We start from the raw sequence: 144,179 nt of genomic DNA on the forward strand, positions 1-144,179 counted from the left end.
TTAGGGGGTTCATCATCGCTCATTCTTATGATATGGCGTAGCCAACGCAATCGTTGCATCTCGATACAGCTAGTGGTTCATACGACGTCGATATTCACCGCCAACGCAGATTGGCCCGTAAATCTTTCGAAGAATTTTTCTCTCAAACACACCATGCACTGCCTTATCTGCTTGCACACGTACTCAGGATTCGGAACCACACATTAGCATAGGTAGTATCAGTGTTTTGTAAAGCGTTGTATTTGTTTGACGAGATGTGGCCTTGTTTTTAAACTGCTTACTTAAGCAAAGTAGCATCTGTTGGCCAACACAATTATTCTCTTTATTTCACAACTGATGTTGTTTGTTGTGTTTATGGCGGTGCACACTGCGAAATATGAGCACTTTAGCGGAACTTTACTAATAACTTTTAAAAGAAAAGGTGCAGATTCCTAAAATTTTGCACAAATGTTTATTATATTAGTGGACAGTGAGGGGCTCAAATTGGGCCACATAGACCGCCCGGTTTCCTGTAGCGCTCATGTAACGGTGGCTGCCGTTTTTACGTTTTACATTCATTTTTCAATCGATTTTGATGCAAATTGGTATATTGAGTTTTCTGCGGATAGAAAACTTATGTACAAAATATTTTCAATATAGGTTCGCGTTTTGGAATAGCCCCCACATGCCGTGTTCCCTCATATTGGGTATTTTAAAGGTTAAAGACAAAAATTGCAGCCAATTTTGACGCAAATGTAAATTTTAAGATGTTAGCGAATAAAAAAACCTCCTCACACAAAAGCTGTCAACATAGGTCCACTTCTGGGTGAAGCCCACAACCCTACACATCTATTAAGGAGTAAAATGTCAATATTTTTTGTTTTCATTTGTATCTATAATGTTTATTGGTCCATTCAGCAGGTCTGTACCATTAATTTTGGTAATAATGCCTTTCAGATCAAGTTCAGGTCTGCACTGCATTACAATTTTTAACGTATTTTGGTATTTGCACCGCAGCATCTAAAAATGTTGCACTATATGTAAATCACCAACATTTAGAGGTCAAAACTATGAAAAATTGCGAGAGGTTTCTTAATTTTACAGAATTTATCATTGTTAGAATTAGTGAGTCCATTTCTTCAAAACACAGTCACCAAGGCGTTCATTGTCACATTTACCTTCCACTTTTGGAAAATGCAACTGAATGAAATTTCCGAAGTCTTTTTAGAAAATCTTGAATATCTCCAAAGACCGCGCGATACCGCAGCAGTTTTATAGCTTTGCGAACAGAGGAGAATCCAATCTTTCAGATTATATATATCTAAACACGTGAATGTACGTAATTCACTTTTGAAATGTCCACGGAAAATAAAAAATTATAATTTTGAAAACTTCAAAAAATCACTTCTTTCCGACTAAAATTGCACGAAAACAATAAGGGTTTTTTGCATTTTTTAAAGTGTAAAATATCATAATTGTTTTGTAAAATATGAAGAAAAATAAATCATGGCATACTGACTTACCATTTGTCCGCGCCACTCCCTGTATTTAATGAATCAAAATACATTTCTTACAAAAAAAAAAAAATATTAAACAAAAGTGCAACTTTAAGTGCATTTTTAAGTCGTGTCGTGGAATAAATCGGTAAACTGAGTATGGACCATTTGCAGTGGAGTACTTAGCTAACGATTTCAATAAAAGTTTAATTAATTTCATGTACTTTGAAAATCCCTTAAAGTTCCACTAAACTTCCCAAATTTCGCACTGTGCGGTGCCCAGGTAGACGAAGTCTTTTAGTAGCTCAAAATTATAGGGGCCAACTTCCACGTTTGGAATTGCGCGTCGGCACCATCAATTTTGTTTTTTCGCCTTTTACTGGCAGACCTACTTTTGCTGATTCTCCTTCGACCTTCTTAAAGGTATCAGTTACTTCCTTTACTGATCGTTTCATGATGTCAATGTCCTCAGCATAAGCATGTAACATGTGCCTGTTGCTGTATATTGGGCATTTGCATCTCGTATAACCTTTTCCAGCAGAATGTTTAACAGGTCACACGAAAGGCTGTCTCATTGTCCTTTACCTCTTTTTGGTACTGAAGTGTTCGGAGAGGTTCTTTCCTATTTTAACTGAGGTCCTAGTATCAGTTAAAGTCATCTTACAAAGCCGAATGAGCTTTGCGTGGACACCCAAATTCAGACATGGCTTGGAATACTTTGGGCGTAGGGGGTTGTCGAAAGCTACCTTATAATCGACAAAAAGGTAGTAGGTGTCGATCTGCATCTCTTGGGTCTTCTCCAGAAGTTGCCGCAGGGTAAATATTTGGTCTATGGTGGACTTGCCAGGTCTGAAGCTGCATTGGTATGGTCTAATTATTTTATTGACTATAGGCTTTAGTCGTTCGCTTAATATCCCTGACACTATCTTGTAGGCAAAAGGGAGAAGACTTATGTCTCTATAGTTAGAGCATACAGTCTTGTCTCCTTTCTTGTGGGCGGGACACAGGATACTCAGGTTCCAATCGGTACCAACGCGTACCCGACGCGTTCTTCCTGCCAGATTGAGCTAACTAGCTGATGCACACACCTTATCAGAGTGTCGCCTCCGGTTTTGAAAAGATCGGCTGGTAAGCCATCGGCTTTTGCTGCCTTATTATTCATTAGTCGGTTTATTGCTGGCTTTACCTGATCTTGACGGTATACAGTCAATACCATCTTCTGGGATTGGATCTGTGGTATCTTCGTTGTCTTCGTTAGAATTGGATACCAGCAATTTGGGAAAATGTTCTTTCCATATCCCGATCACACATGGTATAATAAGAAAGGTATGGCAGAGATCTCAGCTGATTACAATTCAATTTCATCAACATACATACAGAATTTTTGTCGTAATAAAAATGAAATCAATACAAAAGTCGTTATAATTAAAAAAGAGAAGTTGTCGCGGCATTGAGGCTGTAATATCGGGTCCTATCGTCGATGACATATGTGATAGGTTAAATGTCTACATAGATGACCTAGTGCAGTACTTTCATAAGAAAATCTTTGTCCCTAAATCCACTCTGTTCAGCACATAGACGGCTGAAATGGGTCTCCCCGCAACATATTGGTCAATGATTCCTGCCACTAACTCCTCCAATATATTGGATTTAAATTTCCAGAGCATGTTTAAGACGTCCGTGCATGCCACAGATCAGAAGCAGGAACAAGGTCCTCAGATCGCTGGCCGACAGAACAAAGAAAGCTTGTAACCTCTTACAAAGCAATAGGCCGATCTGTGGTAAGCTATGCGGTGGCAGCGTGGTATGCAAATGTTATCGCTACGCAGAAGAATAATATCCAAACGTGCCAGAGTGCCGTCTTAAGAACTGCAAATGGGTGACTCCTCATGACACCATTGGATCGTATTCGTGAGGAGACGAAGATTTTACTCTTGCATCAGTACAACAAAATGTTGTCGATGCAGTACCTGATTGGGTGTTATCGCCTTGAGCATCATTGCCACGATATAGTGGACAGACTTCCCTCGTACGTCAGAAGAGATGTTCATGATCTGGGGATAGATGTATAAACGATGACCTCTTTATCGACGAGACTATCAGGCAGACATGAATAGCATTCCATTCATTGCAGCAGTAGAACGCCTACTGCCAAGATAAAACGAGTGGGTTTAACGGAAGATGTAGCTGCTCAATTTGTTTGGGCCCGAATTGATGACACGACACACAACATTGTGTCGTGGACCAAGAATCTACCTTCCTTATTCTAACATGCGAGCACACTATCTGTATTAGTTACCAAGTTAGCTTTGCTGGTCTCTACAGGAGGATGTGCCTGTACCAAATCATCTGTTTGACGCTTCACTCTTTGGTAGAATTTTCGGACTTCATTCTGACTTCTGTACATCTCGATTTTTTTCACACTCCCGCTTTTCCTTTTCTCTTTTTTTCCTGCGGAAAAGACGTTTATCCTCTCTCCTTTTCTCCCTATACATGTGTCTACTGATTGTAGAGTAGCTCTATATGCTGCATTTTTCTCTTCGGTAGCAGCACGACACTCCTGGTCATACCATGAATTCCTTTGTGGAGGTCTCTGGAATCCAAGTATGGATTTTGCGGCTGTTTGCATGGAGTGGACAATATTTTGCCATTTTGTTGTTATGTTATCGGGACAAGGAGTGCTCGCGTTAAGCAATTGGGCTACTTGAGTGGAATATGCTGTGGCTATCTGTTGTGTTTGCAGCCTATCGATGTCCAACTTCCGCGTTGTGTCTGTTCGTGCTTTATTTGCAACGTTTAGACGGGTACGTACCTTTGCTGCAACAAGGTAGTGGTCCGAATCAATGTTTGCACCTCGGAACGATCATACATCCAACACGCTTGATAAATGTCTTCCATCTATCACAACATCATCAATTTGATTACTTGTTCTTTGATCCGGAGACAGCCAGGTGCCCTTATGAATGTCGAGATGCTTAAATCTGGTGCTGCTAACTACCATGTTTTTTGCCGCAGCAAAGTCTATCAGCCTGATTCCTTTGTCAGATGTTTCACTGTGGGGACTGTATTTTCAAACTGTTGGGCAAAAGATATTCTTCTTTCCAATTTTAGCATTAAAATCGTCTAGAATAATTTTAATGTCATGGGCAGGACAACAGTCGTATGTTTCTTCTAAGCGCTCACAGAATATATCTTTGGCTAAGCTAATGTTGAAGAATTTTGCTTTTATCCAAGTCTTTAGCAAGTCTTTCATTCACTGGAGTGAAGCTGGAAGCCAGATGTTTTAACTTCCGACTAACTACAAATCCGCAGCCAAACTCATGCTTTGTGTTATGGCAGCTGAAATACAATGCGTTATCTTCAGGTGTTGTTGTGACGCTTTTCCCAATTCATCGTATTTCCTGTATGACAGTAATGTTGGCCTTGTACTTTCTATAAAGAGTGCGAACATTCCAGGTGCAGATTCGCAGATCATGGTCCTTAAAACGTTTGCGTGGGGTCGTCAACTTTAGAAGAGTTTGTTTTTCTTTCCTTCGTTTTTTCATAGTAGGCTGTTTTTTTCTAGGGGAGGGTTACTAACCCGACACCCAAACCCAAGGTTTTTACGTTCTTATGGGTGAACGCGCGGCACATGTTAGCTCACTACCCTTAACGGGTGTTAAAGGTAGCTCCCCAGGTGACACCACGGGGAGGTCAGTGTCCACTTGAGATGAAAGAGGGACCATGTTAAAGCCGGTCAGGTCCGTTCCTTGGTATTATGACATGCAAATTTTAGACTTAATCGAGAGTTATCGTGCACCATTTTAAGGAACATTTTGTTGGGACTGTACCCGAGCTAGTGGATCGATATTGTCCATCTTCGAACTTAATCAAATTTTGAACAAAATATTAACAGAACCAAATGTTGGACATGTTGGGTGCCACCGTGGTGCAATAGTATGCACGCCCGCCTTGCACGCAGAAGGTCGGTGGTTCGATTTCCCGGCCAGGCAAACAAACATTTTTAAACGGTGGCTAAATACACCTCAGTAATGTTGGCGACATTTCCTGAGTATTTCGGCCTTGAAAAACTTCTGCACAAGTGGTATCTTAAGACACTCCGTTCGGACTCGGCGATAAACAGTAGGTCTCATATCATTGAGCTAAATATGAATAGGGGTGCACTCATTGATATGAGAGAAGTCTCCCTTGTCCCGTATGGGATGTTGTGGAACAATGTTTTTTCGTCCAAACATACTTGGGTTATAAAACCATTATTTCGGTGAGGCACATTTTCATCGTATCAAAGTGTAAATACCGTCTTTAGTGTTGTCTTTCACTCCAAATTGTCTTCCCCTATTACATAACATATTTATATGTGCAAATGTATACAAATCTACAAATTTATTTAGCAACTTTATGGCAGCGTAGCATTACACTTTAACAAAAGCCTTGCAATTTTTTTTGCATCTTTTTTCCAACAGACCAAAAGTAAGCTTGAAACAACTGCGGAGGGGAAAACCGAATTGCACTTTTTTTCATTTGTATTTTAAATCAGCATGAAAATTTCACAGTAATAAAGTTATCGTTTGCTTGGTTTTCTTTTGAATTTGTTGGCCAAAAAGCGAGAAAAAACAAAAAATCCGAATGGTATTCTTGGGAGGTGGAAGAAAAAAAAAAAAAAACAAAAAATAAGAAAACAAAAGGCCGTTCGTATTTGGAGATTGTGATAAAGTTAGAATTTCTTAGTTTATGGTTTGTTTGGTTCGTTGTCGGGATGGTTGGTTGTTTCGTATGTTGCTGTGAATAAAGCTTGGATCTGTTTCTGTTATTTTTGTGAATATTTCTTAGGAATAACTCCTTGTGAGAAAACAATTCTTAGACAGTTTAAAGCTCAGGAAAAAAAGAAGCAGATTCCGGTGATTTGGATCGTTATCGAAATAGTTATCCACACTTCTTGGCTGGCTGTTGTGGTGATGCAGACGATGATTTGTGAATGCCTGGCTTTGTTTGCGGTTTGAAGATGAAATTTGTTTTGTGTGTAAAGAAAAAAAAACACAATTTTGAAAATTTTGAGGGAATTTGTCAAAATGAACAATTTATTGCAAGCATTTGGTATGTTTGGTGGAATATTAAGGGAGAATTTTGTTAAAGTTGGCAAATTTCAAGAATTATACTTCTTTTAAATAAGTCAAAGTGCTAGACAGTGTGGTATGGTCTTTTCCCTCTCTTAATAGTTTATTCATTGTAGCCTTAATCCATTCCAAAAATGGCTTGATACGCGTAAACACATAAATTCGATTAGGCTTACAAATTGATCTACTATATGACAGAATTCCCAATTGTAGGTTCATTTCAGAGATGACCAAAGGACTTCCAGAATCGCCCTGAAATGGAAAACATATTAAATCGTAGTTTTTTTCAGGAGTACCTTTTCACAGTTCTATCTAATATTTATACATATTTTAAAACTTACTTCACATGGTCCAGCAGATCCATAAGCCACGGCACATACCTCACTTTCTGTAAGAACTGGAAATTTCCTTTGGCTGCATTTTTCATTGTCTATGATACGATGAGGAATAAATTTCAGGGACATATTACAACTCTTATTGCAGGCGCTGTTAGAAGCTATAACATATGCCGTAATGTTGGGATCCAAGTTCTTGTTGCTTCTATAATCGATTTTGTGAAGATTATTCTTTCCCAATTTTAGTGGTTCCGCTAACTTTGCCAAGGCAATATCATGACCTTTTAATGGATAATATTTAAAATGTTTCACAATTTGAGATATTCGAAGACTTTTATTGCAGGACTCTTCATTACACAATAACGCTTTATAATCGCTGGGATTTTGACTTCGTTGAAAGCAATGGGCAGCTGTCAAAATAATTTCTTCGTGGATAATTGTGCCAAAACATTGATGTCTGCTGAGATTTCCATTTGTCTGAAGTTGTATTGAAACGAGAAATGGAATTGATGTTGCAACGACTTCCACGTGCTTATCGGTACTTAAGCCGACTTCTGGCGATGCAAAGCCACTTTCGAGGAATACCATGAAAGTTAGAAGAAGCATTTTTTATTTTTAGGAAATTATTTTGAAAATAAAAATATCAATGTGTGACAGCGACACAAAAATGGTCTGTTCCGGAACAGCAAGAATCTACTAATTCTTACTATTGTTTTCGATAACATAAAGGAAAAAAGATTCTTGCAGGTTCTGGAACAGAGCAAAAGTATTTTAAAGCACCCAAGAAGGCGTGGATATTTTAAAGAATTTTTTGTTGAGGCTCCCAAAAAGGCGTAGATATTTTAAAGAATATTTTGTTGAGGCTGCCAAGAAGGCGTGGATATTTTAAAGAATATTTTGTTAAAGCTCCCAAGAAGGCGTGGATATTTTAAAAATATTTTATTGAGGCTCCCAAGAAGGCGTGGATATTTTAAAGAATATTTTGTTAAAGCTCCCAAGAAGGCGTGGATATTTTAAAAATATTTTATTAAGGCTCCCAAGAATGCGTGGATATTTTAAAGAATATTTTGTTAGAGCTTCCAAGAAGGCGTGGATATTTTAAAGAATATTTTGTTAGAGCTTCCAAGAAGGCGTGGATATTTTAAAGAATATTTTGTTAGAGCTTCCAAGAAGGCGTGGATATTTTAAAGAATATTTTGTTAGAGCTTCCAAGAAGGCGTGGATATTTTAAAGAATATTTTGTTAGAGCTTCCAAGAAGGCGTGGATATTTTAAAGAATATTTTGTTAGAGCTTCCAAGAAGGCGTGGATATTTTAAAGAATATTTTGTTAGAGCTTCCAAGAAGGCGTGGATATTTTAAAGAATATTTTGTTAGAGCTTCCAAGAAGGCGTGGATATTTTAAAGAATATTTTGTTAGAGCTTCCAAGAAGGCGTGGATATTTTAAAGAATATTTTGTTAGAGCTTCCAAGAAGGCGTGGATATTTTAAAGAATATTTTGTTAGAGCTTCCAAGAAGGCGTGGATATTTTAAAGAATATTTTGTTAGAGCTTCCAAGAAGGCGTGGATATTTTAAAGAATATTTTGTTAGAGCTTCCAAGAAGGCGTGGATATTTTAAAGAATATTTTGTTAGAGCTTCCAAGAAGGCGTGGATATTTTAAAGAATATTTTGTTAGAGCTTCCAAGAAGGCGTGGATATTTTAAAGAATATTTTGTTAGAGCTTCCAAGAAGGCGTGGATATTTTAAAGAATATTTTGTTAGAGCTTCCAAGAAGGCGTGGATATTTTAAAGAATATTTTGTTAGAGCTTCCAAGAAGGCGTGGATATTTTAAAGAATATTTTGTTAGAGCTTCCAAGAAGGCGTGGATATTTTAAAGAATATTTTGTTAGAGCTTCCAAGAAGGCGTGGATATTTTAAAGAATATTTTGTTAGAGCTTCCAAGAAGGCGTGGATATTTTAAAGAATATTTTGTTAGAGCTTCCAAGAAGGCGTGGATATTTTAAAGAATATTTTGTTAGAGCTTCCAAGAAGGCGTGGATATTTTAAAGAATATTTTGTTAGAGCTTCCAAGAAGGCGTGGATATTTTAAAGAATATTTTGTTAGAGCTTCCAAGAAGGCGTGGATATTTTAAAGAATATTTTGTTAGAGCTTCCAAGAAGGCGTGGATATTTTAAAGAATATTTTGTTAGAGCTTCCAAGAAGGCGTGGATATTTTAAAGAATATTTTGTTAGAGCTTCCAAGAAGGCGTGGATATTTTAAAGAATATTTTGTTAGAGCTTCCAAGAAGGCGTGGATATTTTAAAGAATATTTTGTTAGAGCTTCCAAGAAGGCGTGGATATTTTAAAGAATATTTTGTTAGAGCTTCCAAGAAGGCGTGGATATTTTAAAGAATATTTTGTTAGAGCTTCCAAGAAGGCGTGGATATTTTAAAGAATATTTTGTTAGAGCTTCCAAGAAGGCGTGGATATTTTAAAGAATATTTTGTTAGAGCTTCCAAGAAGGCGTGGATATTTTAAAGAATATTTTGTTAGAGCTCCCAAGAAGGCGTGCATATTTTAAAGAATATTTTGTTAGAGCTCCCAAGAAGGCGTGCATATTTTAAAGAATATTTTGTTAGAGCTCCCAAGAAGGCGTGCATATTTTAAAGAATATTTTGTTAGAGCTCCCAAGAAGGCGTGCATATTTTAAAGAATATTTTGTTAGAGCTCCCAAGAAGGCGTGCATATTTTAAAGAATATTTTGTTAGAGCTCCCAAGAAGGCGTGGATATTTTAAAGAATATTTTGTTAGAGCTCCCAAGAAGGCGTGGATATTTTAAAGAATATTTTGTTAGAGCTCCCAAGAAGGCGTGGATATTTTAAAGATTATTTTGTTAAGGCTCCCAAGAAGGCGTGGATATTTTAAAGATTATTTTGTTAAGGCTCCCAAGAAGGCGTGCATATTTTATAGAATATTTTTTTGAGGCTCCCAAGAAGGCGTGCATATTTTATAGAAAATTTATTGAGGCTCCCATGAAGGCATGGATATTTTTAATAATATTTTGTTAAGGCTCCCAAGAAGGCGTGGATATTTTAAAGAATATTTTTTTAGAGCTCCTAAGAAGGTGTGGATATTTTAAAGAATATTTTGTTAAGGCTCCCAAGAAGGCGTGCATATTTTATAGAATATTTTATTGAGGCTCCCAAGAAGGCGTGCATATTTTATAGAAAATTTATTGAGGCTCCCATGAAGGCATGGATATTTTTAATAATATTTTGTTAAGGCTCCCAAGAAGGCGTGGATATTTTATAGAATATTTTATTGAGGCTCCCAAGAAGGCGTGCATATTTTATAGAATATTTTATTGAGGCTCCCAAGAAGGCGTGCATATTTTATAGAAAATTTATTGAGGCTCCCACGAAGGCATGGATATTTTTAATAATATTTTGTTAAGGCTCCCAAGAAGGCGTGGATATTTTAAAGAATATTTAAGAATACCATGAAAGTTAGAAGAAGCATTTTTTATTTTTAGGAAATTATTTTGAAAATAAAAATATCAATGTGTGACAGCGACACAAAAATGGTCTGTTCCGGAACAGCAAGAATCTACTAATTCTTACTATTGTTTTCGATAACATAAAGGAAAAAAGATTCTTGCAGGTTCTGGAACAGAGCAAAAGTATTTTAAAGCACCCAAGAAGGCGTGGATATTTTAAAGAATTTTTTGTTGAGGCTCCCAAAAAGGCGTAGATATTTTAAAGAATATTTTGTTGAGGCTGCCAAGAAGGCGTGGATATTTTAAATAATTTTTTGTTAAGGCTTCCAAGAAGGCGTGGATATTTTAAAGAATATTTTGTTAAAGCTCCCAAGAAGGCGTGGATATTTTAAAAATATTTTATTGAGGCTCCCAAGAAGGCGTGGATATTTTAAAAATATTTTATTAAGGCTCCCAAGAATGCGTGGATATTTTAAAGAATATTTTGTTAGAGCTTCCAAGAAGGCGTGGATATTTTAAAGAATATTTTGTTAGAGCTTCCAAGAAGGCGTGGATATTTTAAAGAATATTTTGTTAGAGCTTCCAAGAAGGCGTGGATATTTTAAAGAATATTTTGTTAGAGCTTCCAAGAAGGCGTGGATATTTTAAAGAATATTTTGTTAGAGCTTCCAAGAAGGCGTGGATATTTTAAAGAATATTTTGTTAGAGCTTCCAAGAAGGCGTGGATATTTTAAAGAATATTTTGTTAGAGCTTCCAAGAAGGCGTGGATATTTTAAAGAATATTTTGTTAGAGCTTCCAAGAAGGCGTGGATATTTTAAAGAATATTTTGTTAGAGCTTCCAAGAAGGCGTGGATATTTTAAAGAATATTTTGTTAGAGCTTCCAAGAAGGCGTGGATATTTTAAAGAATATTTTGTTAGAGCTTCCAAGAAGGCGTGGATATTTTAAAGAATATTTTGTTAGAGCTTCCAAGAAGGCGTGGATATTTTAAAGAATATTTTGTTAGAGCTTCCAAGAAGGCGTGGATATTTTAAAGAATATTTTGTTAGAGCTTCCAAGAAGGCGTGGATATTTTAAAGAATATTTTGTTAGAGCTTCCAAGAAGGCGTGGATATTTTAAAGAATATTTTGTTAGAGCTTCCAAGAAGGCGTGGATATTTTAAAGAATATTTTGTTAGAGCTTCCAAGAAGGCGTGGATATTTTAAAGAATATTTTGTTAGAGCTTCCAAGAAGGCGTGGATATTTTAAAGAATATTTTGTTAGAGCTTCCAAGAAGGCGTGGATATTTTAAAGAATATTTTGTTAGAGCTTCCAAGAAGGCGTGGATATTTTAAAGAATATTTTGTTAGAGCTTCCAAGAAGGCGTGGATATTTTAAAGAATATTTTGTTAGAGCTTCCAAGAAGGCGTGGATATTTTAAAGAATATTTTGTTAGAGCTTCCAAGAAGGCGTGGATATTTTAAAGAATATTTTGTTAGAGCTTCCAAGAAGGCGTGGATATTTTAAAGAATATTTTGTTAGAGCTTCCAAGAAGGCGTGGATATTTTAAAGAATATTTTGTTAGAGCTTCCAAGAAGGCGTGGATATTTTAAAGAATATTTTGTTAGAGCTTCCAAGAAGGCGTGGATATTTTAAAGAATATTTTGTTAGAGCTTCCAAGAAGGCGTGGATATTTTAAAGAATATTTTGTTAGAGCTTCCAAGAAGGCGTGGATATTTTAAAGAATATTTTGTTAGAGCTTCCAAGAAGGCGTGGATATTTTAAAGAATATTTTGTTAGAGCTTCCAAGAAGGCGTGGATATTTTAAAGAATATTTTGTTAGAGCTCCCAAGAAGGCGTGCATATTTTAAAGAATATTTTGTTAGAGCTCCCAAGAAGGCGTGCATATTTTAAAGAATATTTTGTTAGAGCTCCCAAGAAGGCGTGCATATTTTAAAGAATATTTTGTTAGAGCTCCCAAGAAGGCGTGCATATTTTAAAGAATATTTTGTTAGAGCTCCCAAGAAGGCGTGCATATTTTAAAGAATATTTTGTTAGAGCTCCCAAGAAGGCGTGGATATTTTAAAGAATATTTTGTTAGAGCTCCCAAGAAGGCGTGGATATTTTAAAGAATATTTTGTTAGAGCTCCCAAGAAGGCGTGGATATTTTAAAGATTATTTTGTTAAGGCTCCCAAGAAGGCGTGGATATTTTAAAGATTATTTTGTTAAGGCTCCCAAGAAGGCGTGCATATTTTATAGAATATTTTTTTGAGGCTCCCAAGAAGGCGTGCATATTTTATAGAAAATTTATTGAGGCTCCCATGAAGGCATGGATATTTTTAATAATATTTTGTTAAGGCTCCCAAGAAGGCGTGGATATTTTAAAGAATATTTTTTTAGAGCTCCTAAGAAGGTGTGGATATTTTAAAGAATATTTTGTTAAGGCTCCCAAGAAGGCGTGCATATTTTATAGAATATTTTATTGAGGCTCCCAAGAAGGCGTGCATATTTTATAGAAAATTTATTGAGGCTCCCATGAAGGCATGGATATTTTTAATAATATTTTGTTAAGGCTCCCAAGAAGGCGTGGATATTTTATAGAATATTTTATTGAGGCTCCCAAGAAGGCGTGCATATTTTATAGAATATTTTATTGAGGCTCCCAAGAAGGCGTGCATATTTTATAGAAAATTTATTGAGGCTCCCACGAAGGCATGGATATTTTTAATAATATTTTGTTAAGGCTCCCAAGAAGGCGTGGATATTTTAAAGAATATTTTTTAGAGCTCCTAAGAAGGCGTGGATATTTTAAAGAATATTTTTTAGAGCTCCTAAGAAGGCGTGGATATGTTAAAGCTAAGCTCTCAAGAAGGCGTGGATATGTTAAAGCTAAGCTCTCAAGAAGGCGTGGATATGTTAAAGCTAGATTCACAAGAAGGCGTGGATATGTTAAAGCTAAGCTCTCAAGAAGGCGTGGATATGTTAAAGCTAAGCTCTCAAGAAGGCGTGGATATGTTAAAGCTAAGTTCACAAGAAGGCGTGGATATGTTAAAGCTAAGCTCTCAAGAAGGCGTGGATATGTTAAAGCTAAGTTCACAAGAAGGCGTGGATATGTTAAAGCTAAGCTCTCAAGAAGGCGTGGATATGTTAAAGCTAAGTTCACAAGAAGGCGTGGATATGTTAAAGCTAAGCTCTCAAGAAGGCGTGGATATGTTAAAGCTAAGTTCACAAGAAGGCGTGGATATGTTAAAGCTAAGCTCTCAAGAAGGCGTGGATATGTTAAAGCTAAGCTCTCAAGAAGGCGTGGATATGTTAAAGCTAAGTTCACAAGAAGGCGTGGATATTTTAAATAATATTTTGTTGAGGCTCCTACGAAGGCATGGATTTTTTTTTAGAATATTTTGTTAAAGCTCCCTAGAAGGCGTGGATATTTTAAAGAACATTTTGTTAAAGCTCCCAAGAAAGCGTGGATATTTTAAATAATATTTTGTTAAGGCTCCCTTGAAGGCGTGAATAATTTAAAGAATAGTTTGTTGAGGCTCGTAAGAAGGCATGGATATTTTAAGGAATATTTTGTTAAGACTCCCAAGAAGGGAGCCATCTTAAATACCTTTAAGGAAAGAAATTCGTACTCTACAATCCGTGTGTCACATCTGTCTCCTCTCCAACCCTTTCAATTTTTAATTACATGCCATTACATTAGCGTCTCATTATTTCCATACGCTGCTGTTGTTTTTTTATTATTCTTATTATTTTTTAGAACATAAACAGAACGTGACATCCTTTCGAAGACACCACGTTTACATACATTGTCTTATTAGCTCTGAGCAAATATCCTTTGTGGCTTTGACTTGACGTCACAAAGCGTTATGAACTAATCTCCACGGCAAACATATTAAAGGGCGCTTTTTTCCGGGCATGACTATTTTTCTGTTGCTGTAATCTGCAAGCATGAAACATACATACACATGTATGTGTGAGTGTTTACTTGGCTTATATCCTTTGATATATTAAGCCTTTTTTTCCACTACACACAGATTGATAAAACAAAGATATGCGGGCTTTTGTTAATAAGCTTTAGTTCATACAACAAGACACACACATGGATAGGATTGAAGGGACTTAATAACTTTTGACACACATCAACACATGGGTTAGACAAGACAGGTTAAAGGCATACATATTAAATTTTTGGGTTAAATATGAGGAAAATATTAATATTACATTTCATCCATGTCTTCTTGGGAGCCTTAACAAAATTTTGTTTAAAATATCCACGCCTTCTTGGGAGCCTCAACAAAATATTGTTTAAAATATCCACGCCTTCTTGGGAGCCTCAACAAAATATTGTTTAAAATATCCACGCATTCTTGGGAGCCTCAACAAAATATTGTTTAAAATATCCACGCCTTCTTGGGAGCCTCAACAAAATATTGTTTAAAATATCCACGCATTCTTGGGAGCCTCAACAAAATATTGTTTAAAATATCCACGCCTTCTTGGGAGCCTCAACAAAATATTGTTTAAAATATCCATGCCTTCTTGGGAGCCTCAACAAAATATTGTTTAAAATATCCACGCGTTCTTGGGAGCCTTAACAAAATTTTGTTTAAAATATCCACGCGTTCTTGGGAGCCTTAACAAAATTTTGTTTAAAATATACACGCGTTCTTAGGAGCCTTAACAAAATTTTGTTTAAAATATCCACGCCTTCTTCTCAACAAAATATTCTTAAAAATATCCACGCCTTCTTGGCATTCTCAACATAATATTCTTTAAAATATCCACGCCTTCTTGGCATTCTCAACAAAATATTCTTTAAATAATCCACGCCTTCTTGGCATTCTCAACAAAATATTCTTTAAAATATCCACGCCTTCTTGAGAGCCTCAACAAAATACTGTTTAAAATATCCACCCTTTCTTGGCAGCCGCCAGAAAATATTCTTTAAAATATCCACGCCTTCTTGGGAGCCTCAACAAAATACTGTTTAAAATATCCACGCCTTCTTGAGTGCCTCAACAAAATACTGTTTAAAATATCCACCCTTTCTTGGCAGCCGCAAGAAAATATTCTTTAAAATATCCACGCCTTCTTGAGAGCCTCAACAAAATACTGTTTAAAATATCCACCCTTTCTTGGCAGCCGCCAGAAAATATTCTTTAAAATATCCACGCCTTCTTGGGAGCCTCAACAAAATATTGTTTAAAATATCCACGCCTTCTTGAGAGCCTCAACAAAATATTCTTTAAAATATCCACGCCTCCTTGAGAGCCTCAACAAAATATTGTTTAAAATATCCACGCCTTCTTGGGAGCCTTAGCAAAATTTTGTTTAAAATATCCACGCCTTCTTGGGAGCCTTAACAAAATTTTGTTTAAAATATCCACGCCATCTTGGGAGCCTTAACAAAATTTTGTTTAAAATATCCACGCCTTCTTGGGAGCCTTAACAAAATATTCTTTAAAATATCCACGCCTTCTTGGGAGCCTTAACAAAATTTTGTTTAAAATATCCACGCCTTCTTGGGAGCCTTAACAAAATTTTGTTTAAACAAAATATTCTTTAGAATATCCACGCCTTCTTGGGAGCCTTAACAAAATTTTGTTTAAACAAAATATTCTTTAGAATATCCACGCCTTCTTGGGAGCCTTAACAAAATTTTGTTTAAAATATCCACGCCTTCTTGAGAGCCTTAACAAAATTTTGTTTAAAATATCCACGCCTTCTTGGGAGCCTTAACAAAATTTTGTTTAAAATATCCACGCCTTCTTGGGAGCCTTAACAAAATATTCTTTAAAATATCCACGCCTTCTTGGGAGCCTTAACAAAATTTTGTTTAAAATATCCACGCCTTCTTGAGAGCCTTAGCAAAATTTTGTTTAAAATATCCACGCCTTCTTGGGAGCCTTAACAAAATTTTGTTTAAAATATCCACGCCTTCTTGGGAGCCTTAACAAAATTTTGTTTAAAATATCCACGCCTTCTTGAGAGCCTTAGCAAAATTTTGTTTAAAATATCCACGCCTTCTTGAGAGCCTTAGCAAAATTTTGTTTAAAATATCCACGCCTTCTTGGGAGCCTTAACAAAATTTTGTTTAAAATATCCACGCCTTCTTGGGAGCCTTAACAAAATATTCTTTAAAATATCCACGCCTTCTTGGGAGCTCTAACAAAATATTCTTTAAAATATCCACGCCTTCTTAGGAGCCTTAACAAAATATCCACGTCTTCTTAGGAGCCTTAACAAAATATTCTTTAAAATATCCACGCCTTCTTAGGAGCCTTAACAAAATTTTTTTTAAAATATCCACGCCTTCTTGGGAGCCTTAACAAAATTTTGTTTAAACAAAATATTCTTTAGAATATCCACGCCTTCTTGGGAGCCTTAACAAAATTTTGTTTAAACAAAATATTCTTTAGAATATCCACGCCTTCTTGGGAGCCTTAACAAAATTTTGTTTAAAATATCCACGCCTTCTTGAGAGCCTTAGCAAAATTTTGTTTAAAATATCCACGCCTTCTTAGGAGCCTTAACAAGATATTCTTTAAAATATCCACGCCTTCTTAGGAGCCTTAACAAAATATTCTTTAAAATATCCACACCTTCTTGGGAGCTCTAACAAAATATTCTTTAAAATATCCACGCCTTCTTAGGAGCCTTAACAAAATATTCTTTAAAATATCCACGCCTTCTTAGGAGCCTTAACAAAATATTCTTTAAAATATCCACGCCTTCTTAGGAGCCTTAACAAAATATTCTTTAAAATATCCACGCCTTCTTAGGAGCCTTAACAAAATATTCTTTAAAATATCCACGCCTTCTTAGGAGCCTTAACAAAATATTCTTTAAAATATCCACGCCTTCTTAGGAGCCTTAACAAAATATTCTTTAAAATATCCACGCCTTCTTAGGAGCCTTAACAAGATATTCTTTAAAATATCCACGCCTTCTTAGGAGCCTTAACAAGATATTCTTTAAAATATCCACGCCTTCTTAGGAGCCTTAACAAAATATTCTTTAAAATATCCACGCCTTCTTAGGAGCCTTAACAAAATATTCTTTAAAATATCCACGCCTTCTTAGGAGCCTTAACAAAATATTCTTTAAAATATCCACGCCTTCTTAGGAGCCTTAACAAAATATTCTTTAAAATATCCACGCCTTCTTAGGAGCCTTAACAAAATATTCTTTAAAATATCCACGCCTTCTTGGGAGCCTTAACAAAATATTCTTTAAAATATCCACGCCTTCTTAGGAGCCTTAACAAAATATTCTTTAAAATATCCACGCCTTCTTAGGAGCCTTAACAAAATATTCTTTAAAATATCCACGCCTTCTTAGGAGCCTTAACAAAATATTCTTTAAAATATCCACGCCTTCTTAGGAGCCTTAACAAAATATTCTTTAAAATATCCACGCCTTCTTAGGAGCCTTAACAAAATATTCTTTAAAATATCCACGCGTTCTTAGGAGCCTTAACAAAATATTCTTTAAAATATCCACGCCTTCTTAGGAGCCTTAACAAAATATTCTTTAAAATATCCACGCCTTCTTAGGAGCCTTAACAAAATATTCTTTAAAATATCCACGCCTTCTTAGGAGCCTTAACAAAATATTCTTTAAAATATCCACGCCTTCTTAGGAGCCTTAACGAAATATTCTTTAAAATATCCACGCCTTGTTAGGAGCCTTAACAAAATATTCTTTAAAATATCCACACCTTCTTGGGAGCCTTAACAAAATTTTGTTTAAAATATCCACGCCTTCTTGGGAGCCTTAACAAAATGTTGTTTAAAATATTCACGCCTTCTTGGGAGCCTTAACAAAATTTTGTTTAAAATATCCACGCCTTCTTGGGAGCCTTACCAAAATTTTGTTTAAAATATCCACGCCTTTTTGGGAGCCTTAACAAAATATCCTTTAAAATATCCACGCCTTCTTAGGAGCCTTAACAAAATATTCTGCAAAATATCCACGCCTTCTTAGGAGCCTTAACAAAATATTCTTTAAAATATCCACGCCTTCTTAGGAGCCTTAACAAAATATTCTTTAAAATATCCACGCCTTCTTAGGAGCCTTAACAAAATATTCTTTAAAATATCCTCGCCTTCTTAGGAGCCTTAACAAAATATTCTTTAAAATATCCACGCCTTCTTAGGAGCCTTAACAAAATATTCTTTAAAATATCCACGCCTTCTTAGGAGCCTTAACAAAATATTCTTTAAAATATCCACGCCTTCTTAGGAGCCTTAACAAAATATTCTTTAAAATATCCACTCCTTCTTGGGAGCCTCAACAAAATATTGTTTAAAATATCCACGCCTTCTAGGGAGCCTCCACAAAATATTGTTTAAAATATCCACGCCTTCTTAGGAGCCTTAACAAAATATTCTTTAAAATATCCACGCCTTCTTAGGAGCCTTAACAAAATATTCTTTAAAATATCCACGCCTTCTTAGGAGCCTTAACAAAATATTATTTAAAATATCCACGCCTTCTTAGGAGCCTCAACAAAATATTCTATTATATTAACCACATTTGCATTGGTTACAAATTTTTACTTCGTTCCACTACAATTTCAATTTAATGGATATCTAAGTATGTCGAAAACGTATTAGACGATTGCTTTTAACTTTTATTATTTGTGACTCATTTGCTGAATGACTAGCTTCAAAGAATTTCTGGTTTTGGTTTATGTTGGAGAAAAATGTGTGTTTCTATTTATTGTTTTCTTCTTCTTCGGGTTATGCTTAGGTTAAAGTTATGTTCAGTTTCCTTATGTGGATCACTTGTCCGTTTTTTAATGACGTCATGGTATTTCGTTGGCGACGACTCTATTAATGAATGGCAAGAAACTGGAAACTCTGCTGTAGACATCAGGTATACCTTGGGCACATGGCACAGTGCCATATGAAACAATACCAACAAGTTGTGGGGGTTTGTGCATTGTAACCAATGGACCACCGGAGTCACCCTGCATGAACAAAAAGAGATGAAGGAAAATTTAAATTATTTTAAGACTTTGGGAATAATAGAATACATGACTCTTCAGTTTAGTTTGATGGGTAAACAATTGTGAAGTTAATGAAAAATGAAGCGGAAGGCAACTTCTTGATCGCAGACAACCTCTTGATCAGTTTTTATCGGAGCATACATATATTCTGAAGAGCATTTTATTTTTAGAAAAAATTGTTACATTTACAGGATAGCTATTTAAAAACTTCTCATGTATAAAAGACTCCTTGACGGGTGTTCTATAGATAATATATAAATACAGTGATAACCTATAAATACCTGCTAAAGGCTACGCTACCATTCAACATTTTCCATTCCTTCCACCTCGAACTTACCATACACGACCCTTTTCCCTTAACATCCAAGGCACATATCTCATTCTGCGTGACCTTAAAGCCCCTTCGGGCACATTCCGCATTCGATATGGTTTGATAACGTAACTCCTGTAACTTCTCCGGCAAACCACTGCTAGGACTTGGCGTCGTTGAACCCCAGCCAGTTATACGAACATTTACCCTTTCGCCAATACGATTTGTTGTACCCAAGTGTATGGTACTAATGGTCGGCTTGTGTAAATTAAATGCCGGTGAAACCTTTACGATGGCAATGTCATTGATTATCTTTGGACTCATGGAGAATTGTGGATGTTTACGCAGGGCCAGAGCACGATGACGATCACCACTTTTATTCCAATTTAAAGTACCCGCCACAATATGGATCTCCTGCGGCTGCATGTTATTCACACAATGGGCTGCTGTAAGGACATGGTGGGGTGTAATTATGGAACCACCACAAAAGTGATACCAACGATTACGACGATATACCTGCAGGGATACTTGATAGGGGACAATTTGTGCCACAGTCACTCCGCCATTTATACGAGATTCGTTGTATATGGAACTGTAATATATAGTTGGCGATCGCTTTAATTCAAATTCGTCATCGATTATATTTGGTGTTTTTTTCAATCCATTGTCTTCATCAAATGTAGGAGGAATATCAGTAAGAACATTCCTCTCATTTCCCAGGGCCACAATTACAAACGCGAATAGAACACTTAGCACCAGAAGGTTACACATGTTGACGATGTCTTTAAGTGTCTTTATCTGAAACACTACTGTATTCAAATTAGGAAATTTATTTTACTTTTATACCCATCAACATTATTGCTGGGATGTTGTTGTAGTTTTTGGATTTTTGTTGTTTAATAAATTAAACGAAAGTAACATTTTATGGGATTAATTTTGTTTAAAGAATTGTTTTCGCTCCAAAGTGGGCCACCAAAACGTGATGCCAATTTATGTGTATTAACACTGAACTGCATCCATCGTTGGAACTAAAAATAGAATTGTGTTTACAAAGTCACACTGAACACTGTGACACGTGTGGGCTACATTTAATTTAGTGATATAGCAATGTACATACATACATATATTAAAAAGTGTAAGCAATATTAATATCCAAGATGTGAATTTTACAAAGTGGATAAATATGGAATATACAGTGGTCAGCTAATTAGGTAAGTGATAAGTCGGAGAAAGTGAATAACATTTGGGTACTGTAAAAAGGAAGCAAGTTAAAAGGAATCAGTCGGTTTTGCAGAGAAATGTATATCCTCAACAACTATACGAAAAACAAGTAAAAAAGTTTCAGTCGGCTTTGCCGACAGAGATATACCCTCAGCCTATGTGAATTGAAATTTTCCTCTACGGACAGATTGAATGTATTTAGGGTCTTTTCAGAATTTTTGGGCCTTTTTGGACATTTGAAATTGGACCGGTATGCCAGGATCTTCGAACAGACCCAAAACTGCACTTTGACACTAATGTTCAACTTTTGTGCGGAGGTACCCTAAGGAGAGGACCATTATGGGCGATTTTCAACTTTCGGGCTGTTTTCTCAAGAAGTATGGACTGGCTCTTGAAGAAACTGTTACCGTCGTAATTTAGGCAGCAAATGCAAGTTCAACAAAGATCAAAGTGGTTCGAGAACAGGACTTAAAGTGAACTTATCGAAAACGTTGTGTGGGAGGTACGAGATAGAGTGGACAAGTATAGTCCATATTCAAACCTGATCCATATCTGCTAAATATATTAGGGTGTTTAAAGTATGGACAAAATCATTCACTCCCTTTAAGAGTGATCGTTCGCACAAATTTTCCGAACATTTTTGAACTTTTGTGCCGGAGGTACCGAAAGGAGTGGACCGATATGGCTTATCTTCGAACTTAAACTAAGTTTTGACAAAATATTACGAAGACCAAATTTTGGACCGAATCGGCAGATCGTTGCGCTCCGACCAGTATACGGATTGAGTCCATTTTGGAACCTCATCTGCTAGAAATTTTACGATGTGCAAAGTATGGGCAAAATCATTCACTCCCTTTAAGAGTCATTGTGCGCACAAATTTTCCGAACGTTTTTGAACTTTTGTGGCGGAGGTACCGGAAGGAGTGGACCGATATAACATATCTTCGAACTTAAACTAAGTTTGGACAAAATATTACGAAAGCCAAAATTTGGACCGAATCGGTTAGTCCGTTCGTGAGTTATCGTGCGCTCCAGCCAACCAGCCATACAGACAGACGGACGGACATGACTAAATCAACTCCAAATTTTCTGAAACGGATTTCGTCCAAACATACTTGGGGTCTAAGACCATTATTTCGATGAGGCACATTTTGCCCGTATGAACGTGCATATACCCTCGTTAGCATAAATGCTGAGCGTATAAAAAATATGGAATATGCAGAATATACAATATAAGCAGGTGAAAGTGGATAATACAATGCAGATAAGCATTTGAAGTGCACACCAAGAAGTAGGTACTGTAAAATGAAAGCAACTAAAACAAGTATGAACGGCGTTAAGTTCGGTCGGGCCAAACTTGTTATACCCTCCACCACGAGTTGTATTGAAGTAAAATGGTATAATTAGTTTCCTTTTTTTGTATGAAGGGGACTTAATAGACAATTTCAGTAATTTCGATAAAGCAATGTGAGGCACGTCAATCTATACCGACAAATTTCTGGCGAAAATTTTTAGACTCAAAGAAGACTAACTACCAAATTTCCTATATTTCGGTAAGCTAATTTGGCTAAAACTAATAAAAAAACGAAAATCAAGAAGTACGCTTCTATGGGGATATGGGAAGACGTTGACCTCTACTGATAATACTCTTCTGGAATATTTTATAACCTGTTGGAAGACTAAATAACGAATTTCAGTCATTTCGGTGGGATATTGACGTCACAACCTTCAAACTTCTAAGGGGGCTATATCGAAACGTGGACCTATACCGACAAATTTTAGTCGGAAATGGGGCGCAATGTGAAGGCGTGGACCTGTACAAGAAAATTTCTGGACCTGTACAAGAAAATTTCATCCTTCAAAATACCGAAAATCGGGAGGTAACGTTCTATGGGGACTATATGAAGGCGTGGACCTATACCGACAAATTTATACGGGGATGTTTTATACCCCAAATAAAGGTTATATACCAAATTTCAGCCATTTCGGTGGAATATTGAAGCCGCAACGTTCAAAATACCGAAAATAGGGAGGTACCGTTCTATGGGGGCTATATGAAGGAGTGGACCTATACCGACAAATTTATACGGGGATGTTTTATACCCCCCACAAAGGTTATATACCAAATTTCAGCCATTTCGGTGGAATATTGAAGCCGCAACGTTCAAAATACCGAAAAAAGGGAGGTACCGTTCTATGGGGGCTATATGAAGGAGTGGACCGATACCGACAAAATTCTGGGTGAAAGTTGTATACCCTTAAAGAAGACAACGTACCAAATTTCAGCCATTTTGGTAGGATAATGAAGCTAAAACCTTCAAAATACCGTAAATCGGGAGGTACCGTTCTATGGGGGCTATATGAAGGCGCAGACCGATACCAATAAAATTCTGGTGGAAAGTTTTATACCTCTAACGAAGACTAAGTACCAAATTTCAGCCATTTCGGTGTGATAATGAAGCTAAAACCTTCAAAATACCGAAAATCGGGTGGTACCGTTCTATGGGGGCTATATGAAGGCGCAGACCGATACCAATAAAATTCTGGTGGAAAGTTTTATACCTCTAACGAAGACTAAGTACCAAATTTCAGCCATTTCGGTGTGATAATGAAGCTAAAACCTTCAAAATACCGAAAATCGGGTGGTACCGTTCTATGGGGGCTATATAAAAACGTGGACCGATATAGCCCATTTGCAATACCAAACATCCTAGGAGTAATAGAAACTTCTATACCAAATTACAAAGCTCTATCTTAAAAATTGTGAGCTGTATCTTAATTTCAACAGACGGACGGACGGACAGACGGACATGGTTAGATCGACTTAGAATCTTACCCTGATCAAGAATATATACTTTATAGGGTCTTCGATGAATATTTCGATGTGTTACAAACGGAATGACAAATTTAATTATACCATCCATAATATGGTGGAGGGTATAAAAAACTGTACAAACAAGTAAAAATGTATCAGTCGGCTTTGCCGACAGAGATATACCCTCAGCCTATGTACTATATTGAAACAATTGTTTCCCAAAAAACGCATGTAAAATTTTTGGGAGGTTGAACCGAAGAATGTTTATTAGGAGTAAAAATTAAAAGTTTTGCGGAGGAGATACTAACAATAATGGATCTCCAGCCACTACATATGGTACTCGTACCATAGGGGGTTTTTACACCCTTCGGGCTGTTTGCTCAATAAGTATGGACTTGCCCCTGAAAAAACTTTTACCATCGCATTTGAGGCAGCGAATGCAAGTAGCTTCAACAAAAATCAAAGTGATTCCATATCAAGTGTTAAAGTGAACTTATCCAAAATGTTGTGTGGGAGGTACCGGAAGGGGTGGACAAATATAGTCCATATTCGAACCTGATCTATATCTGGTAGATATATTAGGATGTGTAAAGTATGGACCAATTCGGCCACTCTCTACAAGAGTTATCGTACGCACAATTTTTCCGAACATTTTTGGAATTTTGTGGGTGAGGTACCGGAAGGAGTGGACCGATATAACCCATCTTCGAACTTAAACTAAGTTTGCACAAAATATTACGTAGGTCACATTTTGGACCGAATCGGCAGATCCGTTCGAGAGTTATCTTGCGCTTTAACCACTACACTCGGTGTCATAGGTTTTTTTTGTACCTTTCAGGCTATTTTCTCAGAAAGTATGGACTTGCCCCAGATGAAGCTTATACCGTCGTATAGGTCGCAGTGAATACAAGTTGCTACAACAATAATCAAAGTGATTCGAGAGCAGGGCCTAAACTGAACTTTTCCGAAATTTTGTGTGGGAGGTACCCGAAGGCGTGGATCGACTGAGTCAATATTGGAACCTCATCTAAGTCTGGTAGAAATTTCACTATGTGCAAAGTATGGACCAAGTCGGTTACTCCCTTCAAGAGTTATCGTGCGCACAAATTTTCCGAACATTTTCGAACTTTTGTTGGGGAGGTACCGAACTTAAACTAAGTTTGGACAAAATATTGCGATAGCCAACTTTTAGAGCAAATCGGTACATCCGTTCGAGAGTTATCGTGCGCACCGCCAGCCAGACAGACAGACGGATGGGCATTGCTAAATCAACTCCAAATTATCTGAAACACATTTCGTCCAAACATACTTAGGGTCTAAAACCATTATTGCGATGAGACACAGTTTGCATAAATGTTAGCATAAATGCTGAGGGTATAAAAAAACCTTAAACTTTACATTTTCCAAATTTTGTGTGGGAGATACCCTAAGGAGTGGTGCGATGTACGTTCCATATTTGGACGTAATCCAAGTATGTACGCGAGTGTTATGTTAGGCACAACCAAGTTAAGTTAGTGCCGGCAGATTTTTTGGAGCTCCAGGGCCATTATCTCAAAAAGTATGGACTTGTCCCCGAAAAAGAATACACCGTCAAGGAAAAGAATACAAAGTCAAAATTTCGATTTTTTACAAAAAATGTGCCGTTTATTGACCAATAATCGGTCAAAAAAATTTTAAGGAAAATTCTCTTATTTGAAGAGAAAAATTTTGATGTATTCAATAAACTTACAAAAATATATGAAGACTGAAAACCAAATTTCTGTAATTTTGGGTGGATAATGTGGCTAAAACCTTAAAAACCAATACCAATACCAACTGGTGACGTAGGGGATGGAAGATACCAAGGAACGGTCCTGACCGGTTTTAACATGGCAAAGCCCAGGATTTATCTTGGTCCCTCATTCATCTCAAGTGGACACTGATCTCCCCGTGGTCACCTGTGGAACTGCCTTTAACACCCTTTAAAGGCAGTGAGCTAACATGTGCCGCGCGTTCACCCATAAGAATGTTAAAAACTTGGGTTTGGGCGTCGGGTTAGTAACCCTCCCCTAGAAAAAACAGCCTACTATGAAAAAACGAAAGAAAAGAAAAACAAACCCCTCTAAAGTTGACGAACCCCGCAAACGTTTTAAGGACCATGATCTGCGAATCTGCACCTGGAATGTTCGCATTCTTTATAGAGAAGTTGCAGTCTTCGCATTGGCAGACGTACTTGAAAAGTACAAGACCGATATTACTGCCATACAGGAAATACGATGGATTGGGAAAGGCGTCACAACAACACCTAAAGGTGACGCACTGTATTATAGCTGCCATGACGTAAAGCATGAGTTTGGTTGCGGATTCGTAGTTAGTCGGAGACTAAAACATATGTTATCCAGCTTCACACCAGTGAATGAAAGACTTGCTGCAATTCGAATAAAAGCAAAATTCTTCAACATCAGCTTTATTTGCGCTCATGCTCACACTGAAGATAAGGACGAACAGACCAAAGATATATTTTACGAGCGCTTAGAAGAAACATATTACCGTTGCCCTGCCCATGACATTAAAATCATTCTAGGCGATTTTAATGCCAAAATTGGAAAGGAGAATATCTTTGGCCCAACAGTCGGGAAATTCAGTCTCCACAGTGAAATATCTGACAATGGTATGAGGCTGATAGACTTTGCAGCCGCAAAAAACATGGTAGTTAGCAGTACCAGATTTAATCATCTCGATATTCATAAGGGCACCTGGCTGTCTCCAGATCAAAGAACAAGTAATCAAATTGATCATGTTGTGATATTCATCGAGCGTGTTGGATGTACGATCGTTCCGAGGCGCAAACATTGATTTGGACCACTACCTTGTTGCAGCAAAGGTACGTACTCGTCTAAACGTTGCAAATAAAGCACGAACAGACACGAACTTAATGCGAGCACTCCTTGTCCCGATAACATAACAACACAATGGCAAAATATTGCCCACTTCATGCAAACAGCCGCAAAATCCATACTTGGATTCCAGAGACTTCCACAAAGGAATTCATGGTATGACCAGGAGTGTCATGCTGCTACCGAAGAGAAAAAAGCGGCATATAGAGCTACTTTACAATCAGTAGCAACGCGTAGCGCACGAGAGATATCGGGAGAAAAGGGGAGAAGAGAAACGTCTTTTCCGCAAGAAAAAGAGAGAAATGGAAAAGCGGGAGTGTGAAAAATTCGAGATGTACAGGAGCCAGAATGAAGTCCGAAAATTCTACCAAAGAGTGAAACATCAAACAGATGGCTTTGGTACAGGCACATCCTCCTGTAGAGACCAGCAAGGTAATCTGGTAACAGATACAGATAGCGTGCACAGGATATGGAAGGAACATTTCCCCAATCTGCTGGTATCCAATAGTAGCGAAGACGATTATACCACAGATCCAATCCCAGAAGATGGTATAGAATGTATACCGCCCGGCCAAGATGAGGTAAAAACACCAATCAACCGGCTGAAGAATAATAAAGCAGCAGGAGCCGATGGCTTACCAGCCGAGCTGTTTAAAACCGGAGGCGACGCGCTGATAAGGTGCATGCATCAGCCAGTTAGCACCATCTGGCAGGAAGAACGCGTACCCGACGATTGGAACCTGAGCATCCTGTGGCCCGTCCACAAGAAAGGAGATAAGACTGTATGCTCCAACTATAGGGGCATAAGTCTTCTCCCTATTGCGTATAAGATATTGTCAGGGATATTGTGCGAACGACTTAAGCCAATGGTCAACGAAATAATTGAACCATACCAATGTGGCTTTAGACCTGGCAAGTCCACCACTGACTTGATATTTACCCTGCGGCAAATTCTGGAGAAGACCCAAGAGATGCAGATCGACACATATCACCTTTTTGTCGATTATAAATCAGCATTCGACAGTCCCCTCCGATCAAAGGTATTCCATGCAATGTCTGAATTTGGTATCCCCACAAAGCTCATCTGGCTTTGTAAGATGACTTTAACTGATACTAGGTCCTCAGTTAAAATTGGAAAGAACCTCTCCGAACAATTCAGTAGCAAAAGAGGTTTCAGACAAGGAGACAGCCTTTCGTGTGATCTATTCAACATTTTGCTGGAAAAGGTAATACGAGACGCGAAGGTTAAAAGAAATGGCTCAATTTACACCAATAGCCACATGTTACTTGCTTATGCTGATGACATAGACATCATGGGACGATTAGTAAAGGAAGTAACTGATACCTTTAGGAAGGTCGAAGCAGAATCTGCGAATGTGGGTCTGGCGGTAAACGGCGAAAAGACCAAATTGATGGTGTCGACGCACAAAGCGTCCACAGAGCTCGGTCCAACTGTGGTAGTTGGTACCTATAATTTTGAGGTAGGTAAAGACTTCGTTTACCTCGACACTGCCATAAACACAACAAACAACATCAGTTGTGAAATAAGAAGAAGAATTGTATTGGAGCTATACATAGACATGAATATAGTTAAACGTATCGAGATGCAACGATTGCGTTGGCTAGGCCATATCATAAGAATGAGCGATGATGAACCCGCTAAAAAGGCGTATGAATACATGCCACATGGCGGTGCACTCAGAATCGGCAGGCCTAAGCTTCGATGGAGCATACAAGTGGATGAAGAAATGAAAAGGCGCGGTATTCCAAAAAGCGAAGCGAAAAACAGAGAGGATTGGAGATCTTTTCTTAGTTCTGTCTATGGAACAAATGTTCTGTAATGGGCCAGCTAAGTAAGTAAGTAAGAACCAATACCAACAATTCTCTGTAAACATATTTCGTAAGACCTGGCGAAGACTAAATACCAAATATCAGCTACATTGGTTGTTTAATGTGGCTAAAACCTTGAAAATACCGAAAATCGGGCGATACCGTTCTATTGGAGCTATATCAAAACGTGGACCTATGTACATAATTTTTATCAGAAAAGTTTTTTGGTCCATTGGGAACTATCGGCATATTTGGGCGTGTAAAGATATGTAAAATCTTCAAAATTCCGAAAATCGGGAGGTACCGTTATGTGGGGTCTATATCAAAACGTGGACCTATGTCCATAATTTTTATCGAAAAAGTTTTTTGTAAAGTGAAAATCCCGCATCTCAAAATTCAACCAATTTGGTTGATAAGTTTAGCTAAAATATTCAAAATACCGAAACATTAAAAAGTACCCTTGCGTGGGGACTATCCCAAAACGTGGACAGATCTTCCCAATTTTTTGCTCTCGTCATTGTGAGTGAACTATAAGTATTTATACCAAAATTCATCTGCCAACGCCAACTCCGTTTATATTTGGCCACCGTTTATTTGAACTCGCGACATAGTGCAGCGTTTTTTTGAGGTTATGCGCCATTATCTCGGGAACTATGGACTTGCCCTCGAAAAAAATTACAACGGGGGCCGCACGAACATCCTGCTACAAAAAATTTCATAACGATTCGTGAGGTGTCACTAAACTGCACTTATTTCAAATTTTGTGTGGGAGGTACCTGAAGGAGTGGACCGATATAATCCATATTCGATCCTGATGTATGCCTAGAGGTAGTATTACCATATGCAAAGTTTGGTTCAATTCCGTTACTCCCTTCGAGAGTTATCGTGCGCGCAAGTTTTGCGACAATTTTTGAACATTTGTGGGGGTGGTACCTGAAGGAGTGGACCTATATGGGCCATCTTCGAACCTAAATCAAATCTGGACAAAATATTTCGATACCCAAAATTTGAAACGAATCGATTGATCCGTTCGAGAGTTATCGTGCGCACCAGCCAGCCAGACAGACAGACGGACATTGCTAGATCTACTAAAAATTGTCTGAAACGGATATCGTACAAACATACTTGGGGTCTAAAACCATTATTTCGATGAGGCACATTTTTGGTCGTATCAAAGTGTATAAATACCCTTTAGCCTAAAGGCTGAAGGTATAAAAATTGTATTTCTTTTTGGAGTAGTTTAACATCCCTTCCTGAAGTGCCAAAATTCAATTAATCAAAATTTTTTATTATACCCTCCACCATAGTATGGAGGGTATATTAAGTTTGTCATTCCGTTTGTAACACATCGAACTAATCATTTGCGACCCTATAAAGTATATATATTCTTGATCAGGATAAAATTCTAAGACGATCTAGCCATGTCCGTCTGTCCGTCTGTTGTAATCACTCTAGCGTCCGCAATAATTGAGATAGAGTGCTGAAATTTTGCACCCGAGGGTCTTTTTCCCATAGGTCAGGTCAAGTTCGAAGATGGTATAGCCCCCATATAACGGTACCTCCGGATTTGAGGTATTTTGACGTTCTTCGTCACATTTGCATACCGAATTAGCTATAATTTGGCACTTAGAGTTCCTAGTGATCGGTATAGTCCCCATATAACGGTACCTCCCGATTTTCGGTATTTTGAGAATTTTAGCCACAATTTTTAACCGAACTATCTGCAATTTGACATTTGGGGTTCTCAGTGGTCATGAAACATCTCCACGATACATTGTCAACATAGGTCCATGTTTTGGTATAGCCCCCATATATCGGTACCTCCAGATTTTCGGTATTTTGAGAATTTTAGCTACAATTTTTAACCGAAATAGCTGTAATTTGCCATTAGAGGTTCTCAGTGGTCATGAAATATCTCCACCAAGCATCGTCAACACAGGTAGATGTTTTGGTATAGCCCCCATATAACGGTACCCCCCGATTTTCGGTATTTTGAGAATTTTAGCCACAATTTGTAACCGAACTATCTGCAATTTGACATTTGAGGTTCTCAATGATCATGAAACATCTCCACCAAACATCGTCAACATAGGTCCATGTTTTGGTATGGCCCCTCTATAACCGTACCTCCCGATTTTCGGTATTTTGAGCATTTTAGTTACAATTTTTAACCGAACTAGCTGTAATGTGACATTTGAGGTTCTCAGTGGTTATAAAACATCTCCACGAAATATCGTCAACATAGGTCCATGTTTTAGTATAGCCCCCATATTTCGGTACCTCCCGATTTTCGGTATTTTGAGCATTTTAGTTACAATTTTTAACCGAACTAGCTGTAATGTGACATTTGAGGATCTCAGTGGTTATAAAACATCTCCACGAAACATCGTCAACATATGTCCATGTTTTGGTATAGCCCCCATATATCGGTACCTCCCGATTTTCGGTATTTTGAGAATTTTAGCTACAATTTTTAACCGAACTACCTGTAATTTGCCGTTTGAGCTTCTCAGTGGTCATAAAACATCTCCAACGAAACATCGTCAACATAGGTCCATGTTTTGGTATAACCCCCATATAACGGCATCTCCCGATTTTCGGTATTTTGAGAATTTTAGCTGCAATTTTTAACCGAACTAGCTGTAATGATCGGTATTTTGAGAATTTTAGCTACAATTTTGTCTATTCAAAAATAATCGTCAATATAGGTCCATGTTTTGGTATACCCCCCATATAACTGTACCTCCCGATTTTCGGGAATTTTCAGTGGTCACGAAATTTCTTCACTAAAATTCGTCAACATGGGTCCATTTTTGAGGGTCTACATTGTTTTGATGGAACTACCCTCAATTTGACTCTTGAAGTTCCCTGCAGCTATAAAACTTTTCCGCCAAAAAATATAAAGATAGGTTGACTCTTTGATATAGCCCCGTAGGTGGAACCTTTCACCTAGCTGAACACATTTTTTTTTAGATTAGACTAGCTGACCCGGTCCACGTTGCTGGCCCGTTGTTTGGGTTCTCTGTGTAAACTTTAGTTATCTGTCCAGTATTGATGTCAATGTTTTGACATAAATTCCATGTAATGGTATCTCCCAAATTTAAGATATAAAATCTCTTTTATTATACCCTTCACATAAATGGACAGTTTAAAGCGCTTTGTGACCCACATATAATGGTCGGTGCAGGTCAATTAACATTGCTATATATTGGTTTGTTGGTCTCGGTTGGGGTCATAAATATTACTGCAGAGAATTGTCAGTATAGGTCCACGTTTTGATATACATAGCTCCCATAGAACGGTACCGGCTGATTTTCACTATTTTTTTAGGATTTAACATCATTATCACACCAAAATGGCTGTAATCTGGTTTTAATATAATTTAAAGATGCGAGCATAAATATTCGGATCGACCGAAAGACACGCCTTTTTCTTTGCGCTCGGTATGCAACAGCTATAGGTTCACGTTTTGATATATCTCCCAAAAAACAGTACCTCCCGATTTTCGATAGTTCGGAGATATAGCCACTGTTGGGGGTCGTAAACAGTCTTGCAGAAAATTTTCAGTATACGTCCTCGTTTTGATATACATAGGTCCCATAGAACGGTGGCGACTAATTTTCGCTATTTTTGGTGGATTTAACCTCATTCAGCCCGATCGAACGTAACGCCTTTTTTCTTCGCGCTCTATTTTACCACTATTGCATGGTAAAATACCCCTCAGCGAAATGTATGTTCCTTCGGTATATGTATGGCACCATTTATATAATTCATAAAAAATTACTTCTATAAACTATAAACTGAAATCAATGCTCATGAAGTTTCACTTCCCACATTTTGAGATTTTATCCGTAATTGTAATATTTTCAAAAATCGGACACTATCGCGGTATTCTGTTTCTAATGATGATATTGTTTTGTATATCAATAACTTTGTCTGATGTCCCATCATTTTTCTGGAATTTCGGTCTAGTGACATCTCAAGTTATCGGGATTTCACTGTATTCCAAAATGTGGAGTTGATCGAGCTATCCCACTTATTGTTAAGTGTTCAGGGTTTGTAGCGTTTTTTATGCACACTTACAAAATTATGTATATTATCTGAAATAATAAATGTTTGAACATTTTGTGATGACCATGATATTTCACTTCCGCGAAGACCATTCAGGGTCAAGACAGTATTACAATAGTATTGCAAACAATCTGTAAACAATACGTTCAAAAATATCATGGACTTCAGATTTTTTTTTTTTAAATTTTGAAGGAGAACCTCCGGTCACTACCTCCGGCCACTACCACTTGTTCAAGCTAGTGTTTATATCATTTTTGTGTCACGCTTACTAAAATTATGTATATATATTGAAATAATACATTTTTGAAAACTTTGTGATGACCGCGATTTCAGATTTTATTAAAATCATTGTAGGGGAGGACCACCGGTCACTACTCTTAGTCGTATAAAAACAGCTTACGAACGTTCTAATTAATTGAAATAATACATTTTTGAAAATTTTGGGATGACCGCGATATTTCACTTCCGCGACGACCATTCAGGGTCAAGACAGTAATTACCATAGCAATGCAAACAATTTGTAAACAATATATTAAAAAGGATCTTGAATTTCGCGGTTTTCTTAAAAAATTGTTGGGAGGACCACCGGTCACTACACTTAGCGGGTTAAATAAATAGATTACGACCTATTCTCAGACCTAAAAACTTCACATACAAAATTTTATAAGATTTCCCAATCGATTTTTCGGAATTGCTTTATCGTGACATCTCAAGTTATCGGGATTTTACTGTATTCCAAAATATGGCGTTGACCGCGTTATCCCACACATAGAAGCCAGTGTTATAGCGGTTTTATAGTCACGCTTACTAAAATTTGCTATACTATCTGAAATAGTACATTTTTGAATAATTTAGGATGACCGCGATATTTCACTTCCGCGACAACCATTTAAGAAAATATATAGCCTATTTTCACCACCGGTGTTCCCAGTACATTATCGGAAATTTTCCAAAAAATCTATTCAGCCGTTTTTGAGTCTTTTCGTTTTTGAATAATTTGGAATGACCGCGATATTTCACTTCCGCGACGACCATTCAAGAAAATATATAGCCTATTTTCACCACCGGTGTTCCCTGTACATTATCTGAAATTTTCAAGAAAATCTGTTCAGCCGTTTTTGAGTCTATTCGGAACATACAAACATAGTAACATACACACATTGTCTTTTATATATTAGAAGATTAGATAACACTGTGTAACAAAATGAAGGTGAAAGTCTGGGGCACGGAAAATTCCTCTAGGGGAAGAAAGGCATTGGTGAGTATATTATGAACCCCGAAGGACAGATCCGCCGTGAGTCGAACTTTCGCGTTATGGCGTGATGAAATTTTTGTTAGCGACCCTGTGGGCCATTAGGAATTAGCGTTATAGTGGGAGGCAGTAGGTGTCTATCCATAGTCGAAAAGTTGTTCCACCTAAAATTGTGAAAGGACCCTGATTATTCCATTTTAATTAAGACTATTTTATGGTGGAGGGTATAAAAAGAGCGGCCCGGCCGAACTTATCGACTTTTTACTTGTTTATATTATATCCCCTTTTTATACATAGTAATTGTTGTTTGAAGAAGTTTAAACATTCCTCCCTTATTATATTTAGAATACTTTCTTATTATAATTTTAGATTTGTTATTTTAATATTGCACTATAGTATACAGCCTTAAGGTCGAAATACTAGGCATATGAGTAATGAAATAAATAAATAAAAATGTAAACACAACATTGTGTAAATAAAGAAAAGGTTGCACATTAATGGAGCAAAACAAAAATACATTTTAATCAGCAGTTATGCCATTATTACGACAAGGTCAGCGCCAGCAATAGCTGGAAGATGATTATCACCATTTTCATCATCATCGCAGTAGCAATTGCTGCTTAGGCGGCCATCAGACCATCTGCTTTTTCACATGTATGCTGTCACTTTGGGTATACTAATATACAGAACAGCTGATGTCATACATGTGAAAAAGCAGATGGTCTGATGGCAGCCTTAGACTGGCAAAACATTATGAAGATATTGGAATTTCCACGAATTGCCTTAAGCTATTACCGGCAAGCTAAGCAGAGCACCAGTACCAGCACAACATCACTCAGAAAGAAGAAAAGGTATAAAAGCTTAGAACGTTTTTCGTTTAAACAACAATAATTGACAGAAACCGGTCAAGTGTAATTGGAAGGGATTTTTGTTCTTTTTTTGGACCATTTTATTCCTTGGTTGCGTAGCGAGCTGTATTGCCAACATGAATAAGATTTTGGTGAGTCTCTGTTTGTAACACTGATTTCCTGGGAGCGATGTTTGCTCTTTTGCAGGATTCAGGAATATGGATTGACAGACAGAAGAAGAAAAAGGAAGTAAAGGAAAATGTTAACATTTTTTGCCTTTTCATTTTAGGCGACATTTATTGCCGTGGCAGTCATCAATTGTGCTGTCAATGGTTTGCCATATGGCGGTGGAAGCAATAAATATGGTGGTGATCTCGGAGGATTTGGTGTTTCTGGTTCAGGTGGTGATCTTGGCGGCGGCAAAGGTAGTGGTGGCGGATTTGGTTCCGGATCTGGTTCTGGCTTAGGTGGTGGTTTCAGTCTTGGTGGAAGTGTTGGAGGAACAGGTAGTGGTGGTCATGGAGCAGGTCTTGGTAGTGGTCAAGGTAGCGGTGGCGGCCTGAATTCCGGCGTAGGTCGTGGCAGTGGTGCCTTTGGATCAGGTTCCGGATCAGGATCCGGATCAGGTTCCGGATCTGGTTCTGGCTTAGGAGGTGGTTTCAGTCTTGGTGGAAGTATTGGTGGACCAGGTAGTGGTGGTCATGGAGGAGGTCTGGGTGGTGGTCAAGGTAGCGGTGGCGGCCTGGGTTCCGGCAAAGGTGGTGGCAGTGGTGCCTTTGGATCAAGTTCCGGATCAGGTTCCAGATCAGGTTCCGGATCAGGTTCCGGATCGGGTTCCGGATCGGGTTCCGGATCAGGTTCCGGATCAGGTTCCGGATCGGGTTCCGGATCAGGTTCCGGATCAGGTTCCGGATCAGGTTCCGGATCTGGTTCCGGATCAGGTTCCGGATCTGGTTCCGGATCTGGTTCTGGCTTAGGTGGTGGTTTCAGTCTTGGTGGACCAGGTAGTGGTGGTCATGGAGGAGGTCTGGGTGGTGGTCAAGGTAGCGGTGGCGGCCTGGGTTCCGGAAAAGGTGGTGGCAGTGGTGCCTTTGTATCAAGTTCCGGATCAGGTTCCGGATCTGGTTCTGGCTTAGGTGGTGGTTTCAGTCTTGGTGGAAGTATTGGTGGACCAGGTAGTGGTGGTCATGGCGGTGGTCATGGCGGCGGTCTAGGTGGTGGTCACGGTGGTGGTGGCTACAAAAAGCATGGCTACTAATTTTTTTCACTCGTTCAATGACAACTGCATTAAATACTGTGATTACTTAATATGAAATAAAAACCGGTTACTTATTTTTTTTACAAAACACATACTCAATTTTCTTATCGGATTTTTGCATGTTTTTTATTTCTTATCCGATTGGACTCAAATTTTGGATCTAGGCAAAATATGTGCAAAAAATATGCCAAAAAATGTGCAATATACACAAAAAATATGCAAAATATGCAAATTTTTTGAGTAAAAGTACATGGTGTAATAATCAACAACATACGCTATGCAGATGACACTGCAATAATAGCTGACAGCATACCTGGTCTACAAATATCTGGTGGACAATCCCACGGTAGCGGGTTCTTTCGTACCGGATTGACCCGGAACAACACAAAACCAATGGTCCGGCCAGCGGCTGCCACCTCAGTGTGTACATGTTCGTATTTGTTTCGTTTTTCTGTGTTGGGAGCAGCATATCCCGGAATGCCTGCTCCGAATTCTATTGGTCCGAGCCGGGACGGAGGAAAACCCAGGACCAATATATCTGTGCTCAGTTTGTCACATTCGCATCTTCACCCACATCCAACCTTCGGTGAGATGCAATAGATGTCAGGAGTTGGTGCATCTAAGGGGTTGCTCTGGACTCGTCCACGTGAGGGACTACGAAAAACAAAAAAAAAACGCTGAAGGCGAAAATAATTTTTAAAAAGCCGATCGATTTTCTTAGAAATATATATTCACAATTTAAAAATAGGCCGACTAAAAAAACGATTTTCTTTACTACTACTTAAGAATTACATTTACATGTCTTTATACAAATTTATTTTTAGACCCGGTTACCCCGGTTATTTTAACCATTTCACCTGCGTTGGTGCGTATTTCCCTTATAAGTGCATTTAAATGATGTATTTGTTAGAACCGCTATATCTCAATAATGGTTCCCTCTAGGAAAAAATTATAAAGGCCAAATCTGTAGAAAATATTTCTGTCTACAATATTTGCTCTAGTCACTTTTTGCTTAGATCCACCGTTTTCAAGAAAAAAAAATACGGAAACAAAAAATTCTAAATTTTGAACTTTGACCCCGAATAACTGTTTTTGCACACATGCTTTCTAATGCAAACCCAAGCTCTCCACCAAAATTCAGCTTTGTGGGAATTTTTGCTATTTCAATGTCTATTTTGACTGGACTATAACGACCAAAATAATTTTGGGAATTAAATCCGTGGGAGTTATTTCCGGGCACCGCTTCCAAGTGCTTCTTCCATTAACAACTTTCGTTGGATTTGGGTCATCTTCGTCGTCGTTAAAGCACCGTGATCGTATTTATTCACAATTTCTTGGCACCAATCAACAAGAGACTTTTTTGAGCGATTGTCAAATTGTGCTGGATCTAACGGAAAACCCCATTTTTGCGGCCAGATGTTCCTGCAATATCGAACGTATGCTGTGGATGAAATGCCCAAAATGCCTTTATTATCTTTATTATTTACGGAAATACAACGATTTAATTTGATCGATGTGCTCTTGTCGTGATTATCCACGTCGAAAGTTGTGAAAAATGAACGGACAAAAATGTTCATAAGTCCCAATTTACATTGGGCGAGTTTACTTGCGGCAATTGTCATTTTGTAGGAGAGAGAGGTGAGGCATATGGTAACCCTTTGCCTCTCAGCACCCTCTCCCACCTAGAAACTGACAATTGCCGCAAGTAAACTCGCCCAATGTAAATTGGGACTAAGTAAATTCCATTTTGTAGCATTAATTTTTTTTTAAGTCACTGTAAACAACACAACAAGTGGTCGTATGTCAAACTGTCCTGAGTTCCATAGCAAGGTGAACCTGTAAGCCCAGCCCTACACCACACTGTGGTAAGGGGTATTATGTCTTTGTGCATTTGTATGTAACATACAAAAGGAAACGAAATAGACCCATAGTTCCTTTTGGAGATATACCTATAATCACGTTCAGAGTCGATTTATGCATGTCCGTCCGTCCGTCTGTCCATGTATTTTTGTTCGCAACGAACAGGTCGCATTTTTTGTCCGATTCAGCTGAAAATTGGGAATATAGGAAGAACGCTATTGCTTTTGGTGACAATCGGTTCAGATTTGGATATAGCTCCCATATATATTTTCGGCCGATTTGACATATTTGCTGCACCAAACATGCTTTATACGTCCGATTTTAATGAAATTTGGAGTGTGTGACTGAATTCGGTCTAAAAATGAGTGTGCCAGATTACATCGAAATCGGTTCAGATTTGGGCATAGCTCCCGTATATATTTTCGGCCGATTTGACGTATTTACTGCAACAAGCACGCCATATACGTCCGATTTTGATGAAATATGGAATATGTGACTGAATTCAGTCTAAAAATAAATGTGCCAAACTACATCGAAATCGGTTCAGATTTGGATATAGCTCCCATATATTTGTTCGTCCGATTTGACGTATTTGATTCACCAAACACGCTATATAGGTCCAATTTTGATGAAATTTAGGATGTGTGACTGAATTCGATCTAGAAATAAGAACGCCAAATTATATCGAAATCGGTTTAGATTTGGATATAGCTCCCATTTTTTTTCGGCCGATTTGACGTATTTTCCGCACCAAACACGGTATATACGTCCGATTTTGATGAAATTTGGAATGTGTGACTGAATTCAGTATAGTAATAAATGTACCAAATTACATTGAAATTGGTTCAGATTTGGATATAGCTCCCATATATTTTTTTCGGCCGATTTGACGTGTTTTCTGCACCAAACACGCACTATACGTCCGATTTTGATGAAATTTAAAATGTCTTACTGAATTCAGTCTAGAAATAAATGTGCCAAACTACATCGAAATCGGTTCAGATTTGGATATAGCTCCCATATATATATTCGTCGGATTTGAGGTATTTGCTGCACCAAACACGCTATATAGGTCCGATATTGATGAAATTTGGGATGTGTGATTGAATTCGATCTAGAAATAAGTATGCCAAATTATATCGAAATCGGTTCAGATTTGGGTATAGCTCCCGTATATATTTTCGGCCAATTTGACGTATTTACTGCACCAAGCACGCCATATACGTCCGACTTTGATGAAATTTGGAATGTGTCACTGAATTCGGTCTAGAAATAAGTGTGCCAAATTATATCGAAATCGGTTCAGATTTGGATATAGCTCCCATATATATTTTCGCCCAATCTGTGCAATTTTGATGAAATGTGTGACGGAATTTTGTAAGCCCGAACTTATTATACCCTCCACCATGAGTGGTATTGAGGTAAAATTGAATAATATGTTTCCTTTAGTTTATAAAGAAGACTTAATACTGGATTTCAGCAATTTCGGTAAAACAATGTTGCTAACCTTCAAAATACCGAAAATCGGGCGATACCGTTCTATGGGGGAAAGTTTTATGCCACCAACGAAGGCTAAGTACCCGCCATTTCGGAGGAATATTGAGGCCACAACCTTAAAAATACCGAAGGCGTGGACCTATACCGACAAATTTCATATGGAAAGTTTTATACCCCAAATGAAGACTAAATACCAAGTTTCAGCTATTTTAGTGGATTATTGTGGTCACAACCTTCAAAATACCGGAAATCCGGAGGTACCGTTCTATGGGGGCTATATGAAGGCGTGGACCTATACCGACAAAATTCTTGGGGAAAGTTTTATACCTTCAACGAATACTAAGTACCAAATTTTACCCATTTCGATGTGATAATGAAGCTAAAACCTTTAAAATAGCGAAAAACGGGTGGTACAGTTCTATGGGCGCTATATCAAAACGTGGACCGTATATCCCATTTGCAATGCCGAACATCCTATGAGTAATAGAAACTTCTATACCAAGTTACAAAGCTGTATCTTAAAAATTGCAAGCTGTATCTTGATTTCAACAGACGGACGGACAGACGGATATTGTGATATCGACTTAGAATTATACCTGAGTATGTATATTCTTTACATGCCTTGTAGGGTCTTCAATGTGTTACAAACGGAATGACAAATATAATTATGCCCTCCATATTATTGTGGAGGGTATAATGAACATGTCAAGTGTAAAGTTGACTATAGGAACATTTAAGGTCAATCTGTAACTGAATCTCTTTGACACCCGCTTTTAAGAAAATTCCATTATTTTACTTCCACAACAGCCGTGTTCTGCATTTTGCTTTTTTTAAGTGAAAATAGACAAATGATGCGGTAATCAATTAAATATAAATGTGGAAATTTCACTTCAAAATGTAAACAATGTAGCAAAACAAAAATATTTAATCAGCAGTTTTGCCATTATAACGACAAGGTCAACATCATCAGTAGCTTATCAATGTAAAGCTGGAAGATGATTATCTCCATTTTTATCATCATCATCGCCAGCAGTAGCAATTGCTACTTAGACTGGCAAAACATTATGAAGATATTGAAATTTCCACAAATTGCCTATAGCTATTACCGGCAAGCTAAGCAGAGCACCCCAGTACCAGTACAACATCACTCAGAAAGAAGAAAAGGTATAAAAGCTTAGAACGTTTTTCGTTTAAACAACAGTAATTGACAGAAACCGGTCAAGTGTAATTGGAAGGGATTTTTGTTCTTCTTTTGGACCATTTTATTCCTTGGTTGCGTAGCGAGCTGTATTGCCAACATGAATAAGATTTTGGTGAGTCTCTGTTTGTAACACTGATTTCCTGGGAGCGATGTTTGCTCTTTTGCAGGATTCAGGAATATGGATTGACAGACAGAAGAAGAAAAAGGAAGTAAAGGAAAATGTTTACATTTTTTGCCTTTTCATTTCAGGCGACATTTATTGCCATAACAGTCATCAATTGTGCTGTCAATGGTTTGCCATATGGCGGTGGAAGCAATAAATATGGTGGTGATCTCGGAGGATTTGGTGTTTCTGGTTCAGGTGGTGATCTTGGCGGCGGCAAAGGTAGTGGTGGCGGTGGTGGATTTGGTTTCGGATCTGGTTCTGACTTAGGTGGTGGTTTCCATGGAGGAGGTCTGGGGGGTGGTCCAGGTTACGGTGGCGGCCTGGGTTTCCGCGTAAGTCGTGGCAGTGGTGCCTTTGGATCAAGTTCCAGATCAAGTCCCGGAGCAGGTTCCGGTTCAGGTTCCGGATCTGGTTCCGGATCAGGTTCCGGATCAGGTTCCGGATCTGGTTCCGGATCAGGTTCCGGATCTGGTTCCGGATCAGGTTCCGGATCAGGTTCCGGATCTGGTTCCGGATCTGGTTCTGGCTAGGTGGTGGTTTCAGTCTTGGTGGAAGTATTGGTGATCCAGGTAGTGGTGGTCATGGAGGAGGTCTGGGTGGTGGTCAAGGTAGCTAAAGGCAATTTGTGGAAATTCCGGATTTGGTTCCAGATCTGGCTCTGGCTTAGATGGTGGTTTCAGTTGTGGTAGAAGTGTTGGTGGACCAGGTAGTGGTGGTCATGGCGGCGGTCTAGGTGGTGGTCACGGTGGTGGTGGCTACAAAAAGCATGGCTACTAATTTTTTTCACTCTTTCAATGACAACTGCATTAAATACTGTGATTACTTAATATGAAATAAAAACCGGTAACTTATACAACACACATACTCAATTTTCTTATTTGCTACCGCATGAAAATAGGATTTTAATCTAGCTCTCCAATTGAATCAATTAATCTAGCTCTCCAATTGAATCAATAAACAAGGAATAAGCTGTAAATTGTGAAAATATATGGGGCCATAATTTCAGTTGAAACGATTTACACAAACATATTTTAAAAGTTTAAATTATCAAAAAATATTAGATAACCTCTCAACGACACGAATGGTACTACAGTAGCTTTTGGTTGTATATATATATATATACAAGTAAAAAAGTAAAAGTCGGCATTAACTACAGAGTTATACCCTCAGCCGACATTGATGACAAAGATATACGGATACACAAAATCCATTTACCCAAAAATTGTGTATTTAAGTCAGAGATGGCCAGCAACAACAAATTTCCTATGTTGGTCGTTCGGATTTTTTTATACTCACACAAGCGCAATGTATAATCTGCAAATGTGTGTTTTTGGCCATCAATGGTTTAGGGGGTATTCAGAATTTTGTGGCCCTTTGTGGGCATATGAACTAGCCAACAAAATATGGATTATTATTTCTTATCCGATTAGACTCAAATTTTGGATCTAAGCGTTTTAAGGGTAACTTTTTCGATATATGGGATCATATCAAAAACATGCAAAAAAAATGCAAAATATGTGCAAAAAATTATGCTAAAAAATTTGCAAAATACGCAAAAAATATGCAAAACATGCAATAATTTTTTTTTCGAAAATCGTCAATTAAATTTGAAAACTCATCAAACGAGTGTTCTCAATTAACTTTATTGCCGTTAAAAGTCGATTTATTAGCAGATTATTACGTTATTAAGACTTAAATATAATGACTGTTCGATAACATCGCAAGTAAAAAGTACTTGCAAGTACTGAGCAAATTCTCTCAATGAATTTTACTCTCACGAAGCTAAAAATTTGCAGAACGTTATCGACCAACAGGTCTGTACGATAACTTCGCAAGTGAAAAGTACTTCTCAGTAACCTCTCTCCACTAATTTTACTCTCTCGAAGCAAAACATGTGCAGATTGTTATCGAACAGCAATTTGCCAACACTTGCAAGAAGTCAGCTGATTTTACAAACAAGAAGAAGAAGTTGGCGGAAAAGATTAAATAAAATAAATAATATTGTTTTTTCAGCCAGGCTATTTTTTAAGCCAGACTATTTTGAAAAATGCAAAATTGCAAACGCTATCCCAAAAAAACGCCACAATGTTTCTAACTGAAGACACTGGCACGACGTGTGTTGTTTTTGCTGTAAAGCAGACCAACCAAATTTTGGTATATGCATTCGTCGAAATTCGACGACACCTACTAGTGGAAAAGGTTTGAATTGTTGTCGCAGACACTTTCGTCGGAGTTGTGTGAGGTTGCCAAGGAAAAACTTCTCATTGAACTTTTTTCTTTGCTTACCTTTATACTTCGAGCTGACGATTGATGTTTGGGTATAAAAAGTTTCTTGTTGAAGAAGTTATTGAAAAATAACTTCGGTGGAGAATATCCACAAACAAGAAACAAGGGAACTGATGAGATCCAGTGGCGAGAATCGAAACTATGCCAAATCTTTTCCACTAATAAACTAGTTGTTTTAAAATATTAAAACAACAACAATGGGATTAAGCCAGACTATTTTGAAAAAACAAAATTGCAAACGCTATCCAAAAAAAAAAAAATACGCCACAATGTTTCTAAAATAAATAATAAAGTAAAAAAGTCACCACAAACTACAAAATAAGCACGGTGTGCCTTAACAAATTTAAATAGAAGGTGCTTACACCTCGGAAGGTATTGCTGATTCTGAAACTACAATGCTTCTAGATGAGAAATATCAAGAAACAAAAAAAAAAAAACACCGGAGGGATTTTAAAATAAATCGGGATTTAAGTTCACATTTTTAGGGATTCTTTAGGTTTTCACGATTTAGCTTGGAAACCGCGAGTTCTATGTAAATGGGTCTAAAGAAAATATTGTAGCAGAGAAAATTCTCCACAAGATTGGCCTTTATGATATTTTCGTAGGTTTTACCGTTTTTGAGATATAGAATTTCAAATTGAGACAATGCACTGACTGTATCGCATTGTCCCAATTTGAACTTCCATATCTCAAAAACGGTAAAACCTACGAAAATATCATAAAGGTCAATCTTGTGGAGAATTTTCGCTGCTAAAACATTTTCTTTGGACCCATTTACATAGAACTCGCGGTTTCCAAGCCTAATCGTGAAAACCTAAAGAACCCCTAAAAATGTGAACTTAAATCGCGATTTATTTTAAAATCCCTCCGGCGATTTTTTTTGTTTCCTGATATTTCTCATCTAGAAGCATTGTAGTTTCAGAATCAGCAAAAACTTCCGAGGTGTAAGCACCTTCCATTTAAATTTGTTAAGGCACACCGTGTAAGTTATTTCACTTACATTTTCGTTTTTCAAAATTTATTTAATATTTTTTCCCTTTGTGTTACGCTATTTTTTCGATTTAACGAAGAGATGTTTAGCTTTCTGGTTACCCTAAAATTAAAAGTGAACATTAAATTTGATGGAGGACATTTGTATCGTTAATGTTTAATATGAAATTTTTATTTTAAGGCCACCAAAATTCTCCATTTTGGCTTTTAAAATCTAACCTTTAGCAAAAGTAAAGATATAATAATGGCCCTTAAAGTAACGATTGAAAGTTGTTAAAATTATTTGATTTTCCACTGAAAATTAAATAAATATTTGCAACAAAAGGAAAATAGATCTAGTGTGTTCTCCAGGGACGTCTACATGGTGTTCCTCCTGCTCCACGGATGCACCGCTTTTGCTGGGATTTGATGATTTAAAATAAAACAAGTAAAAAAGTATCAGTCGGCTTTGCCGACAGAGATATACCCTCAGCCTGTGAATATTGAAACAATTTTTCCAAAAAAACGTATGTATTTAGGTGGTTTTACAAATTTTGGGCGTATGAATCGACAAAAATGTTGATTAGGATTAAAGATCAAAAGTTTTGCGGAGGAGATACTTAAAGTAATAGATTGACCATTAAGGAAGTGTGTCTCCAGCCACTGCATATAGTGCCATAGGGGTTTTTTACACCCTTCGGGTTGTTTGCTCAAGAAGTACGGCCTTGTCCCTGGAAATTGAGGCAGCGAATCCAAGTGGCTTCAACAAAAATCAAAATGATTCTATAGCAGGTCTTAAAGTGAACTTATCCGAAATTTTGTGCGGGAGGTACCGGATGAGTAGACAAATATAGTCCATATTTTAACCTTATCTATATCTGGTAGATATATTAGGATGTGTGAAGTATGGACCAGTTCGGCAACTCCCTTCAAGAGTTAGCGTACGAACAATTTTTCCGAATATTTTTGAACTTTTGTGGGGGAGGTACCTGAAGGAGTAGACCGATATGGCTTATCTTCGAACTTAAACTATGTTTGGACAAAATATTACTAAGGCCAAATTTTGGACCGAACCGGCAGATCCGTTCGAGAGTTATCTTACGCTCCAACCACCTCACACGGTGTCATAGGGTTTTTTTTGCAACTTTCAGGCTATTTTCTCAGGAAGTATGGACTTGCCCCTGATGAAACTTTTACCGTCGTGTAGGGGGCGGTAAATACAAGTTCCTAAAACAAACATCAAAGCGATTTGATAGCAGGTCCTAAACTGAACTTATCCGAATTTTGTGTGGGAGGTACCAGAAGTAGTGGGCCGATTGAGTCCATATTGGAACCACATCTAAGTCTGGTAGACATTTTACGATTTGCAAAGTATGGACCAAATCGGTTACTCCCTTCAAGAGTTATCGTACGTACAAATTTTCCGAACATTTTCGAACATTTGTAGGGGAGGTACCGGAGGGAGTGGACCGATATAAACCATCTTCGAACTTAAACTATGCTTGGACAAAATATTACGAAAGCCAAATTTTGGAGCAAATCGGTTCACCCGTTCGAGACTTATCGTGCGCACCAGCCAGCCAGACAGACGGACGGACATTGCTAAATCGACTCCAAATTGTCTGAAACTCATTTCGTCCAAACATACTTGGGGTCTAAAACCATTATTTCGATGAGGCACATTTTGCCCGTATGAAAGTGTATATACATACCCTCGTTAACATGTTCCAAATTTTGTGTGGGAGATACCCTAAGGAGTGGTACGATGTATGTTCCATATTTGGACGTAATCCAAGTATGTACGCGGTGTTATGTTAGGCACAACCAAGATTAGTTAGTGCCGGCAGATTTTTTGGAGCTCCAGGGCCATTATCTCAAAAAGTATGGGCTTGTCCACGAAAAAGAATACACCATCAAGGAAAAGAATACAAAGTCAAAATTTCGATTCTTAACAAAAAATTTGCCGTTTATTGACCATTAATCGGTAAAAAAAATTTTAAGGAAAATTCTCTTATTTGAAGACAAAATATTGATGTATTCAATAAACTCACAAAAATATATGAAGACTGAACACCAAATTTTTGTAATGGATAATGTGGCTATAACCTTAAAAACCCGAAAATTGGGCTGTACCGTTCCACGGGGGTTATATCAAAACGTGAAGCAATACCAACAATTCTCTGTAGAAATATTTCGCAAGACCTGGCGAAGACTAAATACCAAATATCAGCTACATCCCAGCAAAAATCCTCATACAAACCTCCTTTCCCACCCATTATTTTAACAAGGGCATGTCGCGCGAAATATCTGGTTATTTTGTAAGTACTGGAAAAGGAAGATGGTAACCACTGAAATAAGTAGATACTAAGTAGATTCTGACTACTTATTTCAGTGGTTTCAAAATAACCAGATATTTCGCGCGACATGCCCTTGTTAAAATAATGGGTGGGAAAGGAGGTTTGTAATGAGAATTTTTGCTGGGATTGGTTGTTTAATGTGGTTAAAATCTTGAAAATACCGAAATTCGGGCGATACCGTTCTATTTTTATCAGAAAAGTTTTTTGGTCCATTTTTGGTCAATGAACATATGTAAAATCTTCAAAATTCCGAAAATCGGGAGGTACCGTTATATGGGGTCTATATCAAAACGTAGAACTATGTCCATAATTTTTATCGGAAAAGTTTTCTGTAAAGTGAAAACCCCGCATCTCAAAATTCAACCAATTTGGTTGATAAGTTTAGCTAAAATATTCAAAATACCGAAACATTAAGAAGTACCGTTGCATGCGGACTATCCCAAAACGTGGACCGACCTTCCCAATTTTTTGCTCTCGACATTGTGAACTATAAGTATTTATACCAAAATTCATCTGCCAACGCCAACTCCTTTTATATTTGGTCACCGTTTATTTGAACTCGCGACATAGTGCAGCGATTTTTTGAGGTTATGCGCCTTTATCTCGGGAACTATGGACTTGCCCTCGAAAAAAATTACAATGACGTAACGGGGGCCGCACGAACAACCTGCTACAAAAAATTTCATAACGATTCGTGAGGTGTCACTAAACTGCAATTATTTCAAATTTTGTCTGGGAGGTACCTGAAGAAGTGGACCGATATAATCCATATTCGATCCTGATGTATGCCTAGGCGTAGTATTACCATATACAAAGTTTGGTTCAATTCCGTTACTCCCTTCGAGAGTTATCGTGCGCACAAGTTTTGCGACAATTTTTGAACATTTGTGGGGGAGGTACCTGAAGGAGTGGACCTATATGGCCCATCTTCGAACTTAAATCAAATCTGGAAAAAATATGTCGATACCCAAAATTTGAAACGAATCGATTGATCCGTTCGAGAGTTATCGTGCGCACCAGCCTGCCAGACAGACAGACAGACAGACAGACGGACGGACATTGCTAGATCTACTCAAAATTGTCTGAAACGGAAATCGTACAAACATACTTGAGGTCTAAAACCATTATTTCGATGAGGCACATTTTTGGTCGTATCAAAGTGTAAATACCCTCTTTAGCCTAAAGGCTGAGGGTATAAAAATTTTATTTCTTTTTGGAGTAGTTTTACATCCCTTCCCTTCCTGAAGTGTCAAAATTCAATTATTCAAAATGCTTGCTATTATATAATTTTTATTTATATTATATCCTTTTTTTATACATAGTAATTGTTGTTTGGAGAAGTTTAAACATTCCTCCCTTATTATATTTAGGATACCTTCTTATTATATTTTGAAATTTGTTATTTTAATATTGGCCTGTAGTATACATCCTTAAGGTCGAAAGACTAGGCATATGAGAAATGAAATAAATAAATAAAAATGTAAACACAACATTGGGTAAATATAGAAAAGTTTGCGCAGTAATGGAGCAAAACAAAAATATTTAATCAGCAGTTTTGCCATTATAACGACAAGGTCAACGTCATCAATAGCTTATCAATGTAAAGCTGGAAGATGATTATCTCCATTTTTCATCATCATCGCCAGCAGTAGCAATTGCTGCTTAGACTGGCAAAACATTATGAAGATATTAAAATTTCCACAAATTGGCTTTAGCTATTACCGGTAAGCTAAGCAGCGCACCAGTACCAGCACAACATCACTCAGAAAGAAGAAAAGGTATAAAAGCTTAGAACGTTTTTCGTTTAAACAACAGTAACTGACAGAGACCGGTCAAGTGTAATTGGAAGGGATTTTTGTTCTTCTTTTGGACCATTTTATTCCTTGGTTGCGTAGCGAGCTGTATTGCCAACATGAATAAGATTTTGGTGAGTCTCTGTTTGTAACACTGATTTCCTGGGAGCGATGTTTGCTCTTTTGCAGGATTCAGGAATATGGATTGACAGACAGAAGAAGAAAAAGGAAGTAAAGGAAAATGTTTACATTTTTTGCCTTTTCATTTCAGGCGACATTTATTGCCATAACAGTCATCAATTGTGCTGTCAATGGTTTGCCATATGGCGGTGAAAGCAATAAATATGGTGGTGATCTCGGAGGATTTGGTGTTTCTGGTTCAGGTGGTGATCATGGCGGCGGCAAAGGTAGTGGTGGCGGTGGTGGATTTGGTTTCGGATCTGGTTCTGACTTAGGTGGTGGTTTCCATGGAGGAGGTCTGGGTGGTGGTCAAGGTAACGGTGGCGGCCTGGGTTCCCGCGTAAGTCGTGGCAGTGGTGCCTTTGGATCAAGTTCCAGATCAAGTCCCGGAGCAGGTTCCGGTTCAGGTTCCGGATCAGGTTCCGGTTCAGGTTCCGGATCAGGTTCAGGTTCAGGTTCCGGATCAGGTTCCGGTTCTGGTTCCGGATCAGGTTCCGGATCAGGTTCTGGATCTGGTTCCGGATCAGGTTCCGGATCTGGTTCTGGCTAGGTGGTGCTTTCAGTCTTGGTGGAAGTATTGGTGGTCATGGAGGAGGTCTGGGTGGTGGTCACGGTGGTGGTGGCTACAAAAAGCATGGCTACTAATTTTTTTCACTCGTTCAATGACAACTGCATTAAATACTGTGATTACTTAATATGAAATAAAAACCGGTTACTTATTGTTTTACAACACACATACTCAATTTTCTTATTTGCTACCGCATGAAAATAGGATTTTAATCTAGCTCTCCAATTGAATCAATAAACAAGGAATAAGCTGTAAATTGTGAAAATCTATTATTGGATTTAGTTGATATATGGGGCCATATTTTCAGTTGAAACGATTTACACAAACATATTTTAAAAGTTTAAATTATCAAAAAAACATTAGACAACCTCTCAACGACACGAATGGTACTACGATTAGCCTTTGAAAACACATGGAAAAAAGTGTTGTAACGGCGTGTTAGTGTTCAGAGCCATACTCATAATATGAGTTATAACTTTCAAAGACTTCGCTAAGCGTTTGTCATGAAAGCCATACAATGATTGAACAAATATTCAGCGTTGTAAAAAACAAATTGCGTTTGAAAGTGAAAAAGTTAGATGATATCGAAGCCGCCCCACAGCCGATATGTCTGAGGAGCCTTTACCGAAGGCGAAACGTGCATGTAACATAGTGGTGGTTGTGTGGGTTAGCATCGTCGGCTTTCCTTTTTCACTCGCATCATTTGGTCATTAAGCTCGTTTCTAACAAAAAAAATTAATTAAAAAATTAATATTAAAAATGATCTTCGCCTCAATAGGCAAAAATTCTCAAATAAAAAATAAATTCAGCTTGAGCCAGGCTGGGGCTCGAACCCACGTCCTTGAAAACACATGGAAAAAAGTGTTGTCACGGCGTGTTAGTGTTCAGAGCCATACTCATAATATGGGTTATAACTTTCAAAGACTTCGCTAAGCGTTTGTCATGAAAGCCATACAATGATTGAACAAATATTCAGCGTTGTAAAAAACAAATTGCGTTTGAAAGAGAAAAAGTTAGATGATATCGAAGCCGCCCCACGGCCGATATGTCTGAGGAGCCTTTACCGAAGGCGAAACATGCATGTCACGTAGTGGTGGTTGTGTGGGTTCGTATCGTCGGCTTTCCTTTTTCACTCGCATCATTAGGTCATTAAGCTCGTTTCTAACGAAAAAATTAAATTAAAAACAAAAAATCACGGGAGCGCTTTTTAAATAAATCGCGATCAATATTCACGTTTTTATTTTTATTTTTTTTAGGTTTTCACGATTTTGCTTGGAAAGCGCAAGTCCTATCGAAATGGGATAAGAGAAAATATTGTAGCTGCGAATATTCTCTACAAGATTGGACGCTATGATATTTTCGTAGATTTTACCATTTTTGAGATATGGAAGTTCAAATTGGGACAACGCACTGACTGTATCGCCTCCTTATAAAACAAGGTCCTGTATGGTGCGCCTTATGCCTGACTATGCTGGATTTAGCAAATCCAGTGGATTTAAGTTGTAATTTTCATACAACACATGTCAAATAAAACCAGATAATTGCTAAATCCAGCGTAGTCTAAATGAACTTTTAACTAACTTAAAAAAACGCTTACACCTGGCAAGCTTTTACGGATTCTGAAACACCAATGTTCATAGATGAGAAAAATGCAAAAACAAGAAAAAAATAGCTGGAAGGATTCTTAAATAAATCGAGGTCAAAGCTCACATTTTTAGGTTTTCACGATGTTGCTTGGAAACCGCAAGTCCTATCGAAATGGGGCTAAGGAAAATGTTGTAGCTGTAAAAATTCTCTAGAGGATTGCCCGTTATGATCTGTTCCTAAGTTTTACCATTTTTGAGATATAGAAGTTCAGATCACATTTTTTAGGCTTTTTGTTTGATTTTCACGATTTGCTTGGAAACGGTAAATGTTATCGAAATGGGACTAGAGAAAATCTTATAACTGTGAAAATTCTCTGCAAGATTGGCTTCCATAATGTTTTCCTCGGTTGTAACATTTTTGATCCGATGAATCAAAAATTCCAATAACTTGTACAAAATGGACGTTCCCTTGGGATTCTACTGTAGAATGTGTAACAAACACTTACATACAAAATGTGTTACTTCGCCTAAAAGTATGCTAAACTCACGTAAAATGCTCTACAACAGTTTCTCATTAGTGTGTTTAATTAAAATTTAGGAGGCCTGAAATTAAAATACTTTCACTTCAATCCGTGAATTAAATTAATTTTATTCTTACTACCGAAATCTCTCTGCGTACAAAAAATTCCGATACACATTTCAAAATTTACAACTATCACAAAATGACCATTAAATAGATGGAAAAAAAACTGCAACCATAAATTAATTTAAATCAATCAATTCAATTTGTTTGTCAATAAATTCTTTTAAATAAGAATGAATGGGTAGCCCTTGTGTGTTCATGTATGTACACTTGTGTAATTGTTTCGATCTTTCCCGGTTATTTATTCATTTAAATGAATTTCCTTGGCGACCCATTTGTACATGGTTGTGCCATTCGTACACCCGAAGTCATCAATAATGGTGGAGAGAGAACTTTATGTCGTTCATTGGCGCAAATAAACACATATTTCAGTCATTGAAATAGTTATAAACAAATAAATAAATTATTGTCTTTACTTTTGTTGATATAATAAAGTGGGGCGAGGAAAAATGTAAAATAAATAAAATTGGTTAAAAAAAATCCCTTCTTCGGCTCACCTAAAAGAGATGGCCTTTAGCTTGTCTTTAAAGACGGCCTTTAGCTCGTCCATAAAGACGACCTTTAGCTCGTCCATAAAGACGACCTTTAGCTCGTCTATAAAGACGACCTTTAGCTCGTCTATAAAGACGACCTTTAGCTCGTCTATAAAGACGACCTTTAGCTCGTCTATAAAGACGACCTTTAGCTCGTCTATAAAGACGACCTTTAGCTCGTCTATAAAGACGACCTTTAGCTCGTCTATAAAGACGACCTTTAGCTCGTCTATAAAGACGACCTTTAGCTCGTCTATAAAGACGACCTTTAGCTCGTCTATAAAGACGACCTTTAGCTCGTCTATAAAGACGACCTTTAGCTCGTCTATAAAGACCCGAAATCAGTCATTGAAATAGTTATAAACAAATAAATTATTAGCTTCGTTCCAGAACTTTTTTAATGGCAAAAATTGCAAAAGAGAAAAGTGTCAAAATCGTTCTCTCGGTACACATTTGCTACAAAAGTACAGGAATGAAAAATTGTGTAGAAAATAGTGATACAAACCAAATATGTCAAAAACCTTTTAATACAATAGTATACATACAAAATAAAAAAGGAGAAAATTATTTTAAATTGTCGAAAAAACTAAAATAGAAATAAACATCGAAAAATTAACAAAAATACAGGCTCAATGGAATATTTAGGCGGTAAGTACAGATTCATTTGTATTAACGGTTAATTTGTAATTTTATTTAAATGTTTTCAGAAGACATAATTGAATACGTGGTCCAGGAGGAATACATGGATCCTACCGACACTGCCAGCACAGGAAAGCAATGTTGGGTAGAGGCGCCCGTAAAATTAATGCTTACGCTCTTGGAAGAAATGTTACCAAATGTTGGGAAAAGCGCCACTTTGAAAAATAAGAAAAAATTATGGACAGTTATTGCAGAAGAGTTGCGAAATAATGGGTAAGGATCAAAATATCTCTATATAATTTATTATCCCACAACCTTTTCACTCTATCTGTATCTGTTACTAAAGGTGAGTTTGCACCGTAATCATCATTTGTATTTCATCTGAATACTGTAAATTTTTCACGCTTCCGTTTTTCAATTCCCATGTTTTTCTTAGGGAACGACATTTCTCGTCCATGCTTTCCTCCCGATAACGTGTTGCTGGTGATTGCAGAACAATCCTATATGCTGCCTTTTTTAACGACAACACGACACTTGGACGGAAGTACTTAGCGAAAATATTGAAATTTTGGGAATGAGGTCCCGATGTAGACCTTCTTAGAACTTGCTGTACGTTTAGAAGAAATTGTACGATGTGCAAAATTTCGGCCAAATTGGGTACTTAATTCGGAAATTATTGTGCTCAACAGCCATTTTAGTTTCTTCCGGTAGTGTTTTTTGTCGTTTTGGGCCATTATCTCAAGAAGTATGAACTTGTCTAAGAAACAAATTATTGTAGTAAGAATTGCAACGTAATTATTTTTAAATTTTGGGTAGGAAATACGAAGACAGGGCCCGAGAGGGAGTGGAGCGATATGGTTCATCTCTGTACTTGATCAAAGTTTGTACCAAATCGTTGAGAGAGTTAACAATGGATTTACTGTATCGCCCCCTATAAGAGAATGTCATGACTGCAATTTCCCAACTTAAACTTATATATCTCAAAAACGGTACACTCTAGGAACAAATTACGAAAGCCAATCTTGTAGAGAATTTTTAAAGCAACAACATATTATTTCAATAGGACTTGCGGTTTCCAAGCAAAATCGTTAAAACCTAAAAAACCCTTAAACATGTCAACTTGAATCGCGATTTATTTAAAAAGTGCGCCGGCAATTTTTTTAGTTTTTTGATTTTTCTCATCAATGAACATTGTAGTTTCAGAATCCGCAAAAACTTCCCATGTGTAAGCACCTTCCATTTAAATTTGATTCAAGAGCACCGTGACAAATTCATGAACACATAATACCCTTTACTACAATGTAATTCCGAATATGATACCATTACGTCACAGAAGATTTATTTTTATGCACCACAAGTACTCCCACCTAGGGACTTGAGGATCTTCCTCCTATATCTCGTATATTCCAACTTCACCCACAAAAATAGGACAGATATGGAAATATGAAATAGTTAAACTATGGAATAAACAAACCGTTTTAGATATTCTCTTGCATTTCTTGACACAATAGATCACGGCGTGCATTATTTGACACAATATCGAGCAGGTATTCAGTTTCATCTTCTGGTTCAGATACTGGTTCCAGAAATTCAAAATCGTCTTCACTTGCGATATTGTGCAGAACACAACATGCTCTTACAAAATGGCACAGCTTCTCCATTCCGCGCAATTTGCAATAATACAATTGCCTAAACCTTTGCTTCAAAATTCCAAAACTGTGTTCAATTTTAACACGTCCTGAACTCAGTTTTATATTAAATTGTTTTTTGCAATTGGTCAGGTGGCCATTATCCCTGTAAGGCGTCACAATGAACTTACTACAAGCATATGCCGAGTCTCCGAGAATATAGTAATCTGCGCAAAATATTAATGAGTGAGGTAAAATATAAATGAATGTTTCTTACCTCCAAGTTTCATTGATAAATTTTGAGATAGTGGCGAGTTTTGGTACACCCAACTATCGTGGGCAGAACCCGGATATCCAATAAACACGTCTATAAATTTGCGTTTCTCGTTACACACACCTTGGAGTTTTAATGAGAAATGTCCTTTGCGATCTATGTAGTCGTTTCTGCCATTTTTGGGGGGATCTATAATGATATGCGTACCATCTATGCATCCTATTCAAAATTGTAAGTATAAGATTAGTGGGGACATATTATTCAAACATTTCAATATTTAATATATATTTATGATGCTGACCATTAAATATTATACCGCCCGAGCATCTGACAAGCGTCATTTTTTTATTCTGATTACAAGACTCAATGATCATCCTCAATTTTCGCTAGGATAGAATAATAAATGCGACCTGTACGTTGATTACACGGGTCTATCTCATCTATATATATATAAAAGAGTAGTGAGGTGAGTGACTGACTGACTGACTGACTGATTGACTGACTGATTCATCAACGCCCAGACGAAACCGCTGAAGCTAGAAAGTTGAAATTTTGGGTGTAGGTTGCTGTTGGTGTGTAGGTGTGAGATAAGGCTGGGTTTTTGGAAATTCGACCTAGAAGTGTACGAAAAGTACTAAAAGGTACTAAATATGGTACCCTTTGTATTAGGCAAACGGTAAGAGCTAGAATTCTGAAATTTGGAATGAGGGTCACTGATGGAGAGTTAGAAAGATGTACCAAAGGGTTTTTGGAAATTCGAACTACAAGGGTACGAAAAGTACTAAATGGTACTAATTTTAGTACAATTTGGATTTGTGTGAACGGATAGAGCTGGAATCCTGATATTTGAAATTAGGGTCACTGATGAAGAGTAACAAAAAAGGTTTTTGGAAGTTCGAACTATAAGTGCACGAATAGTACTAAATGGTACTAAATTTAGTACAATTTCGATTTGGGTGAACGGATAGGGCTGGAATCCTGAAATTTGGAATGAGGGTCACTGATGGAGAGTAAAAAAGAAAGGTTTTAAGAAATTCGAACTATAAGTGAACGAAAAGTACTAAATGGTACTAAATTTAGTACAATTTGGATTTGGGTGAACGGATAGAGCTGGAATCCTGAAATTTGAAATTAGGGTCACTGGTGAAGAGTAACAAAGAAAGGTTTTTGGAATTTCGAACTAAAACTGCACGAAAGTTTCTAAATGGTACTAAATTTAGTACAATTTTGATTTGGGTGAACGGATTGAGCTTGAATCCTGAAAATTGTAATGAGGGTCACTGATGGAGAGTAACAAAGAAAGGTTTTTAGAAATTCGAACTATAAGTGCACGAAAAGTACTAAATGGTACTAAATTTAGTACAATTTGGATTCGGGTGAACGGATAGAGCTGGAATCCTGAAATTTGGAATGAGGATCACTGATGAAGAGTAAAAATGAAAGGTTTTAGAAATTTGAACTATAAGTGCACGAAAAGTCCTAAATGGTACTAAATTTAGTACAATTTGGGTTTGGGCGAACGAATAGAGCTGGAATCCTGAAATCACTTTTGGAATGAAGGTCACTGATGGAGAGTAAAAAAGAAAGGTTTTTTGGAAATTCGAATTAAAAGTATACGAAAAATATTAAATGGTACTAAATATAGTACAATTTGGATATGGGTTAACGAATAGGGCCGGAATCCTGAAATTTGGAATGGGGGTCACTGATGAAGAGTAAGAAAGATGTGCCAAAGGTCAAAAAGTCGTAAATGGTAGTGAGTTTAGTATGATTTGGATTTGAAGAGCTGGAATCCTGAAATTTGGAATTAAGATTACTGTTGGAATATAGAATTGAGATATAGAGGTAGCTTTGGAAAATCGTACTAATGTGCACGAAGTAGTACTAAATGGTACGAAAATCGCTATAATTTGTATTTGCGTGAACAGATTATTGTTGGAGTGTAGGATTGACGTAGTTTTGGAAATTCGTACTTATGGAAAAGTGCTAAATGGAACTACATTGGCTATAATTTGGGTTTAGGTGAACGGATAGAGCTGAGATATGAAAGTACATTTTGGAAAATCGTGTACGAAAAGTGCTAAATGGTACAACATTTGGTACCTTTTGGTATTTGCTATATGGTATAGAATTTTGTACAATTTGTGATTTTGTAAAGGGTAGAACAGGAATTTTGAAATTCGGTATTAGGGTAGCAATTGGTGTTTAGAGTAGAGGTAGGAAGGACATTTTGAAAATTCGTACTTATTTATACAAAAACTACTAAATAGTCCTCAAATGGGTTTCAGGGGAACTGGTAAGACTGGAAAAGTGAAGTAATTTTTGAAACGTTTACCTATGTGTAAGAAAAGTTGAGTAACATATTGGTACCAAAACCATTTTAAATAGTTAAGGTACTAAATTTGGGGTTGGGTGTAGGAACAAAGCTGGGATTATATAATTTGGAAATACGCTATTTGTACAAAAAATCAGAAAAGGAAAAATATTTGTTATGAAGGTCACTCTAAAATTTGAGACAAAGTTCTGAGTTTGAAAAATTGTACTGAATATTGTTCCATTGATTTGATGTTAACGCCAAGGAGATTCTAAATAATGTACTGAGAATAAGTAGTCAAACGTGAAGTATCGTTTCAAAAAATGTTTTTTATTCTGACCGCTTTGGTATGTAAATTTGAAAACGTGGTCCAATGCGGCAATTTTGTTAACTAGAAGGTAATTGCCCCCTGATATTAAAAAATCCTAAATTGAAATGCCTCCAAAAAATTTTCCGTTATATACGGTTGACTTACCCGTGCACATTAACTACAATTTTTTGTAAATAAGTTTTCTAACCTTTCATGCCACAAATTCCGAATTTCGGTTGGAAAATGTGCAGAAGATCTTCAAAATACTCTAAATCTTCAAAATATCTCTTCTAATAAACGTGGATTGAAGTGGAGATTTTTTAAATTAAACTTTTATATCCTCTGAGTATTCAAGGTCCAAATTTAAAGAAAATTGGACAATATAGATTTGTTCTTCTTTTAAAATACACTAAGTCGAGAGGTACCGTTATACGGGGATATACGAAAACGTGGATTTTTATGACCATTTTGAATGCCGAAAATTTAACGGACCTATTCGGGTTCTGGGCGAAAGGGTGAGATAAAGTTTAGTGTTTGGAAATTCTTACTGGAAGGGAATGCTGTGTTAGTGAAGGGTTAAAACCAGGAGTCAAATCTGAAATTTGCAATATGATACGTAGTTTTGGAAATTCGAAATAAAAAATATGGTAGTTGTGTAGGGATGCGATACGGCAGATTTTCTTTTTTTGTAAATTCTGACTACAATCGAAAAAAATATTGGTAATAAAAATAGGTCTTAGTACAACAGAATCTGCAGTATTCACCATTCCGGTATTAAATATTGTTTATATATATTTCGTTTCCTTTCCGCATACGAAGTAGCGGGCATTTGCTAGTCTATATATAATACCATTTATCCTTATACTCTTTATATATAACAAGTAAAAAAGTATCAGTCGGCTTGGCCGACAGAGATATACCCTCAGCCTCAGGGGGTGTTCAAAATTTTGGGCGTATGAACGACAAAAATACGATATCGATAGATATGGCTTTTTTACCATACTAGCCTGCGAAAAACATAATATCGCTATAAACAGGAAGGATCCTCGAACAGACCCTTAACCACACAAAAATTTTGAACATTTGTGTGAGTGGCAGTCCAAGGATCGGACAGATACGGCCCAAGTTTTAGTATAAACTAAGTTTCGACTATATTTAGAGATCCAAAGTTTGGACCAAATCGGTTGCTAGGTCTATGAGATATCCGGAAGGAGTGGACCTATAAGCACCACCTTCGAATTTCATCTCATATTCGAAGAAATATTACGATATATATCCAAAGTGTGGACGAACGTAATATTCGGTTCGAGCTCTCCAGTCACAACATGTGACACCATAGGGGTTTTTTTTACCACTTTCGGGCTGTTTATTTTCAAGAAGCATGGACTTGCCCCTGAAAAACTTTTACTGTCGTAATTGAGACAGCGAATGCAAGTTGCTTCATCAAAAACCAAAGTGATTCGAGAGCAGGTCTTAAAGTGAATTTGTCCAAAAATTTGTGTGGGAGGTACCTAAGGACAAATACAGTCCATATTTGAACCTGACCTATATCTGGTAGATATATTATGATGTGTAAAGTATGGAGCAAATCGGTCTCTTCCATCATGTTATAGTGCGCAAAATGTTTCCGAACATTTTCAAACTTTTATGGGGGAGGTACCTGAAGGAGTGGATGGTTGCACAAAATATTACGAAGGCCACATTTTGGACCGAATCGGCAGATCCGTTCGAGAGTTATCGTGCGCTCCAGCCAGCCAGACAGATAGACGGACGGACATGGCTAAATCAACTCCAAATTATCTAAAACACATTTTGTCCAAACATACATGGATACATGGGGTCTAAAACCTAAAGGCTTATGGTATAAAAACATGGTTAAGGCGACGGTTTAGTAAGTAGTTTTTCAGTATCCTGCTTCACCAAGGATACCACTGCGGTTGTGTCTAATCATTTCAAGTACAGATTAATCCTAATTTCGCAAAATCTTTCTGACAAACAGAAACAACCCCATTTTGTTGGGAAATGTAGGATTTTAAGGATTTTCTCGAGATGTACATCTAACACTTAATGTAGGCGGCTTTAATTTACAGAAACCCCGAACTGGTAATTATTTTATCCATTCGTCTTACCTATTGCGCCCGCAAATCCACACTTAGCCTTAAAATAGTCACTTGTTGCAGCTTTTTCGTTATTAGATGGCCACTTTATCACCTGCGGACTCAGACGGCTTAAAAAATTTGTGACTCGGGTTAACTGTAGAGATGTCACATTAACTGTAACTGTAGAGATGTCACATTAAAACGATCAGAAATGTCTCGGAAGCTGCTGGCCTCGTGCCCAGCAAACCACAAAAATATTGCAAGGTGGTCCTCACTGGACATCCTTTTGTCAGCTCGGAGATTTTTGTAGAAATCACTTTCAGCAAACATCACTGATAAGGTATTAAATAGGCTTCGTGAAATGCGAAAATGCATTTTAAATTCTTCTTCAGTGTAGCTGCTTATAACAGAAACTCTGTAGTTTGGAATCGAATTTCGTTTTCCTGGAAAATATGAAAATTAAGAAATGACAGCGCTATATTTTAAAAACTTACCTTTTATTGATTTTACCAGCTTGTCCAATAGTTCTTCATCATCAGAATCCTCAAAGGACAATTCATCCTCGCTGCTGGAATCTTCCAAAAGCCACACAAATAATTGTTTATCCATTTGTTTGTTTTAATTAGAAATATATCTTTTTTGTTTATTATTTATTTATTTTCTTGACTTTCAAATAAATGTCAAAAAACAACTGCGACATACCTACGATTTTCTGCTACACAAAATTTGTGTAGTAGAAAATAGCAGAAGAGAAAGCAATTTTTGTGTAGACTCTCTTAAAAATGCCTCCAACTTTTGCAACTTTTTGGTGTATAGGAACGGTTTTGATGTGAAAAATCGTAAAAATGGTAAAATTTGTAGATACTTGCAGGTTCTGGAACACAACTATTGTCTTTACTTTTGATTGATATAATAAAGTGGGGCGAGGAAAAATGTAAAATAAATAAAATTGGTTAAAAAAATCCCTTCTTCGGCTCACCTAAAAGAGACGGCCTTTAGCTTGTCTTTAAAGACGGCCTTTAGCTTGTATATTAATACGATATTTAGCTCGTCTACAGACACGTCCTTTAGCTCGTCTAAGAAGACGATCATTAGCTCGTCTAAAAAGACGATATTTTGCTCGTCTAAAGAGACGAACTTTAGTTCGCCTATTAAAACTTCTATAAATACGACCTTTAGCCCGTCTATAAAGACGAAATTTTTAGCTTGTCTATACAGACGACCTTTGGTTCGTCTATACAGACGACCATTGGCTCGTCTATACCGACGTCCTATAGGCGATGTTTAGCTCGTCTATAAAGACGATGTTTAGCTCGTTTATAAAGACGATGTTCAGCTCGTCTATAAAGACGATGTTTAGCTCGTCAATAAAGACGATGTTTAGCTCGTCTATAAAGACGATGTTTAGCTCGTATATAAAGACGACCTTTAGCTCGTCTATAAAGACGACCTTTAGCTCGTCTATAAAGACGACCTTTAGCTCGTCTATAAAGACGACCTTTAGCTCGTCTATAAAGACGACCTTTAGCTCGTCTATAAAGACGATCTTTAGCTCGTCTGTAAAGACGACCTTTAGCTCGTCTATAAAGACGACATTTAGCTCGTATATAAAGACGACCTTTAGCTCGTCTATAAAGACGACCTTTAGCTCGTCTATACTCGTCTATAAAGACGACCTTTAGCTCGTCTATAAAGACCACCTTTGGCTCGTCTATAAAGACGACCTTTGGCTTGTCTATACAGACGACCATTAGCTCGTCTATACTCGTCTATAAAGACGACCTTTAGCTCGTCTATAAAGACCACCTTTGGCTCGTCTATAAAGACGACCTTTGGCTTGTCTATACAGACGACCATTAGCTCGTCTATAAAAACGACCTTTAGCTCGTCTATAAAAACGACCTTTAGCTCGTCTATAAAAACGACCTTCAGCTCGTCTATAAAGACGACCTTTAGCTCGTCTATAAAGACGACCTTTAGCTCGTCTATAAAAACGACCTTTAGCTCGTCTATAAAGACGACCTTTAGCTCGTCTATAAAGACGACCGTTAGCTCGTCTATAAAGACGACCATTAGCTCTTCTATAAAGACGACCTTTAGCTCGTCTATAAAGACGACCTTTAGCTCGTCTATTAAGACGACTTTTAGCTCGTCTATAAAGACGACCTTTAGCTCGTCTATAAAGACGACCTTTAGCTCGTCTATAAAGACGACCTTTAGCTCGTCTATAAAGACGACCTTTAGCTCGTCTATAAAGACGACCTTTAGCTCGTCTATAAAGACGACCTTTAGCTCGTCTATAAAGACGACCTTTAGCTCGTCTATAAAGACGACCTTTAGCTCGTCTATAAAGACGACCTTTAGCTCGTCTATAAAGACGACCTTTAGCTCGTCTATAAAGACGACCTTTAGCTCGTCTATAAAGACGACCTTTAGCTCGTCTATAAAGACGACCTTTAGCTCGTCTATAAAGACGACCTTTAGCTCGTCTATAAAGACGACCTTTAGCTCGTCTATAAAGACGACCTTTAGCTCGTCTATAAAGACGATCTTAAGCTTTTAAATACTGATCATCTTCACTTTGTCTATAAACAATCCATTTAATATTTCTGTGAAAACTTTTGTAGTCGTTCCCACCTAATGTAAACAACATCTGCCTTGCTACAAAAAAGTTTACATTTGTATCGAAACTAAAATTCTTTGTGAATGAATGGGGAGTAGTGTTGCAATCAAAATTGATCATCAAAAATAATTAAAATTGATTTCCCTTTGTTGTTCTTTGTCTCACTCCCTCTGATAAAAGGGTAATTGCATTTTGATTTATAGAAAGTGATTTTTCATTTAAGTTACAGAATTGGACTTATGAGGAATTTAGAAAAAATGTAGGAACTCTCAATCTGCAGCTTTTCCCGATAGCTTTGAAATATATTTCATATTTTTTGTATTTCTATAAATCCAAGTTTCCCTTTCATTCGAAAATATTTGATTTTCAGTAGTCTTCTTGAACTATCATCCTCTATCCAATCGCCTGTCGTTTTTTCAGATGCCCTCGATTCTTGTTTTTTTTCTTTTGTTCCCCACTAACTGATGTCTCGGACTTTGTCTGTCAGTCAGTCTGTCATTGTCAATTAAATCATATCTCTTAACTGTACATTAATATTCATTTTAATGAATTACTTTTGTGGCTTTTCTTGTGCTCTGCACTTTAGGCGCTCCGCCCGGTTGTTGTTTCTGTTGTTCTTATTGACCAAAGTGAATGACTTAATTGAAATGATTTCAATAATGTTTGGCATTTGTTACGACTTTTGTTGAACTATGAAACGACTGACCCTTTTGTATGGAATTGTCTGAAAATATTTGTATTGAAAGACTGTATTTATTTCGTATGTTTATAATAAAAAAAAAAATAATAGTGAGAAATTTTTAAATAATAAAGATGGGTAGGTATTTAATATGGTTTTGAAGATAAGGAAGCTAACAAAAAGAAAACCAAGGAAACAAATTAAAAATTGTATTTTTTCGGTTACTAAATACAATTAATTCAATATACCAAACTTAGCTGAATCAGCACCTTAATGTCATATATTCCATAATTACGTCCAAAGCTGACTCTCAGTGACTCATTTTTATAAAAATATAAACGTCATTAAAAGGTTTATACTTGGTCAACAATAACTTTCTCACCCACTTTTAGAAGGGGTAGTATACTTCCTTCTAGTATTCATAAAAGGTCCTTGTATATTTTTTTAATTTCTGCTTTCTCGATTAGCGTTTGTATTAGCGTTGGAAATTGTGAAAAGATGTTGCTTAGAAATTATTTATGACTGTTGTAATTATTTGTTTTGTAATTTATCACATAGTTTGGAAGTTTGTATAATTATCTAAGCTCCATTTAAATCTTTACATATATTTATGTGTATGTGATGCGCAAATAAAGGATATTGCCTTTTAATTTTCATATTTACATGCTTTGTTAAACAAACAAAAAATAAATTGAAAAATCAACAAACACAAAGTAAATTAAAATTTCTAAAATTCAAAGCAACAGAAATGAACAATTACAGATAGCTGTCACAAAATGGGGCACGCGAAAAGTGTAATATATTTAATGTTATTAATTAGATATCATATACTCGTGCATAAAGTATAAAAAAGTTTTTGTAATATTGCAAATTATGGGGTTCTGGTCACTTGCAAATTTTACAAAATTTTGTAATTAATTTAATTAATCGAGCTATATGACCTAAGGAGATTACATTGAAATCTAGCGAAGTCCTACATACACATTAACCGCTATGCGACGATTGTTTCGTTAACTGGTTAGGTTAGCATCCTCAGGCATATTAGATGTTGTTGTTGCTAGACAATTTTCGCTATTTGGAGCCCCTATTTATACGTCCTAGATGGATTGTTATTCAGAAAGCTGAGACGTCAGCAACATTGTCTGTTAGTTATGCAAAACTTAAACATTATTTATTTGCTCATTTTAAAGTACAGGTAAAAAGGAATATCCCAGCAAAAATTCTCATTACAAACCTCCTTTCCCACCCACTTTTTTTAACAAGGGCATGTCGCGCGATATATCTGGTTATTTTGTAACCACTGAAATAAGTAGTCAGAATCTACTCAGTATCTACTTATTTCAGTGGTTTCAAAATAACCAGATATTTCGCGCGACATGCCTTCGTTAAAATAATGGGTGGGAAAGGAGGTTTGTAATGAGGATTTTTGCTGGGATGTTGCAAATAATTTCGAGTCGATCGGACAAAAATTGGCTGAGATATGAGCGTTAGAAAGGAAACATTCATTGTGATTTGTATATAACATCGAAGTTTTGAACGCGGTTTTCTCGAAATGGCATTTTTGGAAGCGGTCTCCACTGTAGCTTAAAAACGGATGATCCTATCTTTTTTTAAATGGATATTTTTTAATTTCCTTTCGCCTAAGGATCCCCCAAAAACATATGGTAAAAACCAAAAATGTTTTACAATTGATGAATCCGAATTTCACCCTTTCAGAATTCGCGAACTGTTAACATATTCTATATAGTATGACTGAAATTTTTTTAAAATGAAGTGCTTTAGGAGGGTTCCCGTAATGTCGACCATTAAAATTAATTTTCGTGGAAGCTGTGTTAGTATCAATGTAGAAAAATGGCATGAAGCCAACAAGTTTTTTATACCCTCCACCATAGGATGGGGGTATATTAAGTTTGTCACTACGTTTGTAACTACTCGAAGCAATCATTGTAGACCCCACAAACTATATATATTCTTGATCAGCGTGCAATTCTACATCGATATAGCCATGTCCGTCTGTGGAAATCACTCTAGCGTCCGAACGGATTGACGTAGGTGGATGAAATTTTGGGAAAATCTATTATATGTATGTAGGACTTTTGGTATTGAAAGCGGACTATGTAGGTCCACGCTTTCGTATAGCCCCCATACAAAATGACGAGTGACGCGTCGTCGTTTTAAGGAATTCTTAAGATATTTTTCCCATTTTACCACCGAATTGGTTGTAACTTTGTATTTGGTGTCTCCAGGTCCACGTTTTGGTATAGCCCCCATATAACGCCCCATATAAAGTAGGAGTCATTTTAATATATTTTGAATACATTAGTCTCATTTGACAACAGAATCGGTTGTAACTTTGTATTTTGTGTTTCCAGAGGCTAAGAAATATTTCTACCATAAAATGTTTATATAGGTCCAAGTTCTGATATAGGCCCCATAGGACGATATCTCCTGATTTTCGGTATTTTGAAGGTTTTGGCTTCATTATCTCACCGAGATGGCTGAAATTTGGTATTTAGTATTCGTTTGGGGTATAGAACTTTCCCCCAGAAATTTGTGAGTATAGGTCCACGCCATCATATAGCCCCCCATAGAACCGTACCTTCCGATTTTCGGTATTTTGAAGGTTGTGGCCACATTAATCCACCGAAATGGCTGAAATTTGTGGTGAAGGGTATAAAAAGTTCGGCCCGACCGAACTTATCGCTTTTTCTACTTGTTTTCCTTAACCTCTATACAAAAAATCGTAGATGTGCTCGCAAAAAATTTTTTAATTTTTTTCAAATGGAAATTTGATTTTTACCATATAACCCGTATAGAGGTATTCTGTTCGATAGGTTCTCTATATTACAATTCTACAGACAATTCTGCGGTGATCTTCCATTATATAGAAAACCCCAACGGAGATGTTCTAGTCCATAAATGGGGTCTTCTATTCTCCAGAAGACACCTACAGAGGTCCCCTATTTTCTAGACTTCTACGGAAGTCTTCAGTTTTATTGAAGACATATATGGAGGTTTTATATTCTGTAGAAGACCCCTACAGACTTCTTTTAATTTATAGAAAACCCCTACGAATGTCTTTTTAACCATAGAAGAAGACCTCTACAGATGTTTTCCCAGCAAAAAGTTTGCCTCCAAAGAGGCAGTTAAATGATATGTACAAGTGATCTGGATGTGCATCAAATTATGCATTTTCACTCATGATTTTTACAAGAGCCTGACTACGGAAAGAGACACTCCATTGCACTGCATTTTAACTGACCCTCTGGCACTGCATTTTAACTGACCCTTTGGCATTGCATTTTATCTAACCCTTTGGGGTAGAATAGGAGGCAGTCTAAAGCACGTGTTTTGATACAGGCATTCTGCGGAAATTGTGCAAGCCATTACAAAATATGCCAGAACAAATAAAATGCATTTATTATTTATGTAAAACAAAATTTTTAACAACTTTATTACGTTAACACAAATTATGAAAATTCTCCATTGAATTCAATCGCAAACATGCGTGTTTCCTCAGCTTGCATTTGTTCCAAGCTGAACTGTTTTTGCTTCATTTGCTAAATGGGTTGTCTTCCCATCACCAGTTAAGATTTCGACACGTACTCCAACAGCACTCCATTCGGAAATTTTCTTCTCGTGAGTTGAGAAAAAATGTTCACAAATTAAATATTATTTAAATATTAAATATTATTTAGTTTGTATTAAGAAATGTTTGGACATGTTAACATCCTTATCTCTTTTTGGAAAATGTAAGCCGCTGCCTGTAGAGATGTACAATCTGATTTATGTACATGTAGGGATCTCTAACAACTGCTAATAAAATGTAGCGAACGGAGTGCCTTTTTCACGACTCCGTTTGGACTGCATCCGGATGCTGTTAAATTGTGAGGAATTGGAGTATACGTATGTCTTCTTTTCCATTGAAAACGTCTACGAAAATTTTCTATTCTATAGAAGATTCCTGCGGAAGTCTCCTATTCTATAGAAGACTCCCATGGAGGTCTTTTATTGAATAGAGCAATCCTACGGAGTTATTTTATTGCATAGAAGACATCTATGAAGGTGTTTTATTCTATAAAACACCCCTATGAAGGTCTTTCATAGGATTCCCCATGGTACAAGAAAGAAGGTGATACCATAATACCAACTGATGTCTTCATTTGCTGTCAAAACATATTTTAATCAAAAATAAATGACAAATTTTTCGCTTCTGTAAAGAATAACTGTGTACAAAAACTTTACTTAAGCTTCACGAGAAAATATTTTACCGTTTTCTTTTAACGTTTGTGAATATTTCGCGCACAAAATTTTGACAGCAAATCTATAAATTCGCTTTTTGTATCACCTTCTTAAATTCGCCTTGGGAGTCCCAATGGGACGATTCGATATTTAAAAAAAAAACTCATGTTTGGATATTTTTTAAAAAATATTTAAAAAATTCCACGTTTGAATATTTTTTTAAAAAATGTTCAATAAACCCACGTTTGGATTTTACTTTAAAAATATTTAAGAAATCCACGTTGAGATATTATAAAAAATCTAGGTAAGGATAATTTTTTTATAATTAAAAAAATCCACGTTGGGATATTTAAAAAATATAGGTTTGGATAATTTTTAATTATTAAAAAATGCACGTGTGGATATTTTAAAAAAATTAGGTTTGGATATTTTTTTTAATAACCGCGTTTGGATATATTAAACAATGTTGGATTGGTTTTAAGAAAATCCACTCATAGATATTTTTTTAAATATTTAACAAATCCAGCCATAGCTATTTTTTTAAATATTTACAAAAAATCCACGCATAGCTATTTTTTTAAATATTTACAAAAAATCCACGCATAGATATTTTTTTAAATATTTCAAAAAATCCACGCATAGATATTTTTTTAAATATTAAAAAAATCCACGCATTGATATTTTTTAAAATATTAAAAAAAATCCACGCATAGATATTTTTTTTTAATTATTTAAAAAATCCACGCATAGATATTTTTTAAAATATTAAAAAAAAACACACAAAGATGTTTTTTAAAATATTAAAAAAGAATCCACGCATAGATATTTTTTTTAAAATATTAAAAAAATCTACACAAAGATGTTTTTTAAAATATTAAAAAAAAACACGCATAGATATTTTTTAAAATATCCGTTTTCGAGCCACAGTGTGTACTGCAAACTGCTTTAGTAAAAACAATGTTTCGTAGGCAGCCATTTGTCATAACACTGCGCAATATTTTTAAAAAAAATCGGAAAGCAGCTCAAGGTGTGACCTTTCAGATGAAAATAAAAAAGTTTGGTAGATTTCTTGTAAAAAATTAATGAAAATGTTTTTTTTTTTCGTGCTCAATATGTGATCATAAGGACCTATGCAAATATTGAATGAATGATGACTGTGATGATTTTTATTGATGATCACCTTAAAACTGACTTACTGCTAATTGAATATAAATACACATGTGACAGACGCCACCTTCTCCAGATGGAAATATTGAAAATTTAATTTATAGAACTACTACATTCACTAACTTTTCACTTTCATCATTTTGTTCATAAAACTGCCTTTTCTATAATATGAGTCCGATTATTTTAGCACGTACATTCAGCTTATGTATTTCGCTTGGAACTACATTATATATAATTTTGGAGCAAGTTGAGTTTAAGCATTAAGCGCGAATTTGGTCCGAATTTTTTCCGCAGTTAGAATTATTCCGCCCGATTCTCGGTGTTTTAAAGGTTTTAGCCTAATTATTCGGTGCATAAATTTCGTATTTAGTCTTCGTTGGGAGCATTAATCTTTCCCCCAGAAATTTGTTGCTGTAGCATCACGTTTAGGTATAGCCCCCATAGAACAATACATCCCGGTTTTCAGTATTTTCAAGATTTTAGCCTAATTTTAACTTAAAAATGTCTGAAATGTCGTATTTAGTCTTCGTTTGTAGCTCTGAACTTTCCCCCAGAAATTTGTTGCTATAGGTCCACGTTTTGGTGTAGCCCCCATAGAACTGTACCTTCCGATATAGGTATTTCAAAGTTTTAGCCTCTTTATTGCACCGAAATGGCTGGAACGTGGTATTTAGTCTTCGTTGGTGGTATACAGCTTTCTACCTGAAATTTGTCGGTATATGTAGATCCAAGTCTTCGTATAGCCTCCATTGAACGGTACCTCACGATTTTCGGTATTTTCAAGGTTTTAGCCCCTTTATCCCACCGAAATGCCTAAAATTTGGTATTAAGTATTCGCTAGGGCTATAAAACATTCCCACAGGAAATCGTCGGTATACGTATATCCATGTTACGATACTACCGATTTTTTGTATTTCGTGGCCTCTTCGTTTCATTTTTGGACCGAAATGTGGATACAAAAGTTTTACTCGGAAAATTGTTAATACAGGAAAATGTTTTGGTGGGGACACCATGGCGGAGGAGCTTAGTACTTTCATAAACAACTCGTGGTGGTATAAACAAGCCCTTTTTATTGGCATAACTTAAGGGCACAGCATTATTTAGGTTACCTCAGTTTGTTCTCTCACATGTTTTACTGAGTAGTTAGCTATCCGTTATCCCTAATTCCTGAGTGCCCATACAATGTGCCCACAGAACGGGAAAAGTAGTTAACATTTTCAGTTATGACCTTTATTGCTTTTCACAGTCTCTTGGGACATTGACCTCCAATTCAGATACGCTGCAATTGCTCTGAGTTCCGCCTGATGATCCGCAATTCGAAAAGGGATTCTTGTTTCTGGTTCTTCAACATAAAGTTCCAATCCCGTTTTCCCCTTATCACCGACCTAGTATCTCTGTAAACGAAGTTTCCAGTGGGCATTTGTGCTAGGGTTCTATCGATCAGCATGTTTCTGTTTGGTATTAGTGTTGTACAGAATGTAACGACACTTGTTTCGGGAATTCGGTCTAATGCAATATGAACTATTGCATCACCAGTTTTGCTTCAAAGCTCTTTAGTATTCATCGCTCGCACCACATTGATAATTTTCCTATTGCAACCTGTACTTAAATCCTTTATAGATGTAAAAATAAATATGTTTATATATACATTTACATTTGTATGTATGTATGTATCCCATGAAATATATGCAAAACGACAAGTAATGAAATTCAAAAGTCAGTGATATTATCAACATTCAAACATTTTAAATCTTTACCACAGCGGAAATGTGCGTATTATGTTAAATGGTGTATGCGGAAAACCCTATGCGCGGCATTCAAAGGATGGGGAGTGGTAAAGAAACAATAAAAATCTCAATTCAAATCCACATATAACTAAAAAGTTTGTTAAGTGTTGTCATATGGAATGTTTTGCCTTTGTGCCACCTAAAGTTTAGCAGTTATTTTCACAGCAACCAAGTTTATTTAGACAACAAACAGCATACAAACATATGTACACACCACATACATATGTTGTCAAAGGAATATGTAGCAACGACACTATTTACAGATAATGTCAAAATTTTTTGTTGGGAGTTACTTTGAATACGAAGAAGGCCGTGGAAATCTCTATCTATCAGCTTCTTCTGCGGCTGTGGCAAGAGAACGTGTTATATTTTTATGATTATGCTACTTTACTTCTAAGCATACATCCGCCTTTTATCCTGTTTTTGTATTATATGTATTTATTTTTCATAAGCATGTCTTTTACGCGAACATACCGATTTACACATGTCACACATCGCGTGCCTTTTTCTTTAGAAAATATTTTATAACCCTACCGTCACATTTTAAACTGTTGAAAGGATGCGTGGAACAACCGTTATAATCATAAACTTTTGCCATAATTGCTTCCGGTAATAGAAGAAAGATATGTGTCTCTGTGTGTAAAACATCCGTTTTATTTTTCTAAAGAAATATGGGGGAGGGGGTTGGAGGCGTGTTGTTATGCTAATTTTCAATTTGGTAGGGGGGTGGGAGGTAATACAAACAACAACGACATTGTTATTGTTCCTGTAATGTTTCTTAAACAATTAACATGTGATGACTTATATCCTTTAGATTAAGAAGATAAAAAGGAAACGTTTCTGGAGTAGGAGAGGAAAACATCTGTAAAAAGCCAAGCTTATTGCGGCCAATGAGTCCTCGTAAAAATATTTAAAAATTTCACGTTTATTGTGGCCAATAAATTCTTCTAAAAATATGTAAAAAAATCCACGTTTATTGTGGCCAATAAATTCTTCTAAAAATATGTAAAAAAATCCACGTTTATTTTGGCCAATAAATTCTTCTAAAAATTTATAAAAAATCCACGTTTTTTGTGACCAATAAATTCTTCTAAAAATCTTTCAAAATCCACGTTTATTGTGCCCAATAAATTCTTCTAAAAATCTTTAAAAAATTCACGTTTATTTTGGCCAATAAATTCTTCTAAAAATCTTTAACAACACGTTTATTGTGGCCAATAAATTCTCCTAAAAATCTTTAAGAAATCCATGTTTGTTGTGGCCAATAAATTCTTCTAAAATCTTTTAAAATTCACGTTTATTGTGGCCAATAAATTCTTCTAAAAATATGTAAAAAAATCCACGTTTATTGTGGCCAATAAATTCTTCTAAAAATCTTTAAAAAATCCACGTTTATTGTGGCCAATAAATTCTTCAAAAAATCTTTAAAAAATCCACGTTTATTGTGGCCACTAAATTTTTCTAAAAATCTTTAAAAAATCCACGTTTATTGTGGCCACTAAATTCTTCTAAACATCTTTAAAAAATCCACGTTTATTGTGGCCACTAAATTCTTCTAAAAATCTTTAAAAAATCCACGTTTTTTGTGGCCAATAAATTCTTCTAAAATCTAAAAACAATCCACGTTTACTGTGGCCAAAAAATTCTTCTAAAAATCTTTAAAAAATCCACGTTTATTGTGGCCAAACAATTCTTCTAAAAATCTTTAAAAAATCCACGTTTATTGTGGCCAATAAATACTTCTAAAAATCTTTAAAAAATCCACGTTTATTGTGGCCACTAAATTCTTCTGAAAATCTTTAAAAAATCCACGTTTATTGTGGCCACTACATTCTTCTAAAAATCTTTAAAAAATCCATGTTTATTGTGGCCACTAAATTCTTCTAAAAATTTAAAAAAAAATCACGTTTACTGTGGCCAAAAAATTCTTCAAAAAATCGTTAAAAAATTCACGTTTATTGTGGCCAATAAATTCTTCAAAAAATCTTTAAAAAAATCCTCGTTTATTGTGGCCAATAAATTCTTCAAAAAATCTTTAAAAAATCCACGTTTATTGTGGCCAATAAATTCTTCTAAAAATCTTTAAAAAATCCACGTTTATTGTGGCCAATAAACTCTTCTAAAAATCTTTAAAAAACCACGTTTATTGTGGCCAATAAATTGTTCAAAAAATCTTAAAAAAATCCACGTTTATTGTGGCCAATAAATTCTTCTAAAAATCTTTAAAAAATCCACGTTTATTATGGCCAATAAATTCTTCTAATTTTTTTTTTTTAAAAAATTCACGTTTATTGTGGCCAAAAAATTCTTCTAATTTTTTTTAAAAAAATCCACTTTTATTTTGGCCAATAAATTCTTCTAAAAATCTTTAAAAAATCCTTGTTTATTGTGACCAATAAATTCTTCTAAAAATCTTTAAAAAATCCAGGTTTATTGTGGCCAATAAATTCTTCTAAAAATCTTTAAATAATCCACGTTTATTGTGGCCAATAAATTCTTCTAAAAATCTGTAAAAATCCACGTTTATGGTGGCCAATAAATTCTTCTAAAAATCTTTAAAAAATCCACGATTATTGTGGCCAATGAGTCCTTGTAAAAACCTTTAAAAATCCAAGTTTATTGTGGCCAATAAATTTTTCTAAAAATCCTCCTTTATTGTGGCCAATAATTCTTCAAAAAATCGTTAAAAAATTCACGTTTATTGTGGCCAATAAATTCTTCAAAAAATCTTTAAAAAAATCCTCGTTTATTGTGGCCAATAAATTCTTCAAAAAATCTTTAAAAAATCCACGTTTATTGTGGCCAATAAATTCTTCTAAAAATCTTTAAAAAATCCACGTTTATTGTGGCCAATAAATTCTTCTAAAAATCTTTAAAAAACCACGTTTATTGTGGCCAATAAATTGTTCAAAAAATCTTAAAAAAATCCACGTTTATTGTGGCCAATAAATTCTTCTAAAAATCTTAAAAAAATCCACGTTTATTGTGGCCAATAAATTCTTCTAAAAATCTTTAAAAAATCCACGTTTATTATGGCCAATAAATTCTTCTAAATTTTTTTTTAAAAAATTCACGTTTATTGTGGCCAAAAAATTCTTCTAATTTTTTTTTAAAAAATCCACTTTTATTTTGGCCAATAAATTCTTCTAAAAATCTTTAAAAAATCCTTGTTTATTGTGACCAATAAATTCTTCTAAAAATCTTTAAAAAATCCACGTTTATTGTGGCCAATAAATTCTTCTAAAAATCTTTAAAAAATCCACGTTTATTGTGGCCAATAAATTCTTCTAAAAATCTTTAAAAAACCACGTTTATTGTGGCCAATAAATTGTTCAAAAAATCTTTAAATAATCCACGTTTATTGTGGCCAATAAATTCTTCTAAAAATCTGTAAAAATCCACGTTTATTGTGGCCAATAAATTCTTCTAAAAATCATTAAAAAATCCACGTTTATTGTGGCCACTAAATTCTTCTAAAAATTTAAAAAAAAATCACGTTTACTGTGGCCAAAAAATTCTTCAAAAAATCGTTAAAAAATTCACGTTTATTGTGGCCAATAAATTCTTCAAAAAATCTTTAAAAAAATCCTCGTTTATTGTGGCCAATAAATTCTTCAAAAAATCTTTAAAAAATCCACGTTTATTGTGGCCAATAAATTCTTCTAAAAATCTTTAAAAAATCCACGTTTATTGTGGCCAATAAATTCTTCTAAAAATCTTTAAAAAACCACGTTTATTGTGGCCAATAAATTGTTCAAAAAATCTTAAAAAAATCCACGTTTATTGTGGCCAATAAATTCTTCTAAAAATCTTTAAAAAATCCACGTTTATTATGGCCAATAAATTCTTCTAATTTTTTTTTTTTAAAAAATTCACGTTTATTGTGGCCAAAAAATTCTTCTAATTTTTTTTTAAAAAATCCACTTTTATTTTGGCCAATAAATTCTTCTAAAAATCTTTAAAAAATCCTTGTTTATTGTGACCAATAAATTCTTCTAAAAATCTTTAAAAAATCCAGGTTTATTGTGGCCAATAAATTCTTCTAAAAATCTTTAAATAATCCACGTTTATTGTGGCCAATAAATTCTTCTAAAAATCTGTAAAAATCCACGTTTATGGTGGCCAATAAATTCTTCTAAAAATCTTTAAAAAATCCACGATTATTGTGGCCAATGAGTCCTTGTAAAAACCTTTAAAAATCCAAGTTTATTGTGGCCAATAAATTTTTCTAAAAATCCTCCTTTATTGTGGCCAATAATTCTTCAAAAAATCGTTAAAAAATTCACGTTTATTGTGGCCAATAAATTCTTCAAAAAATCTTTAAAAAAATCCTCGTTTATTGTGGCCAATAAATTCTTCAAAAAATCTTTAAAAAATCCACGTTTATTGTGGCCAATAAATTCTTCTAAAAATCTTTAAAAAATCCACGTTTATTGTGGCCAATAAATTCTTCTAAAAATCTTTAAAAAACCACGTTTATTGTGGCCAATAAATTGTTCAAAAAATCTTAAAAAAATCCACGTTTATTGTGGCCAATAAATTCTTCTAAAAATCTTAAAAAAATCCACGTTTATTGTGGCCAATAAATTCTTCTAAAAATCTTTAAAAAATCCACGTTTATTATGGCCAATAAATTCTTCTAAATTTTTTTTTAAAAAATTCACGTTTATTGTGGCCAAAAAATTCTTCTAATTTTTTTTTTTAAAAAATCCACTTTTATTTTGGCCAATAAATTCTTCTAAAAATCTTTAAAAAATCCTTGTTTATTGTGACCAATAAATTCTTCTAAAAATCTTTAAAAAATCCACGTTTATTGTGGCCAATAAATTCTTCTAAAAATCTTTAAAAAATCCACGTTTATTGTGGCCAATAAATTCTTCTAAAAATCTTTAAAAAACCACGTTTATTGTGGCCAATAAATTGTTCAAAAAATCTTTAAATAATCCACGTTTATTGTGGCCAATAAATTCTTCTAAAAATCTGTAAAAATCCACGTTTATTGTGGCCAATAAATTCTTCTAAAAATCATTAAAAAATCCACGTTTATTGTGGCCAATAAATTCTTCTTAAAATCTTTAAAAAATCCACGATTATTGTGGCCAATGAGTCCTTGTAAAAACCTTTAAAAATCCAAGTTTATTGTGGCCAATAAACTTTTCTAAAAATCCTCCTTTATTGTGGCCAATAATTCTTCTAAAAATCTTTAAAAAATCCACGTTTGTTGTGGCCAATGAGTCCTTGTAAAAATCTTTAAAAAATCCACTTTTATTCTGGCCAAAGAGTCCTTGTAAACATTTTTAAAAAATCCACGTTCATTGTGGCCAATGATTCCTTGTAAAAATCTTTAAAAAATCCTCGTTTATTGTGGCCTATGAGTCCTTTTCAAAATCTTTAAAAAAATTCGCGTTTATTGTGGCCAACGAGCCCTTGTAAACTCTACGTTTATTGTGGCCAATGAGTGCTTGTAAAAATGATTATAAAAATCCACGTTTATTGTGATAAATGAGTCCTTGTAAAAATCTTTAACAAATATACGTTTATGTGGGTAATGAGTCCCTGTAAAAATCTTTAAAAATCCTTGGAATATTATTAGTAACATTTCCTGCAATTATTGGAGGCAATTTTGCCTTTTTGATGTTATTTTATAAACCAATCATTTATGCATTGTTCTTGTTTCCACTACTTTTGAAATTAGTTACAGTTAGCAGGTGTTTTAAATTATTTTACATATGTATATCTACGTGTTGATTTCACAAAAAGGCAGAAAATTACATGCAGCTGTATTTTATATTTGGATATGAAATCAAATATCAAAAACATTAAAAATTAGTTACAATTTTTGACTCAAAGTTACCACGAAAAGAACAAAAAAAAAAAAAAAAAACAAAAACAATGACAACATGTCGGAAATATGAATTGAAAGTCACTTGGCTTGCAATTTACAAAAGAAAAGTTAAGACCTTCACTGCTTACATATGAGTATAATGGGGTGGATATGTAATGGGAAAATAATGCAAAGGTCTTCCATAGACAGAAAAACGTGCAAAGGTCTCCTATACACGGAAAACCTTACAAGGATCGCCTATAAACAGAAGAAATTACAAAGGTATCCTATAGGCAGAAGTAAGTACGACGGTATTTTACAAACAGAATACCTTCAAAGGCAGAAGACATTACAAAGGTCTTCTAAAAAAACTTTCAAAGCTCTTCTATAAACAGAATCACTTACTCACTTACTTCCCCGATAAAACCAAAAAACATCAATTTAATATACCCACCCTAATGTTAAATGACTGCATTTATATGTGAACATATGTAATATGTTTTAAAAAATTAGTAAAACAATGGCACAAAACACAGTACAACAGATAAAAATAAAATGAGAAATAAACGAAAGACCAAGAAGAAAAAAAAAACGTTCATATTTTTGTCAAAGTTCATAGTTTAAAAACGTGTTGCGTTTTCTTTGAGTTACCTCCGTCAACGGTCGAACATAACATCAGCATCAACGGCACATCAACATTGGCCAAAACTGCATTAAGGCTACGGCGGCCGACATGTACGGATCATGTTATGCCCCTTTGGTAGCCTTCAGTAGCTTAATTTTAAAGACACACACACACACATTCATATACGAACACATGCAGACAGCCAGCCGGACGAATTCACATATCCATGATTGTTTTACCTCCATTTTGGGCTATGAATATTCGTAACAAATCTTCTTTGAAAGATGCATTATTTTGGGAGCTTTTCAGAAATTGATGATGCCACCATTACCCAACGTTGTTATCCGAACCAAGATCATGTGCAAATTTACTATTGACACAAATGATAGCCAACGGTAATGTTTAAGAAAATATGCTTGGCTGGCTGGTTACCCATATTGCCGATGGCCCATTATGATGCCGATGCTGATGATGATGGTTAGTTGGTTGTTTGCTGAGACATGATCACCACAAGAGTAATGCTCGCTTGTAGATTGGTGTCATCATGTGAACTTCACGTAAATAGGATTGTGCATATTTTCCATGGTCGTTTTTTTGGGGAAAATTTTTAAGCATTAACAATTGTTTTTTGTTGAAGCCTAGGGAGGTAGAAAAAGTAAACACTTGTCAGTGTGGTATGCCGCCAATGGCATTCTACTGAGTAATGATGACAACTTTCAGTTCTCGTATTGACTTTCATTTTGCCATGTGGACAAAACAAAGAAAATATCTAATCCCCTTTAAAGATCAAATAAAGTTCAATTTAAAAGCGATAAAAATAAATAAATATTTTTTCTTCAAATAATTGCTGGAAGCGTGCCAATTTTGTGTGCTTTTTTCTTGTAAAATATCAATTATTAATTGTCTATAACACAAATCAATATATTTTCCAAGTGAAATGCAATTAAAGTGCACTTTGAAGTGTAAAAATTAACTGCAAAGTGTTGTTCGCAGAAATAAACAAAGACCGACCGATCGAAAAAATAGTGGCACAATTAATCTGTTAAGAAACGCCTACACTTCGATTGCACGAGACGATTGGAAACTAAAAATAAATTTCATTTCTTAAAAAAAGCTATAGTTACACTTGGCGACAAATATATCTTAGGCAGGAAGTTTAACATATTACAGTGTTTTATTTTATATTTTAATTATAAAATATAAAGTATAAAATATAAATTATAAAATAAAAAATATAACTGCTGAATCTAGAAGCTTGAAATTTTGAGCGTGTGTTGCTGTTGGTGTGTAGGCGTGAGATAAGGCTGGGTTGTTGGAAATACGAACTGGAAGGGTACGAAAAGTACTAAAAGGTACTAAATATGGGATCTTTTGTATTAGGCATATGGGAAGAGCTAGAATTTTAAAATTTGGAATGAGGGTCACTAATGGAGAGTTAGAAAGATGTACCAACGGTTTTTTGTAAATTCGAACTACAAGTGTACGAAAAGTACTAAAAGTTACTAAATTTTGAATCAATTGCGTATTGTAAATTTGGTACAATTTGGACTTGGAATTGAGGGAGTGTAGGATTGAGGATGTTTTGTAATTCGTTCTTATTGGTACGAAGCGTACTAAATGGTACTAAATTTGGTACAATTTGGATTTGAGCTAACGTATAGAACTGGAATCCTTAAATTTGGAATTAAGATTGCTGTTGGGGTGTAGGATTGAGGTAGTTTTGGAAATTCATACTTATGGGTACGGAAAGTACTAAATTTGGTACAATTTGGTTTTGGATGAACGGGTAGAATAGGAATCCTGAAATTTGGAAATTGGTATTGGGGTCTAAGGTTGAGGTAGTTTTGGAAATTCGTACTTATGGGAATGAAAAGTACTAAATGGTACGGATAGAGCTCGAATCCCGAAATTTGGAATTAAGATTATTGTGGGAGTGTAGGATTTAGGAAGTTTTGAAAATTTGTACTTGTGGGAACGAAACGTATTGAATGGTTCTAAATTTGGTACGATTTGGATTTGGATGAACGGAAAGAGCTGTAATCTTGAAATTTGGAATTACGATTGTCGTTGGAGTATGGGATTGAGGTAATTTGGAAATTCGTACTTATGGATACGGAAAGTATTAAATTTGGTACAGAGCGAGCGGATAGAGCTAGAATACTCAAATTTGGAAATAAGATCACTGTTGATGTGAATGATTGAGGTAGTTTTGGAAAATCGTACTTATGGTTACGAAAAGTACTAAATGGTTCTGAGTTTAGTACAATTTGGTTTTGGATGAACGTATACAACTGAAATCCTTAGATTTGGAATTAAGATTACTCTTACTAGTTTGTATTAATATCAGTGTAGGGTTGAGATATGTGGTTGTCGAAATACGTACCATAATTATACGAGAACAAGTGAGCAAGGGCTATATTCGAGACGGGGCCGACTATGTGATACCCTACACCACTATTCCGGTGCATGCGCTTTTCACTCGTAAACAATTCTTTTAGGGAGATACTTAAGTTTTCACCTATCTGGCTTTTATACCAAATGACTTAAGGCCAAGTGAACCAAAATAATTAATATTTAATTTTATATTTGACTACTGTCGAAATCTAATTGGTACTGCTTGAAAGCTTTGCTTATCTTCTTGATTAGCATTTTACATGTCTTTAATACACCAAATAGAAGCAAGGTATTTGTCACTAAAGTAAAGTAAATATTAAAATTGTGATAGCTTAGCGCCTTTTGATATTTTCCACATCCATTGACAGGCTTTCCCTTGGGAATACGACTACTAAAAGCGGAGATATTCGGATAAGAATAAAACTTTGAATTTTTTTCCACATACGTTTTGCCCATTCCGACTCTTTAATATTATCCGACCATCCACCACCAAACTAGATATGCTTCTTCCTCTCTGGGAGCCATATTAACTACGATCCTATCAAAACTGCTACCTGTAGCGTCATTACAAAAAAATGGAAAAATGGGATGCATTACCGACTTTTTCGATATATCTGTTGTTTGACCACCTACGCCAACCTACTTTCTACTGTCGTAGTCAGGCTTTGTTTTTGGAAGGTACCCAACCAAAGCTGTGCTATTCTTCATTATAATTAAAACCGCACAAATGAAAGGTTGGGTTTCATTAGCGACTATTGCGATATTTCCGTTGTTTGACCACCTACGCCAACCTTCTTTACATAGTAATAAATGTGATACTTTCTACTTTCATTGTCAAGTTTTACTTTCAGTATTTTTTAAGAAGAATATCTCAGTCGCTTTGGAAAAAACGTTGACTTTTTCTCCAAATAAGTTTTGGCCCCTAAATATTATCCGACATCCATCAAAATCAATAGGCTTCTTCCCCTCCGGGACCCCCATGAACACACAAAATTCGGTGACGATCCGATCAAAAGTGCGACCCGTAGCATGATTACAAGCTTTCGATGTACAGGCGGACGGACGTACGGACACACATAGCCAGATCGACTCAGCTCGTCGAGACATTCATTTTGGTATATATAAGTATGGGTCTACGGCCATTATTTCGATGTGTTACAAACTTTTTGGCCAAAACCAACTTATAATACCCTCCCCACACAGTGGTGAAGGGTATAATTACTAAATGGCACTACTCAATTTGCTGATGGGTGTATGGACATACACGCAGAGAAAAAAATATGTTTGATCCAACAATATTCCGATTTTTCATTACATTTGCATTTACGGTTTTCCGCACCGACTTCTTCACAGTGTCGTCCATCTTTATTCGTCATAAACAAAGGGAATTAAAAATCGGCCGCCGAAGTCGCTGCGGAAAACCTTAAATGCAAATGTAATGCAAAATCGGCTGCCGATTTTTCATTACATTTGCATTTACGGTGTTCCGCACCGACTTCTTCACAGTGTCGTCCGTCTTTATTCGTCAAAAACAAAGGGAATGAAAAATCGGCGGCCGATTTTATTTTTTTTATCCTGCTCACCACCACCGAGAATAATTTGTCATACCTTTCTCATCCACTGTTTTTCGAAGTATTTTAGAAATTTATTAAAAATTTCCTTATCGTTTTGGGAAAAATTCTCTAATTCATTATTAAGTGTTGTACATTTTTTGCCCAAAAATTTGATTTTCGTCGGTTAGTACAAGTAATTTGGAATTCTTGTGAAATCCCGACATGAATTCGAACTTCAAATTTAATTTTTCAACTTCCATTTTTTTTTATTTTTTTTTTTTTCAATTTTCTACCGCACTATTCAATTGACACTTTCAGAATGAATCTCCAATTCAATAGCACATCACAAAACAGCTTCTGAGTAAACTACTCACTAAATAACGGTTCTTTTCATCGAAATTTTAAGTTTTGATATTTCTGGACATTATGTCACTCCAAAAGTGTCATAATGTCCATGGACGTAGTGTCGCAAATATTTAGACTTTATGACACTCCCAAATGTGTCATTTTGTCCATGGACGCTACGATACTTTTTTTGGTGTCATAGCGTCCATGGACGTTATGACCCTGGACGTTATGACATGCCACCCAGAAATACAACCAAAGCGAAGACATGTATCCCTGCAAGCAATCTGAAGTGAGTTTTATCTAATTGTATAAATGAGGAACTTTTTGGTGTCTAATTTTCTGTAAAAATTAGACATTTGTCTAATATAAAATAACAATTACATTGTTATCCCATTTGCATCGTATCCAGTCACCATTTAGAAAAGAATACGATAGACAAATAACAACAATAACATATGTATCTAAAAATAAATGTAAGCTATCTCATTTATATCCCAATGAAGGATGGAAATTTGATAGACATATCTATTTTCCATCCTTTATTTGGAAACAAATTAGACAGCTTACATTTATTTTTAGAATTGTTGTAAGTTGAACAAATAAGACATTTGTACACAGATGGTTATATACGACGGTGGTGCAATGGTACGCATGCTCGCTTTGCAATCTGAATGTCCGGGGTTCGATTACCAGGTCAGGCGACATCACATTTTTCAAATGACAAAATTAATAAAAGCGACAATTCCTGAAACAATTCTAAAAATATAATGAATTAAATTAAATAATAAAAAACAAAAAGCCAAAAATAACCCAAAGAAAGGATTAACGACACAACAATAAAACAAAACATAAAATAAAAAGGAATTAAATTAAGTAAAAAAGAAAATCGAAATAAAGTTTTGTTCTTTTTTATTTATTATTATATTTATAAGTTTTTAGCTCATATTAATGTTTTACAGGTTAAAAAAAGATTTGTCATTAAAAAAATTTCGACTGGCCTGGGAATCGAACCCGGGCATTCAGATTGCAAAGCGAGCATGCTTACCATTGCTCCACCGATATTATCGTTTTAATAACTTTCTGAAGTGTCCAATTAGACACTAAAAAAAGTATCTAATGAGTGGAACAGTTCTTCCCGAAAGCATGATCTTTTTGGATAAGAATGAGACTGTCGCATTTGTTTGAGCAATCTTATCCAAGTGACTCATTGGACAAGAAACAGATAGCAAATGTTGGCAGGGTATGAATGTATGAGTGAAAAAAGCAACAACCACATTATGTTTTTGTTTGTTTTCATTCAATTACACTGTACGTGAGAGAGAGAAGCAAATGCAAAAACAACTCAGTGGGCGCCCTCACTATACGATCTAAGCAAAGAAGCTCGTCCCTGATGTGCGCCAACAATGAGACTCTTGTTTTTATTTGTTTCATTCTTCTTCTTTATTTCATTCTCCTTTCCTTTTCATGTTTGTTATGGTGTTTAATTATTCCTTATGTTGTGGTGGCTGCTTGTGGCTTTTTGTTTTTGTTGTCGGCTAAAGTAGCAAACCATGTATTGCGTTCATCAATGCTCGTAATATTATACGCGATATTTATATCAAAGTTGTGTGGAAAGTGTATATGAGAAGTATATACACTCAAATCAAAAAATTTAGTATCTGGTTTTCAGGGCTGACAATATGTGTTGTAAAAAATTTAGATTATGATTGTTCCTACAATCGGTATTGTTAACGATTTTTACAATATTGCGGAAATTCGAAAGTTGTTTTTGTTTTCTATGTTCGGAACAAGAGATGGTATTTTTTGATTTGGATTACAATGTTTGTACAAAACAAACACATTTTTGGAACCAAAATAGATATTTTTGTTCCAACAAAACCGAAAATATTTTTTCTCTGCGTGTACCAGCCCCCCTATTCTGTTTACTTTACTCTTTGTTTATTCTACAACAATTTCCATTTGTTTGTTTTGCAGTTGTTACAAAAACAAAAGAAATTTTAGCAGCTTTTTAATCGATAAAAATTACAGAATAGGTCTACTGGAATCTTTATTTTTTGGAGTTAGGGTGAGTATAGTGTGTAACGTTTGTATATGGACGTGTTTTTAGAAATACGTACACAGAAAAAAAGCCAACCAGAAAATTTTGATTAAAAGCTTTATCACCATATTTTTGTCGAATGGCGATAAAATATTACGAATATATAGGGAAAATGTTTATCAAACATGAAAATGTTACTAAAAAGCGATCAATAAACGATTTCAAACAAATAATTTATTCAAATTTGTTTATGGTTATTAATAAATTTCTGTAGTTAAAATGGTTTTCAACGTTTGTCGCATATTCTCGCTCTCAAGAGCGAGAGAAACAACATTTTTAGGGCATAAAGAGAGCGCTACAACAATGTGCTGTGTTTTTTTTTCTTGAGATGTGAGTGTCCTTGCTATGTATATTTCAAAGCATGGTCATGGAATTTTTGCGGCATGAAGGGATGGAGCGTTTGTGTGGCACTTGGGTTATTTATTTAGTTGTGCTCGGGTGAAGGCTTATATGTAAGTTTGTTACTGTTTTTTGTTGCTGATTTTTATGAACCTAACAAACGAAGAGGGAAAGAAAAAAACGGTACGAGTTCTCATGTTTTTTTCTGCTTGGTGGTTTAGGAAGGCAGATAACATTTTTTAACCATCAGTTTGGTTTATTTTGGCAGTTCCTTTAAAGCAGTCGTTGTATGTGGATCGGTAGTGCATAAATCTGTGTTTGTGTGTTTTCTTAAAGTAAAGGTGCTTTTCAAGTAAATTAAATGGCCAATACATTTTCTAATTGAATTCACGAATATGAAAAAGGATAATAAGAATATTTTATTGGACAAAGAAGCAACCGCATGTGATATTGGTAATAACATCAAAACATTTTATATATTTGAAATATGTATGTAATATATTTGTAATTACAGATATCCATTTTTCCGCTGATGATTGTCAATGTGGCAGAAGAATGTGTTTTATTTCACAACGTTTAATGATGTTCCCTGTATTTGATATTTAAAAGTGATTTATTTGTTTTCTTATATTAAAATTAATGTGTGGCACTAAATAATTATGTACTTCTGTTATTAATTATTCCATTCCGTTTTTCTTTCTTTCATCTGTTATTTTTTATGTACCTATGCGTCTGGTGTTGCTTTTGTTCTTGGCATTTCAAATAATAAATAAGTAACCACCATTTATAAATGTGTGTATGTATCTTTTTTTGTGGCGTTTGGGTTTGTATTTAACACAAAAACAACAAAATAATTGTAAATATGAATATTTTTTTAATGATTGGAAAAATGCATTCAACAATTTTTTTAATCAAGAAAATATTTTGTTTTTATCAAGCAAAATGTGGAATATTTTGATAAATATTTTTGTCAATATGTGAAATGTTTTATCTGTTCAAAATAAAAAAAATCGATAAATAGTTTAATCAATATTACAATTTTATTTTATCAACATGTAGTTTTACTTTGTGATCACAAAATTTTATCGAATTTTGTCAATATGACAATTTTTTTTATTGCCGGAAAATCGATAAATTTTTGGTTGAATCTTTGAATTTCTTTATTAAATGGCTACAATTTTTTTTCTGTGTACTATAAATTGACGAAAAGTGCCTAAGCGGTCTAAATGTTGTAAGAAGGTAATTTTTTAAGGTTATAACCAGGTATACGAAAAGTACTAAATTTGGTACCATTTTGTTATTGAATAATAATATAAGGAGTTTTTTTTTTTGAAATGCCTACAAATTCTGAAATTTGGTATGCGGGTCGCTGATGGCTGAAATGGTATCGGAAATACCTACTATAAGGCTTGGGTTTATTTGTTTACAAGAATGTTTTACCTTCTGATGACAGAAAGCCCTTAATAAAAATGCCTCAAAAAATGTGGCTCACTGTTGATGAGTAAGGGTGAGATACGGCTGATGTTTTTATACCCTCAGCCTTTAGGCTAAGTAGGGTATGTACACTTTGATACGATGAAAATGTGCCTCATCGAAATAATGGTTTTAGACCGCAAGTATGTTTGGACGAAATGTGTTTCAGACAATTTGGAGTCGATCTAGCCATGTCCGTCCATCTGTCTGTCTGTCCTGCTGGCTGGAGCGCACGATAACTCTCGAACGGATCAACCGATTCGCTACAACATTTGGCTTTCGTAATATTTTGCCCAAACTTAGTTTAAGTTCAAAGATGAGCAACATCGGTCCACTCCTTCCGGTACCTCCCCCACAAAAGTTCGAAAATGTTCGGAAAGTTTGTGCGCACGATAACTCTTGAAGGGAGTGACCGATTTGGCCCATACTTTGTATAGCGTAAACTTTCTACCAGAGTTATATTAGGTTTCAATATGGTCTTAATAGGTCCACTCCTCCGGGTACCTCCCACACAAAATTTCGGATAAGTTCAGATTAGGACCTGCTCTCGAATCGCTTTGATTTTTGTTGCAACAACTTGTATTCATTGCCCCCCATACGACGGTACAAGTTTCATCAGGAACAAGTCCATACTTCCTGAGAAAATAGCCTGAAAGATGCAAGAAGCCCCTATGACACCGTGTGTAGTGAATGGAGCACAAGATAACTCTAGAACGGATCTGCCGATTCGGTCCAAAATTTGGCCTTCGTAATATGTTGTCCAAACGTAGTTTAAATTCGAAGATAAGCCATATCGGTCCACTTCTTCAGGTACCTCCCCCACAAAAGTTCATAAATGCTCTTGAAGGGAATGTCCGATGTAATCCATACTTTGACCATTCTAATATATCTACTAGATAGAGATCAGGTTCGAATATGGACTATATTTATCTACTCCTTCTGGTACCTCTCACACACAATTTCGGATAACTTCACTTTAAGACCTGCTCTCGAATCACTTAAATTTTTGTTGAAGCTATTTGTATTCGCTACCTCCATTACGACGGTAAAAGTTTTTTCAGGGGCAAGTCCATATTTTTTAGGAAAACAGCCCGAAAGGTGTAAAAATCTCTATGTCACCATATGTGGCTGTCGGAGAGCACGATAACTCTCTAACTGTTTAACCGATTTGGTCCAACATTTGGTCTTCGTCATATTATATCCAAACTTAGTTTCATGGGGCAATACCGGTCCACAACTTTGGTACTTCTCCCCAATATTTAAAAAATGTCACTAAAATGCTAGCATGATATCACTTGTCCAAACTTTGGATCTCCTAATATTTTGTCAAATTTTTGTTTAACTTCTAGAATGGCCCATATCGGTCCTCCCTAAGGGTACCTCCCCTACAAAAGTTCAACATTTGTGTCTTAGAGCAGTTAATTCTTAATCCACATTTTTTCGGCAAGTTCATATGTCCAAAAAAGGCCACAAAATTCTGAAAAATTCGATCTGTCCGTAGGTGAAAGTTTCACTTCACATTGGCTGAGGGTATATATCTGTCGGAAAAGCCGACTGACACTTTTTTTCTTGTTTTTTTGAAAATCGAACTAAAATGGTACGAAGAGTATATATATATATATAAAATATAAATATCACTGTGCGGGGTTTTCTTGCCTCCGTAGATAATTTTATTTTAGAATCTTTATCTTTTCGCTTGTAATGGAATTTTATTTTCTTAGTAGACCCGTGTAAACAACTACTTCGATTATTGGATATGTTTGATTAGCAACAACAAAGTAATGAAACCACAAACGAAACGCACTTGCAGAGCTGAAAACAAAGCTTAGTTATTCAGCATCCAGATGTACAAACGTACACAATTGACCTGAAAACGCAAAGAAATTCATTGAAGTTTTTTTTTCAAATTTTCTTAAGATGAGCATGCAACGACACACACACAAAAATACAATAGAATTGAAATTCCATGGTATGATAAAAAAATAAAATAAATTGCGACCACGTATCGTACATATATTGTTCGAGGAAGTAATCGGGCTACAATTCGATGAAGTAATCGGCATGAAATAAAATGAAGATTAGTATATTATACCTTATAACCATGAGGAATCCCTTCATACTGTTAGGGAAGGTAAAAAATACATGATACTAACACTAGTATGCTCAACAGCAGCTCTAATATGTTTTGTCTAATTTCATTGATAATGCTGTAAAGACCCATCGCTCTCACTTCACTAAGATCTCCTATCCCGAATATAGGGTACTTTTTTGGGAGGAAAAACAAAAATAAAACGGTAAAATACACTTAGTCATCATCATCTTCATTTAATACAACCATAGCAAAGAGTAATGATGATAATAATCATTAAATTATCCAAATAAAAAAATCTATAGAAATTGCAACAACCACAAGACAAAAGCCAATGCCAATCATGACAGCGCCATCGAAACAATCTTCGACCAACAAAAAATTGTAATTGTAAACTTTTATAGAAATTTCTTTTTCTTTTGGTTTTAGTGTTTAATTCCCTCAATCCAAAATGAGAAAAAAAAACCAAAACGGGAAAAAATTACAACACGCACTTGCTGCTTATCCAATTTCTATGACCACCAACCACCAAAGTTTAAGCTTCGAATACATTCAGCTCTTGGTTTTGCCACCATCAGCTTAGATGTTTGGCATGGTTTCAGATGCACTAGACGGCTCTGAACCAGTCAACCGACCAGCCAGTCAGCCCTATTTCACACACCTACTCAAAGTGTGCGGTCAACGATGATGCAGTTAGGTGGAGTGCCCGTTTGTCCATTCATTCGTTCGACCGTTTTGGTTTATGTTTTGTGTTTGTTTTGTGGTGGTAAAAAAGTTTGTTTTATTTTCTCTTGTGGCGGCGTTCCTGTGGCATTTCGTGTTTAGTTTAACCGAAAACAAAAATCATGAAAAAATATTTAAGAGACCACAGAGAAGATATGGACAGAGATGTTCTAACTTGTGGATTCAGTGTGAGAATGTTTTTGGAAGGTCATATATAGAAGGTAAGCATAAGATGGTCTCGAAAAGTTAGTCTATACATAAAAGGCCTCAAGAAAGAATCCTGAAGGCCTCAAGAAGATATTTTATAGTAATGAGCCTTAAAAGTTATTGGTGGTCGTTGAAAAAATATTCCTTAAGAAATCCACGTTTATGGATGGTCGACGAAAAAATATTCTTAAAAAAAAAACAAGTTTATGGATGGTCCTTGAAAAAATTTCTTTAAAAAAACCTACATTTTGGATGGTCCATGAAAAAATTCTTTAAGAAATTCACGTTTTGGAACGGTCCTTGAAAAATTCTTTAAGAAATTCACGTTTTGGAACGGTCCTTGAAAAATTATTCATGCAAAAACCACTGTCTATGAAAAAATATTCTTTAAAAAATCGACGGTCTTTCAAAAATTATTCCTTAAAAATTCCACGGTCTTTCAAAAATTATTCTTTAAAAATTCCACGGTCTTTCAAAAACTATTCTTTAAAAATTCCACGGTCTTTCAAAAATTACTCTTTAAGTATTCCACAGTCTTTGAAAAAAAATCTTTAAAAATCCACGGTCTATGAAAAATTATTCTTTAAAAAACCCACGGTCTATGAAAACTTGTTCTTTAAAAAACCCACGGTCTATTAAAAAATATTCTTTAAAAAATCCACGGTCTATGAAAACTTGTTCTTTAAAAAATCCACGGTCTATGAAAAATTGTTCTTTAAAAATCCACGGTCTATGAAAAATTGTTCTTTAAAAAATCCACGGTCTATGAAAAATTATTCTTAAAAAAATCCACGTCCTTAAAAAATATTCTTTAAAAATCCACGTCCTTAAAAAATTTTCTTTAAAAATTCACGTCCTTAAAAAATATTCTTTAAAAATCCGCGTTCTTAAAAAATATTCTTTAAAAATCCACGTCCTTAAAAAATATTCTTTAAAAATTCACGTCCTTAAAAAATATTCTTTAAAAATCCGCGTTCTTAAAAAATATTCTTTAAAAATCCACGTCCTTAAAAAATATTCTTTAAAAATTCACGTCCTTAAAAAATATTCTTTAAAAATCCGCGTTCTTAAAAAATATTCTTTAAAAATCCACGTCCTTAAAAAATATTCTTTAAAAATTCACGTCCTTAAAAAATATTCTTTAAAAAATCCACGTGCTTTAAAAAATATTCTTTAAAAAATCCACGTCTTTGAAAAAATATTCTTTAAAAATCCACGTCCTTGAAAAAATATTCTTTAAAAAATCCAAGTCCTTGAACAAATATTCTTTAAAAAATCCACGTCCTTTAGACAACATTCTTTAAAAAATCCACGTCCTTGAAAAAATATTCTTTAAAAATCCACATCCTTGAAAAAATATTCTTTAAAAAATCCAAGTCCTTGAACAAATATTCTTTAAAAAATCCACGTCCTTTAGACAATATTCTTTAAAAAATCCACGTGCTTTAAAAAATGTTCTTTAAAAAATCCACGTACTTGAAAATATATTCTTTAAAAAATCCACGTCCTTTAGACAATATTCTTTCAAAAATCCATGTGCTTTAAAAAATATGCTTTAAAAAATCCACGACCTTGTAAAAAAAATTCTTTACAAAATCTACGTCATTGAAAGATTATATATTTTAAAAATCCACGTCATTGAAAAATTATATTTTTTTAAATCCAAATCCTTGAAAAATTACGTTTTTTTTTAAATCCACATCCTTGAAAGATTATATTTTTACAAATCCGCTTCCTTCAAAATATATTTGTTTAAAAATCACGTTATTGATATTTTTAAATCCACGTCCTTAAAAAAGTATTTTTTTAATTCACGTTCTTGACATTTTTTGAAAAATATGTTTTTTTTAAATCCACTTCCTTGAAATAACATTTGTTTAAAAATCGACGATTTTGATGTTTGTTTTTAAATCTTGATAAAATATTTTTTTAAAAATCCACGACATAAAAAATATTTTTTTAAAATCCACGTCTTAAAAAATATTTTTTTAAAAATCCGCGACTTAAAAAATATTTTTTTAAAAATCCACGTCTTAAAAAATATTTTTTTAAAAATCCACGTCTTAAAAAATATTTTTTTTAAAAATCCAAGTCTTAAAAAATATTTTTTTTTAAATCCACGACTTAAAAAATATTTTTTTTTATTATCCACGCCCCTGACAAAATATTTTTTTTAATATCCACGCTCCTGAAAAAAAATATTTTATTTAAAAATTGACGACCTTTAAAACACATTCTTTAAAAAATCCACGTTTATGGAGCGTCCTTTAAAAAATATTCTTTAAAAAACACGTTTATATAAGGTCGTTGAAAAAAATATTCTTTAAAAAATTCACTCTTTTATGGTCTTTGAAAATTTTTCTTTAAAAAATACATATTTATGAATGGTTCTTTAAAATTAAATATTCTTTAAAAATCCACATTTGTGTAATGCCCGTAAAAAATATTCTTTAAAAAATCAAGTTTATGGATGGTCCTTGAAAAAATATTCTTTAGAAAAATCCACGTTTATGTATGGTCCTTGAATAAATATTGGAAAGTCGTTCATGTTGCCCACCTCAGATGATTTTTATGAGTTGTTTAAATGGTCTTCTCTTTTAATTTGTCTTCCCTTATGTTTGGTTTGTTTGGCTGCCTGAGACTTATTTATGAACATTTCCTTAAGGCTATGGAATTTCATGAGTTTAAATCTTATCGCAATGAAATTTATTTCAATTGTTTAGTGGCTGTTGTTTATTTTACGCGGATATTTTACGAGTTCCCAATGTTAGTTGATTTTTTATTGTAATATTTTTGCATGGCTGTGGCGGCATGCAACAATGTTAATTCCAGTAGTAGAAAAAAAAAAATAGTTATGGAGTTTCACAGCATCAATGAATATTTCAAATTCACTTTTCCAAAGGAATGTTTACACAAAGAGTTAAGGAAGTCCTACTGAATGGCATTGACAAAAAAGAAGACTAATTCTTAAAATCCCATGTAACATGTGACACACCCTCATTTGTGTTGTTCGAAAGCGCTAATGATGCCCTTGGCTGATGACAACATCCAGACATTCGAAGACGTTTTCCGTTTATCTAAATCCATTAATGTAAAAAAGACCATTTGTTAAATATCTTTTGGTTTCGGCCAAAGGATAAGAAAGTGTTTCTTTGTTTGTGTATGTGTGCTGCTGCTGTTCCGGGTTGCCTTCCATTTAATTGACGCGCTAGCATTTCATTCAGCAAAAGTGTGGTAATTAAAAACACCTTTCAACTGTCACATCGTTTAGTGTTTTTCATGTAATCTGCATTGATTTGAGTTTTGATTTGTTTTTCGCACAAAATATTGCCACTGCTACAGATCTCTCTCCCTCTATCGTTCATTGTGTACGACTAATAAAAGATAATTTGTCAAAATATCCATTTGACATGGTTTGGTGTGTGCTTGTCTTTCTAGTGATTTTATTTGAGTTTTACTAATGATCTGCTACTCTACTCCCGAATGATGAATGATATCAAAAAACTAAAACAATGCTTTTGCCAATTTTATTTATTCAGCTGAAGATATTGCAAAAGAAGAAATTTCATTCAGAAGAAATTGAATGCGATGTGGGCTAAACTGTATTTTCAATTGTTGTGGCTTCTATCACAGTCAGTATTGAAGGTTCTTAGATTCAGGAAATAAATTTGAAACTATTCTTGATCGCAGCCAAACTCAGTATAGATATGGTCCTTGAAAAAATATTCTTTAAAAAATCCACATTATACAGATCCTTGAAAAATATTCTTTAAAAAATCCATGTTATACAGATCCTTGAAAAAATATTCTTTAAAAAATCCACGTTATACAGATGCTTGAAAAAATATTCTTTAGATATCCACGTTACACAGATCCTTGCAAAAATCTTCTTTAAAAAATCCACTTTATACAGATCCTTGAACAAATATTCTTTAGATATCCACGTTATACAGATCCTTGAAAAAAATATTCTTTAAAAAATCCACGTTACACAGATCCTTGCAAAAATCTTCTTTAAAAAATCCACTTTATACAGATCCTTCAAAAAATATTCTTTAAAAAATCCATGTTATATAGATCCTTGAAAAAATATTCTTTAAAAAATCCACGTTATACAGATCCTTGAAAAATATTCTTTAAAAAATCCATGTTATACAGATCCTTGAAAAAATATTCTTTAAAAAATCCACATTATACAGATCCTTGAAAAATATTCTTTAAAAAATCCATGTTATACAGATCCTTGAAAAAATATTCTTTAAAAAATCCACGTTATACAGATGCTTGAAAAAATATTCTTTAGATATCCACGTTATACAGATCCTTGAAAAAAATATTCTTTAAAAAATCCACGTTATACAGATCCTTGAACAAATATTCTTTAGATATCCACGTTATACAGATCCTTGAAAAAAATATTCTTTAAAAATCCACGTTACACAGATCCTTGCAAAAATCTTCTTTAAAAAATCCACTTTATACAGATCCTTGAAAAAATATTCTTTAAAAAATCCATGTTATATAGATCCTTGAAAAAATATTCTTTAAAAAATCCACGTTATACAGATCCTTGGAAAAATATTCTTTAAAAAATCCACGTTATACAGATCCTTGAAAAAATATTCTTTAAGAAATCCACGTTATACAGATCCTTGAAAAAATATTCTTTAAAAAATCCACGTTATACAGATCCTTGAAAAAATATTCTTTAAAAAATCCACGTTATACAGATCCTTGAAAAAAAATTCTTTAAAAAATCCACGTTATACAGATCCTTGAACAAATATTCTTTAAAAAAATCCACGTTATACAGATCCTTGAAAAAATATTCTTTAAAAAATCCACGTTATACAGATCCTTGAAAAAATATTCTTTAAAAAATCCACGTTCTACAGATCCTTGAAAAAATATTCTTTAAAAAATCCACGTTATACAGATCCTTGAAAAAATATTCTTTAAAAAATCCACGTTATACAGATCCTTGAAAAAATATTCTTTAAAAAATCCACGTTATACAGATCCTTGAAAAAATATTCTTTAAAAAATCCACGTTATACAGATCCTTGAAAAAATATTCTTTAAAAAATCCACGTTATACAGATCCTTGAAAAAATATTCTTTAAAAAATCCACGTTATACAGATCCTTGAAAAAATATTCTTTAAAAAATCCACGTTATACAGATCCTTGAAAAAATATTCTTTAAAAAATCCACGTTATACAGATCCTTGAAAAAATATTCTTTAAAAAATCCACGTTATACAGATCCTTGAAAAAATATTCTTTAAAAAATCCACGTTATACAGATACTTGAAAAAATATTCTTTAAAAAAGCCACGTTATACAGATCCTTGAAAAAATATTCTTTAAAAAATCCACGTTATACAGATCCTTGAAAAAATATTCTTTAAAAAATCCACGTTATACAGATCCTTGAAAAAATATTCTTTAAAAAATCCACGTTATACAGATCCTTGAAAAAATATTCTTTAAAAAATCCACGTTATACAGATCCTTGAAAAAATATTCTTTAAAAAATCCACGTTATACAGATCCTTGAAAAAATATTCTTTAAAAAATCCACGTTATACAGATCCTTGAAAAAATATTCTTTAAAAAATCCACGTTATACAGATCCTTGAAAAAATATTCTTTAAAAAATCCACGTTATACAGATCCTTGAAAAAATATTCTTTAAAAAATCCACGTTATACAGATCCTTGAAAAAATATTCTTTAAAAAATCCACGTTATACAGATCCTTGAAAAAATATTCTTTAAAAAATCCACGTTATACAGATCCTTGAAAAAATATTCTTTAAAAAATCCACGTTATACAGATCCTTGAAAAAATATTCTTTAAAAAATCCACGTTATACAGATCCTTGAAAAAATATTCTTTAAAAAATCCACGTTATACAGATCCTTGAAAAAATATTCTTTAAAAAATCCACGTTATACAGATCCTTGAAAAAATATTCTTTAAAAAATCCACGTTATACAGATCCTTGAAAAAATATTCTTTAAAAAATCCACGTTATACAGATCCTTGAAAAAATATTCTTTAAAAAATCCACGTTATACAGATCCTTGAAAAAATATTCTTTAAAAAATCCACGTTATACAGATCCTTGAAAAAATATTCTTTAAAAAATCCACGTTATACAGATCCTTGAAAAAATATTCTTTAAAAAATCCACGTTATACAGATCCTTGAAAAAATATTCTTTAAAAAATCCACGTTATACAGATCCTTGAAAAAATATTCTTTAAAAAATCCACGTTATACAGATCCTTGAAAAAATATTCTTTAAAAAATCCACGTTATACAGATCCTTGAAAAAATATTCTTTAAAAAATCCACGTTATACAGATCCTTGAAAAAATATTCTTTAAAAAATCCACGTTATACAGATCCTTGAAAAAATATTCTTTAAAAAATCCACGTTATACAGATCCTTGAAAAAATATTCTTTAAAAAATCCACGTTATACAGATCCTTGAAAAAATATTCTTTAAAAAATCCACGTTATACAGATCCTTGAAAAAATATTCTTTAAAAAATCCACGTTATACAGATCCTTGAAAAAATATTCTTTAAAAAATCCACGTTATACAGATCCTTGAAAAAATATTCTTTAAAAAATCCACGTTATACAGATCCTTGAAAAAATATTCTTTAAAAAATCCACGTTATACAGATCCTTGAAAAAATATTCTTTAAAAAATCCACGTTATACAGATCCTTGAAAAAATATTCTTTAAAAAATCCACGTTATACAGATCCTTGAAAAAATATTCTTTAAAAAATCCACGTTATACAGATCCTTGAAAAAATATTCTTTAAAAAATCCACGTTATACAGATCCTTGAAAAAATATTCTTTAAAAAATCCACGTTATACAGATCCTTGAAAAAATATTCTTTAAAAAATCCACGTTATACAGATCCTTGAAAAAATATTCTTTAAAAAATCCACGTTATACAGATCCTTGAAAAAATATTCTTTAAAAAATCCACGTTATACAGATCCTTGAAAAAATATTCTTTAAAAAATCCACGTTATACAGATCCTTGAAAAAATATTCTTTAAAAAATCCACGTTATACAGATCCTTGAAAAAATATTTTTTAAAAAATCCACGTTATACAGATCCTTGAAAAAATATTTTTTAAAAAATCCACGTTATACAGATCCTTGAAAAAATATTCTTTAAAAAATCCACGTTATACAGATCCTTGAAAAAATATTCTTTAAAAAATCCACGTTATACAGATCCTTGAAAAAATATTCTTTAAAAAATCCACGTTATACAGATCCTTGAAAAAATATTCTTTAAAAAATCCACGTTATACAGATCCTTGAAAAAATATTCTTTAAAAAATCCACGTTATACAGATCCTTGAAAAAATATTCTTTAAAAAATCCACGTTATACAGATCCTTGAAAAAATATTCTTTAAAAAATCCACGTTATACAGATCCTTGAAAAAATATTCTTTAAAAAATCCACGTTATACAGATCCTTGAAAAAATATTCTTTAAAAAATCCACGTTATACAGATCCTTGAAAAAATATTCTTTAAAAAATCCACGTTATACAGATCCTTGAAAAAATATTCTTTAAAAAATCCACGTTATACAGATCCTTGAAAAAATATTCTTTAAAAAATCCACGTTATACAGATCCTTGAAAAAATATTCTTTAAAAAATCCACGTTATACAGATCCTTGAAAAAATATTCTTTAAAAAATCCACGTTATACAGATCCTTGAAAAAATATTCTTTAAAAAATCCACGTTATACAGATCCTTGAAAAAATATTCTTTAAAAAATCCACGTTATACAGATCCTTGAAAAAATATTCTTTAAAAAATCCACGTTATACAGATCCTTGAAAAAATATTCTTTAAAAAATTCACGTTATACAGATCCTTGAAAAAATATTCTTTAAAAAATTCACGTTATACAGATCTTTGAAAAAATATTCTTTAAAAAATCCACGTTATACAGATCCTTGAAAAAATATTCTTTAAAAAATCCACGTTATACAGATCCTTGAAAAAATATTCTTTAAAAAATCCACGTTATACAGATCCTTGAAAATATATTCTTTAAAAAATCCACGTTATACAGATCCTTCAAAAAACAATTCTTTAAAAAATCCACGTTATACAGATCCTTCAAAAAAAAAATTCTTTAAAAAATCCACGTTATACAGATCCTTGAAAAAATATTCTTTTAAAAATTCACGTTATACAGATCCTTGAAAAAATATTCTTTAAAAAATCCACGTTATACAGATCCTTGAAAAAATCCACGTTATACAGATCCTTGAAAAAATATTCTTTAAAAAATCCACGTTATACAGATCCTTGAAAAATATTCTTTAAAAAATCCACGTTATACAGATCCTTGAAAAAATATTCTTTAAAAAATCCACGTTATACAGATCCTTGAAAAAATATTCTTTAAAAAATCCACGTTATACAGATCCTTGAAAAAATATTCTTTAAAAAATCCACGTTATACAGATCCTTGAAAAAATATTCTTTAAAAAATCCACGTTATACAGATCGTTGAAAAAATATTCTTTAAAAAATCCACGTTATACAGATCCTTGAAAAAATATTCTTTAAAAAATCCACGTTATACAGATCCTTGAAAAAATATTCTTTAAAAAATCCACGTTATACAGATCCTTGAAAAAATATTCTTTAAAAAATCCACGTTATACAGATCCTTGAAAAAATATTCTTTAAAAAATCCACGTTATACAGATCCTTGAAAAAATATTCTTTAAAAAATCCACGTTTATGGATGGTCCTTAAAAAATATTGTTTAAAAAATCAACGTTTATGGATGATCCTTGAAAAAATATTCTTTAAAAAATCCACGTTATACAGATCCTTGAAAAAATATTCTTTAAAAAATTCACGTTTATGGATGGTCCTTAAAAAATATTGTTTAAAAAATCAACGTTTATGGATGATCCTTGAAAAAATATTCTTTAAAAAATCCACGTTTATGATTGGTCCTTAAAAAGCTATTCATTAAAAAATCGATGTTTATGGATGGTCCTTAAAAAGCTATTCTTTAAAAAATCCACGTTTATGGATGGTCCTTAAAAAATATTCTTTAAAAAATCAACGCTTATGGATAGTCCTTAAAAAAATATTCTTTAAAAAATCCACGTTTATGAATGGTCCTTGAAAAAATATTCTTTAAAAAATCCACGTTTATGAATGGTCCTTGAAAAAATATTCTTTAAAAAATCCACGTTTATGAATGGTCCTTGAAAAAATATTCTTTAAACAATCCACGTTTATGAAAGGTCATTGAAAAAATATTCTTTAAAAAATCCACGTTTATGAATTTTCCTTGAAAAAATATTCTTTAAAAAATCCACGTTTATGAATGGTCCTTGAAAAAATATTCTTTAAAAAATCCACGTTTATGAATGGTCCTTGAAAAAATATTCTTTAAAAAATCTACGTTTATGAATGGTCCTTGAAAAAATATTCTTTAAAAAATCTACGTTTATGAATGGTCCTTGAAAAAATATTCTTTAAAAGATCCACGTTTAAGGACGATCCTTGAAAAATATTCTTTAAAAAATCCACGTTTATGAATGGTCCTTGAAAAAATATTCTTTAAAAAATCCACGTTTATGAATGGTCCTTGAAAATATATTCTTTAAAAAATCCACGTTTATGAATGGTCCTTGAAAAAATATTCTTTAAAAAATCCACGTTTATGAATGGTCCTTGAAAAAATATTCTTTAAAAAATCCACGTTTATGAATGGTCCTTGAAAAAATATGCATTCTTTAAAAAATCCACGTTTATGAATGGTCCTTGAAAAAATATTCTTTAAAAAATTCACGTTATACAGATCCTTGAAAAAATATTCTTTAAAAAATTCACGTTATACAGATCCTTGAAAAAATATTCTTTAAAAAATCCACGTTATACAGATCCTTGAAAAAATATTCTTTAAAAAATCCACGTTATACAGATCCTTGAAAAAATATTCTTTAAGAAATCCACGTTATACAGATCCTTGAAAAAATATTCTTTAAAAATCCACGTTATACAGATCCTTGAAAAAATCTTCTTTAAAAAATCCACGTTATACAGATCCTTGAAAAAATATTCTTTAAAAATCCACGTTATACAGATCCTTGAAAAAATATTCTTTAAAAAATCCACGTTATACAGATCCTTGAAAAAATATTCTTTAAAAAATCCACGTTATACAGATCCTTGAAAAAATATTCTTTAAAAAATCCACGTTATACAGATCCTTGAAAAAATATTCTTTAAAAAAACCACGTTATACAGATCCTTGAAAAAATATTCTTTAAAAAATCCACGTTATACAGATCCTTGAAAAAATATTCTTTAAAAAATCCACGTTATACAGATCCTTGAAAAAATACTCTTTAAAAAATCCACGTTATACAGATCCTTGAAAAAATATTCTTTAAAAAATCCACGTTATACAGATCCTTGAAAAAATATTCTTTAAAAATCCACGTTATACAGATCCTTGAAAAAATATTTTTTAAAAAATCCACGTTATACAGATCCTTAAAAAAATATTCTTTAAAAAATCCACGTTATACAGATCCTTGAAAAATATTTTTTAAAAAATCCACGTTATACAGATCCTTGAAAAAATATTCTTTAAAAAATCCACGTTTATAGATGGTCCTTGAAAAAATATTCTTTAAAAAATCCACGTTTATAGATGGTCCTTGAAAAAATATTCTTTAAAAAATCTACGTTTATGAATGGTCCTTGAAAAAATATTCTTTAAAAGATCCACGTTTAAGGACGATCCTTGAAAAATATTCTTTAAAAAATCCACGTTTATGAATGGTCCTTGAAAAAATATTCTTTAAAAAATCCACGTTTATGAATGGTCCTTAAAAAATAATCTTCAAAAAATCCACGTTTATGAATGGTCCTTGAAAAGATATTCTTTAAAAAATCCACGTTTATGAATGGTCCTTGAAAAAATATTCTTTAAAAAATCCACGTTTATTGATGGTCCTTGAAAAAATATGCTTTAAAAAATCCACGTTATACAGTTCCTTGAAAAAATATTCTTTAAAAAATCCACGTTACACAGTTCCTTGAAAAAATATTCTTTAAAAAATCCACGTTATACAGATTCTTGAAAAAATATTCTTTAAAAAATCCACGTTATACAGATCCTTGAAAAAATATTCTTTAAAAAATCCACGTTATACAGATCCTTGAAAAAATATATTCTTTAAAAATCCACGTTATACAGATCCCTGAAAAAATATTCTTTAAAAAATCCACGTTATACAGATCCTTGAAAAAATATTCTTTAAAAAATCCACGTTATACAGATCCTTGAAAAAATATATTCTTTAAAAATCCACGTTATACAGATCCCTGAAAAAATATTCTTTAAAAAATCCACGTTATACAGATCCTTGAAAAAATATTCTTTAAAAAATCCACGTTATACAGATCCTTGAAAAAATATATTCTTTAAAAAATCCACGTTATACAGATCCCTGAAAAAATATTCTTTAAAAAATCCACGTTATACAGATCCTTGAAAAAATATTCTTTAAAAAATCCACGTTATACAGATCCTTGAAAAAATATTCTTTAAAAAATCCACGTTATACAGATCCTTGAAAAAATATTCTTTAAAAAATCCACGTTATACAGATCTTTGAAAAAATATTCTTTAAAAAATCCACGTTATACAGATCTTTGAAAAAATATTCTTTAAAAAATCCACGTTATACAGATCTTTGAAAAAATATTCTTTAAAAAATCCACGTTATAGAGATCCTTGAACATATATTCTTTAAAAAATCCACGTTATACAGATCCTTGAAAAAATATTCTTTAAAAAATCCACGTTATACAGATCCTTGAAAAAATATTCTTTAAAAAATCCACGTTATACAGATCCTTGAAAAAATATTCTTTAAAAAATCCACGTTATACAGATCCTTGAAAAAATATTCTTTAAAAAATCCACGTTATACAGATCCTTGAAAAAATATTCTTTAAAAAATCCACGTTATACAGATCCTTGAAAAAATATTCTTTAAAAAATCCACGTTATACAGATCCTTGAATAAATATTCTTTAAAAAATCCACGTTATACAGATCCTTGAAAAAATATTCTTTAAAAAATCCACGTTATACAGATACTTGAAAAAATATTCTTTAAAAAATCCACGTTATACAGATACTTGGAAAAATATTCTTTAAAAAATCCACGTTACACAGATCCTTGAAAAAATATTCTTTAAAAAATCCACGTTTATGAATGGTCCTTGAACAAACATTCTTCAAAAAATCCACGCCATTGTGGTCCTTAAAAAAATATTTTTAAAAAATTCCACGCCATAGAGGTGCTTGAAAAAATATTCTTTAAAAAATCCACGGCATAGTGGTCCTTAAAAATATGTTTTACAAAAATTCACGCTTCAAAAGTAATCTTTAAGAACTCGCAATTTGTTGGTCCTTGATATTTTTTTAAATCTGCCCTTTTTAAATGTTGGATATATCCTTAAAAAGCCACTCTTTGTTCCTGATTGAATCTTATATATTTGAATTCCCTTATAGTGAATTAGAATGAATGAATCTTTGTCTCTTAGAATTCCTTCACAACAGTCCGCTATCCCAACAACCTTCATTCCGATGAATGTAACTAAAATGTTGTTAACAGTCAACCCTCCCAGCAAACCAAATGTCTGATGTCCGACAAGTCTGAACAATTTCGGAAGCAAATTCGTTCAGATTTCGTTACGATTTCTAAACGATTTTTCGGACAGGAAATAGTTCAGATTTTGTACAGATTTCGTTCCGATTTCGGAACGAATGTCGGAAAGAAATTTCCTTTCCGAATTTCCCAAGGATTTTCTTCAGATTTCGTTACGAAATCGGACCGAAATCGATCCGACGTCGCTCCGACATTTCGTTCCGAAATTATGTCAACCACTTCATACAACTTTCGTTAAGATATCGTTACGATGTCGGATCAGATTTCGGATGTATTGTCCGAATTTTGATCAGATTTCGTTACGATGTCGGTACGATTGGTTTGCTGGGCTGTTATCAAATTGGCTCTGTTAACATTCCACTTTGTTTATTTTCCATTTGGAATCTTATCAGACTTGAAACTTAACGAAACTCAATCTCATAGTAAAAATACTCTTTTGAAAAGAGCTTCAAATGAGACATAACTCCGCCCTCTATTTGAAATATGGAGTCTGGAATTATTTGAGTAATTTTAGCGGTGAGTAAGTATGGCAATGAGCGACTTTGGTTGGCGATATTTGCTTATGGAATAAAATGAGCATGTTTACCTATGGCAGCATGTTTGTTCGAATGTAGGTGTGTGTTTGTTAAGTATCTGTGTATGTACTTTGGGGTTATAGTTAAATGTATGCCCTGGTTGTCTGTTGTCTCGCTCTAATAAATATGGGGTCTTGGCTTGTCATACACTCTCACATGGACGAAGTTGTTGTACGTTTGTATGTACGTCTGGAAAAAAAGGGGAGCCTGTATACTGCTTTTAGTATGGCATTTAGTGACACATTAAATTCGTTGTGTGTTTGTGTATCCGCAGCGCAAAAAAGAACGATTTTAGCTATTTTGTTCCGTTGAGTTTCCTCTTTTTTTATTAAAAAAATTTAAAGGGAAATGAAAGTTGGTTGAATTTTTGTTGTTGCCTTTTTTTGGTAGTGTTAAAGGCAACAAAAAGGAAATTTAAAACTAGGGACATTTTTTTATTTAAAAAATATATTAGTATCTGTTTCGTTGCTTTTTTTGTTTGGAGGAAATTAGATGTGGGAATCAGGGACAAAATACAAAATATGTTCTGTTTTGTAATTCTACATTTTGCTGATATAAAAAAATAAAGAAAAAAGTTTTCAATTGCAAATGTTGTACTTAAAGTTATGATTATAACATTCACGGTTGCTATGTGAACTCTTGTAACTACTATATTAAGGTTAGGGAATAATAAAAAATAAGATTATTAAAAATACTTTTTGAACAAAATAATAATAATGGTATAGGATATATTAAGTACATTTAAATTTTGAAATTAATCTTTTAATTTTATCAACCAAAATATTATCTTTTTTTGTTGGATCTGCTATTTTAAAATGTCTATTTTTATTTTACTGCAACATTGTTAATAACATTTATTATCACTTTAAAAATTGTTATCAAAACAAATAGTCTTGCCATTGAAACGTGTTTGCAATTAAAATAAAGAATATTGTTTAAATAATTAACTTATTTTGCGGTTGATAGGTACCGTACCCAACATTGTATTTTTGATGATTAATTTTGACTGCATTGCCAAGTTTGTCAAACAGAAACAATTTAAATTTTGAAAAAGTAATTTAAATTTTTGAAAAAAAAAAAAATAAATTAAAAATACCTATATGGCTTACAAATTTAACGAAAGTCAATTATAAAAACGAAATTTAGGAAAATTGTACAGTTGTTACTTCTCGTTATAAATTAAAATTATAATATACATATATCTAATAAATGTAATATATATTTTAATATTAAGTAATATAGGTATGCCAAATTATGTCCTACTATTAAAAGGTTCAACAAAGTTTAGGCAAAAAGACTTGTATTTACTTTTGAAACAACTTTAGAATGAGCACCTTCAAACATATTTTTTAAAAAGATTGACGTGAAGATTTACTCCAATTTTCCTGCATGTACATATATAAATGTAATAGTTGGTGTACATTTTATTTAAACATCAAGACTATATTTTGCTTCTAATAAGTAGCCAAATTAACTCTTAAATGGCAATTTAATTATATAGGTACCCATATTTTCTCAATTATTTTATGGTTCTTTTTCTCTAGTCCTTGATCTTTGACAACATTTAACCCTTAAGAACATACAAATTTGAAAAAAAGGATACATTTTTTTGCAATTTTTACCTAAAATTTCTTTAAGAAAAATCGTGCCTTGAAAGGGGAATGTGATGTGATGCTGGGGTTAAAAGTCAATGAGTTGATTATGTTTTCAAGAGATTGGTTAATTTTTTTTTATGAAAAAATCAAAACAAATGGAATTAACCCCACAGTTAATTCCATTCAATACAAATCCAACATAAAACAATTCTTTTGTGTACATTAAAGGTTATTTCTTAGTTATTGATCACTAATAACCCTTAAGATGCAGCATGATTAAAAAGGATACATTTTTTGCAATGTTTTTACCTAAAAGAATAAATTCTTTGGGAAAATGTATGGTGTCAATGGGTTTCTTGGTTTCCTTCAATCGAGTAAATAACCTATATATAATGAATTTGGGGTTATTCTCTGCAAATATTTTATATTTTTTACTGATTGCTTGACCTTTGACCAACATTTAGCCGTTAAGATGCTATAATGTTTATCTAACATTTCTTAATAACGAATGGAGGTTAAAATTAATGATTTGTGTTTGGTTTATCCTAACACATAGCTTTGATTTTGAGTTAAAAAATTTAAAGAGTTAGCTCTATTATGACTATTTTTTGCAAGTATTTAAGCCGTATATTAAACCATCAGACTTGTCCTAAAAAGTATAATATTTGACTACATTTGACCCTTAAGGGGTTATCCCTAATTGTCAATTTCAAAACATCGAAAAAAATTATAGGCTTATTTTGAAGTACAGATAGTATAGAGTGTGCCGCAAAAAATTTCAAGTCGATCGGAGGAAGAATGCTGCGAAGGCAACACCAAATTTCCATTTTACAAGCTGCATCGTCGGCGGAAGTGCTCCTGTATGGACCAGGAATAGATGACTCCTTGTTATTTTACCAAAAATACATTTTTTATTCATGTAAACCGAAATAAAAACTTAAAACGCGTTTTTCTCGAAATGCCATTTTTGAAGCCGGTGCCAACGATAGCTCGAAAACGGATAGACCGATCTTCGTATATTTTGGTGAGATTATTAAATACATAAAAACCTTGTCTTTAAGTGAGTCAGATTTTTTTAAAATTTTTTTGCCGATTTTTTGGCAAAAATCGGTCCATTTTTTCGTTAAAATCGAAATTTAGATTTTTACAGGTCACTATTTTTTTAAAATAGATTTTTGAAAATTATTATTTGGTTCTTAAAACTCGGAAAAATATATGAAATATATGAAGATCGTTTTCGAGCAAGCGTTGGCACCGCAAAACGCTTTTTCAAAAAATGGGTTTCGCAGGTAGCCATTTACCACAAAACAGTGCAATATTTTTCAACAACAAAAATTCCAAAGGTAGTTTAAGATGTGCTCTTTCATAGGAATAAAAGATTTACCTAAAAATATTGGTAGTTTTATCAGAAAAAAATTATGAAAATTGAGTTTTTTTGTGGCCAGCACAACTAGGGATAACCCTTTAAGCTATTGTATTTTCAAAATTTGATATATTACACTGTGAACCAAAATTTTGGGGCAAAGATAATTCCTTTTGGGGATAATAACTATTGGTGAGTATATTAAGAATCGCGAAGAACAGACCCGCTGTGAGTCGAACTTCCGAGTTATATCGTGATTATGTTTCTGCTGAAGGCCCTGTAAGACATCTGAAATTAGCGTTATATCTTTGTTAACTGTTGTTTTAGCTTATTTATGAGATGACATGTCTGCAGTCAAATTGCGTGAGGATTATTTTCGTAGAGCATTTCGACCTTCTAACTCTCTTCCTTCAATGTCATTTTCGTCCTTTATTTTAAGAACCGCTATAAAAGTACCACAAGATGACGATTTTCAGCTTCGAAATATTTTGCAAAAATGTTGCTCAGAAAATTTTAGATACGACTCTCATTGACAACTAATCGATTTTGTAACGTTTTCATAGTCCTTTTGTGCATTTACCCGGATTTTGTTCAGGACTTTCATCCCCAAAAGGAATTACCCTGCCCCAGATTTTCACCTCCATTTTCTGTAACAGTGTTATTGGTCTTTTATTAAATAATATTTGTTTGAAAATTAGTAATGCAAGCGGGAACCATTGACGTTTTTTAAAAATGTATGTGTATGGGTTGGCTTGTTTCCGAAACCCCTTAATTTTTAACACTAAATTGTATGGCTAAAAGTACAAATTGTTTAATATTACACTTAAAAAAATAATTTTTTTGGAGCCACATGCAAGATTTTTGGAACTTGAATTGAGAAAAAATGTCCATATGGCGGTGTCAAAAGCTACTCACTATATTCATTAAATGTGTTAAGTGTTAAAATATTAAAAAAAGTTTGAAACTTGTTTTAACAAAATTGAAGCTGTTTATGAATCTTAAAAATATTTGAAAAATATGTACATGATCTGAACATCGCGAAGATTCAAATGAAAGCTAAACTATACAAATCTGTTTACCGGTTCGCTATTATTGCAAAAACAAAAAATATATTGGGCAAATTAAAACAAAATAGTAATAAAAAATCGTTATACAAATTTATTTTGTGAGTTAGTTAAAGAATGTGTAAAAACAAAAAGATATAATTAAAAACTTATTTTAGTACAGTGCTTTATTTATAAGGACACTAGAAAATTCTATTTCTCTTAGCCTATTTCAATACATACGATTTTTGGGATAAAACGGATACAGTTCTCATTTTACTTAATTTTTTGAACCTCTATTTGCGCAAAAACGCGAATGGGAAGTCAGTTTCTTTTTTGAAGTGTAAACGGTTCACAAAAAATACTGTTAAATCCGCGATATTTTCAAAAACATTTTTCTCAATTTTTAAAAATTATAAAATTATTAAATTACTGCAGTAGCCGTTTTGCAGTAGAAATTCCGAAAAATTGGATGCATTACCGACTATTGAATTTTTCTCCACATTCGACCTCTGAATATTATCCGACCAATAAATAAGCTAAAACTACAGTTATAAATAGGCTTCTTCCCCTTTGGTACCCGCATCAACTCCCAAAATTTCGTGATGATCCGATCTATCCGATCGATGCATTACCGAGTTTTGGTGATATCTCTGTAGTTTGACCACCTACGCCAACCTACTTTGCATCAATGTAAAGGCGATCATTTTCTATTCCGTTGGCGGGCTTTTCTTTTCCAATATTCATACTACAAGCGGATATATTCGCGTGTGAATAAAAGTTTTATTTTTTGAGTTTTTTTTTGCCCAGTCCGAGCATCATCAAAATCGATATGCTTCTTCCTCTGTTCCCCTAAAATTTCGTGATTATACCGAGTTTACGATATCCGCCTTGTTCGACCACCTACGCCAACCTACCTTGCGCCAATGTAAAAGAGATCATTTACAGAAGCAGAGATATTCGCATAAGAAATAAACGTATAATTTTCTCCACATAAGTTTTTTGTCTATTCCGATCCTGAAAAATATCCGACCATTACAAAACTCAATAGGCTTCTTCCTCTCTAGGACCCCCAATAATGGTACTTAAAGGAATGGACCGACATAGTCCATTATGGAAGTGGATATTATGTTGGGAGTCATACCTTTTCGATAGATATCGCGCCCACCAGTCATTTAAGTGAGACATCGTATAACATTTGGACCAGGAAGCATGGAATTGTCCACGGAAAACATAATATCGCTGTAAACAGGGCCACAAAGAACAGCATCAGTAAACATTTACAAAGGATCTTTGAACAGACCTTAAACTGCACTTAGACACATGTGTTGAACTTTTGTTGGGGAGGTACCCTAAGGTATCTAAACTAAATTTGGACAACATACTAAGAGATCCAAAGTTTGGGCCAAATTTGTTCAAGAGATATAGTGCCTAGATATCGTGCAAATATGACGAAGGCCAAATTTTGGACAAAATCGGTTGATCAGTTCGAGAGTAACCGTGCTCTCCAGCCACAACATATGGTGCCATAGGGGTTATTTTACCCTTTTGGGGCTGTTTTCTCAAGAAGTATGAACTTTCCCCTGAAAAAACGTTCACCGTGGTAATTGAGGCAGCGAATGTATGTTGCTTCAACAAAAATCAAAGTGATTCGAGAGCAGGTCTTAGAGTGAACTTATCCGAAATTTTATGTGATAGGTACCCGGAGGAGTGGATAAAAATTGTCCATATTCGAACCTGATCTATATCTGGTAGGTATATTAGGATGTGGAAAGTATGGACCAAAATCGGTCGCTCCCTTCCAGAGTTACCGTGCGAACAATTTTTCCGAACATTTTTGAACTTTTGTGGGGGAGGTACCTGAAGGAGTGGACCGATATAGCTTATGTTCGAGCTTAAAATATGTTTGGACAAAATATTACAGAGGCCATATTTTTGACCGAATCGGCGGACCCGTTCGATATTTATCTTGCGCTCCAACCACTACACAGAATGTCATTTTGCAACTTCCAGTCTATTTTCTCAGGAAGTATGGACGTGCCCCGGATGAAACTTGTACCGTTGTATGGGCGGCAGTGAATACAAGTTGTTGGAACAGAACTCAAAGCGATTCGAGAGCAGGTCCTAAACTGAATTTTTCCGAAATTTTGTGTGGGAGATACCCGAAGGAGTTGACCGATTGGGTCCATATTGGAACCTCATCCAAGTCTAGTAGAAATTTCACGATGTGTATGGACCAAATCGGTTACTCTCTTCAAGAGTTATTGTATGCACAAGTTTTCCGAACATTTCCGAAGTTTTGTGGGGGAGGTACCGAAAGGAGTGGACCGATATAACCCATCTTGGAACTGAAACTAAGTTTGGACAAAATATTACGAAAGCCAAACTTTGGACCGAATCGGTTGATCCGTTCGAGAGTTATAGTGCGCTCCAGCCAGCCAGACAGACAGACGGACATGGCTAAATCAACTCCAAATTGTCTGAAACACATTTCGTCCAAACATACTTGGGGTCTAAAACCATTATTTCGATGATTCACATTTTGACCGTATGAAAGTGTATATACCCTCGCTAGCATAAATGCTGAGAGTATAACAAAGTGCTTAAAAGCCGAAAAAGTTGTCGTAAATAATTTAAATTAAAGTTTAGAAGTCCGCAACCAAATTTTATGTACATATAATTAAGTAAATACAGTTTATATATATTCACTTTGATTAGTATTTTAATTACATAAATTAAATAAGTTCTGTTTTGTTTAAAATCTCAAATCAAAATGTGTACATTTTAAACACATTTTGCGTAAAATCTAACAACAACAAAGCTGTTGAAAATTGCGCATTTTTGTGTCGCATCCTGTTGCCTATCATTATCATTATCATCAACAGAAAAAGTTTAGAGTGTGATTAAAAACACATTCCGCAGAATGCCTTTAAATTCAATCCGAAACACTGAATCATGCAGTGCATCTTTCGAGGGTCACGCTCTAGTATAAGTAATGACTGAAAATGCATAATTTGATGTCATTCCAAATCACTTGTACATATTATATAACTGCACCATTGGAGACAAACTTTTAGCTGGGTGGGAATCGATCCAGGGCATTCTTATATTTTTCAATTATTTTTTAGATTTTTTTCTCAATATTCGAAACCTTTACATAATCATAATTCCTTTTTATTCCATTTGCTTCTTTTGTTATTTGCCTTCCTTTTTTCCTCCAAGATTAACGGACATTTTTTATGATTATGGGAATTTGCACCCAAAAATCTATGGTATATTGGAAATCCTTAACAGATTAAAATAAAAATCGAACCAAAAGAAAACCTACCAACGGCCATAAAATATTTCACACATCAAAGAAAATGTATCTTAATTAAAATTGTTCTTTTTACAACAAAAGAAAATTACCAAAAAAAACGGAGCTCTCAAAATGCTCCCCTTACAAATAGTACTTCAAAATGTCTAAATCAAATCAATATTTGAACAATGGCAAAAGAAAGAATAACTAACTCAGCATAAATTTCCCCATACCCAATCTACAGCACCTCTACCATTCAATGAGTGCAATATGTAAAAATGGAAAGGCATATCAACACACATATCAACATATGCAACATTTTCTTACAAATTACAAAAACATCTAAAGAAGGAGAAAATAGAAATATATGCACGTATGTATGTTTGAAAAGAAATTCAATCGCTTCTTTAGATAAAGAAACTGCTGAGGTTTTATATGCAAACAACAAACAGCACACCAAAACACTGGCGAAATGAATAAAGAAACTCAAAACCTATTTGAATAATAAAAATAAGAAAACGAAACAAAACAAAACAAAAGAAGAAAGAAATCGGGTCCGTTTATAAAAATAGTAACAACAGGTCAAAGGTGAATATTGAACAGTTTTTCGGGGTGGGGATGATGTTTTACAAGGCAGGCAGAGGCCGGCCGGCAGTAATGATTTGAACTTTTTGCAAAACTAAGCAAACACATTTGTTTTACAATCGGCAATAATCATTAACACCCTGCCACCCGAAAAATACAACAACCATCCCAGTTTTTTTCTTCTCCGGTGATGAGAGTTGGGTGGTGTTACATCGATATGCAACAATTTGCCATGCTATTTTATTTTTACACATTTATTTGTTCGTCTACCCAAAATCCTAGCAGGGTGTATGCAAAAATATTGGCGCATAGATTTTCATTTTTTTGATAAATTTACAGGACAGTTTTTCATGACACATCACAATTGTTACACTTAACGCTTTCCCAAAAATTTGTCATTATTTTTTGGGTTGTTTTTGTCATGTTTTCACTGTGGTCATGCAGAGTTTTGAGTTTTGTAACTGAAAATTTGTTCAGTGATTGCAATCATTAATATTGGGGTGTATTTTTGATTGTTGGTCACATTGTTCGATGGTCACCGAGATGGAGGTATAATAAATAGGTGGTTTTTAATTGGCAGTGTGACAAATTAAGATTTTATTGCCCTTAAAAAATGACACATGTTTAGAGGAGGCTTTAGAGATTTTTAAAAGTAAAATCTAACGGTTTTTTAGATTTTAAATTATAGAAAAAAAGGAAATAAAATTTGTCATGTGAATAGGACATATAGGAACAAAAATAGTTAATGATACTAGCACAAAACTCTGTAGAATTCCCAATATAGGGTATTACGGTACCACAGGTATAAGTTAAAAGCTAAGCTACACTGGGATATGTCAAAAAGACTTCGATAAGCTTTTTTCTTTAACATTTACCCAATTCCATTTTTGAATATTGAAAAAAGTTCCCTATGAAAAGTGTCAAGTGATTTCTGGTTTAACCCCAACAACGTGATCTTCGATTTGTTAAGGGTAAGGGAAGAAGAACATTCTGCTTTGCCAACAAATTACTGATTGCAAAAAACGGTAACATCTGAAGGGATTTTGAGATTTTTTTGTTGAAAATCCAGTTAATCCTTATGGGTTTTTTTTATACCCTCAGCCTTTAGGCTAAAGAGGGTATTTACACTTTGATACGACCAAAAATGTGCCTCATCGAAATAATGGTTTTAGACCCCAAGTATGTTTGTACGATATCCGTTTCAGACAATTTTGAGTCGATCTAGCAATGTCCGTCCGTCTGTCTGTCTGTCTGTCTTTCCGTCTGTCTGTCTGGCTGGCTGGTGCGCACGATAACTCTCGAACGGATCAATCGATTCGGTTCAAATTTTGGGTATCGAAATATTTTGTCCAGATTTGATTTAAGTTCGAAGATGGGCCATATCGGTCCACTCCCTCAGGTACCTCCCCCACAAAGTTCAAAAATGTTCGGAAAAATTGTCCGCACGATAACTCTTGAAGGGACTAACCGAATTAGTCCATACTTTGCACATCGTGACATTTTTACCAGACATAGATGAGGTTCCAATATAGACCCTATTGGTCCACTATTTCGGGTACCTCTTACACAAAATTTTGCTTAAGTGCAGTTTAAGGCCTGCTCTCGAATCACTTTGATTTTTGTTGCAGCCACTTGTATTCACTAAACCCATTACGACGATATAATTTTTTCAGGAGCAAGTCCATACCTCCGAAATCAGCACAAAAACTGCAAACAACCCATGTAGTACCATGTGTCGTAGTTAAAGCGCACCATAACTCTCCAACGGATCAACATATTTGGTTCAAATTTTGAGACTTTCAATATTTTGTCCAAACTTAATTTAAGTTCGAAGATAGACCATATCGGTCCTCTCCTTCCGGTACCTCCCCCACAAAGGTTCAAAATTTTTCTCCACGATTGTGGGCATGATAACGCTAGGAAAGAGTAACCGAATTGAGCCAAACTTTGCTATTTGTAATATTACTTTCAGGCATAGATCGGGTTCTAATATGGACTATATCGGTCCACTCATTTGGGTACCTCCCACACAAAATTTGGAAAAAGTATAGTTTAACAACTCCTCTCTGATCTTATTAATTTGTGATGCAGCAAGTTGCACTTGCGGCCCCTGTTACGAAGTTGTAATTTTTTTCGTGGGCAAGTCCATACTTCCTGAGCTAATGACCCAAAAAGGTCCAGAAAATCCTACCGGTACCACCTAAACTGGCTAATGTGTAAAATAACCCTTTATTCGGGTACATGGCTGATGGTATATCTCTGTCGGCTCAGCTGACTGATACTTTCTTACTTGTTGCAATTTTTACCTAAATTTGCTGATCTTTAAAAATACTTAACCCTTAAAAGGTTGTTTTTTATTTGTGTAAACATGTAAACAATGAATGACGGAAAGGATGCTGGGTTAAATGTCAAAGAGTTTTAACTCCTTAAAGTCATCGTAAGATTAAGGGATTTTTCCTCAAAAAAAGGGATAATATTTTAAGGTAATTGTTTTTTTTTTTTTGTTTTTTTTCGAAGAAAATTGAATAATTGCCAATATTTGTAAATTACATGACCTTTAACCAGAAACAATAATTTTCAAATATAAAGGAAAGCCATGAAATGGTTTTGATAATAATATGGAATGAACTCAATAATACAATCAGCACCTCATGGGACTAAAGACAATGAAATTTCAAGCAGCACATAAAAGGCATCACCACCTTCGTTGTAAAGGATTATAGATACCAAGCAAGTGAACTGACAGACTTTAACATGACAAATTCCAGGAATTATCTTGGGGCTTTTTTCATCTCAAGTAGATACTGACTTCCTCGATGTGTCACCTGGGGATAACTTTAGCACCTGTTAAGGATAGTAAAACCAAGTAAAAAAGTGTCGGTCGGCTTTGCGGACACATATATACCCTCAGCCGATGTGAAGTGAAACTTTCACCTGCGGACAGATCGAATGTATTTAAGGTCTCTTCAGAATTTGTTGGCCTTTTTGGACATTTGGATTAAGACAAAATGTGGATTAGGAATCAACAAAAATGTGGATTAGGAATTAACTGCACTAAGACACAAATGTTGAACTTTTGTGGGGGAGGTACCCTTAGGGAGTACCGATATGGGCCATTTTAGAAATTAAACTAAATTTTGACAAAATATTAGGAGATCCAAAGTTTGGACCAAATTGGTTGCCCCATTCAAGTGATATCGTCCTAGCATTTTAGTTATATTTTTTAAACATTGGGGAGAAGTATTGAAAGTTGTGGACCGGTATTGCCCCATGAAACTAAGTTTGGATATAATATGACGAATACCAAATGTTGGACCAAATCTGTTGAACATTTTGAGAGTTATCATGCTCTCCGACCGCCACATATGGTGACATAGGGATTTTTTACATCTTTCGGGCTGTTTTCCTAAGAAATATGGACTTGCCCCTGAAAACAACTTTTACCGTCGTAATTGAGATAGCGAATGCAAATCGCTTCAACAAAAATCAAAGTGATTCGAGAGCAGGTGTTAAGGTGAACTTATCCGAAATTTTGTGTGAGAGGTACCAGAATGAGTAGACAAGTATAGTCCATATTCGAACCTGATCTATGTCTGGTAGATATATTAGGATGTGCAAAGTATGGATTACATCGGTCACTCCGTTCAAAAGTTATCGTGCGCACAATTTTTCCGAACATTTTTCAACTTTTGTGGGGGAGGTACCAGAAGGAGTGGACCGATATGGCTTATCTTCGAATTTAAACTATGCTTGGGCAACATATTACGAAGGCCAAATTTTGGACCGAATCTGCACATCCGTTCCAGAGTTATCTTGCGCTCCAACCACTACACACGGTATCATAGGGGCTCTTTGAAACTTTTAGGCTATTTTCTCAGGAAGTATGGACTTGCCCCTGATGAAACTTGTACCGTCGTATGGGGGGCAGTGAATACAAGTTGTTGCAACAAAAATCAATGCGATTCGAGAGCAGGTCCTAAACTGAACTTTTCCGATATTTTCTGTAAGAGGTACCCGAAGGAGTGAACCGATTGAGTCCATACTGAATCCTTATATAATTCTGGTAGAAATTTCACGATGTGCAAAGTATGGACCAAATCGGTTGCTCCCTTTAAGAGTTATCATGCCCATAAAATTTCCGAACATTTTGGGAACTTTTGTGGGGGAGGTACCGGAAGGAGTGGACCGATATAGCTCATTTTCGAACTTAAACTGAGTTTGGACAAAATATTACGAAAGCCAAAATTTGAATCCAATCCACAGTGGATCCACTTGTATGGAGAAAGTGGTCAAAAATACTTAGAGTGCAAAAATCAAACCAATGCACCGGTTACCACGAGCGTAACATTCTCCCCCTTTCCCCTCTGGAGGGGGTATACGGTAAGAATTGTTTTATGCTGTTAATACAAAATGACATGAACAAAGCTCCTGATTATCTTATGATGCAAAATAGGCTTAGGGAAACAAAACAATCTCCAAAACAACATAAAATCCAACCAATTAAGCGGATTAAAAAATCAAAATTTTTTGTCTAAAAATTGGTAAAATTTTCAATATAGATCTTATAGCGTTCTTCCTGGAAGGCACGTACCGCCAACGTAAGACAAATTTGGAAGAAGGTTTCTTCATCTTGCCACTGATGCCAATTATGTATGTTAATGTACGCGGTCAGATAACAGAGTTATACGCTAATATATGCATAGAAACCATATTCCAGGGCAGCTTTAGTCAGCGACCCCCCATTTATAGTCTGGCACTAAATGGCAGCTGATTTTAATACTGAATAATCTTAAACCCATTACCTACTTTGGAAAATTATTCCCAAGGTGGGCACTGGTGGGCATCATGACTAAAATCTTAGTTCAAATTTAAGTATATGATCGAAATGGCATTACAAAATACGCTAAGAAAATATGCAGCTAACTAGAATTCCACAACACGGTAAAACACTATTTTTAATGAAAATTAAGCTATTACCACCTCCTTCAAAATCCACTATAATATTTTAAAATATATGTTGTACTTACAACAAAAAATATTAGTAAAATGTTCCGATTTTTGAAGCTATTCTTAAGAAGATCGCGTTCGGATGAAACAAAAACTAATATATTTTTATAAAGGTCCATGTCATAGCTGTCAGAATTGCCAGATGTTGTACCAAAATTTTGACATTCATTTTTTTATTTTTGCCAATGGGTGGATCCACTGTGCAATCGGTTCATCCGTTCGAGAGTTATCGTGCGCACCAGCCAGCCAGACAGACAGACAGATGGACGGACATTGCTAAATCAACTCCAAATTGTCTGAAACACATTTCGTCCAAACATACTTGGGGTCTAAAACCATTATTTCGATGAGGCACATTTTGCCCGCATGAAAGTGTATATGGCGAAAACCAAAAATGTTTTACAATCGATGAATCCGAGTTTCACCCATTCAGAATTCGCGAACTGTTAACATATTCTATATAGTATGATATACATTCTTTAAAATGAAGTGTTTTAGGAGGGATCCCATAATATCGATCATTAAAATTAATTTACGTGGAAGCTGTGTTGGCATCAATGTAGAAAAATAGGTAAAAATGGGTTGAAGCCAACAAGTTTTTTTATGCTCCCTTCCGATTTCTGGCTTAACCTTACATTTTATAGACATATGCCCAAAGAAAGACTCAAAGAATACTTCATGGGCAATATGATACTAGTGTATCATTTTTTGATATATCCACTGCATTCACCTAAAATTGATGCTGACATTTTGAAGCCGGAATTTCGGTGTTTTTTGAATTTTTTTAATAATTCGGACGCGCAACAATATAATATTCAAAACTAATAAAAGGATTATAAAACTCGTGATTTTACGTATCTCATAAGTGTGCTCCTTACAGCATCCTAGTAATTGGAGTCTAAAGGCCAATATTTGATGCGTGAATTTGTTTAAAAAACCTATTTTTTGCATTTACAAGTGTCATTCAATTTCCTTTGTACCCCGCGTGAATTTAGTTTTTTTACGCGACGGATTTTATGAGCCCATACGCGATCGAATCCATCCACTAAAACCGCGGATATAGATACCCTAAAATATGAAAATCAGCAAAAATTTATTTTGGCAAATCCGCGTACTAAACCGCGATTTTCTATAAAATTATTTACGTAAATGGAATCCTTTATACGCGATTATAATATATGCGAAAATGCGTGTCATAAATTACAGAGATTCGCGAGTAATATGGGTTTTTTTTACCAAAAATAGAATGTGGTGGCACATCCGCGGTTCTTGAAGAATCTGTTTGAAATATGTGTATATAGACGTATTTTTGATGGGTGCTACTGAAACCGGATGCGCATCAAAATGTTTAATGTTTTTTGCATTGTGTGATGCAACTGGCGGCACACTTTGACCGCTGAGTCAAACATCGAAATATGCATAAATATTGAAAGAGACTGATTCGCTGTATCCAAAAACGGATGCGCATGAACTGATTTAACTAATTCGCGAATAATAGGCCTTTTTAATTTCCACATTTTTTGAATGATTGTAATTTCAATATTACTCTTAATTTCCTATCCTTATAAGTTATCACAGTAAGCGAATAAGCTTTCACGATGGTAAACCATATTTCTTGATGAAGTAAATATTTTCCAACAATAAGTTTTTCTCTTTTGTTGTTGCTGTAATATGCAATTTATGTACCCAATCTCTATAAATTTGGTATCATATTTTTCTACGCATTGTCTAGATTGACTCTGGGACTGGATAATTTGGATTTTTTAATTTTTTTTTGTATTATTTGATGATTTTCCGCGAAAAAAATAATAAGTTTTATAACTATTTCAACATCTACGAATAGATAGATATGGAATGCTGTTAACGATTTATGCATACATTTTTTCATAACAACAAATAAGATATTTATACCCTCAGCCTTTAGGCTAAAGAGGGTATTTACACTTTGATACGACCAAAAATGTGCCTCATCGAAATAATGGTTTTAGACCAATGTCGTGCTTTGGTATAGTTAAAGTTACGAAGTTTTTCGGCAATTCACACACACACGACCCGAACGCAACGAAAGAGCACACAAATGTTTTGATTTGTTTTTGTTTTGCAGCATGCGTGCATACAACGTTACTAACACACTGTCAAAAGTTGCAAATATTGAGAATTTTGTGTGCCCTCTTCTTGGACGGCTATGTTTTAGACCCCAAGTATGTTTGTACGATATCCGTTTCAGACAATATTGAGTAGATCTAGCAATGTCCGTCCGTCTGTCTGTCTGTCGGTCTGTCTGGCTGGTGCGCACGATAACTCTCGAACGGATCAATCGATTCGGTTCAAATTTTGGGTATCGAAATATTTTGTCCAGATTCGATTTAAGTTCGAAGATGGGCCATACAGGTCCACTCCTTCAGGTACCTCCCCCACAAATGTTCAAAAATTGTCGCAAAACTTGTGCGCACGATAACTCTTGTAGGGAATAACCGATTTGGTCCATACTTTGCACATAGTGTAATTTCTACCAAACTTAGATTAGGTTCCAATATGGACTCAATCGGTCCACTCCTTCGGGTACCTCCCACACAAAATTTCGGAAAAGTTCAGTTTAGGACCTGGTCTCGAATCGCTTTGATTTTTGTTTACGCAAGTTGTATTCGCTGTCCTCTATACGACGCTGTAAGTTTCATTAGGGGCAAGTACATACTTCCTGAGAAAATAGCCTGAAAGTTACAAAAAACCCTATGACACCGTGTGTAGTGGTTGGAGCGCAAGATAACTCTCGAACGGATCTGCTGATTCGGTCCAAAATTTGGCTTTCGTAATATTTTGTCCAAACTTAGTTCAAGTTCAAAGATGGATTATATCGGTCCACTCCTTCCGGTACCTCCCCCACAGAAGTTCGAAAATGTTCGGAAAATTTGTGCGTACGATAACTCTTGAAGGGAGTAACCGATTTGGTCCATACTTTGCACATTATGAAATTTCTACCAGACTTAGATGAGGTTCCAATATGGACTCAATCGGTAAACTCCTTCGAGTACCTCCCACACAAAATTTCGGAAAAGTTCAGTTTAGGACCTGCTCTCGAATCGCCTTGGTTTTTGTTGTACCATCTTGTATTCACTGTCCCCTATACAAAGGTACAAGTTTCCTCAGGGGCAAGTCCATATTTCCTGAAAAAATAGCCCGAAAGTTGAAAAACAAACCCTATGACACCATGTTTATGGGTGGAAGCGCGAACGGAAATGCCGGTTCTGACCAAAATTTGGCCTTCGTAATATTGTTTCCAAACTTAGTTTAAGTTCGTAAATAAGCCATATCGGTCCACTCCTTCAGGTACCTACCCCACAAAAGTTCAAAAATATTCGGAAAAATTGTGGGCACGATAACTCTTGATGGGAGTGACCGATTTGGTCCATACTTTACACATTCTCATAATATCTACCAGATATAGATCAGGTTCGAATATGGACTATATTTGTCCACTCCATCCCGTACCTCCCACACAATTTTTTTTTAAACCTGCTATTGAATCGCTTTGATTTTTGTTGAAGCAACTTACGATGGTAAAAGTTGTTTCAGGGGCAAGTCCATACTTCTTGAGAAAACAGCCCGAAGGGTGTAAAAGCCCCCTATGGCACCCCATGGTCTATGTCGGTCCATTCCTTTAAGTACCTTTTCAGCAACATTTTTGAACCTAATCAACATTTTTGTCGGTTCATACTAGATCAAAATTTTGAAACCCCCTAAATACATAAGTTTTTTGTGAAAAAAGTGTTTCAATTTGCACAGACTGAGGGTATATCTCTGTCGGCAAAGCCGTCTGATACTTTTTTACTTGTTTTAAATATTTTTTCTTTATATGAGAATAAAAACCACTATAACTTTTGCGCGCATCGTCCAATTTTGTGAGCGCGAACAGATTTGAAACCAGATTTTTTCTTTAACCTCTATGCCTAAAATTGTAGATGCGCTCACAAAAAATTTTTTAATTTTTTTCAAATGGAATTGCAAAGGATTTTTGTTTTTCGCCATATACCCTTTCTAGCCTAAAGGCTGAGGGTATAAAAATGTCATAAACATAAGTACCGATAATCGCATGATGCAAAAATGGTCAGGGGGAACCAAAACAACATAAAAAATTAAATAGACCAAAATTTTTGTCTGAAAATTGGTGAATTTTTTAATATAGATCCTGTACCGTTCTTCCTGAAAGACGCGTACCTCCTGTGTAAGTTGATTTGATTTCAACAGGCAAACGCATATCGTTATATTATTCCTGATCAGGAATATAATATATATAGCAATTGGGCTAAATTTTTGAAATCGTCGGCCCATTACCAGTAGAAGTATGAAGAATAAAATTATAGCAAAAACCGCTAAGGCTACTAAAAATTTTAGTGCGAGAGTTATATAAAGGAGTGACCCTATATATTGAAACATTTTGGACGACTCCCTTGCAAATTTCACAAAATCGAAATCGATTTTTTACTGGTTCATTTTTAAGTGTTGGTAGAATTGAATATGTTGCAATAAATTTAGAGTCTATCTAAGCGTTATAAAGGAAAAATTCATTGTGATTTGTACGCAACGAGGTTTTCTCGAAATGGCATTTTTGAAAGCGGTGCCCACTGTAGCTCGAAAACGGATGATCCGATCTTCATATGTTTTTGTGGGATTATTATCCACATAAAAAAGCTCGTCCGTAAGCGTTCCGCTTCGCTTAAGGACAAGATTGTTACCTGATTAATGATACCAAAAAATCGAGCTACATTGGGCACCGCAAAAAGCTTCAGTAAAAACTGAGTTTCGTATGCGGTAAACTAAAGCTTGTCTGTAAGCGAGAGATTTAAAAAAATTATAGATTTATGGCGAAAAAGTTTTCAGTTTGTTTCGTTAAAATTGAAATTTTTGCAAATATTTTAATCGCGTATAAAGGATTCCATTTATGCAAAAATGTTTAAAGGAAATCTCGGTTTAGTTCGCGGATTTGTCAAAATATATTTTTGCTGATTTTCCTATTTCCAAGGTATCTATAACCGCGGTTTTAGTGGATGGATTAGATCGAGGAAGGGCTCATTAGATCCGTCGCGTAAAAAAACTAATTCACATTTTTGGTTTTTACCATATTTTATACGTGACACATATGTATTTTACATCGGAGGTTACATACGAACTTCATTGAAAATAATTGAATTCAAAATAATCAAGTTCATAATTGCGGACTGGAGCTTGATTACAATGTATAATGGATAGAGGGAGGGACTGGCAAGCGGATACACATAACTAGATCATTTCATTTCGTCGAGACATGAAAATCAGCATGTGAAAATCAGCGTTCGTCTAGGACCAGCATTTCGAATTATTACAACATTTTTGAGCAAAACTGAATTTTACCGTGCACCTATATTTAAAATTTTTGGTGGAGAATTTTCCTGACTGCTGGGAACACAAAATGTCAATTAAAATACCTAACATCGGCGGTATCGAATGGGAAAGCTATAGCAAAACGTGAAGCTTTATCCAACATTGTTTTGGTCCATTTAGAAAAAATTTAAAGTATTTAAAATCGAGTGGTATTGTAATATGGGGGCAATACATGGACCGGTATAGTCATCTTCGAATTTAATCTACCTGCAAAGCATATAAGCAATATTTTAGATACACATGTATTTTAATTTGTTTGGATTCTCGAGTGATTATAACAGACGAACGGGTGGATTTCAGATCTATGTATATGGACGGCGTTACTGATTGTCGAAGCATGGGTTCAATAGACGTGGGTTTACACCCATGTATGCGTTTTAAAGGCGGTTTTCTAGGGTCACCAATGCAATTTTAAAGTCTGCAATTGAGTTGAATAGTGGACTAGGATTGATCTGGGTGTGTGTGCAATAATGAACCAATTCGTCATACATGACATCTTCATTATGTTATAGAAAATTTGTCCTGAATTTATTTTTATTTTTCTCAATTATTCATATTGTGCAGCGATTTTTTGTGTTTTTGTTTTGTAGTTCAATGTCAATTCCGGTATGACTCCACATTCAAATGTTAGCATTATAAATAACAGCGTTTTCAAATCAAAACAATTGACCATTGGTCTTTGGATGCTGTTTGACCAGTCTCATGCATCTTTTCCTTGAGTCAAACGTGTTTGAAAGGGTTGAGAAGTGGTCATCTCTTTGTAATTGTCCTCTTTTCTTTTCATCTTAATGTTAAATTTGGTTGTTTGTGTCATAAACTTTGATCTTGAAGAGCAAGGGAGGCAGATGCTAGAAGGGATGTGAACAAAATGTCATGAAAAATTATGGCATTAAAAAAATTGAGATTTTTTCTCTGAATATTTTCTAATAATTTTAAACCCTACACCATACTGTGGTAAGGGGTATTATGTCTTTGTGCATTTGTATGTAACGTGTATAAGAATCACTTTCTGAGCCGATTTATGCATTTCCAACCGTCCGTTCGCATCGTACAGGTCGCATTATTGTGCTGTTGAAAATTGGGGAATATAATTTTTTTAGCCATAGGAAGAACGCTATTGCTTTTGGGGAAAATTGGTTGAGATTTATATATAGCTCCCATATATATATTTGGCCGATTTCACGTATTTGCTGCACCACACTATATATGTCCGATTTCGATGAAATTTGGAATGTGTGAATTCGATCTAGAAATAAAAGTGCCAAATTATATCGAAATTGGTTATATATATAATTTACATATTCACAGTTATGTAGGGTATCACATAGTTGGCCCCGCCCGACTTTGATCCTTTCCTTACTGGTTTGCTTCTTAAAATCCTAATGACGATCATCCTAGGTGTGAATTCTCATTTCAAATAAGAGTGATGTATCAATGCGATAATACTGTACATAATTTCGATAAATGGAAATCCTCAATAATTCGGTATCGTGAGGCGATTTGTTTAGCGTTTTAACCCCGATAAATCGAAAACTTCGATAATTCGTAAAACTAGTCCGTCCCTTGTGTTACGAATTATCGGGATTCTACTGTATTTTGACTCGGAGTTAGCCCCTTTTGGATTTTATCATGATATGTTTGACCGACTTTTGTCTTATGAATGGATTGAAGAGAGCAACTCCATTGAAAATTTTATACTTTTCTTTATAAGGAAGAAAAATTTGGAATTGTGAAACACAAAAAGGATATATCCAGTCATTTTACTTAATAACTCGAGTTGAAATTCTTCTGTCTTCTTTATTGCCCGTTTCTTCTCAAAATAGGAACTATAATTGAAAAATTTTGTCATCAATGGAAGTTGGAACTATTGTTCCTTTGGTGCTAACTTTTCCCTAAATTTGTTACAGGTCATAAAACGTTTTCTTACACGGCAGGACTTGTAGCAATGCAACTTCTAGAGGTGCGAAATTTTGGCCTACACTAATGGCAATAAAATTTCAAAATTCGTTATGCAATATAAAAAAACTTTGTGCAACGATGGTCGATGATCAATGAGGAAAGTGAAAATGAATTTCAAGTGTTAATTGGAGCAACCAACTGAGATTTGGCCGCAATAAGAAAGACATAAAGACAATGAATGGATGAACAGCATCTGCAACATATCACTGATTACAAGACGATAATTTGAATGGCATGACACAGCCATTCATATCCTTCGTCATCATCTACAACATCGTCATCATCGAAAGATCAAAACAATAACGCATTTGATTATTTTTTCTTTGAACAAGAAAAACAGAAATCTATTTGTATGTGGTTTTTATAGCTGTCACGCATAAACATCCATCCATGAGTATGGTTTTGCTGAAATATCTTGATAAAATTTTTGTGTAGAAATTTTTATGATTTTCTAATAGAATTTTAAATAGAAACCTGGGCCAATAGCAATCTTGTGATTCTTGTGCAAGATAGAGCAACAGAAACCACACACCTGGTCATTGAAAACTAGACAAGGGGAATGGACAGACAAATTGGCTGGACTGGACTATGGCCAGGATTTTTCAGCTAAGGTTTTGCAAAGCAAACAGCAGAGAGTAAGGAGACAATCGAAAAAACACCCCTTTTTCGGGGAGGTTTTTGTTTTTTTTTCTTTTGCATGTCAAGAAGAAAGGCACCCAAAATGGAAGACACGTTTTGCATGCCGTAAGAAGAAAGACAACAACCAAGGCTTGTTCGAAAATGACCAGTAGTGACCTTTGATGACCTTAAGATGTTGTTGACCAGCTTGGCTATTTGCATACAACATTACTCCCCAAAAAAACAAGATGTGATGTGAATGCATGCAGATGTTTAGAGGGTTTCTTGGTAAATGCCGCCGTTTTCTTTTGAAAAATCGCTGAGAATTGCTTTACAAAAATTCATTAAAAATTAGGGCAAAATAATAGAAAAATTTTGTAGTTTTTTTGGGTGAAAACTAACAAAAATTAATTACAATTTTAAGTAAGAAAGAAAAAAAAGATAGAAACTAGTTTTGAGGATTTTACATGTTCTCATTTATACTCAAAAGGACAGACAGGCTTTGGGAACTTTCTAGAGTAAACAACGGACGTTAGAAATTTCTTTTGTTAAACCAAAAACAAAAAAGAAATGTTTTAAAATTCCCACTACGGGGAATGTTCTCAACAATTTTCTTAGTGATTCCATTTAATTTTTGTACATTGCCAACATTTTTGCCAATTAAAAATGAATTCCTTGATTTCATCTTTAAGGTGTCTTAAAGTTGCTGCAATCTTCTCAAATTTCCAGGATCACTTCACACCTAAATCAATTGGTGTCAACCAAAATCTTTGCAAACTAATTGGGGCGAAAAAACTACTTTAAGAAATTTGGATTTTAAAAATACTTTTCCCTTAAAAATATGATTGACATTTCACTTTTTTCAAATATCAATTTCATTGTCAAATGTTAATCTCTCTCATATCAATCAAACTCCACAATGCAACAATTAAATTGCCTTAATTGTTTGAACAAACTTTAACCTTCGGGGGTAGTTGCCAATCTCTGCAATGCCTAGTTTGTCACCTCTTGTTTGATGGGTGGTTGGATGCTGTTGCTTAAAACATCTAAACGTTATTTTTTCCCGCTTAACCTCCCTTTATTTATTATGAATTTTTTTTCCAAAGATCACAATGTTTTTCGGTTAAAGTTCACTTAAAAAGAGTTGATCGTTTGTTGTGTCCAAGCATTTTAATTTTGTTTTTAACCCTACCGCTTTCTGCCGATGACCATTTGTTTGTGGATGCTGTTTGACCAGTAGTTTGCATCTCCCTTTTTTTCTCTCAAAGTCAAAGGTGGTAGTCATGGTTGAAAGGGTTGAGACATTCATTTATAATTGTCCACATTATATTGAGTTACAGTTCAATCCGTTAGTTAATGTGTCATAAACTCTGATCGTCACAGAAATGAGAAGCTGGAAAGAATGTGAAAAATTATATGGGGTTCCTTAAGCATCATAATCAAATATGTTATAAAACGAACGAAAGAAATGCCTTGTAAATATTTCAAATTCATAAAGGAAAATATTGAATAACACAAAACTTGAAAATTACATATTTTATTTCATGTTTTTTATAGTTTATATTTTATCTATATATATAAAATAGAAAAATGTTTTAATTAATTTAATTTAATTAATCGAGCTTTATGACATAAGGAGATTACATTGAAAAATGGATACCTAGCGAAGTCCTACACACACAACCGCTATGCGACGATAGTTTCGTTAGCGGGCTAGGCTAACATCCTCAGGCATATTAGATGTTGTTGTTGCTAGACAATTCTCGCCATTTGGAGCCCCTATTTATACATCCAAGATTGCAAATTTGCATTTGTGAATTTCAAATTAAAGCTTTTTATTTCCAAAGACGACTAATTTGTGCCCGTTCTATTCCAGAAATCAATTTTTATACCCTACACCACTATGTGGGGAGGGTATTATTTGGCCAAAAAGTTTGTAACGCATCGAAATAATGGTCGTAGACCCATACTTATATATACCAAAATGAATGTCTCGACGAGCTGAGTCGATCTGGCTATGTGTGTCTGTCCGTCCGTCCGTCTGTCCATCTAAACCTTGTAATCACGCTACAGGTCGCAGTTTTGATCGGATCGTCACGAAATTTTGGATGTTGATGGGGGTCCCGGAGGGAAAGAAGCCTATTGATTTTGGTGATGGTCGGATTATAATTAGGGGTCGGAATGGGCAAAAAACTTATGTGGATAAAAAAACAACGTTTTTTTCCAAAGCGAATATCTCAGCTTCTGTATGGGGTATACCAAAAGCAAAACCTGACGATGAAAGTAGAAAATATCACATTTTTATTGATGTAAAATAAGGTGATCAAACAACGAAGATAATTATAATGACAAATATCACACGAGATTTCGATTTCTCACATTGGAAGAAGCCTATTGATTTTGGCGGTGGTCAGATAATATTTATGGGTCGGAATGAGCAACAAATTTATTTGGAGAAAAAGTCAACATTTTATTCCAAAGCAAATATCTCAGCGCCTATAAGGGGTATACAAAAAGCAAAACCTGGCAATGAAAGTAGAAAATATCACCTTTACAACGATGTAACGATGTGTAGATTGTCGTAGGTGGTCAAACATCGAAGATATCGCAATAGTCGCTAATTGAACCCAACTTTTCATTTTTGCGATTTTAATAATAGCGACGGATATCACACCTTTGGTTGGGGACCTTCTAAAAGCAAAGCCTGACTAAGAAAGTAGAAAATCCCATCTTTAAAATTATGCAAAGTAGGTTGGCGTAGGTGGTCAAATAATACAGATATCGCAATAGTCGATAATGCGTCCCTTTTTCCACTTTTTTTTGTAATCACACTACAGGTCGGAATTTTCATCGGATCATCACGAGAGATAGAAGCATATTGATGTTGGTGATGTCGATAGTAGTCAAATATAAAATTAAATATTAATTATTTTGGTTGAGTTCGCCGTAAGTCATTTGGTATATAAGCCAGATAGGTGAAAACTTTCGTATCTCCCTAAAATAAATGTTTTCAAGTGAAAAGATAATACACAGAGGGAGTGGTGTAGGGTATCACATAGTCGGCCCCGTACCGACTATAGCCTTTTCTCACTTGTTCAAAATTACATTCATATTACAGCCAATGGCTTTTTTCCATCGTAGACTATATATTAGGCCGGGGCGATTTGTGTGGAAGGAAAAAAAAGTCTACTGGACCATATGTCTACGATGAAAATCGAGCCTCCCGATTTTGACTTTAAGTTTTTTATTGGCGTTTTGTGGATATTTTGGCATATAACAGCCAAACCATTGAGATTTGCGATCCCACACAAAGACAAACAATGTAGCCAAGACAGTAATTGAAAACTCTCTAATACATCGCAAAAGCATTGGAACGCTCCTTCAGGCAGTTTTGGCCTTAAGAATGTGCAAACTTTTCGGAAAATGTCGATAAATGACATTGTGCTACAAAATTTGACTCGAAAAATATTCAAGTGTTCTGATGCAAAATTATATTGTGTTGGGATCCATGGACAACGACAATGCCTTTATTTCGTTTGGATCACTTCGTTTTATTTTTTTATAACAGTAAAAGTAGGTAAAATCTGGGTTTCTTACATTTTCAAATTTAAACGGGCATATCTTATTTTTTCCACAACGGATTTCTTTTGATCCTTCTTCCTTTTAAAGGGGTGAATAATGTCTTTTGAATAAGCTATTATTGTTTTAAATCGGTTAACAAATGGCTAAGTTATAGTGGTTTATGTCTGAAAAGCCCCACAAAAAACCTATAAAGGAATTTCTCATAATTTTCAAAAATATAATGTTTTTTTGTTTTGTTCAATATTTATTTTGAAAATTATGAGAAATTCCTTTATAGGTTTTTTGTGGGGCTTTTCAGACATACACCACTATAACTTAGCCATTTGTTAACCGATTTAAAACAATAATAGCTTATTCAAAAGACATTATTCACCCCTTTAAAAGGAAGAAGGATCAAAAGAAATCCGTTGTGGAAAAAATAAGATATGCCCGTTTAAATTTGAAAATGTAAGAAACCCAGATTTTACCTACTTTTACTGTTATAAAAAAATAAAACGAAGTGATCCAAACGAAATAAAGGCATTGTCGTTGTCCATGGATCCCAACACAATATAATTTTGCATCAGAACACTTGAATATTTTTCGAGTCAAATTTTGTAGCACAATGTCATTTATCGACATTTTCCGAAAAGTTTGCACATTCTTAAGGCCAAAACTGCCTGAAGGAGCGTTCCAATGCTTTTGCGATGTATTAGAGAGTTTTCAATTACTGTCTTGGCTACATTGTTTGTCTTTGTGTTGGATCGAAAACCCCAATGGTTTGGCTGTTATATGCCAAAATATCCAAAAACGTCAATAAAAAACTTAAAGTAAAAATCGGGAGGCTCGATTTTCACGGTAGATATATGGTCCAGTGGACTTTTTTGCTCAGTTCAATCCCAGGAATCAGAAACGCGAAGGGCTCATTAAGGTTTTTTTGCTTCCACACAAATCGCCCCACCCTATCCCATATACATAAATTTTCGGCCGATTTCAACATTTTATGCGCCAAACACGCTATTTATGTCCAATTTCAATAAAATTTGGAATGTGTGACCGAACTTGGTATAGAAATAAATGTGCCAAATTATATAAAAAACCGGTTCAGATTTAGATATAGCTAATATATATATTTTCGGCCGATTTACTGTATCTGATGCACCAAACACGCTATGTATGCCCAATTTCAATGAAATTTGGAATGTGTGACGGCACCTCCCCTATGCCCAATTTTTTAAAAACGTTATTTTAGCAAAACTGACGAACGTATCGGAGAGAAAAATAATTTGGGGACAATGGTGGTTGTGTCTCCGATCCTATGTACTCATTTGGAACCAGACCACGACCACTTTTTAAATATCTTATACATATATCCAAAACTACTAAACCGATTTTTTTGAAAATTTCAGGGAATGGATAGGGATGATCCCTGGAGAAAATAGGCTATATATTTTGTTGAATATCTGAGGAGGCGGGGTACCTCCCCTTTGCCCTATTTTATTAATACTCTGTCTTTGCTTTACTGAGCCGATTTTCTTTAAAATTTCAGAGAATGTACAGCGATGGTCCACCATGAACACCCGTTGTCAAAATTGGCTATATATATTTTTGAATTTCGGAGGGGACCCTCCCTATTTTAAAACCCTTTTAGCACGCCCATTTTTTAAATACGTTATATCTCCAAAACTTCTGAACCGATTTCCATGTCATTTTCAGATGATGTACAGGGAAGCCCCCTGGTGGTAATAGGCTATATAAACTTACGAACGTGTCCGTTTCCCCAACCCTGGGCACATATTTTAGCCGTAAGACCCGACCAGAAATACCAGATGTTATGCATAACGAAGCTTTGGTCTTATTGGGAAGCAAGTCTTCAGTTTAGAAGCCAAGATATCGATAGCTATAGCTTCATCAAGTATACATTATAAGAAGGTGCAAGGACGACACAGTCGACCCTTAAGTTGCCACTCGACATTCTTTTGATTGAATTGCACACATGCAATATTAAATATAAGGTATCATCTGAAACGCATGTACGATGGCACATAAAAATTCCCAAGAAGCTTTGGAACGATTCTTAAAGGATTTAAGAGCAATTCACGTTTAGATTTCAGACAAACACTCCCTGTTATACTATTCCAGCAGATGAAATAAATGGATGCCTCAAGCCATCAGTTAACATACCGCCAAAATTTCATATAGACACCAACATTTCTGAAGATGTGTTATTTATAGCCACTTGCAGTTCCCTACTATTTTGCGACGCAAGAAAAATATAATTTAATTAACAAAAGGTAACATAAAACTGTTTCAAGGGCCAGCAACGTGGACCCGGCCGGCTAGTTTTATATATTTTATACTTTATATTTTATAGTTTATATTTTATGTTTTATATTTTATTCCTTTTTTTATAAATATGCATATTATTAACAATTTAAATTGTTCTGAAAACAAATTTTGAACGGTCCTGACCTGGCAAAGGCCAGGATTTATCTTGGTCCCTCTTTCATCTCAAGTGGACACTGACCTCACCGTGGTGTCAACTGGGGAGCTGCCTTTAACACCCGTTAAAGGTGGCGAGCTAACATGCGCCGCGCGTTCACCCACAAGAACGTTAAGAACTTGGGTTTGGGCGTCGGGTTAGTAACCCTCCCCAAGAAAAAGCAGCCTACTATTTAAACACGAAGGACAAGAAAAACAAACCCCTCTAAAGTTGACGAACCCTGCAAACGTTTTAAGGACCATGATCTGCGAATCTGCACCTGGAATGTTCGCACAATTTATAGAGAAGGTGCAGTATACGATTTGGCAGATGTACTTGAAAAGTACAAGCCGACATTACTGCCTTACATGAAATACGATGGATTGGGAAAGGCTTCACAACAACACCTAAAGGTGATGCACTGTATTATAGCTACCATGACATAAAGCATAAGTTTGGTTGCGGATTTGTAGTTGGTCGGAGGTTAAAACATCTGGTCTCCAGCTTCACCCCAGTGAATGAAAGACTTGCTGCAATTCGAATAAAAGCAAAATTCTTCAACATCAGCTTTATTTGCGCTCATGCTACCACTGAAGACAAGGACGAACAGACCAAAGATATATTTTACGAGCGCTTAGAAGAAACTTATGACCGTTACCCGGCCCATGACATTAAAATTATTCTAGGCGATTTTAATGCCAAAATTGGAAAGCGGAATACCTTTGGCCCAACAGTCGGGAAATTCAGTCTCCAGAGTGAAACATTCGACAATGGTATGAAGCTGATAAGACTTTGCAGCTGCAAAAAACATGGTGGTTACCAGATTTAAGCATCTCGATATTAAGGGCACCTGGCTATCGCCAGATCAAAGAACAAGTAATCAAATTGTGATAGATGGAAGACATGCATCAAGCGTGTTGGATGTACGATCGTTCCGAGGTGCATACATAGACTCGGACCACTACCTTGTTGCAGCAAAGGTACGTACCAGATTAAACGTAGCAAACAAAATGCGAACAGGTAAAACGCAGAAGTTGGACATTGGTAGGCTGCAAACACAACAGATAGCCACGGCATATTCCACTCAACTAGCCCAATTGCTTAATGAAAGCACTCCTCTTCCCGATAACATATCAGCACAATGGCAAAATATTGCCCACTCCATGCAAACAGCCGCAAAATCCATACTTGGATACCAGAGACCTCCACCAAGGAAGCCATGGTATGACCAGGAGTGTTGTGCTGCTACCGAAGAGAAAAATGTGGCATATAGGGCTACTCTACAATCAGTAGCAACGCGTAGCGCACGAGAGTGGTATAGAGAGAAAAGGAGAGAGCAGGAAAAAGGGAGTAATGGAAAATCGTGAGTGTGAAAAAATCGAGATGTTCAGGATTCAGAATGAAGTCCGTAAATTCTACCAAAGAGTGAAGCATCCAACTGATTGCTTTGGTACAGGTAATTTGATAACTGATACAGATAGTGTGTTCAGGATATGGAAAGAAAATTTTTCCAAACTGTTGGTATCCGACAGTAACGAAGACGGCGAAGATACCACAGATCCAATCACAGAACATGGTATTGATTGTATACCGCCCAGCCAAGACGAGGTAAAGACAGCTATAAACCGGCTGAAGAATAACAAGGCAGCAGGAGCCGAAGGCTTACCAGACGAGCTGTTCAAAACCGGAGGCGAAACGCTGAATAGGTGTATTCATCACCTAGTTAGCACAAACTGGCAAGGAAAGGAGATAAGACTGTATGCTCTAACTATAGGGGCATAAGTCTTCTCCCTGCTGCCTACAAGATATTGTCAGGGATGTAGTGCGAACGACTAAAGCCTATGGTCAATGAAATAGTTGGACCATACCCATACGGCTTTAGACCAAACCCGTTCGTTAATATTGTTAAGGTTACGAAGTTTTTCGGCAAATCACACACACGCGACCCGAACGCAAACTAAGAGAGCAAATGTTTTGAATTTTTACTTCAGTTTTGTACCGAATGTCATGCAAGCAGGTTGATGCAGCTTTATTTGTTTTTTTTTTTTTTTTTTTTTTGGGTACACTGAAAAGATTTTGCAGTTGTACAACAAATATGTGGAGGGAAGAGTTTGATAATGATTTTTTGTTTTGTATTAATATTTTTAATGACGCAGGAGGCCTCGTCTGCAATGCAACAATAAAAAATGTATATCCATCTTACCTTAGGCGTCATTATAATACGCATACAATATATCATTTAATGACGCGATATGAGCGAAAAAAATAATATACCAGCTCAAGACAATCAAGGCCTCATATAAGAGTGCTTTGAAATTGGCCAAGAAATTTAGACCTTTTGAAGAAGGGGGTTTTTTAAAGACGTATTTATGTCAGTATTACCTTTTTTGGAGATACTGGTAGAAAAATGGAAGACATTTTCAAAGAGGTGCCTTTATCTCGGTTCACAATAGTCCGCCGAAATTCATAGAAAAAATGTTTTTTATGCTTAGAAAGTCTTAAAAAATCATTTTTATATACAATTTGTTTTTTCTCTCAAAAAAATTAACATATCAAGAAAAATACTCTTCAAATTATTATTATTTTTATTTATTATTATTTATTATTATTATTTATATTATTTTTAATTTATGTCATACAAAGCGAACGCGCCAACAATATATTTTTTCATTTCACACTCAATATGAAAAATCATCACCCTGTTCTGTCAGTGTAATTTTACCCACACAAAAACAATTTAAGCGCTCGCTCTTCTTGGTCGGCTATGCTTTAGACCTGGCAAATCCACCATTGACCAGATATTTACCCTGCGGCATTTCCTGGAGAAGACCCAAGAGATGCAGATCGACACCTACCACCTTTTTGTCGATTACAAAGCAGCCTTCGAGCAGCCACCTACGTTCAACGGTATTCCAAGTCTGAATTTGGCATCCCTGCAAAGCTCATTCGTCTTTGTAAAATGGGAAAGAATCTCTCCGAAAAGTTTAGTACCAGAAGAGGTTTCAGACAAGGAGACGGCCTCTCGTCTGACTTATTCAACATTCTGCTGGAAAAGGTTATACGAGATGCAAAAGGAGTGGCACAATATATACAAACAGCCATATGTTGCTTGCTTATGCCGATTGACGTTATAGGTCGATCGATGAAGAAAGTAACTGATACCTTTTCAAAAGTTGAAAGGGAATCTGCTAAAGTGGGTCTGGCGGTAAACGGCGAGAAGACCAAGTTGATGGTGTCGACGCGCAATTCGTCCATACAGATCGGACCAACTTTTAACGTTGTTTCCTATAATTTGGAGGCAGTAAAAGACTTCATCTACGCCGTAAACACAATAAACAACATTAGTTGTGAAATAAAAATAAGAATTATATTGGCCAACAGATGCTACTTTGGCTTAAGTAAGTAGTTTAAGAACAAAGCCACATCTCGTCAAACAAACAAAAAAAAAAAAAAAAAAAACAAAAACAACAAAAAATTCTTCGAAAGATCTATGGACCAATCTGCGTTGACGGTGAATATCGACGTCGCACAGTCGTTCAGAATCGTTTTTTCCTGGTCAAAATTCTGTAACTTTTGAACGGATAGAGACATTTTCATATTTATGTTTTTTGTAAGACGTATAACACAATCAGCTTTCAGACGAATTACAAGCGATCAAATTCAGTCTGGTAGTGGCAGAGAAATTCAAGGTCAAATTTCAACTTTTGAGTTTATTAACCATTTTTCATCCAATTATGAGTGTTTTTGTTGTTTTTATATCTTCCTATGTATTAAAGATGGTCAAACACCAATAAATAGACAATAAAATTACAAAAAAAAAAACACTAAAAAAAATTTCGAAAAAATGTCGAAAAAAATTTTTTGTTCAAAAATTTGTAAACAAATTTTTACAAAAAAATTTTAATTTTTTCAAAAATTAAAAAAATGCTCCGTGGGTTTTCATAAAACTTATATATTTCGTATAAAAACTCATATACTCAATAAATGTTAATTTGTGTCAAAAAGCTGTAATTCATATGGAAACAGTATAGAAAAATACACATTTTTACCCATGTAATTTTAATAAATTAAAAAAAGTGTTAAACGAACGGAACGGGACGGGTACAAAAGTATATATGGGCTGAAAGAGAAGACTCTCCGGCATCTCTCTGTGAAAACCGAGCTTTGTTCCATGTTGTTCCACAAAAGTTCTAGTCCACTAAATTTGGAATTTCATAAAATTTAGTACCTATGGAAAAATTAAATAGTTCATGTTGTGTAAACGCTACGGTAATTTACTAAAACGAGTTTTAAAGGCCACAATCCTACCTTCCTTACGAAAATACAATGAACACAATATCTGTTATAGTTTCGGAGGAATAGCTACGTCTTCCTCCAGGAATTTGCAAAAATTATGTATTTCACAAAAATGGGGAAAATGTTCGTCTTTAGGGGCACACCACGCCCACGCCTTCCAATATTTTTACCTAATTTTTTGGTTTCCTTAGTTTCAATATGTTTACTATCGAATCCCATATAGAAATTAAATATCTGTGACAAAACAAAATTTTGATTTTTGGCCAGGAAAATCGATTCCTGAACCATTGTGCGTCGTATGAACCATGAGCTGTATCTGCTATACAACGACATCCGTAGATAAACGTATCGAGATGCACCGATTGCGTGGGCTAGGCCATATCATAAGAATGAGCGATGATGAACCCGTTTAAAAGGCGTATAAATACGTGCACGCAGAATTGGCAGGCCTACGCTTAGATGGCCGAAGAGATGAAAAGGCGCGGCATTCCAGAAATCGAAGCAGCATACAGAGAGAATTGGAGATCTTTTCTTAGTTCGGCTTATGGAACAAATGTTCTGTAATGGGCCAGCTAAGTAAGTAAGTACATATTATACTGTTTTTCTAATGTTAAAATATCAAATCGTCTGCTCGTCTCTGGATGATATTTTACTGCTGCTTATTTAAATTTTCAAATTTCTTCATTGAATTTATTGTCATTGTCTCGAAAAAGATAAGATCCCTGAAAGACAGCCAATGTATCGGTCGTATAATCAGCGTTTTATATTTAATGTCTCATTTCTAAAGAAAAAAAAGAGTCATAAAAAATTATCAACAAAATCCTAAAAATGTTTTACTCACCAGCGAAAAAAAACTGATAATGACAAATATTGTACAACCCACAGCTAAACAACACATCTTCAAACAAATATTAAAAAATATTAAATGACTTCATTTTGAAATAGTTTGTTCGAAATCAGTGCACCATAAAATTTTGTCATTTGATACTTTGTAAATGAAATGAAAATGTCAATCCACTTAAACCTAAAACAAAAAACCAAAATCCTTATCTTCCATCAACGGCACGCGATTTGCCGTTTTTTGCTCTCATTAGATAGACATATTGGCTGAAACCCTTTGCAGCATCATTGATGAATTGCCACAATTGCGTATATGACCCTTTTTGAAGTTTTATTATCCACAATCATTGAGACAAAATCACAACTTTTTGACATTTTATCCGAGACGGTTATGTGGTGGCATACCACAACCAACTCTATCGAATGGCTAAGATTGCAATCTAAAATGTTTTAGGTTTTTTATCTGGATCTCTGGTTGAATAGAGGTAATTTGATACTTAAATGAGAAAAAAAGAGTTTTGTGTCCATCTCTGGGCAACTGAGTGACATTTTGGTATGCGTAGCATTTTGGAAAATAGTAATTGTCAACATAATTTTGTGAAAGTGATACCTTCATGGCATTTGATTGTGTACATGTGCATGTCCCAAAGAAATACTTTAGGCACTCTCATTGTACGCGTTTGTGTAAGTGTGTTCTAACATTAAAAATTGTTACAGTTTCAAATTCCTTGATTTTGAAATACAGAGTGTTACACACAGAAAAACCACACAACCCCTTTCTTCTATGGCTCTCAACAATACAAAAAGGTTTCAGTTTCAACACAGCATCTTTTCTTAATTTCTATTTTTTTCTACTTTTTTAATTTTTATCCCATTTGTGGATGATGCCACCGGCATTGTGGCATGTCCTTATTATGATTTAAATGTAACATTATAAAACAATTTGTTGTTCTTAAATTACTTTGTTGTGGCATAATTAAGAGCAGATTTCCTTCTTTTACTGATGCCTTGTATCCTTTTGCATATCTGGGTCATAAAGTACACCGGCGTTATGTTAATTAGATACAAATGAGTTCGCCACGAAAAGAAAAGGATTGTTTTTGTTTTATTGCCAAACCACAAGTGGAGGAAATAATAAAATAAACATTTTATTGTCAAAACATCTAAGAAGGAGTTTTAGGAAATAACAATTACAGAATCAGAAAAAAGTTAATTTCGTTTTTTATTTGAATGTTGGTTTGATGACAAGTTTAACAAACATAAACTTATACTATGTTTACATTTACGAAATCCACTCGATTTCAACTGTCAATTCCTTTGCCTTTACGTCAAATAAAAACTCATCCGAAATCGACTGGATTTCATTTGACGTTTGAGCAATGGATTTGACAGTTGAAATCGAGTGGATTTCGGAAATGTAAACATAGTGTTACCCTTTAAGCTAAACCTCAAACACATGTATGTATATCGAAGGCAGACAACTCTTTACTTGATGTCAACTGGAATGTCTAAGGGAATTCTATGGCGACTTCATGTGTATATTCTTAAAAAAACTTAATTTCAGCTCAGCTAATCCTTCAAAAATATTTTTTAAACATCCTCTTAATAGCTCTCACCAACTCATGTTGACAGGTCATTAAAAACATGTAAGAATGGAGTAAAGTTCGACCAGGCTATATTTACAATTTTCTTCGTGGAGGTTTTCTACCCATTGACAGTCCAAACAAGTAAGCAAAGGCTATAGTCGGACAGGGCCGACCATACGATACCCTACACCACTACCATGCGAATTAGCTTTCAGCAAATCAAAATTCCTTTTGGACAATTAAACTCATTGTAAGAAATAACTTTTTGGAGTCTGCAACCTTATCACATTAAGTTTAAATAATAATAGTTCCACAAACATCCCAGAAGTAACAGGGAGTGCAACACGATTCATATTACATCAATGATATGGATCCTACTGTTTATCGCCGAGTCCGAAAGGCTCGTCTGAAGACACCACCTGTAGAGAAGTTTTACGTGGCTGAAATAATCAGAAAATTTTGCCAACTTTACTGGGGGGTATTTTGCCATCGTTGGAAATTTGATGTTTGCTGGCCGGGATCGAACGCCCTACCTTCAGCGTGCAAGGCGGTGGCACCAATAAATAATTTTACCAAGGACATTCAGTTTGGACCTAATTTTTTGCATATTTTGACATATTTGCATAAAATGAACATATGCAAGACTTTGTGGCCTAAATATCCCACCGAATTGACTGAAATTTTGTATTAAGTCTTCGTTGGGGGTATACAATTTTCGACTGAAATTTATCGGTATAGGTCTATGTCTTCATATAGCTCCCATAGAACCGTACCTCCCGATATCCGGTATTTTGAATGTTGTGGCCTCAAGATTCCACTGAAATGGCTGACAATTTGTATTAAGTCTTCGTTGGAGGTAAAAAAAACTTTCCACCTGAAATTTGTCGGTATAGGTCCACGTCTTCATATAGCTCCCAAAGCCAGTACCTACCGACTTTTTGTACTTTGAAGGTTATGGTCTTCATATCCCTCCGAAATGGCTAACATTTGGTATTAAGTCTACGTTGGGGGTATTAAACTTTCCACCTGAAATTTGTCGGTATAGGTCTAGGCGTTCATATAGCTCCCATAGAACGATAGCTCCCCATTTTCGACATTTTGAAGATTGTGGCTCTGGTTACAGATTTCTCTATTTCATTGACTTGTCTGAAGTGAATTTCAAACAAAAAAAATGTACACATAAACATTTTCGAAGATATTATTGAAATATATATAGCTTACGAAAATATGTAAAATACATAAATTTTCCATATGCAAAAAATAATATTTGCATATGCATAATTTATACATTTTGCTTATTTTAACATATGTGATATATTTTGATTGCTATTTATTCAGAAGCCAAAAATATGCCCAGTCCCAAAATTTGACAAAAATAGGTGTTGCATAAAATTCCGCTGTCCACATATCATTGAGCTAATATTAGTCGGGGTGCACTCATTGATAAGAGAGAAGGGTCCCTTGTCCCTACTGGGATGTTTGTAGACCAATTATATGTTATACATTTTTAATAAATATTCTTTACTTGGAAAATTGGCGTTGTTTAGCCCCTTCAGCTACATGTTTAAATTTTGGACAAATGGACAAGTAATACGCTAGGGCTCCACGCAATTTGCAAAAACTGGAAATTTCTCAGTCATGATAGGGACAATTTGTAGAATCGGAGGAAGATGTGGTTCTCTTCACAAAACTCATTATATACTAGGTAGTAGGCCCGTTATCAAGCACACATGTTATTGCAATTCTCATCAGAGGAAAGGTTAGTAGTTATTTTTCCATATGTAGGCGACTTTGCCGGTATATGCCCTCCAGGAATTCAAATATGGACCAAAAATAAAATGTTTTTATTTTGCATACAAAAGTAATGGTTCATTACACCCGCTAAATAATATCAGATCATCATCCAAATTTGTAGGCATCTTCTTCGACCTAAACCCCTACCTCGTGCAAAATATCGTGACTATTGAGCTATAATTGCGACCTCTAGTGTGTAGTGTAATCATACTACAAGCAAAAAAATAGGATATATTAGGCTGTAACTCCCCCCCCATACCATTGCTATCGCAAACGATTCGTTTTCGAATGTTTTTCGATAGTTTTGCGGATATTTTGTTCGAAAACGACACACGAGAACGAATTGAAAACGATTCATTCGTCGCTCAGTTTGTGGCAGGAAAACCTTCGAATTCGAATACCGTTAATAATATTATTAGCGAATGAAAGATGATAGTTTTTACGATAGTGGCGAAAAACATTTTTTGTGGAGTTTCTTGATGTTTCTGTTATGTACCTTTTCCGTTTTTATTTCTTTATGTTTGCGACTCGATATGTAACTGTTGATAAACATTTTCTTGTGTCTTCCCTGCAAACCATTCTATCGCCTAAGAATAATACGCGATTTTCCTGGGCGAATAATTTTTCGCAGGCGATATCGCCTAAAAATCTTCCGCGTAACACCAACCTAAAGTAAGCGTTTATGGAATGCGAATTGCGACCAAGATTCGCTGACAAATCATTTGGAAGATCTTAAGGAGAAGAAAATATAAACAAAAAATTAAAGGAAATTTATATTTCATTCTTCTTTGTTTTTTGTTTCTTTCATTTGTTGTCTTTGATTTTTATACTTTTTGTTTTATTTTCTGATTTGTTATAATTTTTTATCATTCCTTATGATATAGTGGTTTATACTGCTTCTCGGGCCTTTCTTAATTTCACTTGGCAAAACCCAGACATGTACTATGTTTGTCAATACTCATAATATAATACGTGCCATTTATACCAAAGTTATGCAGAATGTGTATATGAGAATTAAAAGCAACCAAATCAAAAATTGGGGTTCTGAAGAATAATATATTTTTCGCCTGCTCTAACAATAGCGGAACATAACACAACTTCGCGGAAAGATCGCCGAGAAGCATAACAGGTAATTTGTCGTAGCGATTGATTATAAACAATAATTTTTGAGAATCGTCTACGAATGGCAAATTACTCGAATGGGTGAATTTTATATAAAAATTCGTTAAAAGATCGCCAGAAAGAATCGTTGAAGAAAAATCTGGTCGAAAAATTGTCCAACAATCTTCCAATGGTTTGCAGGGTTGTGTTTGGCAACCTACCCATATATTGTCTTTATCAACACTTATTGTCTATATTATACGTAGCACTTATATCGAAATTATTTGAAAAAAGCAAATGGGAATTTTTTACGAACAATATTAATTGTATTTGAAACAAAAAAAAATTTCAAAGTAAAAATGTTTCTCGAAACAATTTTTCTTGTGAAGAAAAAAACATTCGCCAAATGTTCGAAAACGATATCGTATTTAAACTTTTGGCGAACAAAAGAACAACGTGCTTATGTACACCCGAAAAACATTTGCCAATTCTTCGAATGTGATATCGTTTTCGAAAGTTGTGCCGAACATTCGAATAATATCCGCAATTGGTATGAGGGGTCTGTTATCTGAACACGTAAATCAACATAATTGGTATCAATGGAAAGGGCAAGAGGTGGCCTTCCAATGTGTATTGCAGGAATAAAGATATAACCGGTATATTACAAATTTTCACAATTTTCACACAAAAGTTTTGGTCCATTTGACCCTCTAAACATGATCCGATCACCATCTCAAATTGCAAGTATCTTCTTTGTCATATACTGTTACCTTGTTCGAATTTTTGCAGCGATCGGGCTATTATTGCGACCAACAGAGCAGCTACAAAATCGGATAAAAATTATGTTTTTGGTCCATTTCACCCGCTAAATATTTCACGACCATCTCCAATAAGAATAGGGATCAATTCTGGTCTGAACGCGTCCTCCATGCAAAATTTCGTGACGATCGGTTCATAATTGCGACCTGGAGCGTGTTTACAATTTATAATGGACAGACGGACGGACGGACGGACGGACACATCTCAAAATCGCTTTATCTCGTCGAGATATGAAGATTGGTATACTACATTGGGGGTCTCCGACGAATATTTCGCGGTGTTACATGAATTTTTCCCAAAACAAACTTATAATACCCCTCCCGACATAGTGGTGTCGGGTATAAATACTGAATTAATCCAAAACCCAATTCGTGGATTTTTTACAAAATATTTTTTCAATAATCGTCAATTTTTTTAAAAATATTTTTTTTAATAATAATTGATTTTTCTTGAAAATATTTTTTCAATAATCGTCAATTTTTTTAAAAATATTTTTTTTTAAAAATAGCGGATTTTTTTTTTGAAAATATTTTTTTATAAATCGTGGATTTTTAAAAACAAATGTTTTTTCAAAAATCTTGGATTTTGTAAAAAATATTCTTCCATAAATTGTGGATTTTTTAAAAAAATATATTTTCATGAAACGTGGATTTTTAAAAAAATATACTTTCATAAATCGTGGATTCTTTAAAAATTATAATTTCACAAATCGTGGATTTTTTAAAAAAAATTTCATTCACAAATCGTGGATTTAAAAAAAAATTTAACATATTCTTTCATAAATCGTGGATTTTTTAAGAAAATTCTTTCATAAATCGTGGATTTTTTAAAAAATATTGTTTCATAAATCTTGGATTTAAAAAAATATTCTTTCATAAATCGTGGATGTTTTAACAAATGTTCTTTCAAAAATCGTAAATTTCTTAAAAAATAATCTTACAGAAATCGTGAATTTTTTAAAACATTTTCTATCATAAATCGTGGAGTTTTAAAGAAATATTCTTTAATAAATCGTGGATTTTTCAAAAAAATATTCTTTAATAAATCGTGGATTTTTTAAAAAAATATTGTTTCATAAATCGCGGAATTTTAAAAAATATTGTTTCATAAATCGTGGAATTTTAAAGAATATTCCTTCATACCTCGTGGATTTAAAGAAAAAAAATGTCATAAAGCGTGGATTTTTTAAAAAATATTATTTCATAAATCGTGGATTTTTTAAAAAACATTATTTCATAAATCGTGGATTTTTTAAAAAATATTATTTCGTAAAGTTTTGAAAAAATATTTTTTATTAAATGGTGGACTTTTTAAAAGAATATTCTTTTATAAGTCGTGGATTTCTTAAAAAATATTATTTCATAAATCGTGGATTTTTTAAAAAAACATTATTTCATAAATCGTGGATTTTTTAAAAAATATTATTTCGTAAATCGTAAAGTTTTGATTAAATATTTTTTATTAAATGGTGGACTTTTTAAAAGAATATTCTTTTATAAGTCGTGGATTTTTTAAAAAATATTCTTTATAAATCGTGGATTTTTAAAAAAAATATTCTTTATAAATCGTGGATTTTTAAAAAAAAAATTCTTTCACAAATAGTGGATTTTTGAAAAATATTCTTTCATAAATCGTGGATTTTTTTAAATAATCTTTCATAAATCGTGGATTTTTTTAAAAATGTTCTTTTATAAATCGTGGATTTAAAAATAATATTTTTCATAAATCGTGGATTTTTTAAAAATATTATTTCTAAATCGTGGATTTTTTAAAAATATTTTTTCATAAATCGTGGATTTTTTAAAGATATTCTTTTATAAATCGTGGATTTTTTAAAGATATTCTTTCTAAACCGTGGATTTTTTAAAAAAAATATTCTTTTATGAATCGTGGATTTTTAAAAAATATTTTTTCATAAATCGTAGATTTTTTAAAAAATATTCTTTCTAAACCGTGGATTTTTTAAAAAATATTCTTTCTAAACCGTGGATTTTTTAAAAAATATTCTTTTATGAATCGTGGATTTTAAAAAAATATTTTTTTCATAAATCGTGGATTTTTAAAAAATATTTTTTCATAAATCGTGGATTTTTTAAAAAATATTTTTTTCATAAATCGTGGATTTTTAAAAAATATTTTTTCATAAATCGTGGATTTTTTAAAAAATATTTTGTCATAAATCGTGGATTTTTAAAAAATATTCTTTCATAAGTCGTGGATGTTTTAAAAAATATTCTTTCATAAATCGTGGATGTTTTAAAAAATATTCTTTCATAAATCGTGGATTTATTAAAAAATATTCTTTCAAAAATTGTGGATTTTTTTTTTAAATATTCTTTCAAAAATTGTGGATTTTTTTTAAAAATATTCTTTCAAAAATTGTGGATTTTTTTTTAAAAATATTCTTTCAAAAATTGTGGATTTTTTTTAAAAATATTCTTTCATACATCGTGGATTTTTTAAAAAAATATTTTTCCATACATCGTGGATTTTTTTTTTTAAATAGCATTTCATAAATATTCTTTCTAAATCCTTGATTTTTTAAAAATATTCTTTTTAAACCGTGGATTTTTTAAAAATATTCTTTCTAAATCGTGTATTTTTTCAGAAAATATTTCGTAAATTTTTGAAAAAATATTCTTTCTAAATCGTGGATTTTTTTAAAAATTTCATAAATCGTAAATTTTTGAAAAAATATTCTTTATAAAATCGTGCATTTTTTAAAGAATATTCTTTCATAAATCATGGATGTTTTAAAAAATACAGTTTCATTAATCGTGGATTTTTTAAAAAATATTCTTTCATATATCGTGGATTTTTTAAAAAATATTCTTTCATATATCGTGGATTTTTTAAAAAATATTCTTTCATAAATCGTGGGTTCTTTAAAAAATATTCTTTCATAAATTGTGGATTTTTTAAAAAAATATTCTTTCATAATCGTGGATTTTTTAAAAAATATTCTTTCATAAATCGTGGATTTTTTAAAAAATATTCTTTCATAAATCGTGGATTTTTTAAAAAATATTCTTTCATAAATCGTGGATTTTTTAAAAAATATTCTTTCATAAATCGTGGATTTTTTAAAAAATATTCTTTCATAAATCGTGGATTTTTTAAAAAATATTCTTTCATAAATAGTGGATTTTTTAAAAAATATTCTTTCAAGAATCGCGGATTTTTTAAAAAATATTCTCTCATAAATCGTGGATTTTTTAAAAAATATTCTTTCATAAATCGCGGATTTTTTAAAAAATATTCTTTCATAAATCGTGGATTTGTTTTTTAAAATATTCTTTCATAAATCGTGGATTTTTTAAAAAATATTCTTTCATAAATCGTGGATTTTTTAAAAAAATATTCTTTCATAAATCGTGGATTTTTTTTTTTAAATATTCTTTCATAAATCGTGGATTTTTTAAAAAAATATTCTTTCATAAATCGTGGATTTTTTTAAAAAAATATTCTTTCATAAATCGTGGATTTTTTAAAAAAATATTCGTTCATAAATCGTGGATTTTTTAAAAAAATATTCTTTCATAAATCGTGAATTTTTTAAAAAATATTCTTTCATAAATCGTGGATTTTTTAAAAAATGTTCTTTCATAAATCGTGGATTTTTTAAAAAAATATTCTTTCATAAATCGTGGATTTTTTAAAAAATATTCTTTCATAAATCGTGGATTTTAAAAAAAAAATTCTTTCATAAATCGTAAATTTTTAAAAAAATTCTTTCATAAATCGTAAATTTTTAAAAAAATTCTTTCATAAATCGTAAATTTTTAAAAAAATTCTTTCATAAATCGTAAATTTTTAAAAAAATTCTTTCATAAATCGTAAATTTTTAAAAAAATTCTTTCATAAATCGTAAATTTTTAAAAAAATTCTTTCATAAATCGTGGATTTTTTAAAAACTATTCTTTCATAAATCGTGGATTTTTTAAAAAATATTCTTTCATAAATCGTGGATTTTTTAAAAAATATTCTTTCATAAATCGTGGATTTTTAAAAAAATATTCTTTCATAAATCGTGGATTTTTAAAAAAAAAATCTTTCATAAATCGTAAATTTTCAAAAAAAATCTTTCATAAATCGTGGATTTTTTAAAAACTATTCTTTCATAAATCGTGAATTTTTTTAAAAAATATTCTTTCATAAATCGTAGATTTTTTAAAAAATATTCTTTCATAAATCGTGGATTTTTAAAAAAAATATTCTTTCATAAATCGTGGATTTTTTAAAAAATATTCTTTCATAAATCGTGGATTTTAAAAAAAAAATTCTTTCATAAATCGTAAATTTTTAAAAAAATTCTTTCATAAATCGTGGATTTTTTAAAAACTATTCTTTCATAAATCGTGGATTTTTTAAAAAATATTCTTTATAAATCGTGGATTTTTTAAAAACTATTCTTTCATAAATCGTGGATTTTTTAAAAAATATTCTTTATAAATCGTGGATTTTTTAAAAAATATTCTTTATAAATCGTGGATTTTTTAAAAAATATTCTTTCATAAATCGTGGATGTTTTGAAAAATATTTTTTTATAATGCAATTCGGTAGAAAATGTGGTTAAAATCCTCAAACAACTTACATTAATCTGGTTGGTACCCTTATATGGGAGCTATACCAAAACGTGTACCAAGGAATGTTTTGTATCTGTTATAATTTTTTTACCCCTAGCAAAGCCTAAATACCAAATTTCAACCATTTCGGTGCGATAGTGAGGTCATAACCTTCAAAATGCCGAAAATCAGAGGTACCGTTGTATGGGGGCTATATGAAAACGTGGACTGATATAACCCATTTTCAATACCAAACATCCCACGAGTAATTGAAACTTCTGAACCAAATTATAAAGTTCTATGTTAAAGATTGCTAGATGTATATTAGTTTCAACAGACAGAATGACCGACGGACATGGTTATATGGACTTAGAATTGTATGCTGTTCAACAATATATATACTTTAAGGGTCTCGGACGAATATTTCGATGTGTTACAAAGGGAATGACAAATTTAATTATACCCTACATATTATGGTGGGGGTGAAAAATATCAACAAGACAAGACCAGCTGTTTGAGAACCTTAGAGAGGACCATGTGCTAATTCTACAAGGATTCGAAAATTTTTTTCATTATGCACATTTTTGCAATAAGATTCCAACAACTGCCTAAAGAAAAGCTGTGATTGAATATTAAAAAAAAAAAAGAATATTCAAAACAGATCAGCTTATATCTTAATACGTTAATACCCTCCACTATTACAAAGAATAAAAACATAAACCAATTATCCGCTTAGACACTAAAAGTCACCTTCCTAATCACCGACATCTGGTCAGTATGACATAATAGTTAACAAATTTACAGTAACAACAACAACTAAACATTTACGCACACACCAAACTAAGTGCCAAAAACCAGCTACGGGGGCGAGGCCCACAGCATGAAAACAATAGTAAAAGGAAACAGGGTCGGTCTGCTGTGGTGGTCATTCATTGTTTTGTGGAAACATTAAACAAATACCAATAATAGCAACAGCAACAACAACACCACAAACTAATGGCACATGTTAAAACAGGACTACATACCTATTTCAGTTAAGACAAACGAAGAACCATCACTCAGACACTCATTAGTTGAAATAAAGAGGATATAGAGAAGGTGTTGGAAGGTTGAACAAAATTGTTTGCAGGTTAAAACAGACAAAAGAAATACGTTCTAGTTTTGAAAATAATTTAGGTTTTGGGCTAAGTGAATGAGAAGAAATGAATGAAGAAGTAATTATGGCACATTGCTACCTTTTTTGGGCAACAAAAATGCTTTGTCGGCAAAAGAAATAAGGAAAATAAAATCCTATAGGAGATTCTGGAGGAAGGCTAGTTATTGCCTTGTGTTGTCCCAAGACATCAGATGTCGACCTGAAATGCCTTATAATGTGGTCAAAGAAGAAGAAGAAGGTGTCATGCATGGACATTACAAGTTGGCAAATGTAACACAGCAGTACTTTTCCATTCAGTGTTACGCCTACTAATCAGATAATGTGCTACCATGGCTTGCCCCTTCCTTTCTACAGTGATTTGTGGTCTGTTGAAAGGACATTTTTGTGCGTGTGGAAAAAAAGTCTTCATTTCATTCTTTGTTTTAGTTCTTCTTACCTTTAACATATGCCAGAGGGCTGGCTGGTGGTCAATATGTAAGTTCCTGTTTGTCAAAGGAAGGATGGCCCGCCGGTTTCTTTTACTACGATTTTGTGTACATTTGATAAGAATAATTGACCATATTTATGGTTATTTTAGCCTTTACAATAAACATATTGTTTTGGTGGCTAGTTCGGCTAGTATGTATGTCCTGTGTCACTTGTGGTCCTTTTTGTAGTTTTAGTAGTTCCTCTTGCCCGCTCTCTCTCTAGTTTGTTTCTTCATGTATTGTGTTATGGCTAACATCTGAACTTCCGAAAATAATTTTACGGTCATCACCATGGCTTCCTTTTTTGGCTTGG

The 144,179-nt window shown here is 34.3% G+C and overlaps 6 protein-coding genes across 12 annotated transcripts; 4 read left to right on the forward strand and 2 right to left on the reverse strand.

Moving 5' to 3' along the window:
* Nucleotides 1-6,571: 6,571 nt before the first annotated feature.
* LOC141390531 (tryptase-2-like) lies at nucleotides 6,572-7,615 on the reverse strand. Of its 2 annotated transcripts, XM_073963473.1 has the most exons (3): nucleotides 7,281-7,615; nucleotides 6,931-7,205; nucleotides 6,572-6,841 (listed from the first exon to the last, which is right to left on the reverse strand). In XM_073963473.1, exons 1-3 carry the CDS (start codon nucleotides 7,528-7,530, stop codon nucleotides 6,626-6,628), a joined length of 741 nt encoding a protein of 246 aa, XP_073819574.1. In that variant the 5' UTR covers nucleotides 7,531-7,615; the 3' UTR covers nucleotides 6,572-6,625. The 2 variants fall into 2 exon arrangements, with proteins under 2 accessions (XP_073819574.1, XP_073819573.1); XM_073963472.1 differs by having other exon boundaries at nucleotides 6,931-7,615.
* Nucleotides 7,616-19,197: 11,582 nt separating this feature from the next.
* Nucleotides 19,198-20,497, reverse strand: LOC141390532 (chymotrypsin-2-like). Its single transcript, XM_073963474.1, has 2 exons — nucleotides 19,739-20,497; nucleotides 19,198-19,362 (listed from the first exon to the last, which is right to left on the reverse strand). Exons 1-2 carry the CDS (start codon nucleotides 20,480-20,482, stop codon nucleotides 19,198-19,200), a joined length of 909 nt encoding a protein of 302 aa, XP_073819575.1. The 5' UTR covers nucleotides 20,483-20,497.
* A 14,066-nt stretch (nucleotides 20,498-34,563) lies between these two features.
* On the forward strand, nucleotides 34,564-35,963 carry LOC141390533 (uncharacterized). 5 transcript variants are annotated; one of them, XM_073963477.1, is made up of 3 exons: nucleotides 34,619-34,776; nucleotides 34,914-35,589; nucleotides 35,737-35,963. In XM_073963477.1, exons 1-3 carry the CDS (start codon nucleotides 34,762-34,764, stop codon nucleotides 35,880-35,882), a joined length of 837 nt encoding a protein of 278 aa, XP_073819578.1. In that variant the 5' UTR covers nucleotides 34,619-34,761; the 3' UTR covers nucleotides 35,883-35,963. The 5 variants fall into 5 exon arrangements, with proteins under 5 accessions (XP_073819576.1, XP_073819578.1, XP_073819579.1 ...); XM_073963478.1 differs by having other exon boundaries at nucleotides 34,914-35,577; XM_073963479.1 differs by having other exon boundaries at nucleotides 34,914-35,553.
* Nucleotides 35,964-40,267: 4,304 nt separating this feature from the next.
* Nucleotides 40,268-48,582, forward strand: LOC141397538 (uncharacterized). 2 transcript variants are annotated; one of them, XR_012411426.1, is made up of 3 exons: nucleotides 40,395-40,552; nucleotides 40,690-41,196; nucleotides 48,488-48,582. XR_012411426.1 is itself a non-coding variant. In XM_073973969.1 (2 exons), exons 1-2 carry the CDS (start codon nucleotides 40,538-40,540, stop codon nucleotides 41,134-41,136), a joined length of 462 nt encoding a protein of 153 aa, XP_073830070.1. In that variant the 5' UTR covers nucleotides 40,268-40,537; the 3' UTR covers nucleotides 41,137-41,466. The 2 variants fall into 2 exon arrangements, 1 of the variants encoding a protein (XP_073830070.1); XM_073973969.1 differs by lacking the exon at nucleotides 48,488-48,582 and having other exon boundaries at nucleotides 40,268-40,552; nucleotides 40,690-41,466.
* On the forward strand, nucleotides 47,931-48,925 carry LOC141397530 (uncharacterized). The gene is made up of 2 exons (XM_073973959.1): nucleotides 47,931-48,145; nucleotides 48,283-48,925. Exons 1-2 carry the CDS (start codon nucleotides 48,131-48,133, stop codon nucleotides 48,739-48,741), a joined length of 474 nt encoding a protein of 157 aa, XP_073830060.1. The 5' UTR covers nucleotides 47,931-48,130; the 3' UTR covers nucleotides 48,742-48,925.
* Nucleotides 48,926-52,034: 3,109 nt separating this feature from the next.
* LOC141386971 (uncharacterized) lies at nucleotides 52,035-82,820 on the forward strand. Its single transcript, XM_073956354.1, has 3 exons — nucleotides 52,035-52,169; nucleotides 52,229-52,433; nucleotides 82,733-82,820. Exons 1-3 carry the CDS (start codon nucleotides 52,154-52,156, stop codon nucleotides 82,818-82,820), a joined length of 309 nt encoding a protein of 102 aa, XP_073812455.1. The 5' UTR covers nucleotides 52,035-52,153.
* The last annotated feature ends 61,359 nt before the right edge of the window (nucleotides 82,821-144,179 follow it).

Source organism: Musca autumnalis, unplaced genomic scaffold (genome assembly GCF_047663935.1).
Source record: "Musca autumnalis isolate F117 unplaced genomic scaffold, ASM4766393v1 scaffold_1, whole genome shotgun sequence".
In the NCBI taxonomy this organism is placed as follows: Eukaryota; Metazoa; Arthropoda; class Insecta; order Diptera; family Muscidae; genus Musca; species Musca autumnalis.

Excerpts from the sequence above, each read along its gene's own strand:
- LOC141390532 (XM_073963474.1), bottom strand. The coding sequence starts at position 20,482 with ATGTGTAACCTTCTGGTGCTAAGTGTTCTATTCGCGTTTGTAATTGTG. Across the intron at positions 19,363-19,738 it reads AGGGAAAAGGGTCGTGTATG|GGTGACTCCGGTGGTCCATT; the intron begins GTAAGTTCGAGG and ends TTGTTCATGCAG.
- LOC141386971 (XM_073956354.1), top strand. Across the intron at positions 52,434-82,732 it reads GAAGAGTTGCGAAATAATGG|TTCCTTTAAAGCAGTCGTTG; the intron begins GTAAGGATCAAA and ends TTATTTTGGCAG.
- LOC141390531 (XM_073963472.1), bottom strand. The coding sequence starts at position 7,530 with ATGCTTCTTCTAACTTTCATGGTATTCCTCGAAAGTGGCTTTGCATCG. Across the intron at positions 6,842-6,930 it reads GATCTGCTGGACCATGTGAA|GGCGATTCTGGAAGTCCTTT; the intron begins GTAAGTTTTAAA and ends TTTCCATTTCAG.